The following is a 144,179-nucleotide window of genomic DNA, read 5'->3' as shown; positions in this document are numbered from 1 at the left end:
TATTTATTTATTTGAAAGGCAGAGTGAGAGAGGGCGAAGAAAGGAGAGAAAGAGAAAGAAATATCTTCCATCTGCTGGTTCACTCCCCAGTGGCAGGGGCCTGGGCCAGGATGAAGCCAGGAGCTTCATCTCTGTCTCCTACATGGATGCAGTTGCCCAAGTACTTGGTCCACCTTCCACTTCTTTCCCATGCACATTACCAGGGAGCTGAATCCAAAGTAGAGCAGTCAGGACTCAAATGCATGCTCACATAGAAGCTAGTGTTGCAGACGGCAGCTTAACCTACTGTATCACGTCACCAGCCCCTATTTGTGTATCTTCTTTAAAGAAATTTTATTCAATCCCTTTGTCTATTTTTAAATCGTTATTAATTTTCTTGTTATTAAGTTGTAGGATAAAATTTTTTAAAGAATTGAGATCCATATGCTATATCTTAGATTTTAAAAAAGTAGTATCTGTGAGCCGGCGCCGTGGCTCACTAGGCTAATCCTCCGCCTAGCGGCGCCGGCACACCGGGTTCTAGTCCCGGTTGGGGCACCGGATTCTGTCCCAGTTGCCCCTCTTCCAGGCCAGCTCTCTGCTGTGGCCAGGTTGTGCAGTGGAGGATGGACCAAGTGCTTGGGCCCTGCACCCCATGGGAGACCAGAAGTACCTGGCTCCTGCCATCGGATCAGCATGGTGCGCCGACTGCAGCGCGCCGGCCACAGCGGCCATTGGAGGGTGAACCAACGGCAAAGGAAGATCTTTCTCTCTGTCTCTCTCTCTCACTGTCCACTCTGCCTATCAAAAAAAAAAAAAAAAGTAGTATCTGTGGTGGACAATTAATCTAGTGTTTAAGATGCCCACATCCCACATTGGAGTACCTGGGCTCACCATCTGGCTCTTGCTCTTGATTCTAGTTTCCCAATAATGATGACACTGGGAGGCAGCAGTAATGGCTCAAGTAATTGGTTTCCTGTCAACCTCACGGGAGACCTGAATTGAGTTCGTGACTCTCAGCTTCTTCCCTATGCAAATGGAGAGTAGGCACATGGCAAGTAGTGAATAAATGTTGACTAGTTTTTTCTTTTGCATCATGCAGCTAAATATTATTTTTTCTTGGCTTACTTTCTCCTTCTACTTCTGCACTGTTTGTGTTTGCTTTGAAAGCCTTAGGATAAGACCCCTTCCACCATCTTCATGAACATATTTGTACTTCTTGTTAATGTGTCAGTCTGAAGTAAAGTAGTTTTACTACTTGTTCTATTGAAGTCTTAAGGCTGATGCATAGCTGCTCCTGTAAAATTACTAGTTGAGTAGAGTACTACGTGATCTCTCTCAGCACTCGAATAAATGTCAGAGAAGGCACTGACACATCTGCTTTTTCCCTTCATGATGTGTATATGTTTGTGCAATAAAATGTGAGTTTCAGATATGTTACTCCATAATAATGTGTTTTTAGTACAGCATATCACACATTTTAGTTGAGTACCTGATATTTATAATAAATTATGTAATCACATGTGCAATATAGATGACTCAGCTGCCTTACAAAGATTTCTTATCACTCTTTATTCAAAGGACTGACATTTTATGAGATGACTGCTATTTTTATCAGCATCTCAATGGTGAGGAAATTGAGGTACGACATGTTTAAATTATTCTTGAGCTCCTACACTTATTATAAGATGCAATGAAACTCTCACCATATGTTTTTACCATTCAGGGGGAAAAGACCATCAGATCACTGGGTACCCAAAGAGGGAAAAGAGTTACCCCAGGAGGAGAAATCAGAGGACTAAAGAAAACATTTCATCTGCTTGTCAGTTTTACCAAAGATCATATCAGGAAAAGAACAAGAAAGGCTGAAGCCAGTATCATGGTGCAGTAGATTAAGCTGCTGCTTGTGACACGGGCATCCTCTACCAGAGTGCTGGCTCAAGTCCTGACTGCTCAGTTTCTGATACAGCTCCCTGCTAACGTGCCTGGGAACGCAACAGAAGATGACTCAATTGCTCGGGCCCCTGCCACCCATGTGGGAAACCTGGATGAGGTTCCAGGTTCCTGGTTTTAGCCCTGCCCAGTTCTTGCTGTTGTGGTCATTTGGGGAGTGAACCAGCAAATGGAGGACTTTCTCTCTCTCTCTCTCTCTCTCTCTCTCCTTCCCTCTTCCTTTCTCCCCTCTCCTCTAATGCTTCCTTTCAAGTAAATCTTAAAAACAAAAAAAGAAAGAAAGACAAGAAAATGAAAGGCTGGATATTAGAGTAAGATGGAGATGGGGTGAAGTAAAGGATGTAATTGACTTCATGCTACCATGAATAAAACAGAGGCCCTGAAATTGCCCAGGGCAATCCAGACAAGATGGAGAATTGTAAATGAGGTCTCTTGATGGTTTTTGTCCCCACCTGGTAACTGAATGTCCATCTGATGGTCAAATTTTTTTTTTCTTTGAAACTGTACTTAAAAAGCCCATTGCCACCAGTCCCTTTGTGTTTATTCCACTCTTTGTAGCCCCACTCCACGCCACTCTGGAGGCCTTTGACTCTAATAAATACTTTTAAATCTCAAAAAAAAAAAAAAAAGGTTAAGGGAGGAAGAGGTCACTAACCAACTAACCCTCACCTGTCTGATCATTTTCCCCAGGTGATAACATTGTGTAAAATAATCTCTGAATACCAAATATTCTAGTACCCATCAACTATTACCCACCCCGTAGCTTTGTTACAGAGACATACAAATGTAACAACATGAACAAGAAATTTCTAAGTTATATTTAATAAGTGTTTATTGATACAAGGCTCTGGGCCAGGCTTGGGAAATAAACATGAAGTCTATATATTCTGGATATAGTTATCCAATAGTTAAGATTTTTATACTACAATTGCATTATTTTCACTAAAAGTCATTGGTTTCATGCAAAACAATCACCTTTTAATTCAATTTAATAACTAACATTTTAATAGCTTTTGCATATTGTTTCATAACATATATTCACAAGTTTGAAATAATTCCTATGCTGTGCTTGGGATATAATCATTAAATTTCTCACTGTGGTATTTATTAGCTCTAAAACTCTCTTAGTCTTCTGAGCCACAGTTTTTTAACTGTTTAAACAGGAGTAATAAAAACATTTCCTGCTCTTACATGGAACTATTCTGAGGATAAAATGAAAATTATATATATATGAGAATGAGTTCTAATGAACATACAAACATAAGGCATGACATCTACATCTAACAGATCTCATTTACTCAGAGAAATCTTGGTCAAATTTAATTCTCCTAAACCTCAGAATCCTCAGCTACAAAATGAGAATAACAGTAATTAGTTGAAAGAGCTAAATGAGCTAATGTTGATACAGTAGAGTATATACAGTGTTCAAAAATTGGTGTCTGTTATTTCATTCACTCAATCCTTCACTATTTACTGATCACCTCTTATGGGACTAAGAAACAAATATATAGCATGTCACAACCAATGCGTAATGAAGAAAATTAAAGAACAAGAAAAGAGTGTGACAGGGTATGATGGAGGTGCTTGTATGTATCAAGTAATCAGAAAAGGCCTCCCTGCAAGGTGCTATTAAGCAAAGATCTGAAGGATGTGAGAGAGTCATAGCACACTGGAGGAGGATGATCACCAACAGAGCAAGCAGCAAGGGCAAAGGCCCTGAGGTAAGAGTGAGTTTCATATTTTCCAGGAAGAGCAAGGATGGTCAGCATGACTACAGGATGGAGAGATAAAGGAAATGGTTCAGAGAGGAGCAGGAAGTGGGCAATGTAGAGCTGTCAATGATATGGAAAGGATTTTTCAATTCAGGCACTATGGGAAGACATGTGAGGCAGTAATTATGAGTCAACAGAAAGACAATGGTAGTACAAGTGGAGAGATGTCTGGAGTCTGGACATATTTTTGAAGAACTGTAGAATTTACTCATGGACTAGATGTTATATGAATGAAAGAAAAGAGTCAAAGATTTGTTTTTCTAGTTAGACAGGTAAAAATTCTGGAGACTGTTATTGACAAGGATAAGAACAACCATGGAAAACGAGTATGCTTGAGTGAAAGTAAACCAAAGAAAGAAGAGTTTGGTTTGGGATGTATTATGGTGGGAAATGCCTATTGGGCATTAGTGTTAAGATGCCAATTAGGAGGCCGGCGCTGTGGCTCACTTGGTTAATCCTCCGCCTGCGGTGCCAGCATCCCATATGGGTGCTGGGTTCTGCCCGGTTGCTCCTCTTCAAGTCCAGCTCTCTGCTGTGGCCCGGGAGTGCAATGGAGGATGACCCAAGTGCTTGGGCCCTGCACCCACGTGGGAGACCATGAAGAAGTGCCTGGCTCCTGGCTTCGGATCGGCACAGCTCTGGCTGCAGTGGCCATTTGGGGAGTGAACCAACAGAAGGAAGATCTTTCTCTCTGTCTCTCTCTCTCTCACTGTCTATAACTCTACCTGTCAAATAAAAAAAAAAAAGATGCCTATTAGGTATTTGCATGTGCATGCACAAATCATAGGAGAGGCCCATGTTGGAGACACAAATTTGGAAGTCATCTGCTGTGGAATTAGATATAAGAATGGAACACCGAAGCCTTTCAACAGAGTTGGGGAAAGTGAGACACTAACAAAGGAGAATGAAAAGTAGTGATGAGTCAGGTGGGAAAAGACCTATGAAAGTGTGGGCTATAGAAGCCAAGGGACAACATGCTTCCAAAAGAAGGACATAATGTAGTACTACTTCAGCATGGAGGGTAAGGTTAGGCCTGAGAACCTGAGAAATAATCCTTGAAGGTCCCAGCATAGGGAGGGTTCTTAGTGACCCTGAAAGGTGAAAATGAAAACCCTACTAAATAGGTTAAAGGGAGAATGGAAGAGAAGTAGAGACAATGAGTTTACGCAATGTATGCAGAGTTTAGCTGCAAACAAAGGAGAGAAATGGGGGGCCTGAAGGGAGATGTGGGAGATGGCTCAAGGAACAATCTTGTTTTTGAAAGACAAGGGCTACTAAAGCATGCTTGTAAACTAACTACGATGATTCAGTAAAAGGAGGGGCAGTGAGTAATGAAGAAAGAGAATGCGATTCCAAGAGCCATGCCTTTGAGGGGAGAAGGGGAATGGAGTCCAGAAGACAGAGGGAGGGATTGGCAATGGAAAGAGATGTGACTGCTCATCCTTAGAAGGAGGGAGGACAGAGCTTAGATGGGCAGGGGGAATGCAGAAAAGCTGTTCATATGGCTTCCTTTTTCTCATTGAAGTAAGAGAAAAAGTCTTCGGATGAGAATGAAAAGAGTGGAGAAGGTGCTAGAGATGGAGGAGAGAGGACAGTCATCCCAGATCCGTGGCAACTGATTGGACTAGAGAAATGACAGAAGGATTCATCCAGTACTTAACACCCTCCTGAGTTTAGTGGTATATTACTCACGTGAAATAAGAACGTTGGTTAGTGACATACTAACATTTTTGTTATTAATTTGTGGCATCTTTTTCTTTAAATATTTATTTATTTGAAAATCAGGGTTATAGATGGAGAGGGAGAAGAAGAGAGGGGGAGATGGAGGGAGGCAGAGAGGAGGAGAGAAGGAGGGAGAGGGAGGGAGAAGAAGGAGAGGAAGAAAGAGGGAGAGGGAGAGAGAGGGAGAGAGATCTTCCACCCTTTACTTCCCAGATGGCCACCTTGCCAGGCTGAAGCCAAGAGCCAGGAGCATCATTCAGATCTCCCATGTGGGTGGCAGGGGCCCAATCACCCATGCCATCTTCCACTATTTTCTCAGACACATTAGCATGAAACTGGATTGGAAGTGGAGCAGCCTGGACATGAATCAGTACCCACATGGGATGTTGGTGTCTGTCACAGGTGGTGGCTTTACCTGCTATGCCACAATGCTGGCCCTAATTTCTAGTATCTTTCAGTGGAATTTCTAAAGTTAATAAATAATTTTAAACTCATATTCAAGATGAAAATTTTATCAAATAATACCTACTTCCTTATTTATTAGCAGATGTAGAAATTGAAGATTCCCAAAAATGTTACTGTCAAAAGTTGGAATTTATTGCTTTATCTCATGGATCTTCAGCAAATTTGAGTACTTGGTAATGTGCAAGTGGTGCTCACCACTTCATTTATTCATCTCTCTATTTTATCCCTTTATTTTCCACTTTCTAAGTTTTAATCTTAGACCCCTCCCTCTATCTATGCTAAATAGTCCTAAATGATAACCAGACTTCAAGATTGCTTTTATGTCCTGTGAGGTAACCTTAACTTCTAACAAATCTGTAATTTAAAATTATTTATTTATTTGAAAGATAGAAGCAGAGATCTTCTGCCTATTGGTTCACTCCTCAAATGCTCAAAACAGTCAGGGCTGGGCCAGGAGCCCAGAACTCAATCTGGGTCCACAAAGGGGACAGGAACCAAAGTACTTGAGCCATTGACTCTGCCTCCAGGATGTGCAGCAGAAGGAAGCTGAATCGGAAGTGGTACCAGGATTTTAACTTAAGTACTTTGATATGGGACGTGGTTATCCAAATGATCTAATTGCCAGCCTGTCCCAAAGGTCTGTAATTTTGATTGGTTGACTTATTTAAAATCATACCTTATACTAATACTTCAATTTGTGTTCTCTGTTCCATGAAGGGAATAAATATCTTGAATTTCCTGTGTTAAATCAGACCTGGTTTTGGAAATTCCCTTGTACTGGCACACTGCTGGAAGTTAAAAGTAAGATACAGTCTAAGACTACTTCATTTCTTCTTTAACCAAAGAGTTTAAAGGTGTAATCTCACTGAAACTAACAATGATAAATTCAGAATTTACAAAATAATATTTAAATAGTAAAAGACCTATGTGAAAAATTATTTCCCCATACAGATAGAAATCAAGCAATGATAAATTCCAAGCCATTTTGTTGGCTATTTTTTATAAGATGCTGATTCCAAGAATGAGCTTAATGGATAGTAAGTTTACACGTTTGTAACATTAGGCTAAATCCTGATGATGCTTAATTCAATCAAAAATATTTATCAAAGCAAACTGGGTTTACTTTTATTTATTCTAGGAAGAAACGTTATTCATTTTTATTTTATAAAAAGCATAAATTCTAACAGAACTAGATTCATTTGCTCTTTAAAAGTTCTCATATTTTACTAGTTGCTTCAAACATTTACATTTTAGTATGCTCTTGGGGAAATGGGCCTATTTGTTGGAAAATAAATTTATTTTACTTGGGGGGAAGGGTGGGAAGGCTGATTCTTGAGCCTGCAAAACAATGAAACTTAAAATAGAAAGCATGTGGTTTTCATTCTTCCAATAAACCTCTGTCCTCTGCCATCCCATCCCACACCACACACAACTCATGACAGCACAGGGGTATCAACTAACAAAAAGTGATCTGGCTCCAGTTTCTCAATAAAGTTTATGCCTTTTCTGTTTCTCACAGAAACAAGGTGAATCACATATTTTAGACTCATGGTTTCAAGATAAACAAGTTTTTACACCTGTGGGCACCACTAGGCTGAAGAAAGATCTGGTTAATCTGATCAAGTAGAAATGCTGTTACAAGAACATTTTCACATGATTTAAAACAATGGACTGCAGTTAAATGTACCAGATGCTTTCAGGAAAATAGGAGCCAAACTGAATGGGTCTAAATATTCATAACATGGTATGGCCATCAAAAAGGTTGGATGTGTTATGCAAATTAATATATTTTTAAAAGGGAGGGAGGGAGGAGAAAAGAAAAAGAAGGAAAGACAAAGGAAGAGAGGAAGGAAGCAAGGAGAAAGAGAAACAAGCAGTTAGGGAGAGAGAGAGGAGAATGGGAAGAAGGTTGGAAGAGGAAAAAGGGAATGGGGAAAGAAGAAGGAAGGGAAGGAGGAAGGGAAGGAAGCAGGGAGGCAGGCAGGAGGTCCAGCCAGAAATATGACAGGAAAAAAGATAACTCAGAAACAGGCGGGAACAAACTTTGTGGTGGACTGCAACCTTCATGGCCTATAGCTCATCAGTGTTTCCTTCAAAACAATTAGATCCAAAGATAGCTAAAAACTAAAAATAACAATGTACCACTTTTCATATAATATTTAGTCATCACAACTCTGAGTAACTGCTAAATTAATTCAGTCTTAAAGCTGAGGATAAACCTAAGAGAGGGTAAATAAAATTTACAAAGACACATAAATGGTAAATTGCAAATTTGAGAGTTAAACCAAGCTGCCTAATCCCAATATATTTCTCTTCTAATCTTTACAAAAATGGGACCACTAAGCTACTGCTATTTGACCTCCTTCAACTTTCCCAGCATGCTATAAATACTTTAACATTTTTAAATGGTGTCTGTGTTTTTCCAGGATGCTCTGTTTCTACTGTGTTATGTGTGTAACAGTTAAGACCCAAAGAACTAAAGGCTGCTTTGGTATACCAACTTCATTTTGTAGAAGAAAAGAAAAAAAAATTCCCATACCCAGACTCTATCCAGACCAATTAAATAAGTCATTTGTTAAAGTACCCAGGTGATTCAAATTTGTGGCCAGAGTTGGAAACTCATATATTTAGGACCAGTTTAGTCATAATGGAGTAGCATAAGATGGCATCACCTATTTTGACATCACTTCACTGTTTTGAAGCATTTGATGTAATATATTGTCACAGATACTGTTTCTAGACTGTATGTTCAGTAAATTCACTAAAATTGATTAATTAGTTCATTTCCACTCTGAATGTGAGCATATAACTTTTGAAATTCTGTAGCAGATCTTACTTTTAGCTCACTGCCTTTTCCATCACGTCAAAGGGTTAAGATATTTCTTGATACTGTTTCTACCAATGAACTTGATACTCTTCTCGGTTTCCTGTCATACATAATCTTAAACATCACAATTTGTGGGCTTTTCCAAGGTAGAACAGAGACTAGAGGATCACTGCATAATGTTAGAGATGGTTCTTTAATCTGGCAATGAGCCATTTGCTAATCATCTCCTTTTGTTGTTCATCAAATTCTATCAACTTCTATTTCACAGGCTACTTTTGACATACTGGCCATAACAAAAAGATGTTTTTAGTTGACTTCCTTTCGGGAATTTCTTGGACGTTCCCATGGCGAGCACTTCTGGAATAAGAACTTTATCTCCCAGCTGATGAATATCCAACTCAAACTCCATTATCTTTCAATGATCAATATTATTTACTTTAAAAAGCACAACTCTTCTGTCTCAGGCTTGAAAATTAAAATTTATGAGCTGCTAAGAAGAACTGGAATCCACTGGGAGTTAATATGAAGGAGAATGAAGGACATGAACAAAAGAGCCAACATTTTAAAGTAAGTTATTTATGATGTAGTGATGCTCAATAAATATTTCTGTGAAAAATAAATGCAATGTCTACTGTACATCTAATATGTGTCCTAAAATTATTAAAATTGCAAAATGAATCTGCAAGGTAGAAGGTTATTATTCCCATTTCATAAATGAATAAATTGAAGAAAGAGTTAATGAACATGCCCAAAAAGACCCTAATTTAGGTCCTGCATCTTTGGTATTGGTGGCAGAAGAAGGACTGGCCCTGGGTAGCATGTAGCAAGTGTTAAGAAGCAGCTTGACATTTTTCAGTGGCAGCTTCCTTTGTGTTTCTTAGTAAGGTCAAACTTAGTGGTTTGTTTTATGTAACGTGAAACTGCATCCTATCTCCAGCAAGATATTTAGCTTAATGCATGTCCCTGAGAAGCTAAAATAGACACTCAACATCCCTGGTAGGCAAGTGACAAAACATTACCCTCTGAAATTAGGTCTGAATTCCAATCTGTCTGGTAGTCAACTCTCCAGTGACAAATAAGTTATGACCTCATTTCAGAAAGGATAAAGTGACTAGATGCCTGAGAGAGCTGGCATCACCTGTAAGGTGAGGTATTTTTGCCTATAGATTTTCTGCTCAGAAAATCTGAGATGGGGGGCCGGCACTGTAATGCAGTGGGTTAAAGCTGTGGCCTGAAGTGCCAGCATCCCATAATGGGTGCCGGTTCTAGTCCCAGCTGCTCCTCTTCTGATCCAGCTCTCTGCAATGGCCTGGGATAGCAGTAGAAGATGGTCCAAGCCCTTGGGCCCCTGCACCCACGTGGGAGACCCAGAAGAAGCTCCTGGCTCCTGGCTTCAAATCGGTGCAGCTCCAGCCGTTGCGGCCATCTGGGGAGTGAACCAATGGATGGAAGACCTCTCTCTCTGTCTCTACCTCTCTCTGTAACTCTTTCAAGTAAATAAAATAAATCTTTTTTAAAAAAAGAAAAGAAAATCTGAGACGGCCTCTCTGCTCATTTTGCCAGATGGGCTACAAAACAAGACTTGTCAGGAAACTGAAACTTGCAACCAAACAGAGGCCGGTTGCCAGAAAGCATGTTTCAACACTGCTCTGTCAGCATCACAACTTATGTAAGTGCCTGTTTACGAAATGGGGGACAAGAATTTGAATTGATGAGAGTTTTAAGGTTTGATTAAACGTCATCTAGTAGAGAGTTCTTGATTGGAAAGTCTAGTCATGATTTTACCAGTAACTTTGTCATGTTAGGAGCCTTTTAACTTCTCTGAAAAAAAAAAAATGGCCTACAAAGTCAACCTTGTAGAGAATTGTAAGGAAAAAAGAACTTTCCTAAGTGAGAGCCGTGCACCCTGTCTAAAAAGTAGCATGGTTCCTTATGGTGACTAGAAAGGGAGTGGACGGCTGCTGGTGATTGTCATGGAGGCACTTTAGAAGTTAGAGGACACCAAGGACAGAATGTGCTCATTATCCACATAGAATCTGGCAGAAAAAGAACTGACAAAAAGCAAGAACAGCAAGAACAAGGCTGGGGTGGGAATGGAATGGAACTGAGAACACTGAGCCTGGGACGTTTTTCCCTGGATTGCATTATGGATGGATATGGTGGTTGCTGTACAATGGATTTCACAAGGACAAAAATAAGGAGGAGGAGCAAACAAGAAAAAAAGTTTACAGGAAAAGGAGTAAAAGAATGAAGGAAAAGGAAAGCACGGTTCTGATCAGGATTACTGGGGGGTAGGCTGGTAGGGAGCCATCCCCCAGAATCTCTGAAAACAGGCTGCAGGAACAGTCAGCAGATATCTGGCAGGACCAACAGAAGACCTCATCTCACAATATGCATCCCCATTCATTCTAGGAGGGTATTTGGCAGGAAATACATTCAAAAAAAGAAAGAACAGTGGTTTAAATGATCAAGGATTTTATTGTCTCCATGGATCTTTCTCTTTTTTCATTCCACAACATAAGCATAGCAACTAAAGCCTTCACATACCCATTTCGGGTAAGAAGAAGCAAAAAAGTGATGAGCAGAAAGCAAAGGTTGTTGTTTGTTTTGTCCAAAACAACCCTCCCTGCCCCAATCCACCATCTGCTGTCTCCACTGAACAGAGCATGGGTACAAATCACTACTTCCTACAAGGAAATCTAGCTATTCAGTTGGTCTCATTTCTGCTCTGGATAAAAGTATGTTATTAAAAAAAAAAAAGGAGGGCCGGCGCCGCGGCTCACTAGGCTAATCCTCCGCCTTGCGGCGCCGGCACACCGGGTTCTAGTCCCGGTCGGGGCGCCGGATTCTGTCCCGGTTGCCCCTCTTCCAGGCCAGCCCTCTGCTGTGGCCAGGGAGTGCAGTGGAGGATGGCCCAGGTGCTTGGGCCCTGCACCCCATGGGAGACCAGGAAAAGCACCTGGCTCCTGGCTCCTGCCATCGGATCAGCGCGGTGCGCCGGCCGCAGCGTGCCGGCCGTGGCGGCCATTGGAGGGTGAACCAACGGCAAAGGAAGACCTTTCTCTCTGTCTCTCTCTCTCTCACTGTCCACTCTGCCTGTCAAAAAAATAAAAAAAAAAAAAAAAAAAAAAAAAGGAAAGAAAAGCAAAGAAAGGGTACTGGGTAGACAAAATGAGTATCACAACAAGAATTAGTATTTTAAATAAATCCTATAAGTATCCTGCCAAAATCACTTTAATTATTTTTTTTGCATATATGAAATACAGTATTTTTAAAATATAAACAGTAAATATATACCAAGATTTTTAACAGTGTACTTTGGCTTTTTATTATTTTTAAATAATTCATTACCTTCAAAATATTTTAAATGGTTTTCCAGATATTGACATAAAAATGAGAGATTTCAAATGTGTATACACATAGAGGAAGTACATAATTCTGAGGGTGAGGAATTAAACAAAATGAGAAAAGCTAGCAATAGTGTACAGTTCTCATGAATATCCCACCACATGAAGGACACAAAAATGTACTCCTAACAAAGACAGCTAAGCCAAGATAGAATAAAATACAGCATCTATAGAATATGAATGGTACATGAATTGTTAAAAAGTACTCCAATATCTTGCTGCATGATATTTCAACTCTTCACCTAGACAACTGGTTGAATTACCTGAAATCAGAGGATTAAATACATTTATTTTAATAACTGACTTTCAAAGAAAGTGAAAGGGAAGACAATACAAGCTGTTTCCAGGTTAAATTCTAATACATAAAAAAGAAGTAGCTAGCAAATGAAAGGAAGAAAGCATTGCTGAATTTGTGAGGACCGAGGAGAATATGGGATATCATCATCGCACACACCCTATAGTTTACAAAAACAGACTTCAAAAGTGGTGAAGCAGACAACTGACACTACCAGAGTTCAAGACTAAAGTAAGGCTAAAGTAGCCAATACAATATGGCACTGGTGAAAGAACAGAAAAATAGATAGGTTGAACAAAATAGCCTAAAAATAAACAACATAAATAGAATCAGCTAATTGTTGATGATGAGGCAAGGCAATACAGTGAAGAAAACTTCAACAAATGGCTCTGGAACTACTCAACATCTACATGTGAAAAAACAAAATCTACACACAGATCTTATCCCTGTCACAAAAATTAACTGAAAATGCATCATAAGCCTACCTGTAAAACATAAAACTACCTGTAAAGACAAAAAAAAACTACATGTAAAAACAAAAAAAGAATTAAGATTCCTAAGAGATATCACTGGAGAAAACCTAAGTTATCTTGCGTTTGGTGATAACTTCCTAGATAAAACATGAAACATATGGCCCATGAAAGAAATAATTGATGATCTCAAATTCATTAAAATTAAAAATGTCTGCTCTGTGAAGATACTGTCACGAGGATGAGCAAATAAGCCACAGACAATATTTGCAAATACACATCTGATGAAGTACCTGTATCCAAATATACAAAGAACCCTTAAACTCAATAGTAAGAAAATAAACAACTCAATTTTTCAAAATGGGATATATGCACAATAAATGCATACCATGATTTATGTCAGTTAAAAACAAAATCAATACTTTATATTCTTCAGGTTTTTTTTTTTAATGGGAAAGATATCAAAAGGCACATTACAAAAGAACATCTATGGATGTCACTAAGTATATGATGATTCTCAACATCATATGGGATCAGCGAATTGTAAATCAAAACAATACTGAGGCACCACTACACACATATAAGAATGACCAAAATCCAAAACACTGATAGCATCAAATGCTGACAAGGATGGAGAAATAGAACTCTCACATGCATCGCTAATGGCTGTGCTGGAAGTTTGGTAATTTCTTACAAAGCTCACCTAAACATATTCTTATCATGTGATTTAGCTATATATGCCTTGATATTTACACAAATGAGTTGAAACCTTATGTTGATACAAAAACATGAACACAAGTGTTTATAAAAGTTATATTTATAATTGTCAAAACTTGTGTGGGGAGCAATCCGGACTAGACTAAGTTACTCGAATTAGGACTTATTCCATGCATCTGCTCTCCCACAATATGGCGCTGGGAGAGAAGTAAACAGCTTCCGCACAGCTGCCTCCAGTTCGACCAATTAACTGTAGGACTTGTTCCTGATTGGAGAGCAGCGTACTCGGCGTGTGGGCAGCCGAGTTAGGATTGGCGGAAGAGGACTATAGAGGAGGAGAGAGACGGCATGCACCGGGAACATCTATGGGGAACATCTAAGGCAACCCGTGCAGCCCCCGAGAGAACCGGCCGGCGGTGTGCCGCTCCCCTGCGGAAGTGGGGAATGCGGCCAGGGGGAACTGCCCTTCCACGGAGGTGGAAGGGATAGTAGCCAACCCGGGAAGAACCAGCAGCAAACCCGGGGAGGGCCGAGCAGACGAGAGAACAGCGCAGGGTCCTGTGTTGCTCCTCCACGAAGAGGGGGAGCGACATAATGGTGCCGTGACTCGGATAGGAAACCTAGCTCGGATAGGAAACTTAGGACGGATATGAAACTTAGGAGGGAAGAAACGGGAAGAACTAGGAAAAATATCGGAGAGAGAAACTAGCAAACAGCCTAGGGAAAAGCCGGACGAAAAGGAGCCGGAAGAAGCTATTGAAAGCCTAGGCGTAGACTCGGATACGGACTACGGGGGGAAGCTGGGAGAAATCTCTAAGGTCGAAAGCGAAAGTGAAAGCTAGAACAAACAGACTCGGACGCGGACTGTGGGGAGAGGCCAGGAGAAATGAGGGAGGAATATCGTTGGAGGAAAGTTTGGGGAAACATACCGGGTAGAGAAAAGTGTTAGGGAAATTGAAGCCGCGGGGGGCAGGCCGAGGCGGACACGAAAGCCACTTTGGGATTCTCAAGTTAGCCCGGGAATAGGGGGCGAAAAGTTGAAACTAGAAGCTGAAACGTGAGCCTGGTTGGGATCCGTCTGATTAGCCCGGGGAGCAAAGGACGGGAAGCCAAACCGTGGGGCGGAGACGTACGCTGGGTTGAATTCGCCAGGCTAGCCCGGGGAACTTGGATTGAATGCTAGTGGTGGAGACGCAAGCTACGCTGTGTTACTCGCGGAAGCCGCCGCGTGCAGAGAGAGCACGGGGCGTGAATAGATAGGGAACGCTGGCGTAGGCCGTGGTTCAGACGCGAAAGGGTTAAGCGTGGAGACCGCGGAGCGCGCGAAGCCGAGCCGGGCAAAGCCGGGAAGCTGCGCAGATGAGAGAGGCGCGCGGGCTGAAGCGGCACAGAGCCGGGAACCCGCCAGCGGGGCGAGGTGCCGGGAAGCTGCGGGGATAAGAGAAACAGAAGTTTTAGAAGTAAAGTGAGAAAAATAGGAATGCTGGAAGATAGAAGTAAAATGGGAGAAATAGGAATGCCCGGAGATAGAGAAATAGAGAAATAAAAAGGCCTCCCTACAACACTGCAATGAGGAGGCTTGGATTCGGTCTGCCTGATTTAAGGCGGTAAGCGCCAGCAAAGCTCGACCAGAGTATGAGCTGCAGGTCACCGAAGATAGGCACGAACCAACACTAATAAGTCTCCCCCACAATAAGGCAATGAGAAGGCTTGGATTCGGTTTGCCTGATAGGTTTTGTAAGCCCCTGCAGGCAGAGCAGAGCATGCGCTGCAGGGCACCGAACACAGGCACGCATCAGCGCCTAAAAACCTCCTCACAACATGGCGAAGAGAGGACCCGGATTCGGTTTGCCTGATAGGACTTGTAAGAGCCTGTGGCAACTCTAGCAAGTAGAGCAGAGTGGGTGCCGCGGGACACCGAAGACAGGCGCGTATCAACGCTAAAAAATAAAAAGAAAGGGGGATCTGTGGGGAGCAATCCGGACTAGACTAAGTTACTCGAATTAGGACTTATTCCATGCATCTGCTCTCCCACAATATGGCGCTGGGAGAGAAGTAAACAGCTTCCGCACAGCTGCCTCCAGTTCGACCAATTAACTGTAGGACTTGTTCCTGATTGGAGAGCAGCGTACTCGGCGTGTGGGCAGCCGAGTTAGGATTGGCGGAAGAGGACTATAGAGGAGGAGAGAGACGGCATGCACCGGGAACATCTATGGGGAACATCTAAGGCAACCCGTGCAGCCCCCGAGAGAACCGGCCGGCGGTGTGCCGCTCCCCTGCGGAAGTGGGGAATGCGGCCAGGGGGAACTGCCCTTCCACGGAGGTGGAAGGGATAGTAGCCAACCCGGGAAGAACCAGCAGCAAACCCGGGGAGGGCCGAGCAGACGAGAGAACAGCGCAGGGTCCTGTGTTGCTCCTCCACGAAGAGGGGGAGCGACAACTTGGAAGCAACCAAGATATCCTTTGGTAGGTGAGTAGATAGATACATGTAAGTATAGCGAATACATAAATGAGTGTTCCTATGTACATTCAAAAGCACAAATTGGAACCATATTGAGAAACATTTGTAGTTAATTAAGGCAGACTTTTAAAAGCACAGATGTCCAGGCTGGCACCGTGGCTCACTTGGCTAATCAATCCTCTGCCTGTGGCGCCGGCACCCTGGGTTCTGGTCCTGGTTGGGGCACCAGGTACTAGTCCCGGTTGCTCCTCTTCCAGCCCAGCCCTCTGCTGTGGCCCGGGAGGGCAGTGGGGAATGGCCCAAGTGCTTGGGTCCCTGCACCCGCATGAGAGAACAGGAGGCTCCTGGCTTTGGATCGGCACAGTGCCGGCCGGAGTGGACATTAGGAGAGTGAACCAACGGAAGGAAGACCTTTCTGTCTCTCTCTCTCACTGTCCATAACTCTCTCTCATTGTCTAACTCTGCCTGGCAAAAAAAAAAAAAAAAAAAAAAATGGCCAGTGCTAGAACAGTCTTCATGAAATGTCAAATTTTGTCATTAGGAGAGACTAGATGACTAGAATACTGGATGGAACTTGGATTCAAAGACCTCTAAAGGACTTTACAGCTCAAATATTCTGTGCTTTTTGATAAAAAAAGTTTCTCATAGAAGACAATGAGAAGAGTTAATATATCTTGTGCAATAATCTATTTGAGTGGAATTGTTTTGAATGACAAAAGTATACAAATCGCTAAAAGGAACTCTAATGTTTTGCTGAATGATAATATTCAACTCTATTCAACATTTTCAGTCACTGTCTTGGATGGCAACACAGAGAGCTTGCTAACTACATTTGAGGCTGGCGTGAGCTAAAAAAAGATGATAAACACCTAAATGATGAAAAAATTTTAAGAGATTTTGGTGGGCTGAACTGAAGTGGTATTTAGGGGTAGAAGGAAAAGTCAGAACAAGACATGTAAAATAATGTAAGCAGGTATTATATTCACAGAGAAGGTGGAATGGACAAGGGATTCTTCTCCAAAATTTGGCTTCTCAGACAAAGTGAAAATTTGTAGCTAGATTAGAGAAAATACAATAAGATGTCAAGAGCCTAATGAGGTTGCAGGGATCAAAGCTGAGAGAAGATAGCTGAAAGAGACAAACGGGCATCTTTCAAATTAATATGTGTAAAGCTCTCCACAGAGGATACAATGGCAATCTCAAGTCTCAGCTTTAGTACCAGATCTTCTAGGAATCCTTCTAGGAAGCCTTTTTCTCCACCCCCACAATCATCCCCACCCCAACACTGACTTTAGGAGTCACTGTGTGTGCTCAAGTAGCACCTTCTCTTACCCCAACATAGCCCACACTGCACTATGTTGTAATCATCAGCTTACCTGTCTAACTCCCCATGGGCATAAAGGATTCCTCAGTAAAGGTTTTGGGCCTCATTCACTGTCATAACTCTAGTACCAAGTTCAAGACCTGGCGCATTATGAGCAACTGAGAAATGATTGTTGAATGAATTAAGTAGTGATCCATGTTACACAAAACAGTGATGAACCCTCTGAAGGGCATTGTCGCTCCCCCACTCACGAAGGAACAACACTGGACGCTGTTTTCTTTCCCCGGTCCTTCCCGGATTTGCTGCCGCTCCCCTGCCTCCGCGGAGGAGCGCCACTGTGGGGAGCAACTCGGACTAGACTGTTACTGGAATTAAGACTTATTCTATGCATCTGCTCTCCCACAATATGGCGCTGAGAAGGGAGTAACAACTTCTATGCAGCTGCCTCTCGCCAACTTGAGTGATGACCTGCAGGAGCTGATCCTGCTCCTGATTGGAGGAGAGCAGCATACTCCGCGTGTGGGTAGCAGAGTTGGGATTGGTGGAAGAGGACTATAAAGGAGGAGAGAGACAACATGCACCAAGAACATCTAAGGGGAACACCTGAGGAACATCTGAGCAGCCCCCGAGAGAGCCGGCCGGCGGTGTGCTGCTCCCCCGCAGAAGTGGGGAAAGTGGCAGGGGGAACTGCCCTTCCACAGAGGTGGAAGGGTCGGTAGCCAACCCGGGAAGAACCAGCAGCAAACCCGGGGAGGGCCGAGCAGACAAAAGAACAGCGCAGGGTCCTGTGTCGTTCCTCCGCGAAGAGGGGGAGCGACATAATGGTGCCATGACTCGGATATGAAGCCTAGGCAGGGTTAGTGTCGTTCCTCCACGAAGAGGGGGAGCGACACGGCACCAACGAGCTCTCCGACCGACTCTCTCAGGGGGCCCCGCATGTTGTCTCTCTCCCCCTTTTATAGTCCTCTCCCACCAATCTGTGCTCTGCTGCCCACGTGCTGAGCACGCCACTTTCTTCCAAACAGGGGTTGGGTCAGGAATCAGCTAATTAACAAAGCAGCTGTGTAAGATTTGTTTACTCTCTCTCAGCACCATATGGTGGGAGATCAGGCGCATAGAGTTAGTCTTAATAGTCTCAGTGGTCTAGTCTAATCTCGGTAGTCTCAGTACCTATTTCACCATGTTGCGGGAGATGGGCCCTGCTCCCCACACACAGTCTCAGTACTTATTTGTCTCCCGGGGGTGCCCCGCCATGGTGTGGGAGACGGACCCTGCTCCCCACAGGCATCAAAGCCAAGAAATAGGGGGAAGCAGAAGAAAATGAAGAAAAAAGAGAAGGAAGTGGAAGAGTTGGAAGTGAAATAGGAGGAGACATGAAAGACGATGAGAGGAAAAGAAAGAGAAGAAGGAAAAAACTTCTTCAAGAAAGAAAGTAGAACACTGGAGAATATCATTATATCTAGAAAAACTTAGACTCATCCTTCATCTGGAGAAGAAATGCAGGACAGCAGAAGGATCCCAGAACTCCAAGGTCCTGGTGAGCAGAGTCTTGCACGATACAGTGACAGCTGAGTGGAGTCCTGATGTGGCCAGCAGAGATGATTCCGGGGGTACATTATGCATCCTTGTCTATCTGATGCTCATCTGATGGCTCTCACCACTGGGTTGAGAGAACAGATACTCTCCGAGGAGTTTCAGGGACAATGAAGTTTGAAGAGAGGAAACTAAAGGAGCTAAAGAGATAGAAAAAGGACCAACCTGGCACAGTGTAACCTAGATTTGAAACCTAGTTCCCTCACTTACTTGTCAAACTGATCTTTTGCAAATTGTTGTATTTTTCCTAGCCTGTTTTCCTTACCTGTAAAGTGGCCATAACAGCTGTCTCCTTAGGTTGTAATGAAGATGAAATGAGGTAACATACCATTAACATAAAGATGTAACCCAGCAGGCACTCAGCAAATACTTGTTTACTTTCTCTCTCTTGGTTTTACAGAGGTCATTTCCTTCCTTCCTTCCTTTCTTTCTTTCTTTCTTTCTTTCTTTCTTTCTTTCTTTCTTTCTTTCTTTCTTTCTTTCTTTCTTTCTACAGGCAGAGTAGACAGTGAGAGAGAGAGACAGAGAGAAAGGTCTTCCTTTGTTGTTGGTTCACCCTCCAATGGCCGCCACACTGCACTGATCCGGAGGCAGGTACAGAGGTCATTTTCCTTATTTCCCCCTGCAGGTATTTGGGATTCAAGAAGAGCTGGGTGGGGAATAACTGTTGTATAGATGGTAGGGGTGTTAGAGAGAACTATCTCTGGGATCTTCCCTCAGTGCTCTCCTGTTTTTACAGTTTTTTATCCAATGACTTAAATGCAGATAAAGAAAACCTGCATAACAAAATATATGGAAGACAAAAAACAAGTTAAGTAGGACTTTAAAAAAAAAAAAAAAGAAAGAAAGATCAGGGCTGGCACTGTAGCACAGCAGGTAAAAGCCTCTGCCGGTAGCACCAGCATCCCATATGGGCACTGGGTCAAGTCCTGGCTGCTCCTCTTCCAATCCAGTTCTCTGCTATGGCCTGGGAAAGCAGTAGAAGATGGCTCAAGTCCTTAGGCCCCTGAACCTGTGTGGGAGATAGGGAAGAAGCTCCTGGTTCCTGGCTTTGGATCGGCACACCAGCTGTTGCAGCCATTGGGGGAGTGAACCAGCGATGGAAGACCTCTCTCTCTCTCTCTCTCTCTCTCCCCCCCCCTTTGCCCCCCCGTCTCTGCTTCTCTTTCTGTGTTACTCTGACTTTCAAATAAAATAAATAAATATTAAAAAAAAAACATCATGAACAAGAAGCAATGGTCAAATTTTAGAGGATGCCATACAAAAGTGTAGTTGATAAGCTCCCATCTAGGATCAAACAACTCACATGTATAAAGAACATATCTAAATTGAAAATTTTGATGTATTTTACACTAATTTGTACAGTAACATGAAACTCAAGACAAGTGCATCTCTACCAAATTTGTCACCAGCTTGAGTTTATATATAAAGGAAAGTGAAACGATATCTGTTCCTGCTTGTCTAAAAAAGATGAAGTGGTCTCTTTCGTTTTCCCTAAATATCTTCAGGCTATTCTAAACAAATACAGTCATTATGATTCAAAACACAAGGAAACATGTCTTAACTTACTACAAGACTTTCATGTTTCATGACAAATGCTTTCTTACAAGCATAAAAGACATTCATAATCTAGAGTTGATATTCTGAAAAAAATTAGAGACATCATAAAAATGAGTAACAAAAATCAATGTTATTAAACAAAGGGTCTTCAAAAACTTCATAAAAATGTGTTGTGAAAACAACTATGCACAGATTTCAGAATTTTTGCACCAAAATAATCTTGTCTTTTGTTTTTCCACAAACTTTCTCCCCAGAAACCTTTTATTTAAGGAATATAAACTATGCATTTCATAAATACAATTTTAAGAACACAGTGTTTCTTCCCACTGTACCCATCCTCTCACCCACACTCCCACCCACTCTTTCTCCTCCCACTCCTATTCTCACTTATTTTTTACTAAGATCTATTTTCAATTAACTTTATACACAATTAACTCTATAATAAGTAAAGAGTTCAATAAATAGCATGAAAAAGAATTGTTCCTCAACAGTAGAGACAAGGGCTGTTTAAAGTTACTGCATCTCAAAGTGTCAATTTCACTTCTAATAGATTACCTTTTAGATGCTCTATTAGTTACCACAGATCATGGAGAGCATATGGTATTTGTCCTGTAGGAACTTGCTTATGTCACTAATTATGATATATTCCAGTTTCACTCATTTTGTTAAAAATGACAGGATTACCCTTTTTACTGCTGTATAGTATTCCATGGTGTACATATCCCATAATTTCTTTATCCAGTATTCTATTGACAGGAATTTAGGTTGATTCCATATTTTAGCTATTGCGAATTGAGCCGCAATAAACACGGGGGTACAGATAACTATTTCATATGCTAATTTTATTTCCCTTGAGTAAATTCCCAGGAATGAGATGCCTGTTTAAGTCCTTTGCCATTTTTTAACTGAGTTGTTGGTTTTGTTGTTGTTGAGTTTCTTGATTTTTTATATATATATTCTGGTTATTAACCCATTATTAGTTGGATAGTCTGCAAATATTTTTTCTCATTCTGTCAGTCGTCTCTTAACTTTCATGATTGCTTCTTTCGCAGTGCAAGAGCTTCTCAATTTGATGTGATCCATTTGTCAGTTTTGGCTTTGATTGCCTGTACCACTGGGATCTTTTATAAGAACTCTGCCAATGCCAATGTCTTGCAGGGTTTCCCCCAATATTCTCTATTAATTCGATGGTATTAGGGTGTAGAATTAGGTTGTTAATCCATTTGAGTTGATTTTTGTGTAAGGTGTAAGGTAGGGGTCATGCTTCATCCTTCCTCATGTGAAAATATATATTTTTTTAAATATAAACTTTTATTTAGAATTAAAGCATGGGCCGGCGCCGCAGCTCACTAGGCTAATCCTCCGCCTTGTGGCGCCAGCACACCGGGTTCTAGTCCTGGTCGGGGCGCCGGATTCTGTCCCGGTTGCCCCTCTTCCAGGCCAGCTCTCTGCTGTGGCCAGGGAAGTGCAGTGGAGGATGGCCCAAGTCCTTGGGCCCTGCGCCCCATGGGAGACCAGGAGAAGTACCTGGCTCCTGCCATCGGATCAGCGTGGTGTGCCGGCCGCAGCACGCTGGCCGCGGTGGCCATTGGAGGGTGAACCAACGGCAAAGGAAGACCTTTCTCTCTGTCTCTCTCTCTCACTGTCCACTCTGCCTGTCAAAAAAAAAAAAAAAAAATAGAATTAAAGCAAACACTTCAGTATCACAAACACGACACGGGTCCGAGGGCGTTCATCGCGGGCACAGCGCGGGCGGCAGCTACCCCTGCAGCGAGTAGGCCAGGAAGCAGGCGTCGGGCCGCGCGGGGACTAGCAGGTGCCCCGGCCTCACCAGCTTGAAGCCCAGGAAGCCGAAGGTGCAGAGCAGGGCTGCTTGGTCCTCGCGGTTCTTGGGGAAGCAGATGAACACTTACAGGCCGCTGGCGCTCAGCACCGCCCTCCAGCTGACCTGCCTGGCATCCGAGAGCCGGGAGCGCAGGTGCAGGACCCGCGTCTGGCCGCTCGGCGTCAGCTCCTCGGTCATGCTCAGCTGCTGGTCGGAGTGCGGGGGCACAACCACGAGGCTGGGATCCCTCTGGCTATCCCCTCGCCCACCTGGGATCTTCAGGGGTGGGTGAGGGACATCAGGAGCACCACCGAGGCACCGAACCCGGGTGCGACAGCCGTGGGGGGAGGCCCTCTCGGCGCTGTGGCCGCTGCTGCTGCCGGGCAGGCTCAGGCGCGGCATGGTGTGGCTGGCGTGGGCGTTGCTGGCTTTGTCCCCTTCCTTCTCTCTGGCGAAGCAGTGGCTGTTGCAGGGAGGACTTCACCATCCAGCCGCTGGGGTCCGAAACCAGCAAAACCCCCGCTGCGCCTCCCCGCGCCCCCGCCGCTGCTCGCCGTCCGCCTTTTTTTTTTTTTTTTTTTTTTTTTTTTTTTTTATGCAGAATTTTCACAAAGTTTAATGCACAGAACAAGCATATCATTTAGGGTGGATGTCTTTAAAGGCAAAAATGAGGATTGCGTAAGCAAGTGCAGATCGAATGTCCTTGGCTATGAGATCAATAGCAAAGGCTGAGAGGCCGTGGTTGGGCAGATGTCCCTGTGCAAATATTTTCTGAGTCCCGGTGGCCTTTGTCCACCGCTGTGGTTGCAATAGTTCTTGTTCTCGGGCATGTGGGCATGAGTCCCCCTTCCCCCTTCAGGACCTTGGCAGCTCTGTTTTGATTCTAGTTTCAGGCTGCACAGCCCCTTGCGTGGGTTACAACAGCACGCACTTGTCAGCTCACCGTCTCTGTGAGCCAGGAGTCCAGCTCGCTTGGGCACTGTGTGCTGGGTCTCCCCAGGCTGTCACCAGGTCACCAGCCACAGCTGGTGCTGTCCCACGCAGAGTTCCTTCCCTCTGCTACTCGGCCATCTGCTTCTCCGGAGCCATTTACAGAGTGTCCTTTCAGCTTCACATCTTTTTCCGGGGACCCTCTTTATAATGGGCATTGGACAGAGACCGGCAGCCGGGGTATAGAACCAACCTCAGCGTCCATCGACAGATGAATGTGTAGAGAAAATGTATTTACATATAATGGAATATTATTCAGCCATGGAAAGAATGAAATTGCAGCATGTGCAGCAACACAGTTGGACCTGGAGGACATTATACTTTCTGAAATAAGCCAAACTCAGAAGAACAGACACTGTGGGGCCGGTGCTGTGGCGTAGCGGGTAAAGCCGCCGCCTGCAGTGCCGGCATCCCATACGGGCACTGGTTTGAGACCCGGCTGCTCCACTTCCAATCCAGCTCTCTGCTGTGGCCTGGGAAAGCAGTAGAAGACGGCCCAAGTCCTTGGGCCCCTGCACCCACATGGGAGACCCAGAAGAAGCTCCTGGCTCCTGGCTTCAGATTGGCCCAGCTCTGGCCATTGTGGCCATTTGAGGAGTGAACCAGCAGGTGGAAGACTTTCTCTCTCTCTCTGTCTCTCTGCCTCTGCCTCTCTGTAACTCTGCCTTTCAAATAAATAAATAAATCTTTAAAAAAAGAAAAAAATATGTTTTTCCCAATACTATTTGCTGAAGAGACAGTCCTTGCTCCAGGGATTGGTTTTAGCTCTTTTGTCAAAGGTAAGTTGGTTGTAGAGGCATATATTGATTTCTGGTGTTTCTATTCTGTTCAGTTAGTCTATCTATTTTTGTACCAGTACCAGAATGTCTTGATTATGACTGTCCTTTTTTATGTCTTGAAATCTAGTATTGTGATGTTGCTGGCTTTGTTTTTGTTGTTTAAATTGCTTTAGCTATTCTGGGTCTCTTCAGTTTCAATTTGAATGTCACCCTCACATTTTCTATATCTGAGAAGAATGTCCTTGGTATTTTGATTGGTATCACATTGAATCAGTAAATTGCTTTCAGTAGTATGTATATTTTGATGATATTGATTCTATGAACATGGAAGATTATTCCATTTTTTGTGTCTTCTATGCCTTTCTTCAATGTTTTGTAATTCTCATCATAGAGATCTTTGATATCCTTGGTTAAATTTAGCTTTACCCGCTATGCCACAGCACCAACCCATGAACAATCTTTAAACATCTCTTAATTCTAGTGTGAGGAAAGGAACTCTGGACGGCATTCACCAGGGACTGACAAATAAGGCCTTGTTCCCCTGAGGTTCTGATACAACCCCAACAGGAAAGCATGTCTTCTTCCTTTAGTTTGTACATGAAATTAGTAAAATAAAGATCATGAAAAGTTACCACATACATGGTAGACATATAAAGAAAGTGGAGGCTTAAAGAAGAGTTTGCACACTAAAGACAAAAGATGGTACTGACTGAGAAGTTAATATTTAAGTTTCAAGACAGCAGCATAGTGGCAGACATTTAGCCTAGAAGTTGACACTGTGTAAGCAGTATAGTGCAAAGAAACATAAACTTTATAATTACAAATGCTAGCTTAAGGTCCAGATCCATCATTTTAATTGTGGTACTATAGCTTCTGTTACACACTGATTCATCTGGAAATATCTTGGACCTATCTGTTTTCCTAACCTGTAATAACCACATTACTCATACAAAGGAAGAGAAGGAAGTGGCCAATGTCTGTTTCTCTGTTAAACAAATCACTATGGGAATGCTTGCGGCTAAATCAGGAAGGGAGACGATCAAGCCCCCTTCGCTGCACAGCCCTTTCCCAGTCCACCCCTCAAATTAAGCACAAGAGTCCAAATGGAGACTCATGCCCGCCATCTCCACCCTGAGGAAAGGAAGGTCTTATCACTGTCTTTGTAGAAGGAGCCTGAAATGACTTCTGATAGGACGAGAGCGAGAGCCTCAGAACACTCAGCCTCCTACACAGGGCCAAGCACAGAGAGAAACAAAGCCATGGCACTGTCTGCAGCCAGGTGCCTACTCTTCAAACAACTGTTCAGTCACAACTGCAGCTAGGTCAAGGGCAGAAGAGCAAGCAGAGACAGATCAGAAACTACTGCTGGAATATTATTTAGAAAGAGATGTTAATAGATTTTCTGCACAAAATCAGCATGGCAAGCCAATAAATCTGGAAAATGTTACAAAACAAATCCCTCCCCCAAAGATTGGAGGACTTCCCTCAATCGTTATGTTTGATCATGCTAATCTTCTTCTTTCTTTTCTTTTAAGATTTACTTATTTGAAAGTCAGAATTACAGAGAAGGAGAGGCAGGAGGAGAGAAGAGAGAGAGAGAGATCTTTTATCTGCTGGTTCACTCCCCGAATGGCTGGCACAGCTAGGGCTGGGCCAGACTGAAGCCAGGAGCCAGGAACCAAGAGCTTCACCTGGTTCTCCCATCTTCTGCTGCTTTCTGAGGAGCATCAGTAGGGAGCTGGATTGAAGTGGAGCAGCCTGCGACTCAAACCAACACCCTGATGGTACGCTGGGGCTGCAGCGGCTTAACTCAGTACACCTCAGGGCCAGTCCTGCTAATCTTCCTTCAACCACACCTATATACCAGGATTTCTGAATGAGCCATTCCTTCTGCCTTCAGTGTTCTTCCTCTTCAGCACCACATGACTGATTCTTTCCAGTTGTTGCAATCTCAGGTTAAACAGCACTTTCACAAAGAAATCTTCCTGACTACCACTTTTAAACCAGCCCATTGAATCATGTTGTATCATGCCTATTTTAAGTTTCTGCATATTAAGTAAGCTCAATGAAAGCATGGACTTTTCTTTGCTAATTGCTAGCTGTCTAATACATAGAAGTGTTTGGCATAAATTTTGCACTCAGCAAGTATGTGTGAATAAATGCATAAAGTTTTCATAATATGCATTTTCCACAAACATTTCAAAATTTCTTCCATTTAGTTAAATGTTTTTTGAAGACCCCTGATACAAGTAGTTTGTCCACACAGGCAAACTGGCTTGCCCAAGTCTTAGCATTCCCAGTAAGGATGAGGAAAAGCAAGAAAGAGCTAAATCCCAGAATGAAGAAAAAAATGAATCAGCATTTATTGAGCTATCCTATCTGCTTTTCAGTGTTAAAAGATTATTTAATCATTTTACCTAGAACAACTCTACAAGAGGGACATTATCTTTTCCATTTCTTTAGCTGAGGGAACAATGACTCAAGCTAATAAGAGCCATGGCTGAAATTTGAACCCAGGTGCATGGCAGTCCCAGGTCCATGACTGTGATATATATACATCACACTGTCTTTCTGGAGTGAAAGAATCTACCACCGCATTACTCAACTGAGTTAAAAGTGGACCCTGCCCTAACCAAGTGAAAGGCAAGTGCTCAGTCACAGGCTCAGAAGTCCAAGATCAAAGCATGCCCATAAACCAGTGATACCCTATGATTGCCCAAAACTACTAAGTGAAAGATCCTTAAATTCTGCATTTCAGCAGCACTGGTCCCAAACACTGAGCAAGGATTAGCCTGTAGATAGGAGCCAAGTGTCTTATAGCTGTAGGTTTCTAATGTGTGAGCAAAAATTAAGGAGGCCATTATAAATATCTAGGCCAAGAGTTGCCTTGGAGAAAACTTGAAAGATGAAAATCCTATGCTTATCAACGCAGTTGACACACAGAAAGAAAATGCATATATCACTCAATGGATACACCAAAATGCATACATATACAAATATAGAGTGTTAGCCACATCCCAGGCATTTGGTTGCATTCTTATAAAATGTTAGTAAACAGGACAGAGATAGTGCCTGCTTTATTTGATAAATACTTTATAAGTGAATGAAATGTAGGGAATAATGAATGCATTTGAATTTGTGTAAAAATCAAGGGCTACCAGCTCTGCTTCAATAGATATGCATTTACTGTTGGCCAAAAAAAAAAAAAACAAAACAAAACTAGGAAAGAACACTTGAGTATGTCACTATTTCTCATCTAAACATCAATTTACCTTGAGTAAATTTAACTTTGAATATTACTCCAAAGGATACCATTCTGTGTGCTTCTGTTTGATGAAGCTGGTATCATCAAATATCAGCTACCACCTACTTCTTATCCCTGGAAAACTGATACCTGAGAACCGTTTCTGAATGACTTTGATTTAAAAGTTTTCACTTCTCAAGAAAAAAATGTGGTATGACCTGAGTCAGGGTTCTCCAGAAAAACAACCAGCAGGATATGTCTGAATTCACACAGAGACTTAATCTTGGGAATTGGCTCATGTGATTTTAGATACTAATGAGTCCTAAATGTATTTGGTCAGACAGCTGGAAATTCAGGGTTTCTACATTACAATTTTGAGGCTCTATTCTTTATTTGCTAAGAAACCTGTTCTTGTTTGCTAAACACTCAAGTGATTGAATGAAGCCCACCCACATCAGCAAGATTAATCTCCTAAAGTCAACTGATGTAATAACCACATCTACAAAACACCCCAAAAGGCAACACTGTGCGTAGTGTTTGACCAAACAACTTGATATGAGAGCCAAGTCAAGTCAACAAAACCTCTCAAGAAGCCAAAGCTTTTTGCGTGACCTAATGAAAACATCTGCTTAAGTTATTGCTTCATGTTTCTCAATGATAGTTCCAAAATCCTTTATAATTCAGGGACCTATTAAGAAAACGAAACAAGTGAAGTCAGCCAAGAATACAACAGAAAAAATGTATTTGCTTCTGCCCAAAAATCCACTGATTGTCAAGAGATTGATTGCATGATATTCAGCAAAAGAAAAACACTGCAGGATAGCCAACTTAATTATTGTTGTCACTGTAACAGACAAGATGTGTGCAAAGATGATAAATTATCATGGGATGCTGGCTCCCTCAGTAAATCAGAACTGAAGAAATTATAGAGAAATGCATGCATATTAGGAATTAAGGAGGAACAAAAACAGAGATAAAGAGGAGAAGAAGAGAAAGGAGGAAGAATTGGAAAGTAGAGGAGGAAAAATAGGGTGTGGAGAAGGAGACAAAGGAGGTAAAAGTGGAGAAAGGTAGATAAGTAGAAGAGGAAGAGGAACACACACACACAAAAATCCCTTGAAGTGCCAGCAGACACGTTCCCAGCTCTGCTGCTGAGAGATGACCCAGGTGGCTTGCTTTTTGCTGCTGTATGAACTTCCTCACTACAGGAGCCCTCTGGAGGATACCTGGACACCTCAGATTTGGGGAAATGATAAAATCCTAGAGATAGCTACATATTTCCGAGACCTAAGAAAATGTATACAACTCTAAGACAGAGATACAGAGAGGGAAAACTCCCATCCACTGATTTACTCCCCTGTAATGGCTGGAACTGCGCCAGCCAGAAGCTGGGTGCTGAGAATTCAGTCTAGGGCTTCCATATGGGTGGCTAAAACCCAATTATTTGAGCTATCACCACCACCAGGCCATCACCTACTGTGGCTCACCTATGCGGGAAGCTAGAGTCAGAAGGCAAATGAGACATCAGGCCCAGTTTAGAGGCTGGAAGTTCAAGGTCACGTAGTATCATCTAGAACAGGCCATTGCACACTAGCATGGCAGAAAACCATGACAAGAGGTATTTTGCTCAAGAAGATGCCTGATTACCGAAAGGGCTTGCTGGATGTGGAGGCTCCAGCAATACATGAATATAATCCCAGAGTGTGAGACAGCCACATGTAGCATGGACAGTAAATGACAGGAAAGATCTGGAGATGTTCACTCTGGAAAGTACCTTGTATATGACATATCAGTCTTTGTTGTTTCAGTTTCACTCATCTGTCAGACCTCCTGAGAAAGAGGTGATGCACTGATTTTGCATCCCTATTATACATCAACCACAGAGACCTCTATGTGTGTATTTTGGGCTTAAATACCACCTCTATTATTATCATGCAGATGGTGAAAACTGGACACAGAGGGTATAAAATTATGACCAAGGGGCACAGTTTGTAGGCAGGCAAGGCATGATTTAAACTAGGATCTGGGGCAGGCATTTGGCTTGGAAGTTCAGATGCCAGTTGACACACCTACATCCAATGTCAGAGTGCCAGGGTTTAAGATCCCAGCGTGACTCCCAATTTCAGCTACCTATTGAGGCAATCAGGTAGATGGGTTCCTGCAACCCTTGAGGAAACCGGAATTGAGTTCCTGGTTTCAACTTGCCTGTCCCAAGCCCTTGTGGACATTTGGCAAGTAAAGTAGCTGATGGACTCTCTTTCATTCTCTGTCTTTCAAATAAATTAATTTTTAAAATACATAAACAAGAGCTGCTTATTTTCAAATGAGCTCTTTTTGGTACCATGATGTGTGAGACTTAGCAGAAAATGTTTTAATAAAGTCAAAGAAGCTCTAGATGTAGGGAAAAGGTAGAAAGTAGAAGCCCAAGCACATTGGTCTAAATAGGATCTGCATCTTCTGATGAAAGTTTGAACTGGGAGGAACTAGACTATTGATGCTGACAGAGAAAAACAGAAAGACAGAGATCTCCTATCTTCTAGTCTACCTCCCAATAAATATATACAATGGCCAAGTCAAAGCCAGGAGCTGGAAACCCCATCCATATTTCCCACATGGGTGTCAGAGATATAAATAATTGAGCCAGAGCCTGCAGTCGCCAGGGGGTGCACATTGGCAGCAGTGTAGAACCGGGAGGCAAGCCAAGACTTGAACCTGGGCACCCTGATATGGATTGAGGGCATCTTATTCTGTATCTTAAGCACTGGGCCAAATGCCAAACTGGGCCTTTCATCTCAAAAAGCCAGAAATTTCATTTATGGTTTCTATTCTTGAGAAAATTATGAAAACTCAGGATGGAGGAAACTTGAAAATCCAATCCTTTTATTAACAAGTAAGGTCTCTATAGGAAGTTGTCAAAGTCAGATTATAAATCCTGTAGGAAAGAAAACACTTCATGATGGTCTGAGTGCAACTTGATTTTTAAAAGTAACTGAGTTTGCCAATTTTACTGTTAACATGGAAGCATACATTTATTTAAGCTAAGATTTTCTGTAGGAGAAATCCAGAATTCATCAGTTTTTTTATTCATAGGAAATACTATATTTCTATGTAAGGAAATGTTATTTAACCTGAAATTGTTATAGTTTCAAGTAATTTATACCAGAACTGGATGTCTGGTTTTAATTTTGCTTAATAAGATCAGGTGTGGTCGTGTGTTTACAAAATTTTTTAACTTCAGTTAAATTAAAAAATAAACATTTTATTTATATTGGAAAGTTAGTTACAGAGGGAGAGGAGAGGGGAAGGGAGAGGGAGGGAGAAGAAGCTATCTTTCAGCCTCTGGTTCATTTCCTATATGGCCACACCAGCCTGGGCTGGGCCAGGCAGAAGCCAGGAGTTTCTTCCAGGTCTCCCACGTGGGTGGTAGGGGCCCCAAAACTTAGGTCATCTTCCAGTGTTCTTCCCAACCCATTAGCATGAAGCTGGATCAGAAGTGGAGCATCTGTAATTCAAACCAGTGCACTTTACTCTCTGCTATGGCCTGGGAAAGCAGTAGAAGATGGCCCAACTCCTTGGGCCCCTGCACCTATGTGGGAGACCTGGAAGAAGCTCCTGGCTCCTGGCTTCGGATCAGCGCAGCTCCAGCTGTTGCAGCCAACTGGGGAGTGAACCAGTGGATGGAAGACCTCTCTTTCTCTCCCTCTCTCCTCTCTCTGTGTAACTCTGACTTTCAAATAAATAAATGAATCTTTAAAAAAAAAAAAAACAGGCTGTAGGCTTTAAACATTTGGGGAAATGAGAACAATACAAAGTTTCACACATGCCTTTGAAAACTTGACAGTATAGATGGGTGAACAAGACATCCAAACAAATAACTGTATATATGGTAAATCAAGGCTCCAAATCCTATCCAACCGGAGGCTGATCCAAACTTATACCAATAAAAGAATTTGTGACATTCTGTTAAGTTCTGAGACTGGAGTGTAAATTGCTTATGTGAGAAAACAGGAGATACTTAGACAAAAGATAAAGACAGATTCTGTAAAAGACAGCTATTATCCACATACCAGGATACACAAGGGAGAACAGCAAATACAAATACTAAAGTTGAAGCCAAGGAGCCGACCAGTCAGAGACTGACAGAGAGCTTTTGGTTAGGTAGGAAAGAATTACATGATGGACTATTAATGTCTGTGATAGCTGTGGGGGCAGGGGCAAAGTCAATTTATCATGTGTTACTGTCACAGCCCTGGACATGACCCACTCTACTACCCTCAAAATACAGGGAAGGAAAATATCACCAAATATGGGAGTACTTCAAAAGTTCAAGGAAAATGGAATTAAAGGATAAACTTATTTTGGTACAAAATTTTTGAAATCCATGTGTAGTTTTCTCGTAATACTTACTTCCCACGAACTTCTGAAGATCCCTTGTATAAATTAATGAGACGGCAGAGGTCACTTTGTGCTCTACCAGCAAGAAAAAAATGATACCAGACTCCCTCTGATGACATATTTTGTCCCCAGAACATTCTTTGTGAGCTAAGCTTCCTTTGTTAATCATGTAACTCCACTACTGCTTTCTCTGAAAACCTGCTGATCTTTAGTCACATGTGTTTCCTTGCATTCTTATATGAAAAATATTTCCTTGAAGATATTTCCCCTTTTTCTATTATTGTGGATACATGCCATATTGGTACACACGTCTGGGCAAGAAAGTGAAATCCAAGATTCTTCGGTTGCATTGTGCACACATTTGTACACCCACACACCACACATACACATAAGCATAACACACTACACACACCACACACAAGTTTGAAACATGCACACAGAGGAATACACACATATACCACTCACACATGTACATACACACACTATTCAAACACACATACCAACAAGCAAATCATCATACCCCACTCAACACATGCACATACAAGTATACACAGCACAACTACACACAAGCCCTACCCCCATACAAACATCACACCACTCACATTACACCATACACAAACACAAGAAAGAATTACATTTTACTTTTCAACCTAGTTTTCTCAGACAATTATAAATACAAAGAGGGCAAACATTCTGTCCCATCTATCTGTGATCCTTTTGACCTCCCCTGGCACCTAACTGTATATGACTGCCCAGAGCATAACTGTTCCTCTGTAAATAAAATAAAGGTTTGAAATCTAACAGCTGCATCTTTGAAACATAAAGCTATGATTTCTTTTTTTATATATGGCTTGATATTACATAATATTTTCTCAGAGTTACAGTATTTTGCCTCCCACATCCACTCACCCCAAGCTATATTTAAGGTAACCTCTGATGAAAAATGTCAAAACACATAATGGGAATACAAGATACAGATAAAGAGGCTGGAATGTAGCAGATAAGGGTTTGAATAATGCCTCCATACCCTATCAATGGTGTGGCTTTAAGTGCACTGAGTAATATTCCCAAGCTTCAGTTTTCTCTTTTTTAAGATTTTTTATTTATTTGAAAGCTAGCATTATAAAAAGAGAGATGGAGAGATCTCCTATCTGCTGGTTCACTCCTCAAATGGCCACAATAGTCAGAGCTGTGCCAGACCAAAGCCAGGAGCTTGGAGCTTCCTCCAAGTCCGCTACATGGCTGCAGGGGCCCAAGCATGTGGGCCAGTCTCTGTCTCTTTTCCCAGGCCACTAACAGAGAGCTGGATTGGAAGTAGAGCAGCAGGAACATCAATCAGCATCCCTATGGGATACAGGCATCATAGCTGGCAGCTTAACCCACTACGCCACAGTGCTGGCCTCCTCATTTATCTTATTTATTTATTTATTTATTTTGTAGAGAAAATTGTGGTGAATGAGGTTTGCCCCCGGCACAACCTCTACAGATTTCTTTCTTCCTCTACTCACTACATACAGTCTATGGATCTTGACTCCCCCATGAGTTTTTTGATTACTAATGTGATGAGTGAGGTTCTAGCTTTGTATAAATAGTAGGAGACAGGAGATTTTGAGCCAAACAGGAACAACAAGGAGTTTGTTGCAGGCCGGTGCTGCAGTTCACTTGGCTAATCCTCTGCCTGTGGCACTGGCAACCCGGGTTCTAGTCCCAGTCGAGGCGCCGGATTCTGTCCCGGTTGCCCCTCTTCCAGTCAAGCTCTCTGCTGTGGCCCGGGAAGGCAGTGGAGGATGGCCCAAGTGCTTGGGCCCTGCACCCGCATGGGAGACCAGGAGAGGCACCTGGCTCCTGGCTTCAGATCGGCACAGCGCACCAGCCATAGCACGCCAGCCATAGCGACCATTTGGGGGGTGAACCAACGGAAAAGGAAGACTTTTCTCTCTGTCTCTCTCTCTCTCTCACTGTCTAACTCTGCCTGTCAAAAAAAAAAAAAAAAAAAAAAAAAAAAAGCTTGTTGCAGAACAGAGAACTTTAGGGATAATCCAAAAAGAACCAACATGCTGTGCTTTACTCTGCACTGCCTGTTCTAACCCATATCCTGTAAACCAAAATGGAAATCAACTCTGAGACTTATCACTCATCATCAGCAAAATCTCTATTTGCAACATTTTTGAGAGGATTCTAGTCACCTCCATGTCCTAACTGAAACACGGCTTTTCCTGAGGACACTGCTTCACCCCCAGGCATGGTAAATGACTCCAACCCAAGTATGCTGATGGCTTAACCACTGTCCCAAACATCAACCCCACTCCATTTTTTAACCATTCTTCTGCCTATCTTTGCACCACATTCTCCATAACACCCCAGCTCTATCAATCCTTTTGCTCCACCAGGATCTATAGTCCCTAGATTCTTCCTACTTTTCAGTAGTCTCACCCACATGTACTCACATTTTCCTGCTTTCCTAATCTAAATGTCATGATGAGTCACTCTAACTCAATCCCTCACATTCTGCTTCATCTCCCTAACACTGAATTGTTTGTTGCTTTGCAAAAACTCTAAGCTTAAACCCAACTCCCTACCTATTTTTCACCTGCTTCCACACATCTACTTGACCTGGAGAAAAACACAGGCATGCTGATTGCCCATACTTTAAATTCATGAAGGCTAATCCCAGGAGAGGCCTTAATGTTGGTTGACAATCATTCTTTTTCCTCTACTTCATTCACTTCCCCATTCTCCTAGGCGATTATTTTATTTCCTATCCCTGTTCTTCAAGCTTCTAGCCTGTTACCCTCATTTCCTCTCTTATCTTATGATTTTTCTTCCATTGAGAAAATAAAAGTAATTATAAACTTAGATAAATTCCCACTACCACATGTCCCCATCAAGTTGCATATATATCCATACAGCTACCTTCTTTCTTGTTACCATGTAAAGAACTTCCCATGTTTCTAATCAAGGCCATCTCCATCATAAACATACTGGATCCCACCCCCACTCACCTCCTCAAGAAAATTGCTCCATCAACAATTTCTATAACCACATAATTTGCTGTTAGAATACAAACATACTTTCTGGGGGCCAGCGATGTGGCCCAGCTGGTTAATGCCCCAGCCTGAAGCACCGGCATCCCATATGGGCGCCAGTTCGAGACTCGGCAGCTCCACTTCCTATCCAGCTCTCTGCTATGGCCTGGGAAGGCAGTAGAAGATGGCCCAGGTTCTTGGGCCTCTGAACCCACGTGGGAGACCCAGAAGAGGCTCCTGGCTCCTGGCTTCAGATTGGCAAAGCTCCGGCCATTGTGGCCAATTGGGAAGTGAACCAGATGATGAAAGACCTTTCTCTCTTTCTCTTTCTCTCTCTCTCTCTCTGTCTTTCCTCTTAGTAACTGACTTTCAAATAAATAAATTAATTAAAAAACATACTTTCTGATCTTCACTTTCCTCATTTTTCTCCTCTTATTTATAATATAATTCTGTGAAACTTGTCTAAACAAACTACTCATAGTGTCTCTCCTCCTGTTATCTCTTGATAACAGATAGGCTTTTGTCTATTCCATTCAGATACTTTTGTTTTCATCACTTATTCAAAATGGCTCTTGATATCACCAATGTCTCCATGAAATCCAATGCTCAGTGCTCACTTCCTTCTTAGTTGAACTATAAACAACAGCATTTGACCGTAACTACATTCCTCCTTATAGTAACTGTCTTCATATGGCTTCAAAGACACCCCACTTACCTGGTCTTCTTCCTACCTCTCCATCTACTCCTTTTCAGTCTCCTTCGTTCATTCCTCACATTAAATATTGGAATGAAGTTTTTTCTTGTCTATTCCTTTTATTTTATGAATCTCATTGAGTTTCATAAATTTTAATGCTTGTTAGATGATAATCACTTTCAAATTTATCTCTGGCCCACATTTCTCCCTTGAACCTTGGGGTTTATATATCAACTTCCATGGATGGAAATCTTCCATCCACCTGGTTCACCTGCCTAAGTGACATCCCCATCTATATTCTGTAGACAAAACACATCAAAAACTGAGCTTCTACTTCTCCCTTTACTCAAGTCTTGCTCCTGAGGTAGACATAGCCATCTTAGTAAACCAAACTCTCATACCTCCAGTTTATCAAGATAAACTCTATTTCTCTGAAACCTATATTCAGGCCATCAGTAAATACTATGTGCTCCACCGTTAAAATTCATCCAGAATATAAGTATTTCTCACCATCTTCACTGATACATATGGTCCACGCCACAACTATATCTAAAACTCTCTATTTCATCCCGACTTTGTGCTGGTAGGCTATTCTCCACACAGCATCTAGAATGAACATTTCAGAGAATCACTCCTCTGCATTACTCTTCCCATGGAGGAATGAGCCCTATGGTCCTCACAATAATGTATCACGATCTACATAATCTGGCCTCTCTGACCTATTCATGTAGACATGCACAGATCTTCAAGACACTTGAAACTTTCTGTTCCTCACAGCATTAAGCACATGTCTACCTCAGAAGCTATTATCCTTGGGATTCCCTCTGAGTTTCTCTCCAGTTATTCAAATCTTATTTTTTTCAGTGAAGTTCTCCCTGGTCATCCTATGTAAGATTCCATGACAACCCCCACTTGCTCCCAGGTCAACATTCTTCACTAATTCCTTATTTTATTACTCTCTCAGAGCCAGGTAATCGTTAGTATGTGTGCAGTTTACATCACCATTTTGTTTAGTATCTATCTCCCCTGCTATGATGTTAAATTCCATGAGGACTTCGATGTTTATTCACAGCTATGTCCCAATGTTTAGAATAGTGTCTGGCACACTGTATGGGCTCATTTGGTGAGTTAATTAATAAAGTAAAGAAAATACATCTACCTTTATGCTAGACATGGAGGGCTGGAGTGGGAGCAGAAGACCATGAATATAATTCATGTCTTTAAAATGTTAAATAGCCCTGAAGAGGAGATGTTAAATAAACATAAATAACAATAATACAAGGCAGTACATGATAACACCAAGACAAGGGATAGAAAAAAGGTAACAGAAATTACAAGACAGCTTAAGAAGGCCAAGAAGAATGGTGAGAAGTCCTTTCATGTCAAGAAAGTGGATCTTGGATTTGATTAATCAGCAGAAGACAGCCTTGGGAACATAATCTTTACACAGTATTTCAAGTGGCTACATTCAAATATTCTATACATGTCATTGGAGATTCTGTTGTGAACATACCACTCATGGTCTTCCCTCCACAATGAGGTTTACAATCTAGTTATAGAGAAAGTAACATCAAACTAGGTAAGATATATTCTATGTCAACTTCAAACTTTATGGTTTACAGAACTATGAAGTCTATAGAAGAACTCAACTAGATTTGTTAAGAAAGACATATAAGGGTCAAAGTGTTATATTAGATAAACTAAATAAAACTTTATGTATGATACAACTTTTTAAATATTTATTTTATTTATTTGAAAGTCAGAGTTACACAGAGAAAGAAAGAGAGGGAGAAGGAGAGAGAGAGAGAGGTCTTCCATCTGCTGGTTTACTCCCCAATTGGCAGCAATAGCCAGAGCTGCACCGATCCAAAGCCAGGAGCCAGGAGCTTCCTCCAGGTTTTCCCATGCAGATGCTGGGGCCCAAGCACTTGGGCCATCTTCTACTACCTTCCCAGGCCATAGAAGAGAGCTAGATTGGAAATGGAGCAGCCAGGGAGCCGGGTCTTGAACTGGTGTCCATATGAGATGCCAGCACTATAGGCAGCAGCTTTACTCACTACGCTACAGTGCCGGCCTCATGATACACTTTTAACCCTGTAGTCCATCAGAGATTTTCATTCTATGACTGCCTGAAAATTGGTTTTACTAAACTCTGTGAAAGAAGGGTTAATTTTAGGGTAGGAGCGGGGTAGAGAATGGCTAGGGTCCCAAAGAAGTCTGTTGAATGACCCCTATGTGGATGCAAAAGAGTCTTGGTACCAAGAGAAAAGTATCATCAAAGAGTGATAGTTAGGGTTGAAGGAGGAGAAGTATTAATAAAGACCAAGGTTATCAAGGGTGACCTCATGGAGCAGGTAGAATTTTTAACAGGCTCACAAGATGAGTCTAACTGGAAATAAAATAAGTAATTGACAGAGCCAGTTGTAGAAGAGGCATATATTGAGTGTCTAAGAGTGTCCCCAAGGCCACATACCATTGCTGATGTTCAGTTCCATACTCAAGTATAAACTTATTGGATATTAAACTAATGAAACCAATCAGTCTTCACTATTCACAAATTCCTCTTTGCTTAAAATTTTTGCTACCTAAAAATCATTATTTATGGCCCTTTCACTGGCAAAGTCACAAAAACCTCTTTAATATCTTTTTAAATTATATATATTTTAGACTTAGTACATCACAAAATGTATCTCTTTTTGTCTAAAAATATTTTAGACATTTATGTGCAATTTTAATGTTAAAATATATGGGGATAGGCATCGTGGTGCAGCAGGTTAAGCTGCCAACTGGAACAAGCACATTCCATACTGGAGTGCCAGTTCCAGATCCCACTACTCCACTTCCTACCCAGCTTCCTGTTAATGTGTACCCTGAAAGGCAGTAGGCAATGGCTCAACTACTTAGGTTTCTGCCACCCATGTGGGTAATACACATGGAGTTCTTGGCTCCCAGCTTTGGCTTAGCTCAACCTTAGGAGCCGCAGGCATTTGGGGAGTCAGTCAGTGGATAGAAAGGCGTTTCTCTTTCTCTCTCTTTCAAATAAATAATTTTAAAAAACTTAAAAAAATAATTTTTAAAAACTGATAATGTTATTTTTCCTTTTACAATTCATTTATTTGAGAGAGAGAGAGAGAAAGAAGGAGAGAGAGAGAGAGAACACTCCAAAATTGCCTGCAATGGTAGGGGCTGGGCCAGTATAAAACCAGAAGCTGGGAATTAAATCCAGGTCGCTCACGTGGGTGGCAGGAATCCAATTATTTGAGCCACCACTATTGGTTTCCAGGGTATTTGTTAGAAGAAAGCTGGAAACAAGGCAGAGCCAGGAATCAAATCCAGAGACTCCAATGTGGAACACAGGTATTTGATACTAGGCTAAATGTCTACCCCAAATGTGGTTCTCTGATGAGGACAATACTTGGTTCCTAACGATTCCCTAATTTAAAGGTTTTTTTAATTGTTCATCTGTAGAATGTTTATTACAAGAATTGGAAGGCAAGTGTCAATCAAGGCCAAATTTCATATAAAATCTACAAATGATCTGGAAAGAACTTCAGTCTTTCTTACCATTTTTCAATTCCCACAGAGCCATCAGCCAATTCTCTAGTTGCTTACTTCTATTCTTATCATATCAAGCAGCTTGTATTGAGCTGCAGGATGACAATCTAGCTGTCGTTCCTGAAGGGGAAGCCACTAAACCCTTGAAGAACACACACACACTCACACACACACACATATTCTACCAAGAATACTGCTGAAAATTGCTGCCAATGTACCATTGTTGGGGATGTAGTGGACTTTAAGGTCTTTCTTTTCATTATGGGTGAAATCATTACCAGCAGTTATTTGAGTGGGGCTCAAGTCTTTTTGATGGGGAATAGTGACTTTCCTCCAGGCCTAATTTGGCATTATCTTCATCAAGATCTCTGTGTATCAATTTTTTTATTAGATCTTATCTAGATAATTGATTAGCACTAATCATAATGAGTCTTCAAGCTTTTATCCCCATCTTAACACACAGTGTTCTTGCTCTCTCAAATCTCAACTGAGAAAATTATCTTACTGGGAAAGAAGCCAGCTACTTTACGTTTCCCATCAGACAAAATCACAATTTAAAATTTGACCATGTGATATATTATAGCATATCAGAGCTGGAAGAAATGTTAGACATTGGGTTTCATAAGGGACAAAAGGGAAGAATCCAAGAGGGAAGTAATTGCTCTAGTCTATGTAAAGTAGGGTAAGGCTTTTGAAGGCAAGAAAATTGCACCATTTTCTTTTTTGTTTAAACTTCTGCTCTAGAGTTCTTTTTCACACGATTTTACTGTAGTAACATTGTAGAATGTTATTTTTAAAGGATTATTATTAAAAGAGTGATTCTCAATGGAAAAAGGGAAAAGATATTAGAATTGAAGGTAAGGTGTAATTTGAGATTCTTTATGTTTTCAAGTTTATTTTCATTGTTTGAAAGGCAGAGAGATAGATAGTGACCTTCCATCCACTGGTTTACTCCCCCAAATAATTGCAACAGCTGGAACTGGACCAGGCTGAAGGTAGCAGCCTGGAGTTCAGTCTAGGTCTTCCACATGATTGGCAGGGACACAAGTACTTGAGTCACCACCTGCTGCCTCACAGGGTTCAGAGGCTGAAGTCAGAAGCCAGAGTCGGGACTCAAATCAGGCATTCCAATATGAGATGTAGGTATTCCCTGGAGCATATTAACTGCTGCACCAAACTCCCACCTAGAAACTGTTAATGTTAATTAAAAGGGAGACATACAACCAAAAAGTTTGAAAAGCATTGTTTTGCTTGCTAAAAGAACCTTAATTTTAAAAAGTATCATGTATCATAAGGGCTTCTGAAAGGCATCCTCAGACCAAACATTATTTTCTACATTTCTTACATGTGCAAAATGTGTTAACAGGTTTATGAATTTCATTGTCGTATTTAAAATGTAGCTATTTTTGTGCAAAAACTGACAATATTGAGAGGTACCTGGGATAAGCAACCTCAACAATAATCTGGAAATATTTCTGCCATGAAGATTGATTACTCAGTATTTTGTTAAACAAAAATGTTGTAACTGATGCATTCCACTGAGACATGATAGAACTATTTTATGCCCCTGGTAGTGATGCCACTGTTGTTTGAACACATTGGGAGAGATCTCTCTTTCAAAACTAATTTCAGGGGCCAGTGTTGTGGTATAGCAGGTAAGGCTTCTGCCTGTGATGCTGGCATTCCATATAGGTGCCAGTTCATGTCTGGTTGCTCTACTTCCAATCTAGCTCCCTCCTAATGGCCTGGGAAAATCAGTAGAAGATAGTCCAAGTATTTGGGGCCCTGTAATCCCCATGGGAGATCGGTATAAGCTCCTGGCTTCAGCCTGGACCAGGCCTGGCTGCTTTGGCAAAACACACACACACACACACACACACACACAAAACCCCACTAACTTCAAAAGGTTCGGCTGTTACATATTATGTCAGCCACCTTCTAAAGAATTAAAAGCTTTTTTTACCTTTAATCTGTGGAAACAACACCATTTAAGATTTTTTTCTAATATTCATTTGTTTATTTGAAAGGCAGAATTACAGAGAGAGAGGGAGAGACAGAGAGAGTCCTTCCATCTACTGATTCATCCACCAAATGGCTGCAACAGCCAGAATCAGGCCAGGAGAAAGCCAGGTGCCTCCCACATGGGTGCAGGGACCCAAGTCCTTAGGCCATCTTCTGCTGTTTCCCCAAGTGCCTTACCAGGGAGCCATAGAGAAGCCAGAGATCAAACCAGTCTTCATATGGGAAGCTGACATCACAGTGGGTGGCTTAACCCATTGAACCATGATTCCAGCCCTGAGATGATGTTTCCTTAAAAAATAACACTTAATATTCTAAAATTAAGTCTACCTTATCTACCTCTCAAGGCTTCTTTGTGGATTAATTGATTAGAATAGCACTTCACAAACATATATCGTATATATATAAGTTTTTTATAATTTAACATCTGCCCTTATAATCATATTATTTAGCAAACAGGAAAATATGATAATTACAAAGGACTTTGGTTTTTGCTTTATGTTTTACTGGTAGGTTTGAATAGACAATGCTAGTAAGATGGCTTCCTCTTGCTCACTCCCTTTTTTTTATGTTTCTGATAAATTGAAATTGATCTGTCATTCTTTCCATATTATTTTGACTTCATTCTGACCACTACTTGCTATTTTTCAGGACTGCTCCAGGCTTTGGATAGAAACATATCAAACATGCAAATCCAGGTTACAGCTGCACTTGGAGTTACCTTCTCAGGTCTCCACTCCTGCAAGTCTTACCACGGGATGTGAGCTAAGGGCTGTAAGGTGAGAGCTAGCACTCTGGGAACCTCTAGAATGGGGGTAATCCTAGGGCAACCTTTATGGTTGGTACTGGGATTCTGAGTTCGGCCAGCATACACAAAATCTTGAAGTACAATTGCCATCCTGTAGAATGAGTGGTGACCTTTCATCTTTTGCAACTGCATCCAGTGCATTCAAGGTTTCTCAAATCATGACCCATGAACCATTTATAAAAGAACTCCTTGTCCCTATCCAAGAATTGCTGGATCAGAACCTCTTCAGTACAGCCCCTGAAGCTATGTTTTCTATAGTTTCTTGGTGATCCCTATCCATTCTAAAGTTTGAGAACCTGAATAATAACTTCTAGGATGTAATTTGGACTAGACTTGATGATTTGCCATTGCAATGATACACTGAGCTGGAAGATTCATTAATATTACAAATTTCATTCCTCAAATGGGCCAAACAGTAAGAAATTTCTCTCTAGGTAAGCAATCATGAGAACATAAAGTAACATTAAAGCTGCATCCACTGTCTTTAATATATTTACTTTCTTATGCTCCCTAGGTTCTAGATGTGTTTGAGCACTCAGAAGCAGATTTTAATATATTCATTTATTAAACAAATATGAACATCTACTGTAAGCCAAGTTTTTGCTTGCCACCAATAGTATAATAAGATAGGATATTTCCCATTAGGAGCTCACATCTACTCCTTTCTTCTTGGTCATCCCTAGCAATTGCTACAGAGCAACCACCTGATTCCAGATAAAGAAATTCTAGAAATTCCCTAGTCCACTGGTTTTTCACTGTGTTCTTAGAGTTCTGAAGTGCCTCAGATGTTCCCCAAGAGATGCGTGGGTGGCAGATCAAGTAGACTCTGTGTAACTACCTTCCATTCAGCCATAACAACTCCAGCGTTCTTACTTATTTTTATTACATTTCCACATCAGATTTTAGTTAAGGCAAGAAGAAAAGTTTGTAAAGCAACAGCCTAGTTAGACACATTTTCAAATATTTATCTTCAATGAAAACTTCCAACTCTAATGTAACTTCCCCTTTCTGTCCTTTTTTTATGTTTCTGGTAAATCAGAGAAAACTCCTTAAATTGCTGAATGTTTGGCATAACATTTTCCCCCATGAACTAAACTTTAAGAAGGGGTTTGCCCCTCAAATGTGATGAAAGCAGTACAATCACTAATTTTGAATGGCACTACTACCCTGGCATCTCATTTGGAAGCAAAAGTTTTGGAACCATGTCAAACCACAAATAGAATATTTGAAGCCAAAAATATTAATTCTCTTATTCTCTGAATTCTTTACTGTTCAAACCTGCTCCAATCTTGGCTTAGGCAAATTTCTTTGCTTAAATTCCCATTAAGATGTGAATCAGTACCAACTTCCACTGAAGTAGAAATAAATAAATGTCTTTTCATTTTCTAAAATAACATTTTCCTTTCACTTCAAGAGCCTGGATTCAAGTTTATTAAATTGTTTTCAACAACCCAGATGTTGAAAGAGAAAAAGGGCTGGCGCCGCGGCTCACTAGGCTAATCCTCCACCTGCGGCGCCAGCACTCTGGGTTCTAGTTCCGGTTGGGCCGCCGTTTCTGTCCCGGTTGCTCCTCTTCCAGTCAAGCTCTCTGCTGTGGCCTGGGAGTGCAGTGAAGGATGGCCCAGGTCCTTGGGCCTGCACCCGCATGGGAGACCAGGAGAAGCACCTGGCTCCTGGCTTCAGATTGGCACAGTGCGCTGGCCACAACACACCGGCTGTAGTAGCCATTTGGGGGGCGAACCAACAGAAAAAGGAATACCTTTCTGTCTCTCTCTCTCTCTCTCACTGTCTAACTCTGCCTGTCAAAAAAAAAAAAAGAAAGAGAAACAGACTTCTTTATTTGTCATCACTTAATCATATAGTAATACTGTACTTCTATCATTGTACATATTTACACACAACAGACATGCCTGCTGGAAGATCACATTTTAAGACACATGTAATAAAGGACAGCAGTTAGGTGGAAGGGGAGGGGGAACCAGGGATTTCTCTGAAAGGACAACTACTCCTATGTCCCCAGTGTCACACAGTGTCATAATCTGAGTGACAACATGTCAGGCTATTTGTCCTCTAGCTACTTGCTTATATAACTCTGTAGGCTGATGGAAGACACATGTGTAGAGTGTGAATATATCCTTTGTCTTGGAGTAATTCTTATTGAAGCAATTCTTAATGTACAACAATTACAATTCATTTCGCTTAATATTTATGTTAGCAATTGTTCCTGAGATAGAGGGTTATTCTGAATAAGGTCACTTACACAGTAATGGATTTATTGTACTGGAATAGTGACTCAACTCTAGTCTAAAGTCACTATAATAAATTGGAGAGGTTTTATATATTATTGATATTTTATAGTAAAACTTTAGGTTTAGGGCTTGAGAAAGCAAAAGATTTAAATTTACATGCCCTCCAAAAGGATGCATTGGTTGTTATGAGCATCCTTAGAGATAAAGCTCATTGGAGTTTGAATTCTTATTTGTTTAGTGAATTTGGCATCTTATTTAACATCTCTATCCTCAGATGTCAGATTTCTCGTTTGCAAGACATGTAATTATTTACTCCTCCAACATCATAAGGTTTATGTGTGTGTGTGTGTGTATTTCTTTGTTTTGGAACAGCAGGTAAAGCCACCACCTGCAAAGCTTGTATCCCATACAGGCACCACTTCATCTCTCAGCTGCTCCACTTCGGATCCAGCTCCCTGTTAACGAGCATGGGAAATCAGTGGAAGATGACCCAAGTACTTGGCCCCTGCACCTACGGAGCAGATCTGGATGAAACTCCTGGCTCCTGGTTTAGGCCTGGCCAAGCCCTGGCTGTTGCAACCATCTGGGAAACGAACCAGCATATAGAAGATCTCCCTCTCTGTGCGTCTCTCCTTCTCTCTCTCTCATCTGTGACTCTCTTTTAAATAAATAATCATTTTTTTAAAGATTTATTTATTTATTTGAAAGTCAGAGTTACACAGAGAGAGAAGGAGAGGCAGAGAGAGAGAGAGAGGTCTTCCATCTGCTGGTTCACTCCCCAGATGGCCACAATGGGCCGGAGCTGTGCCAGGAGCTAGGAGCTTCCTCCAGGTCTTCCTATGTGGGTGTAGGGGCCCAAGGACTCGGGCATCTTCTACTGCTTTCCCAGGCCATAGCAGAGAGCTGGATAGGAAGTGGAGTGGCCAGGACTTGACATCGGCACTGCAGGCGGCAGCTTTACCCACTACACCACAGCACCGGCCCCTCAAATAAATAATCTACATTTATAATATATACATATATAAAATATTGCTGACTATGAAAGAATTCTGTAAAAGTAAAACCCTTTATAAATGTAAGGATTGTGTAATAATATAAAAATGATTATTGTGTTAATTAACCACAGTCTCTAGCTAGACCCAATTATGACCCTAGACTCTTCACATTTCCACAAAAAGTTGGTGTTCCTACTACCTCCAGCTTCCTTAAGTACAGCTATCTCTAGCTGGCGTGGAAAGGCTGCCTTGGACTGCAGTATTTAAGAGCTGGCCAAGAGAAGAAGGAAACATGCACAACTGAGAGCTATTCATGTCCTCTAACTTATTCTGAAAGTAACATTTCCTCTCATATACAAATAGAGACAAATCTCACAGCCAAAGGCACAGAGCAGTAATAAACTTTACTTTTTGAAAAATGATATGTGGAGGCCGGCGCCGCGGCTCACTAGGCTAATCCTCTGCCTAGCGGCGCCGGCACACTGGATTCTAGTCCTGGATGGGGCGCCGGATTCTGTCCCGGTTGCCCCTCTTCCAGGCCAGCTCTGTGCTGTGGCCAGGGAGTGCAGTGGAGGATGGCCCAAGTGCTTGGGCCCTGCACCCCATGGGAGACCAGGAAAAGCACCTGGCTCCTGGCTCCTGCCATTGGATCAGCGCGGTGCGCCGGCTCTGGTGCGCCGGCCGCAGCGCGCCGGCCGCGGCGGCCATTGGAGGGTGAACCAACGGCAAAGGAAGACCTTTCTCTCTGTCTCTCTCTCTTACTGTCCACTCTGCCTGTCAAAAAAAAAAAAAAATGATATGTGGAAAGGTTTATTCCCTGGAAGACTTCAAGACTTTCATTGGTTTAAGCACATATAAGCACAAGAGGAAAATCTCCTGAGATGAACTCAGACACTATTTGCCTGTGATTTGGCATCGTGCTACCAAATGCAGCCAGGCAATTTCTTTCCCAACAATGTTTTGGAAGGTGTAAGGCATACAGTGGTATGTGGAAAGGAAATACTAAAAGAGTAGTACAAGCGCAGGCCTATCTATCACCTGTCGAGAAAGTCATGCCAAGTGGTGGGAAACGATGTAGTCAAGTTCACTCAGGCCACTGACTCAGAAGTATAAAGAATGGAAAACACCTTCAAGAATGACTGAAAGGAGAAATGCTGAGGTGATGATGTGGCTGTCAACAAAATCTTCTCGCCTCTCTGAATAAAACACATTGACCACTCTACAGTTTTAAACAATTCTGCAAACTGTGTATGGCATAATCCAGGTAGTACCACCCACATTAACTATAAAAACTACCCTCCCTGAAGTTGTTCAGTGTGCATAGCTATATGGGGCAGGATACCTCACTATCATTTAAGGAAAGAAAATAAGAGTCTCTTCCTCTCCCTTCTAACTCACCAAATAAACACCAATGAAGAGACAGAAAGCATAAAATGGAACCAAATAGAACTCCCAAGTTAAAGAGTACAAAAACTGAAATTTTGAAACTCCACTGTGGGGCTCAAGATCAGCTTTTGGGAGGAAGAAGAAAGAATCAGCAAACTTGAAGCTAGATCAACTGATACTACTTAATCTGAGGAAAGACTGAAGAAAAATGGACAGAGCCTAAGAGGCCCATGACTACCATCAAGCACATCAACATGCAGAAATGGGACCCAAATAAGGAACAGAGAGACAGAAAATGAACAAAAATAATATGTGAAGATGTAATGGCCAAAAACTTCCCAAATTTGATGAAAAACAATAACATACATGGCTAAGAAACTCAACAAACTCCAAATGAAATAAACTTCAAGATATTCTATCAGATATATTATAATCAAACTTTCAAAAACAAAGTATCTTAAATATGACTTATCATGGAAAAGGGATTCACAACAAGAATAACAGCTAATTTTTCATCAGAAACCGTGGAAAACAGAAGGAAGTCGATTGCAATAAAAAATTCTATCCTTCAAAGACATCATTCAAAAATGGAGGGGGGGATTAAAACTTTCTCAGGTAAATAAAAACAGAGTTAATAATTAATAGAACTAGCCTATAATAAATGGCAATGGGAACATTTAGGGCTAAAATGAAACTATACTAGACAGTTATCAAAAAATCACATGAAGAAATAAAAAAACAGTGGTGAAAGCAACTACACAGGTAATACAAAAGACAATATAATTTTATTTCTACACTTCTATCTGAAGCAGAAATTGCATAAAATAATAATTATAAATTCTTTGTGTAGCACACTATGTATAAGATATACATAGCTATATACATATATAGCACACTATGTATAAGTTATAATTTGCCATTATAAAAACATGATGGAAGACAAAATTATATAGAAAGAAAATATTGGTATACTACCAAAATTAATTTGTTTTAAATTCAACTAGTTTTATTATAAATTAAGTTTTTAATAGTAATCCCCAGAGAAACCACTAAGAAAATGACTCAAAGCTATGTAGTGAAAGAAATGAAAGTCAATTAAAATGCACACTAGAAAACATTAATTTGTCACCAAGAAGGGAATAATGAAGAAACTGAAAAGCCAAAAGTGAAACATGTAAGACAAATAGCAAATTACAAAATCCTCTTCCACATCAGCAATTACATTAGATGAAAATCACTTAACCTCCTCAGAATGAGTGGAAAATATAATATAACTACATGCTGTGTACAGACAACTCTTTTAGTTTCAAAGACACAAATAGGTTGAAAATAAAAGGGTGAAAGGGTTATTCCATGTAAAAAAATGACCAAAACAAAGTTGGAATAGCTATTTTAATATCAAACAAAATATATTTAAGGAAGTTATTACTGTGAGACAACGAATATTATGCTCAAAGAGTCAATCTACCAATAATATATATCAATTACATACATGCATGTACCTACTACACAGACCAAAAATGTATGAAGCAAAGCTGACAGACTTGAAGGGACACAAAGTTTAAAAAACACCAATACTCTGCTTAACAATGTAAACAATAGCAAGACAGAAGATCAGCAAAAATAAATACATAAAAAAAAAACAAGTCATACACACATCAAAATACCCCTAAAGCCCAATAGACTTAAGAGCCATCTGTAAAACATTTCAACAACAATATGCAATCATAGAAGGAACATACTATCATCTCAAGTGCAAATGGAATATTCTCTAGAATAAGTCATATGTATAGGCCTTAAAAAAATACTCCACAAACTTCAAAAGGTCAAAAGTATCTTCTTTGTCCATAAAGAAATCAAACTATAAATCAGTAACAGAAATAAAACTGAGAAATCTACAAATATGTGTACATTAAGTAACATGTTCATAAATAACAAATAGGTTATGGAAAAGAATCACCTAGGAATTAGAAAATCATTTAAGCTGAATAAAATGAAAACACAATATGTCAAAATTTATAAAACACACAAAAAAATGCTCAGAGGGAAATTTATACCTGCAAATATCTACATTTTAAAATAAATATTTGAAATAAATAACTTTATCCTTCAGTAACTAGAAAAAGAGGAACAAACAAAACCTGAAGCTAGTAAAATATAAGAAATAATAAAGATTAGAGTAATATAAATGAAATAAAGACTTTAAAAGAGGAAATCAACTAAACCAAAGATGGTTCTTTGAAAATACTAAAATAATCAAAAATCTTCGAGTTAGACAAAGAATTCAAAGAGTTAAATAAGTAAAATCAGAAATGAAAATAATAGAGGTTTTACAATTGAATCTATAAAAATAAAAGGATCTTAGATGAACATTAACATTTATATGATGACAAATTAGATAATCTAGACAAAATAGACAAAAACACACAAACTTCCAAAAGGGTGAACCAACAGCAAAGGAAGACCTTTCTCTCTGTCTCTCTCTCTCACTGTCCACTCTGCCTGTCAAAAAATAAATAAATAAATAAAAATAAAAACTAAATCAAGAAATTACAAATCTGAATAAATATTTAACTAAGAAAGACAATCAGGGCTGGTGCTGTGGCATAGCTGGTAAAGCTACCACCTGCAGTGCTGGTATCTCATATGGGCACGGGTTCAAGTTCCAGCTGCTCCACTTCCAATCCAGCTCTTTGATGTGGCCTGGGAAAGCAGTGGAAGATGGCCCAAGTCCTTGGATCCCTGCACCCATGTAAGAGACCTGGAAGAAGCTCCTGGCTTCTGGCTTTGGATGGGCACAGCTCCAGCCATTGCAGCCAATTGGTGAGTGAACCAGCTGATGTAAGATCTCTCTTTCTCTCTAACTCTGACTTTCAAATCAATAAATAAATCTTAAAAAGAAAGAAAGAAAGAAAGAAAGAAAGAAAGAAAGAAAGAAAGAAAGAAAGAAAGAAAGAAAGACAATGAAGAGTATTCAATGCTCCTTGCCCCCAACAAAGAAAAGTTCATCTCCAAGAAGCTTCAGTGATTTCTATCAAGCACTTAAAGAACAACAATTCTTTTTAACTACCCTCCCCCCCACACACAAAAAATGGATGCCAAGATAACACTTCCCAGGTCAATCTAAAAAGATACAATTAATATCCTGATACCAAAGCCAGACAAATATGAAAAGAAAACTAAAGATCAGCATCTCTCCTAAATATAGATGAAACATTCACAACAAAAATACAATAGCAGCATACTGAAAGTTATACATCATGATCAAGTGGAATTTATTGCAATATGGTTGAACATCAATTAATCTAACATACCATATTAACAGAATGATTATATCAATAGAGGCAGATAAAATATTTGACAAAATCAACACCTTTTTGATTAAAAAAAAACCCACTCTGGAAGAGAACACTGTACAGATAGCATCATACAATAGTGAAAGTATGAAAGCTTTCCCACTAACTCCAAGGAGGAAGACAAAGATTTCCACTGTCATTACTTCTATTCAACAGTATATCTGAAGTTCTAGCCAGATGATAAACCAAGTAATAAAAGCATGAAGATTGGAAAAAAAGAAGTAAAAATATCTCTCTTCACAGGTAATATGATCTACTATATATATAAAACCCTAAAGAATTTATCTAAAAACTCATTAGTGGTAAGAATTGAGCTTACCAAAGTTGCTGGATCAATATACAAAAATAATTTGCATTTCAAATATATGAGCAATGAAGAATCCAAAAGAGAAGTTTGGAAAACAATTCAATTTTAAGCAGTATCAAAAATAATAAAACAGTTAGGAATAAGGAAGTTCAAGGCTTATATATTGAGAACTACAAATCATAGCTGAAAGTTAAAAAAAAAAACCTAAATAAATGGAAAGATTTCCACTGTTCATGGATTTGAAGTTTTAGTATTTTAAGATGGCAATACTTCCCCAAATTGATGTGCAGATTCAAAACAATTTCTATCAAAATTCCAACTGCTTCTTTTGCAGAAATGGAAAAGCCATTTCCAAACCTAAAATTCATATGAAATTGCAAGGAACCCTAAATCATTAAAACAATCTCAAAAAAGAAGAACAAAGCTAGAACACTCACACTTCCAGATCTCAAAACTTGCTACAAAAACTATATATAATGTCTGAAATAGTGTGGGACTTGGGTAAGACACATAGATCACTATAACAGAATTAAGAGTCCAAAAATAAATTTCACATCAATGGTCAATTGATTTATAACAAGAGTTCCAAGGCCATCAGGCAAATTAGTATCTCAAATAAATTGTGCTGGGACAAGGGGCTACTACAAACAAAAGAATTCAGATGATACCCCATATAGAAAACTTAGCTCACATAAATATAGGAGCTAAAACTAGAACTCTTAGAAGAAAATACAGGCAAAAAGCATAATGAATTTGGACTAGGGAAGTTTCTTAAATATGACACCAGAACCCTAAGTAACACAAGAAAAAATCATTAGATAATCAAAATTAAAAATTCTTTGTGCCTCAAATAACACTATCAGAAAAATGAAAAACAGCCCACAGACTAAGAGCAAGTACCTGCATATCATCTATCTGATAAAGATCCAGTATCTAGAATATATAAACAACTATTACAACAAAAAGATAAAAGATTATTTAAGGAGCAAAGGAGATAAACATTTCTTCAAAGAAGATACATAAATAACTAATAAACACATAAGTGTTTAATAATAATGCTCAACATTATTCAACACTTATAGGAAATTGCATGGCACTAATAATTTCTATAGTATAAAAGAAGATATCGGGGCCGGCGCCGTGGCTCACTTGGTTAATCCTCCACCTGCGGCGCCAGCATCCCTAATGGGTGCTGGGTTCTAGTCCTGGTTGCTCCTCTTCCAGTCCAGCTCTCTGCTGTGGCCCGGGAAGGCAGTGGAGGATGGCCCAAGTGCTTGGGTGCCTGCACCCACGTGGGAGACCAGGAGGAAGCACCTGGCTCCTGGCTTCGGATTAGCGTAGCTCGGGCCGTAGCGGCCATTTGTGGGGTGAACCAATGGAAGGAAGACCTTTCTCTCTGTCTCTCTCTCTCACTGCCTAACTCTATCTGTAAAAAAAAAAATCAGATCACTGATATGAGCTTCTATCTTAAGAACCTAGAAAGAGAAAAGTAACAGAATCCTAAGTAAGCAGAATAAAGGAATTAATATAAATGAGAATAGAAATAAAGAAAATAAAAAATAGAGAAATAATATTTAAAAGTAAATAAAGGCAAAAGCAGTTTCCTTAGGGAGATTATAAAATCGATAATCCTCTAGTCAGAGAGGTGAGGAACAAAGAAAACACAACTTTTCCTATCAGGGAGAATGGGTTACATGAATACATAGCCTACAGATGATAAAAGGGAAATGAGTAAGTACTTTTAAACTCATGCCAGAGATGGGCATTAGGCCCAGCACTTCAGACACCAAGATGCCCACATTCCCTATCAGAGTAACTGGGTGTAAGGCCCAGCTCCAGCTCCTGACTTCCCCTCCTGCTTCCGCAGACCCAGCCAGGGAGCTGTGATAGCTCAAGTGACCGGGCCCCTGACACTTCAGTGGAAGTCCTGGATGGAGTTCCATGCTCCTGGCTTCAGCCTCGACAAGGGGGCCATTGCAGACAACTGGAGAGTAAACCAAGAGTTAAGATCTCTCTCATAATAAAAATGTTAAAAACTTATGCCAATATAATTGACAAATTAGAAGAAATTAACAAATGTCTTGAAAAACACCAATAACCTGAACTCATGAAGAAACAGATGCACTAAATAGTTCAATATCCACTAAAGACACTGATTTATAGGGGGAAAACCTGAGGTGGGTGAGCGAACAGGGACATAAGCCTCAGCCATTCTTGCTCATTGCCCCAAAAATAGATAAACACTAAAATGTATTCCTTGCCCTTGAATCTCAATTGGGTCTCACACCCCATTGCTTTCATACCCCATCCTGCATTCTTTTCCAGGTTCCCAAGGCCTCCAGGCCAGTTCCAGGAATTCCCCTCTGCCTGCTGCCCCCTACCCCACCCCCATCCCTAGCCCTCCTTAAAAAGGCCAAGCCCCTGGGGGCCTGGGCCTTCTGCCAAGTGTTCCATCAATGTGCACACAGGCAGTTGGTCACCCACCTCTAAGAATTTATTTTCTCTGAATAAATTCGGTCTGGCTGTAAATTTGTACACTGCCTCCTCTCTATTCTGCAACTCTTTTCCTAACATTTTGGTGCCCTGTGTGAGGCACCAATCTGCAAATTCTCCTAACAGTGGGCATTTGCAAGGTTGTTAAGATGCCACTGAGATGCCTGTAGTCCTTATCAGAGTGTCCAGGTGAGAGTACCCAGCTCAGCTTCCAATGTCAGCTTCCTGCTAAGGTGCAGCCTGAGAAGCAACAGGTGATGTCTCAAGTAGTTGAGTCCTGTCAGCCACATGGGAGGACCTGGATTGAGTTCCATGCCCCTGACTTTAGCCTGGCCCAGTCTCAGCTATTGTGAGCATTTGGGGAGTAAACCAGCAGATGAAAGATCTCTCTGTCTTTTTGTGTCCATCTATCTCTCTCTGCTTTTCAAATAAAGTGAAAATAAATAAATAAAACATATATGGGGAGAAAGTCTTCCAGCAAGAACACTCAGGTCCTCATGGCTTCACTTAATGTTTAACAAAGATGTCGTACTAGTTCTACACAAACTCTTCCATAGCATGGAACAGCTGGGACGAATTCATAATAAATCTTTATGAAGCCAGCATTACAATGATATATTATTAGAAAGATACATTACTAGAAAGAGACATTAAAGAAAATTGAAGAATAATATACATCATAACCATATATACAAATCTTAAAAATTCCGTCAATGTAAAACAATGTAATAAAAGGATAATACATTATAGCCAAGTAAGATTTATCCTACTATGCAAAATTGGTTTAACATTTGAAAATCAATTCATTTAATTTACCATAACAGTCAAAAAATTTATATAAACATCTAATAAATGAAAATGCTTTCCAACATTCATTTCTTATTTTTTAAAATATCTCAGAAAACTAGGAATAAAAAGGAATTGCTAAACCTGATGAAGGGCATGTAGCAACAATTCAGAGATGTTAAATAATTAATTAGTTAATCATACTTAAAGGTGAAAGAATGAATGTTTTTCCAAGATCAGTAACAAAGAAAGGGTATCTGCTGTTATTATTTCTATTTTGTTTTATCCTGGAGGTCAAAGCAAGAATGCAAGACAAAGGAATACAAAGTGTCTAGATTGGAAAGGGGAAGTAAAATGTTTTGATTTGCATAACACTTTATTTGCATGTCTCTACTCCATTGTAGATCCAAGACTGTCAGAGTCTGACATTATTGTCTTTGTTCTGCTGGCTGGAATCTGGAACAGAATAGAAGCTCTTAAACTCCAGGGGCATGCTGCAAGCAAACTGCAGTGACAAGGCATGTATCACCTTAGAGGATGATCATGTACACCTGGCTAATGACTTTGAACTGGGAAAACCAGAGGTCAGAAAGAAACAGGTAATGGGAAAGAGACCAGAAGTGCAAGAACCAGAACCAAGAGGGAACTCTTAGCTAAAGTAGTGATACCTAGAGTGGGCCATAACAGGGCATGACTGTCGCTCCCCCATTCGCGGAGGAACAACACCAGACCCTGCGCTGTTCTTTTTGCCCGGCCCTTCCTGGGTTTGCTGCCGGTCCCTCACTCGTGGAGGAACAACGCCATCCCGGGTTAGCTGCCGCCCCCCCCCCCCGGCCTCCGTGGAGGGGCGGCACCCCCACCGTTTTCCCCGCTTCCATGGAGGAGCAGCACACCGCCAGCCGGCTCTCTCAGGGGTTGCTCAGATGTTCCTCAGATGTTGCTAGTGCATGCTGTCTCTCTCCTCCTTTATAGTCCTCTTCCACCAATCCATGCTCTGCTGCCCACACGCTGAGCACGTTGCTCTCCTCCAATCAGGAGCAGGATCACCTCCTGCAGCTTATCAGTCAAATTGGTGAGGCAGCTGTGTAGAAGTTGTTTGCTGTCTCTCAGTGCCATATTGTGGGAGATCAGATGCATAGTGTTAGTCTTAGTTCCAGTAATTTAGTCTAGTCTCGGTTGCTCCCCACACATGACAGGCTGAGCGGACAAATGAGAAGGACATGAGCAACGAGATGAGATAAGTGTGGGTCCCAGCTCTGACTCTGAGAATAGAGCTAGTGGATCTTGAGTTTTTTACTTAAGCTTTCCTTCTAGTCTGTGAAATAGGAAGAAGCCCTGATACACATCACCCAGCTGGCTCCCTCTTGTCATATAGGTCTCCTTCCCACATCCCTTATCCACAGGAACCCTCCTCCCATCACCTAGGTCACCTTTATCACAATCTAGCTCATTCTTCATAGCACTAACATAATCTAAAATTAATTTGTTCATTTATTTGTTTATTTTCTGGGATCTTTGAGATCAGTTTAAGAAGCTATTATTTAAATAAGTAGACTGATAGCTATGAGAGATTGTTTCAAGAATAAAAAAAGCAATCATGAATGCAAAACATTTACCATAGTGCCTGGGCCAGAATAAGTAATCATTACATAGTAGCAATTATTATTAATATTATCACCTCCTCATCACTGCTATCATGGTTACTTATCACACTGTACAAGCTCATTCAGGTACTGGCTGAATTGAAGGGCTGGGCATTAGGCTGGGGAGGGGAAACAGAGTAGTCCTAAATGGTCTGATGTGCTTGGCTGTGTGCTTATAATCCGAGCAGAGAAGCCCCAAACCAGATCCTGCCATTTGGGAGGGTCAACCAGAAAGAAGCCACGACCCTGGGCAAGCAGCAGTCTTACAAGCTAAGCGATGTAGGGCAAGTTCCTGAGCCTCTCAGTGCCATTCAGGGGGTTACTGTGAGGGATCCAATGAATTACTACTTGGAAAATGAGTGGGAGATTCCAGTATATAGTAAGCACTTGATAAACGGCAGCCAAATAGCAAACGAAAAAATCAACAAAAGAAAAATGAACAGCCAGCCAGAGACAGGAGAAGTACCAAGAGGCATCAAGATGTACCAAAGGGCAATCAGCCCCACAGACACAGTCAGGCTGTGTGGTGGAAAGCTACTAGCATCTGCAAACCCATGGAGAACCTAAGGGAAGAACAGAATTCAGGCAAGGTTTGAGCCTCCACATCAGCTTTGATCCAAAGTCTCTTTGATTGGACATGATAGGTCTTATCAAAAGTGTAACAGAAACTCTGCCTCAAATTGTTATAAAACAGCAGCACTTGCCAAGCTTGGGGACTAGAGGGTCAAGATGAAATTTAGTGCCATTAAATAACGTCAGAGCATGCACTTGATGCTTCCCATTGGCCCCTAACAACACACGTGGTCAGTCTGCACCCCACCCCGGCCCCATGGGGCACCACAGCCTATAGCCTGCACTTAAGCTGTAGCTCTTCATTGTCCACTCATGATAGCCAACCATCTCCTCCCAAGCTGGTTGGCACCAAAGGGTTTCCTCCTTCAACACTAACACAATGGATGCTGTAGAGCCTTCGTGTTTTAACCAATGTTTTCTTTGAGTACAAGAACTAGAAAGGCTTGTACCCAGCACAGAACAGGAAGTCGTGGAACCTCAAAGTCGGAAGTGCAGTGGTACAGTGGTCCCTGGGCTTAGCGTCTGGGCCTACTGCACCTCCAGAAACCAAGGCACTGCCTGATCTACTCTTTCCAGAGTTGTGTGTCTGTCAGTTCTCCTCCCTGATAATCTGCTCTTCCTTCTTTTGTTCTGTGGATGATCTTTCCTTGTACAATCATACCTATGGCATGAATGGAGGCCCCCAAACGGCCACCTTTGGTGGGCAATGAATACATTAATTTCCAATCCACGTTCTTGTCTCCAGCAGAGGTGAAAACACCTCGTATCATGTGCACTGGTATTATGCGCAAACAGGAAGAGACTGTTTAACAGCGAGAGAATTCACATACGTACACACACGAGTATGGGCTACGCCACACTGAGAAATATCAGCATGCATGAGCCAGTTTCCTGTAAATGAGAGTGAGGGGAAAAAAAAAAAAAAAAACAGAAAAGGGTACCTCTAAGAGAGAGGGGGAGACATCTGTCCATGAACCGGGGATGTCCATCGCAGACAGTTCCAAAAGCGCCTTGGAAAGAAAACTTTCTTCCGCTTTCCCCTACTTTTTATTAAGGAAAGGGGTGGTACCTCATAGGATCGAAGGCTGAAAGGGCGTCTGAGCTTGCGCTCTGGTCCTCGATGCCACAGGTGCATCCTCGGAAGGTGGATGTAGCATACCAACAGTTGACGAGACAGTACCACTTTGCCGGGATAAACAGTTTCAGTTCACCTAACATTCAACCAAGTAGCTACACCATATCAACCTTAACCCCGTCATTTACATAGTCTACATTCCAATTTACATATCCTACATTCTTGGGAGATAGTCTAACAGTTCCTAGGTGGATATCATTCTGGACCATGGTACAGAAACCTGTGGCCGCGACAGAGATGGTACAATATACTATGGCACAGGGTCCAAACTAGTATGTATATGTGTGTATGTGTGTGTGCATGTGATGCACAAGCATGCATATGTGTGATATTAGTAAGCTCTGTCATTTTTTTTTGACAGGCAGAGTTAGAGAGAGAGAGAGACAGAGAGAAAGGTCTTCCTTCCATTGGTTCAGCCCACAAATGGCCACTATAGCTGGCTCAATGCTGCCGGCGTACTACGCCGATCTGAAGCCAGGAGCCAGGTGCTTCCCCCTGGTCTCCTACGAAGGTGCAGGGCCCAAGCACTTGGGCCATCCTCCACTGCCTTCCCGGACCACAGCAGAGAGCTGGATTGGAAGAGGAGCAACCGGGACTAGAACTGGCGCCCATATGGGATGCTGGCGCCGCAGGCAGAGGATCAGCCCAGTGAGCCGTGGTGCCGGCCTCTGTCATATTTTTTTATGAGATTTATTTTGTTTATTTGAAAGACAGAGTTAACAGAGAGAGGTGGAAACAGAGAGAGAGGCCTTCCATCGACTGGTTCACTCCCCAGATGGCTGCAATGGCCAGAACTGCACCAATCCAAAGCCAGGAGCCAGGAGCTTCTTCTGGGTCTCCCACGTGGGTGCAGGGGCCCAAGGATTTTGGCCATCTTTTACTGCTTTCCCAGGCCATTGCAGAGAGCTGAATTGGAAGAGGAGCAGCCGGGACTAGAACCGGCGCCCATATGGGATGCCGGTGCTTCAGGCCAGGGCGTTAACCCACTGTACCACAGCGCTGGCCCCTAAGCTCTGTCATATTTTTAGTTTCAAAGCTAAAACAGTGGCCGGCACCGTGGCTAATTAGGCTAATCCTCCGCCTTGCGGCGCCGGCACACCGGGTTCTAGTCCCGGTCGGGGCGCTGGATTCTGTCCCGGTTGCCCCTCTTCCAGGCCAGCTCTCTGCTGTGGCCCGGCAGTGCAGTGGAGGACCTCGGCCCAAGTCCTTGGGCCCTGCGCCTGCATGGGAGACCAGAAGTACCTGGCTCCTGCCTTCGGATCAGCGGCCATTGGAGGGTGAACCAACGGCAAAGGAGGAGCTTTCTCTCTGTCTCTCTCTCTCACTGTCCACTCTGCCTGTCAAAAAAAAAAAAAAAAAAAAAAAAAAAAAGCTAAAACAGTAAACTACATATACTTAATGTGTACAATTTGATAAATTTTGATATATATATATATATACACCTATGAAACCATCACCAAAATCAAAACATCATCCCTAAAAGTTTTTTCATGCCCCTTGGAAGTGCATATTTTCTGTACCCTTCCCCTACCTCACACAGTTACTGATCTGCTTTCTGTCACAATGGATTTGTTTGTGTTTCTCAGAGTTTTACTTAAGTGGGAATATATAGTATATGCTCCTTGTTGTCTGGCTTCTTTTATTCAGCAGAACTATTCTAATTTTCATCCTTATTGCACGTATGAATAGTTCATTCCTCTATTGCTGAGTTGTATCCCACTGTATGAATACTATCTCAAACATTTTTCGACCAGAGTTTTTCAGAGTTCACAAATAAAAAATAACTGAAATTTCTAAAGTTCATTTGAAAGGCAGAAAAACAGGGTGGGGAGTTCAGAGAGACAGAGAGAGATAGCTTCCATCCTCTGATTTATTCTCCAAAGGCCTACAACAACTGGGCTGAGCCAGGCCAAAGAAAGGAGCCTGAAACTCAGTCCAGGTCTCCCACATAGGTGGCAAGGACCTAGTTACTTGAGCCAATATCTGATGCCTCCTGGGGTGTACATTAGCAGGAGGTTGATGTGGAGAGTGGATAAGACTCCAATCCAAGCACATAGAATGCAGGGATCCTGAGCAGCAGCTTAACCACTGTACCAATCATCTCCCCTCCCCTTAGTTCACATCAGTTGCTCACATGGTAGGACAGACCTTAAAAAAAATTAGAATAAACATTTCACTCAGATTCCTGCAAGTCAGTAAAGTTGTTCACATTTTCCTTATGCAAAGGTTAGCAAAAAGTACAGATTACACAATTTATTTTCATTTTAAGAATATCACCCCACCAATGGATTTTGAAAAGTAATTAATTTGAGAAACATACACATAGAATGGGAGAGAGAGAGAGAGAGAGAGAGAGAGAGAGAGAGAGAGAGATCGAGTTCTCTTATCTACAGGTTCATTACTCCAGTGCCCTCAATGGCCAGGTCTGGGCCAAGCTGCAGCCAGGAGCTAGGGACTCAATCCAGGTCACCTGTGTAGGTGGCAGGAACCCACTTAACCTGAGTCCCCACTGGTGTCTCTCAGGGTCAGCTGTAGCAAGAAGCCGGAGTCAAGAGCCAGAGCCAGAGTCCAGAATCAAACCCAGACACTCCAATAAAGAATGTGGGCATGTTAGCTGGTGGTATCTTAACCACTAGGCTGAATGCCAACCTCTACAACAGTATCTGCTAGTGACCCATAACAGTACATCTGATACTCACCTAGAGCCAGCCCCCAAAGGCTCTGAGACCCTGAAAGGATGGGGGTGGGCAGCAGAGAGGGTCAGGAAGAGCACAGGTCTTTGGGTTCTGGCACAACTGTGTGATGCAGGCCACATCATGTTCTGTGCCTGAGCCTCAGTTTCCTTATGTATACACTGGGGAAACTGCAAAGGGATGCTTCGGCCTTAGCTCTCACAGGCTCTCCGTACTGCAGGATGTCAGCATGGGCGCTGTCTCCTCAGCAGTGCTGGGGCTGAGGCTCATTAAACCCAACACTGGGGGAACTCATGCTGCGAGTGGGATGTGACTTCCAATTAGTGATCATCTCCAGGAGGCTTCTTTCAAAAGCCCTGAGTTGCCAAATTCTGCTTAGGAGTAGGTGGCAGCTCCTGGCATGGAGCCACACTACGCATAGAGAGAAGGAACCCTCCCCAGGCAAGCACAGGCAGGTGCCACCCTCCCTTCCGTCCTCCAGCTCTGCCCTTGGGGGTGCCCCACTCCTGACCCTGGCAGGAAGTCCACCCCTAGCTGCTCCTGAGAGATGGCTGGCCGAGGAGAGGAAGCTAAGATGGGGCCGAGAGACGCCAGTAGAGGGAGGAAGGCGGGGCACTGTCATGGCACAGATGGAGGGGCGCTGAGCCCCTTCCTTCCTCCCGTCCGGACGCCTGAGGTCTACCTCGTCACGCTGGGCACGCAGAGCCTGTGCTCATCCACTCAGCACCCTCTGCTCCGTCACACGCCATCTTCCCAGCTGCCTAGGAAGCAGGCAAGGCCAGTTATTGTGACCTCAAACTGCACTCCTTTCACAGAGGAGAAAAGTGATGTTCAGAGCCAGTCAATGATTTCCTCCCAAAACAGAGAGCATGGGGCCTCAGTCTGAGGTTCATCAGGTGCCAAGGGTAGTGGCTGCACCTCCGAGACATTTATATGTAAGATCCTTGAAAGAATCCCCATCAGGGAAGCTCCCCAGGGAGCCTTGCAGGAAAGGGAAACTTGGCATCTATTCCTGTTTTGCACAGTGATCAGGAAGAATCAAAAAAGAAAAAGAAGAAAAAAGCCACAAATATTTAAAAGGAGAGAATGCCCTGGGGCCTTTATCTAAAGAACTTCTATTCACACTAATTTGCTTAGCTTTTTTTCATTTTTTTACTTTTAGAAACTGTTTATTTAATGTACACCAGCTAAAGAGGAAGGAGGGAGGAAGGGGTGAGGGAGAGGCTTTTGGTTTGGTATCATAAAGGGTGGAGTGATGCTATCTGTATTGGAAATCAGTTAATTAAATGTGACTGGAAGTTATTCATTTCTTTTTACTTTCTCCTGTTCTCTAAGTTTGGAATCTTCCCATGAGCATGCATTACTTTTGTAACAGTAAAATCTATTCCTCTCTATCCCCTCTCTACTTGTCTTGGGACAGTCTCTTTGTCCTTCATCTGTCATCAGCACACTTTTGTCAGAACTGGTAACAGAAGTGTTACTGTTTAGAGGGTGCTTGCTCTGTGTGAAACCAAGCTCCCTAACGTTGTCTTATTCCTCAGCACAATTCTAAGGGTCGTTCCTACCAGCCTCTTTGTACAGATGAGGAAATTGAGCCTAGAGAGATGCAATTATTTGCTCAAGGTCACAAAGTTAAGTGGTGGAGCTAGGGTTGGAATTCAAGCAGAATTGGTTCTGGTCTCTTAGCTGCAATCACTATCGCTATTTTCTGCTGCTAGTTTTTTTTCTTAGACCAGATCCAATTACAACACTCCTTCACTTAAAATTTGCAAAGCACTCTCTTTGCTCTCACCATTGTCAAGTCTGGTTTTTATTTAAAAGACCATCCATCTATTCATTATAAACCAACAAATAATAACAAGTCCTAACATTGGCTTCATAGCAATGTTACATACAGTCTCAAAAATCCTGTTACACAGGCAAGTGAGCAAACAGTTCTATGCAGGCTTAGTGGCTTTTCAAGAGACAAGACGAGAATGCTTATAGCAGGGACCCAAACCAAAGTCTCAGTTCTCTCATTAGGCTTATGCCTTGTGTTTCCTTCTTTGCTCATTTGGTGCTCTGAACTTCCTGCTATGTTTCAAGCATGTCAAACTCTTCCATCCCTGTCTGATTTTGTCAGTGCTATTCGTTCTGCCAAGTATGCTCTAAACCCTGTCTAGTGAATCCCATGCAAATCCCTTATGATGTGACTCAAATGATCCATCTTTCTCTGGACTCCTTAAAAAACCTTTTAATAGCTATGATACGGACCACATTACATTAGCTGCATTTGCTTTCCTGACTCTGTCTCCCAGGAGACTGCACTGTTCTCTAAAACAGAGACCCAGAGACCACAAGCTGTGAGTATGGCCATGGTGGGAAGCTGAGATGGAGAGAGAAGGAGGTTGTAGAGGAAGAAGAGGGAATGGGCAGAGAGAGACACGATGAATGGCAAAGATGTGTTTCTGGTACTTCCAGGACTCATGCAACATTGAACTAATGTTTATCAAGAACTGAGCACAGTACTAGAGGCTCAGATAAATAGTAAATGGGACAAAAATGCTACTGTGCATGTGTGTTATATGTCAAGAGAGAGAAAATGAGGGGGATATATAGTGTGTACATTGTAGTGTGCATATAGGTAGCATGTTTGTATTCATATGCATTGTGTTTATACATAAATATGTGTATATGTAGCATGTTGTGTGAATATAGAATGTGTATGTGCAAGGTGCACATACATGTGTGTGCATATATATGTAGCACATATACATACACATTATTGTATACACGTACATATCTGTGGTGTGCATACATATTCATATATGTGTGTACTAGAAAGCAATGCAATAGGAGATTTACAGAGTATGTTAGGAGATGGTAAGAGAGCTATTTATTATATACCCTCTATAATTTTTAATTGAAAAGAGAAGCACTTTGAGCTTGCCTTCCTGTTGTGGTGAAAGAGGAGCCACTGAAGAGAGAAACAACAGCTGGAAAATTAGGAAGGAAAAGAAAACTTCACTAAAATCAACAAGAACCACATTCCAACATGAGGCGGTTAACAAAAACAAACACCAAAAGAAAAAAAAAGAAAAACCAAAGAGATGGAAAACCAAGAGGGAAAAATTCTCTGGATTTGATCATGAGGAAGGTAGAAGAGTGGTGAGCCCAGAGCAGAAGTTTCAGGAAGAAGTGGGGGTGGGATGACTCAGAGGCAAAGGAAGTAGAAGGAGACAAACACAGACTTCCGTGTCTTTCCACAACATTTGCTTTGAAAGGATGATGAGGCCAGCAGCCTATAATGGAAGGCCTTTTGAGGTTCCCTGTAAGAGGGAAGAGCTGAGGCCTGCGTGTGGACAGACAGCTGTCATCCTGGATGGCAGTCTTGGTCCCCATGTCACACAGCACCAGTCTTAGCACACAAGACTGCAGCCAAGTCTTCCAGCCCATCTAGCCCTTGACACACAGCGACTCTGTTAAAGAGCTGCTGTCATCACCCTCACTTTGTAGATGAGGAAGCTGAGGAACACAGAAGTTAAGTAACTTGTCCAAAGTCACCCAGCTATTCGGTTCCAGAACCCAGGTTCCCAGGTCACCTGACTTTGGCTTTCAGGCCAGGGCAATGAGGGATGCAGAAAATGCATTGCTTGGCCTGCCGGTCACCTTCCCAGGTCCTGCTTACACTGCCCTAGGTCTACCTCCCCTGCTCCCTACCCCACAGAGGCCTAGACTCCAGGCACACCTAAATCTAAGAACTCATCGTGGGCCAGGGATCCTTGTTTGTTAGGGGCAGTGGCCAAAGAGAAACAGTAGGGTGAGCCTATCTGTGTTGCAGGGTTTGTATCTCTGGCAGTTGTGCAAATTACCATAAGCACTATCATAAGAGACGTATAGTACACACTGTGAAACCTAATTTTGGGGTCTAGAATTTTATTACCCAGAAAAGGACACATCACCTGTGCAGCACCAATCTTCCATTCATAACAGGGAAGGAGGATAATAATAATAATTGTTATTATTAGTATTATGCATCCCTTAGGACTATTGCCAAGAGTGAGTGAAACCATGTGTGAATAGTTCATTCCCATAGGAGCAATTTCTTTATTATTATTATTATTATTATTATTATTAGGCTCTTAATACATCTGAAAAATTGCGTTTGCTCTCTTTTCCTCCGATCCCATTTACCAAGCCATAAAGAACTGCAAGACATCTGATTTTGATAGAATTACCTTTAAAAAAGATTTATTTATTTATTTGAAGGCAAAGTTACAGAAAGAAAGAGGGAGAGACAGAGAGATCTTTCATCTACTGACTCATTCCTCAAATGTCCACAGAGCCAGAGCTGGGCCAGGCTGAAGCCAGGAGCTAGGAACTCCATCTGGGTCTCCTACATGGGTGGCAGGGTCCCAAGCACTTGCACCATCACCTGCTGTCTCCCAGGATGCATTACCAAGAAGCTGGATCAGAAGCATAAAGTTAGTGAGACTAGAAACAGCACTCCAATATGGAATGCAGATGTCCCAAGCTGCTGTTTAATCTGCTGGGTCACAACACCCACCCTGAGACAGTGTTTCTATTTCTAAGTCCAGATACTTTCCATGTGTAAAACTTGCCCCAAATCTAACATTCCCTTGGATGGTGGGGCAACATGACACTTTTACAAATTTTACATTCATCATGATAGTAATATAAGAGGGCTTCAAAAAGTTCATGGAGAGTGGAATAAAAGTTGAGTGAAACAATTTTTAAGTCCATGCATACACGATGTCTTCAAAAAATTCATGGAAAATGTCTATTACCAAAAAAAAGAACTATGCATGACTTAGAAAAACCTTTTTGCATCAGAACAAAGTTACCTTTTAATTCTGTTTTTCTATGATACTTTGAAGTACCTTCTTATACCACCTCCAGCAGTATTTTCCCCTCACATCTCACTTCCTCTTTCTGTGGATTTCACTTTTTAGGCATCTTTAGTTCCCAGCCTTGTCCTGCTGTGGACAGTAGAGGAGGTAAATTCAGTCTAGCAGCCAAGGAAATGCACATGTTGGGGGGAACATGAAAAAATCTTCTCAGCAGCCACATTCTGGCTACCTCCTGACAATCATGTGGAAGACTTAAGCCCATGTCTCAGAAGTCTCCGAAGCTGGCAGACCATGGAGACCAGGTTTTCCAATGGATTTTTTTCACCTTCCAAAAAAGATTGTTTGGTTCATATATAATGAGCCTAGAATTACAGGCAAAGTTTCTGTTTTTGAAGTGTTTGTATAAATTATCTTGATTTTTAACTCAGCAAAATATGAATTACATTCCAGAGTTAATACTATAACAGTCGGGCAGCAGCAGATGGGGTGCTTGAAGGGTGACAGGTATGTGGGACACTTACTGTCACAAGTAATCTACAAGAACATCTGGGACACCATCTCCTTTTACAGATGAGAAGCCAGAGATTCAGGGCCAAATTTTGCTTTATCTTTCTTTAAGAAAGGGCTGTGCACTCTTCATGTGTGTTTTAATTAAGGCAACAGAATATACAAAACCTTCAGCTTTTAAAAGCATGGTCATTGTGGTCATTTGCACTAGCTGAGGATGATTTCATGAAAACGGGGGCTTACTCAAAACCCTTTTCTGTTTCTCTCAGCTACTCTGTGCAAATACTTGACTTCCCAGTTTAGCAAAGCAAGGCACTCCTCCGATTCTATAAATCCCCCAACACACCCCAAACCAAATAATCAAATATTTCCCAGCATTATAGCATTGACCTGTTAAGCAGCAATTGGCAGAAAAGCATTGAGAATAACTGAGTTTGTTCCTCTGTAAAATCTCTAGACTAAACAAACAGACTATTTCTCCTGCTTCCCCTCCTACAAGCAACCCCACACAAAGCAAAACAGCCCACCCCAGACTCCTCTCTGTCCCTGGCCAGGCTGAGGAAACTGCAAAACACCTGCCCTCCAAGTCTCCCCTCCTTTTTCAGTTTCATCAAAATGCCAGTGCATCAGGAGTCACAACTTTTTTTTAAGTACAAATTATATTTCTTTCAACATAAATATACAATTCTATGAACAAATAGAAAAGGTGCTATCATCTTGGTCACTGTCCAGCAGGAATATGAAGTCAGAAGTCGCATCCTTCATAAAAATACACTCAACCAAGTTCTAGGGCACTTTCAACATAGGAAATTCCTCATACTGCAAACAAATCCCCTTAGAGGTGGCTTGAATGGGCCAGGATGGGTGTTCACTTTAGGAATCCACACTATTGAAGTGAGCTAGAATTTGATACAAAGAAAACAACTGTCTTAATATACAAACAGTATATAAATTACTTTGTCAGATAGCAAAAATACATCAGATTTTATCTGTAACAGTTTTTATCAGCTAATAAGTTACTTGCTTTAAAAAAAATAGCTCAGGTGTGTTTCTTCCTATTCAAGTGTGGAATGCACAGCTGTCCCGTATCTGAGGGGCACCCACTGCCCTCAGACCATTGCCCTCGGGGGGCTGCAAGACGCAGGGTCCCCAGGATTTTGTCCCAGTGTGTGAAGTAGGGAGCGAAGTTGCAATTAAACTGTGAGTGATGCAGGTCGTGGTGCGCCACGCCACCGTACCAGCCAAAAGGCACCAGTCTGTGGGTCGACCAAGGGAAGTCATAGCCGGAGTGGTCCTCCACCGACAGCCAGATGTTGACCACGTGAAAGATCAACACGGTGAGCGGGTGGCACCCGAGCAGCGTGACATTCGCTATGTCAAAGAAGCCCAAGGAAAACAGCTCCCAGACGCTCATGTACTGCGTGGCCAGCGCGAAGGGGGACGAGTTGCTGTGGTGCACCTTGTGGAAGGTGCGGTACAGCCAGGGCACCTTGTGGTGCAGCACGTGCCACGCGAAAAACTCGGTGTCGAAGAGCAGCAAGCAGAGCACGACGTGACGCACCAGCTGGAGCAGCTCGGGGGGCTCGAGGGGTAGGTGCGCCGGGCTGCGCGCCCAGTGCAGCAGCGACACCGGGAACACGAACACCAAGTGCTGGTAGAGCGTCTGCCCCAGGCAGGGCAGCAGCTGTCGCGGGGACGGCGAGAAGTCGGGGTGGATCTTGTAGCGACGCAGAGCCGGCAGCCAGGGGCACAGGAAGTCCAGCACCACGAAGGGCAGGCAGAAGCCCACGTAGGTGAAGATGGAGAAGATGACTGGGAAGAAGGGCGATTGCAGGACGGCCTCCCAGGTCTTCAGGCGGTCCCAGAGAGGCTGCAGGAACAGCTGCCCGGGGCTGCAGACCACCTGGAGCTCGGAGCTGTTGTAGCCGCTCATGGCGAGGATGTTCCCGCGGCGGCTGATGCGGATCATGTCCCACTCGCTTTTCTGAGGACTTGTGGCCCCGCCCCGAGTGATGTCAGCTGCCTTTTCGCCCACTCTCCCGACTGCGTGGAACTGAAACCAATAACCTGCAGTTGGCACTGAGATGCTACCAACAGGCTTATCTGCAGCCGCATCTACTGGAGGCTGTCCGATATGTGGGTATGCAGTAGCACGTTGTAACGTGCACGATTACTCGCTTTTATTTTCTTAAATCCTCACCCAAAGTACACAAAATGCAATAGGCTACAGGGTAGAGCCGCTATGAGTTTTGACAACTCATTTCGCGTCTCCCAACTAAATGATGTTCGCATCATCACCAGAAAGCACTCCCTTGCCATCAGCACAAAATAGCTTGTATTTTTACATGCATACATAGAACTGCATCATTGTGTTTTCAGAAACACGCCAGCAGAGCTGCATTTTTTAACAAGAGAAACTCCGTAAAGCGACATACCTTGGGTAGTTCAGGTCTTTGCTGTCTGCGCACCCCACAGAGATCTGAACCGCAGCGGAGGCAGAAAGACCCTTTCCCAGAGGGAACCGCGAGTCCCCGCCGACCGACTTCTTCCGCTGCGGTCGGGGCGCAGGGAATCAGACGCCACGGGTGGCGGGCTGGGAAAACTCCGCGCCCTGCCGCGTCCTGGCAAAGAGCGCTCTTGCGTGGCTCGCAGCGAGCTTGGGGACCCAGCGCGCGCAGACTTGTCCCAAGGAGCCTGTGGCCGGCCCCGGGGAGCACCCGCGTCCAGGACAGCGACAGAACCCAAAGGCGGAGCAGTGAAGAGTCTGCCGCCGCCAAGAGGCTTCGCTAGACGCGGGGAGGTGCAGAGTTGACTCTCAAAATTTGCGCAGATTTGGTCTAAAAGCCACGGACTGTTCTGTGTGGGGTGGAAGCCGTGGAATCGAAAAACCGCCTACTCTGTTCCTCAGGGGCATAATCTGCGCGCCCCCTAAGTCTCCCGGGAGCTGTAGGGGCTGGTAGGGGTTTCCCTAGACCAGCCCTACTGAGCAGAACCCTCACCCCCACCCTACTTGCTTCCCACAAACACTCCTGGATCCAGCCGGTCTCCATCCCCTGCATTTCTCTGCCCCCAAACTGGGGTCCAAGGACAGAGCACAGGGAGGACAGAGCTCTGGGGGAGATCGTGGGACCAGCATGAAAACCACATCGGCATTGAACCCAGGAGCACTGCCAAGAGATCTCCAGAGGGTAGAACTCTGGATAATAGCTGGGAAGCCGGGGACCACTGCAGCTTTAGCTGTTGAGTCTCTTATTAGGGTGAGCCCTGAACTCCTTGGCTTCCTACCCCCTCAAAGGGAAATTATAATAGGAGTCAACCTGTGTGAGCCTTAAATAGAGGAACTCCAACTCCAGATAGTGCAAAGTCTGCCTTCCAGGTGTCTGGCATCAGTGAGTGCCTTACTGGAAGTGATGTCATCCAGTCTTTAAAAGAACAGAGGTCCCCTCCTTGCCTGGAAACAGACGTCATGACTGCTGCGGGCTGACAGCACTAGCATCACTGTGCCCAGCAGGCAGTAACCACCCAGATGTAAGAGACATGTGTTTTATATCTGTACTCCACGGCTTCTCCCAAGGAACACCAAATGCAACAGGGCCCGGAGGCCCTGGAATGAGAGGCCCTGGTGGCTTCCTGGAAGGCTTTCGAAGCAGCAACCAGCGATCACCACTGAGGCCGAGGCCACGGAGCTCTAGGTGGCAAAGACAAGGGCCAGGAGGGGCTCCCTGTCACCGAGCTGGGCCTCCTGGTCAAGGACATGAAGATCAAGTCCCTGGAGATCTGAGTCTTCTCCCCGCCCACCATGGAGGCTGAGATCACTGACTTTTTCCTGGGGGCATCCCTCAAGGATGAGGTCTTGGAAGATTGTGCAGGTGCAAAGTCTTGTGTGGGCCAGCCAGCTGACCAGGTGCAAGGCATTTGTGGCCACATCATCCTGGGTGTGAAGTGCTCCAAGGAGGTAGCCACCACCATCTGAGTGGCCACTATCCTGGTCAAGCTCTCCATTGAGCCAGTGTGAAAAGGCTACTGGGAGAACAAGATTGGGCAAACCTCACAAGGAGACCCCTGAGGCTCTATGCTGGTGCACCTCATCCCCACCCACAGAGGCACTGGTATTGCCTTGGTACCTGAGCCCAAAAATTTGCTGCTGATGGCTGGTTTTGATGATGGCTCCACCGCAACCAGGGGCTGCCCTGCCACCCTGGGTAATTTTACCAAGGCTACTTTTGATGCCATCTCCAAGACCTACAACTAGCTCTCTGACTCCCAATTGCTAGGAAGAGGCTGTGTTCTTCAGGTCTGCCTATCAGGGATTCACTGACCATCTTGTAAAGACCCACACCAGAGTGTTTGTGCAGCAAACCCTGGCCCCAGCTGTGGCTGTGACATATGATTTTTACAAAAGAAAAATAGAGTGAATTAAGCCTTTTAAAAAATAATCCATGCTTTACATTTTACTAAAGAACAACTGAGACATTTACAGTTAAAATATGACTATGTGAAGAGAAATGAAAGATATCAAGGAAGCCATGTTATGAGGAAAGAATACTACAAAAATATGGACCAATATGAGACTTAAGATATGATAATATACATGGCATTTAATAGGCACTTTCTTAATTTGGAACCTCCCAAGATGGACATTCCTTGAATGCCTATCTCTCAGCCAGTTGCCTCTGGTCCAACAGTGGCCTTTTTTGTAAAATCCCAGTCTGCCATAAGAATATCATTGCATTATGTGAAGCTGGTGTTGTGGTGCATCAAGTTAAGCCACTGCTTGTGATGCCTGCATCCCACATAGGAGCACTGGTTGGAGTCCTGTTTGCCCCACGTGGGATCCAGCTCCTTGCTAATGTACTTGGGAAGGCAATAGACAATGGCCCAAGTACATGGGCCATGCTCCCCATGTAAGAGACTAGATTGGAGTTGCTGGCTCCTGGCTTCAGCCTGGCCCAGATCTGGCTGTTGAGGCCATTTGGGGGATGAACCAGTGAATAGAAAATCTCTCTCTCTTTCACTCTCTCAAATACATAAAATAAATATTAAAAATATTATCATATTGTGCTTGCATATTTTCCACTCATGAGATAAATGTTCAGCTTTAAACTTCTCACCAACCAGTGCAAAAAAGGGAAAGATGATAGATTTTAAAATGCTGCCGTGATGTCTACATGGTAGCATAAACAGATGCAATGCAGTCCCCTGGCCTCCCTGCCAGAGGGTTTTCTCCATCCAGACAGCCTCCTCTCTAGGCTCCTTTCCATTCACCTCATTCCTCAGCATTCTTCACACGTCACTTTGGGGAAACCCAGGAACTTTCTTCTTTCTCCCTCCTGGTGGACATGGCCTTGCCCTTAACACAGTATCTCAGACAGCAGGGTCATTTTTCTGCTTCAGTCTTAGGCCCCTCAGTGCTCCAAAGGCACCATCAGAGCTCATGTTATCAAATAATAAATTATGCTCATAAATATCACTCAAGGTCACCCTTATCAAGTTGCATCAACTTTCAAATTTTTTTTTCAACACACACTGTCCTTCCCTTGGGGCCATTCGCTATGCTTGGATGCTTGCATGTTCTTGTAGAGCTTTCAAGGGAGTGACAAGGGCAGATTGCTTAATTTGGACTTAGTTGTTAGATTTGCTATTGGGCCTGCCTCCTTCAAGGCCCAGCCCACCCACTCTTCCCCTGCTCCACGGCTTCCATCTCCATCACTCCGTGAGCTCTTTGTGTCCAGTCCTTGCAGCAAGACCTGGAAGTTGGGGCTTCAGCTTGCTTTGTCCAGGCTAGTCCCATCTCCTTCCCAGTAGAACTAGCTCCTCTGCCAGTTCTGCACATGCATTCTGTTCCCCAGCACAGAGGTTTGCATTTGGTACACAAAAGTTTACACTGGTACACATCTCAGGGCTGTCAGTCAGTTACAATCTCAGCTGTCCACTCTATGCCATGGAGGACACTGAAAAAGTAGGCACAGTCTATGTCAGGTCACCCAAGACAGCAAGCCCTCAATGGAGAAAAATAAAAATCCAACCTTCTATAGTGTTGACTGAAGTGCTATCATTGCTTGAATTTGCTTGAATCTGTGTGAGTTTCTATTTGCAGTAATAGCTCACTAGGTAAACAGTTCTTTTAAAGAGTGCAGGATGTATCTTCTAGGACTTTTCTCCACAGTGCAGAGCATTACAGCTTGTAATAATGAGTGTTCCAAATACATGTGTGGACTCAGTGCACATTTTAAGAAGGACTGGCTCTAAATCAAATCTAAAAGATAGAACCGCTTCTTCTGGAGTGCCAGGCGATGTAGTTTGGGTCAACCTACCTCCAGAGATGGTTTTCCAGAGGGATGTTTTCAGATTTTTGACTGTCTGGGGGCTTTGGCCACACCATTCCTGGTTCTTCTTCAGTTGGTTGTGGCTTCCTGTAAGTCATTCTGATCTTGGCATGGTCTCCCTCACAGGGTTTGAGGACAGGAGCCCTTCTTCTCTGGTTATCGCAGGGGGTCAAATCATCTCTCTCAGAGTATGATAATCCAGTGTGTGCATATGCAACACAATCTTTAAACTATTTGGTACCAACTCAGCAAGAGACTTTTTGGATAATGACTCCTCCTAAAAATAGAACATGTGGTTGGCAGAACCTGTTATCAATATCATGATCTCTTTTACTGTTTATTTCTTTATAAAGTTGCATGAGACTGTTTTGGCATCCATCTTACTGAAACAACTATTCCTGGATATCAGAGATGTGCAATGTTGTGTAACAAGTTTGACTCTTACAGGGGGACCTATCTCAAATATCAGAATCGAATCCCACATTTTAGAGGAAAGATTCGGTCTCAGACAATTCAAGACAGCTTGGGTTTGATAGAAGTCACTGTCGCCGGCGCCGCGGCCCAATAGGCTAATCCTCTGCCTAGTGGCGCCGGCACACCGGGTTCTAGCCCCAGTCAGGGCGCTGGATTCTGTCCCGGTTGCCCCTCTTCCAGGCCAGCTCTCTGCTTGGCCCAGGAGTGCAGTGGAGGATGGCCCAAGTGCTTGGGCCCTGCACCCCATGGGAGACAAGGAGAAGCACCTGGCTCCTGGCTTCGGATCAGCACGGTGCGCTGGCCACAGCGCGCAGGCTGCGACGGCCATTGGAGGGTGAACCAACAGCAAAGGAAGACCTTTCTCTCTGTCTCTCTCTCTCTCTCTCACTGTCCACTCTGCCTGTAAAAAAAGGAAAAAAAAAAAAGAAGTCACTGTCAAACCCAAGGCACCACCAGTTAGTGTCCATTCCAACAAAAGTTTCCCTGTAGGAGTTTGGTTTTGGAAGAGGGTATCCCAGATCCTTTTATCTGACACTTTGAAAAAGACTCAGAAAACATTAATAACCAAAACCAATAGGAGATGCTGGCAAAGCTTACTGGGATGTTAACTCCCTGCAGATACTTTCCTGATGCTCCTATTAACCCAGATACTGATGCACATTTGGTTTGAAATATTTTGTACTTTGGGGCTGGCGCTGTGGCACAGCGAATTAATGCCCTGGCCTGAAGCACCAGCATCCCATATGGGCGCTGGTTCAAGGCTCGGCTGCTCCACTTCTGGTCCAGCTCTCTGCTATGGCCTGGGAAAGCAGTAGAAGATGGCCCAAGTCCTTGGGCCCCTGCACCCACATGGGAGACCTGGAAGAAGCTCCTGCCTCTCTCTCTCTATGCCTCTCCTCTCTCTGTGTATCTCTGACTTTCAAATAAATAAATAAATCTTTAAAAAATATTTTGTACTTTTAATCCATCCATATCACATGTGAGTATCCCTACTGATATTGCTAGAACACTCATCAACTCATCTCAAACACTTAACACATATACAATCATCCCCAAGAAAAGGTATACCATACCGCCTGTTAAGCGGAGAAAACAACACTCACCTCGCCTGACAAAGGAGCTGGCTGTCAACATCAAAGCCTTTTAAAACCCCAGAAGACATACTGTGAAGCACAAAGTATTATTTTTAGTGATATTAAGACAATGTGACAGAGAACGGGTGCTACTTGCTCAGTGTGGAATCCAGCATTACATCTGCAGCTAGCACAATAAACACTCTTAAAGGAATGACAATTTTTATCAGAAGAATTACTGCCTGATGCTGCCTTTTAGAGGCCACCCAGAGATCAGCATCTGTTCTGTTTTGAAAATCTATTTGCTAAGAAACAATGGAGCTCAAATTGCAATATATTTTAAATGTTTCACTTAACAAATTAGCACTTTTAATAATCACATAATCTTCACTATTTAGAGATATGTCACAAGTCTAAACTTTGATCTATAGCAAGTCTGAGGCCTGGGTCAAAGCTTTGTCCACTCCCCATCCATGCCCCAGGAGCTGACCACTTGTTTACCTATTAGATAAGTTTTTACTTTCAGGTCACATTTCCCAGACAACTTTTCCTTGAGAACATTTTTCAGATATTTATCCATTAGGCCAGACTAAATCAGAGTTCTGGAGAAGAATGATCCCAGCCATGGCTTGCCTGACTCATCATCCAATTACCAACTGGCTCAGAAAGCAATGAAGTTCTCTACTTTTCCCAGAGGAAGGCACCACCAACACTTGGTGGGGGTGGGGTGGGGGTGGGGGCTGAGGAAATCTGCATCAGAGCCAAGAGTGTCCTCTTGTGGCGAATGCAAGAAATGACTCGTCATTCTCAGTTATGATTCATTTCTCCCCTGTGACAACAGGATCTTAGAGAAGACTAAGACAGTCTGGCAGAACATTACTTTTATTTGCTTAGATGCAGTGCCCGAGTTCAACACTTGATGCCTGCTCCTGACTCCAGCTTCCTGTTAATGCAGACCCTGGGACGCAGTGGCAAAGGCTCAAGTAACTGGGTTCCTGCCATCCATGGGGGAGACCTGGATTGTGTCACAGCTCCTGGCATTCATTGGTCCAGCTCAAGAGTGACCCAGCAAGGTGCTCTCTCTCAATTATTTTTAAAGGCAAATGAACAGTGTAACCCAACTATAGCAGGAATGACTGAGTCATATCTCCACTTTTAGACTTGTACACCTACTTTTCTTTAGAAAAGCCCCCAGGGAAAAGTTTGAAAAGATGAAAATGGGCAAGGCAAAGTAGACTCCAGGATGTAACCCCTGCTCACTCTTCAGTCTCCTGTCTGATGTGTAAGAATCAGACTGACCACAGTTCTCAAGGGCATCTTTGGAACACCTACACCCCAGCAGTAACCAAAGCTAGAGAAGCTAAGTCATCTATGGTGCTGAAGTCATCCTCTGGGACAAAAATAAGACACTCACCAGGCCTTTCTTTTCAGCCTGGCTCAGGCAGTGTTTCTGTACGTGGTTGGCCAAACCATTTGCTTGGTCACAGGAGAAAGAATGGATCTTTGGGGTCATGAGGCCAGTGAGGAGGGTGACATGCTCCTGGAGATGCACCCTGTGCATCTAGTGCAATGTAACTATTTTCTACGAGAGTCATGAAAAAAACATCACACTGATTCTCCATCAGTACTTAGATGCTCCCAGATGTCAAATGACATTTGTTGAAGCAACAGGCTAGACAGCCCTTGAATCTGTGGGACTACTCAGAGCCTTGTTAACACAGATCCCACAGGATAATCTCCAAAGCCAGTATTTCCAAACCACTGGCTTTCTTAAGCTGGAGACTGTTTTCTCTTCCCTGTGGCAGAGGAACAAATCCATGGACTGAATCAGTGAGGCATTATGGGGAGGAAGGAGAAATGAGAAAGAAAAGCTTACACCTTACTAAAGAACAAGATAACTATTAAAGCGAAGGAAAATACATCCATAAGACCCTTCAAGCTTATGAATCTGTGTTTTATTGAAAAGATTAAATAAGATGCTTTAATAATGTTACAAAGTACTAGTATTCTTCTTGCATATGTTAGCTAATACCAAATATTGTTAATGCAGCTTAAGACACTGTATCAGGAAAATACATCAAACATCGTTTTGTCCACCTGAAGGTTTTCTAAGGAAACAATGCCACAAGCCAAGCATGTGAATGACCTCCATACACACGGATGCAACATAGTTGTGCTAAAAATACAGGCATATGCGCACACAGAACTGAACAGGCAAAATGAATTCCTGAGCTCAGCTTTAACCTGAAAACATGTCCACATCTCACTGGCATGAAAGTGAACTAGGACACTTCTCTTGGGCAGCCATAGAGCTCTTGGCTCATACAGACATTATCTATAGCATCTGGTTCCCAGAGTACCTTAATTTCCAGGAAAACAGTGGTACAGTCTCTCCACAGGGCTCTTCTTTCAGACATGTAGAACCAGGACATGTCACCCAATTTAGAGTTCATGTAAACAACTCAGTGTCAATCTTCAAGCTATTTAAAACACTGTTTTTTTTTTTTTATTAAACTGGTACAATTCATTTTGGAGGACACCCACAAACTATTTCATTTAGCCTCAGCAGTTTAAACATTTTTTTAAAATTTAGGTTTGATAAAATTCATGATAGCATCATTTATTGTTGGCACAGCTGTATTATTATGGAGCTTGACTGTGCATCTACTGCATGAAAACATGAGAAAGTGTCACTTGGATCTCTCATACAAGACCATGAGATGGCAGAGTCTGTTAATGGCAGGCGATGAGAACTGGGAATGTTCTACACTGAGCTCAACCCAGTGCCAGATGATTTTACTGACAAACATCACAGGGTAACAATTCCAACATGTGTGTTCCTGTGTGGGAGTCAAAAGGCAACATGATGGACTCTGGTCATAAAGATAAACAGAATGGTTACCACCACCTTCACACAAGTTGGTGATACTGTGACACTCACCATGCCTTTAAAGAGACAAACACAATGGCTGAAACACTAGCTTCACATTCAGACACAGCTAAACAAATAGTATCTGGGTTGGGGGGGGGGAGGTGGTGGTGGTCTCTAATTTAATGAGAAAATTAGGCATCTTCATAGTCATAAATTTCTTGTATATAAAAATACAGTCTATATTCATGATCACCCTGAGAAAGCAAGACGTATTTTACAGAAATCACACATTTTCACCAACTGGATGGTACAGTTTCACACACCATCGCTGACTAGATCGTAACACTTCTGGCTTTCACTGGTACTTCCTCATTAGATTGACAATTTCATTATACATCCGCCATGGGGCATCCAAGCCCCAGATAAAGTCAAGATGTTCCCATTCAGGTAAGTGCTTGTGATACACCAGATTGGTGATCTGAGTCAGTAAGATGCTAACGTCCTTGACGTCTGCCAGCCAGTCCCGACCTCCACTCCAGACTGCGGTGGGCACGTGCATGTCTTTCACGATGTACGCGGGAGGGTGACTCTGCAACACAAAAGAGCCAAGGAAAGCTGTGCGGATGTTGACCTGATTTCCAAAATCTCAGTAAACACAGTCCCCATTAGACACTCTGAGAATAGGTGTTGAAACCTAGTGAGGAGGGTGATGTTCTCCCCAGCTGTAGATGTGAAAATCAAGAGGAAAAAACAAAACAAAAAAAAGCTGGGAAGGGGCTTCTTCGGAGTCACCCCTCCTACTTTCTCCTTAGGTGTTCAAGTTCAAGTCACAGGAATTCTCTAAGCCTTAGTTTCTCCACCTTCAAAACAGAGACAGCCATGTCTATGTCACAGGGATATTGTCAGAAATTAAGAGAAACATGGGCAAAGTGTCTCTCTTTAGTGGACTCAGTGCACAAAGCACGGTGATTTTATTTGTGCAGGAAGGCTGAGGCTGAAGCAATGTCATCTGGCCAAAGCCCCATCACGGCTGGTGTGTCACAGACCCAGGACTCTCTGTCTCTGAAGTCTGTGCTCAAGATCAGGCTGAAAAAAGTGCATGATAGTGACGGTTCATTCTCCACACCAGGGAAACACCAAGAGAGGAGGTTCAGTCTACAACACTGGCTCAAGGCGTGGTCATTCTAAACTCTAGCGAGAACCGAGGGAAAAGCAACTCAGCCTCAGTCAGCTCTCCCAAGCACTTCCCACAGCACCAAGCCTAGCCCGACCCCTACAACCCACGGGGGTTTCCCTGGTGAGTTTTCAGGGCCCATCAACACAGAAGGAGTAGGAACTATACCTGGTTGTAATGAAGATAGTTCTCGGCACTGCTTCCCCAGTCAAAGGCCTGAAACTTTTGTAATTTAACAGCCTAAAAAAGAAGGTAATTTGGAAGAAAAAGTTACCTGAGACTGAAGTTTTGAGAGAAAATCACAGATTGCTGGAGTTCACCACGTACTCAGAAATCAATTTGATACCAATATCCAGATTTACCTGCCATTTCCAAACCATTATTTCAAATAAAATACAACTGGGGCCGGTGTCGTGGTGCAGTGGGTAAAGCCGCCACCTGCAATGCTGGCATCCTAGCTGTTCTGCTTCCAATCCTTGCTAATGGCCTGGGAAAGCAGTAGAAGATGGCTCAAGTGTTTGGGCCCCTGCCACCCATGTGGGAGACACGGAGGAAGCTCCTGGCTCCTGGCTTTGGCCTGGCCCGGCAGTGTCCATTGTGGCCATCTGGGATGTGAACCAGCTAGAAGATCTTTCTCTGTAGCTTTTCAAAATAAATAAATCTTTAAAATAAAACAAAATTGTTTTGTTTTCCTTTACTAAATGAGTCAATTTCCCAGCGTTTGATTAAAAAGTACATACTATACGAGAAAACAGCTATACACATGTGATTTGAATTATACTAGACCAACAGACGCCCCCATTAAATGAACTTATGGTGATGCCTTCCATTGGAATTTGCACCTTGACTTTCTCAAAGAGTTAACACTTTTACTGTGCATTGCATAGCAACATTTCAGTCAGTGATGGATCCCATACGCAACACTAGGCCCTTAGGATCCTACAGCCTAGTGACACTGTGACTGTCTTAGTTTGTGTCCAACAGTTACATTCTATGAGATTCAAACAAAGAGAAACTTGCCTAATGATGTGTTTCTCATACCATATTGCAGTCATTAGGTGATACATGACCACACAGAAAATGCACAAACTTAAACTGTACATTTTCTATATACCACTCTACCTGTCCAGTTCTGTCAGTTGTTCATATTTTAATGGTTTCATTAGTTAGTTTAACAGGTTTTTTTTTGAGAAGTCTTAGCAGTGTAGCCACCAAATTGTACTTCATGCCATCACAATTTTAACTAGCTGGGGATACTACAGATAACACAATAATGTACATCAAATTTAAATTTATGCATATTTAAAGGCATATGACATAAAACATTAAAAAAATTCAACTATTTGTGAAATCTGAACTAATATAAATCCACATCTCTTCTATATCCTCAAATCAAAAACGTGTCAAGAATTAAAACCAAAGAAAATCGATTGGAAACTGCAAGCTTTGGCCACATGGTGGCGTCTGACGAAAAGAAACACTTCAAGATAATTGTCAGATCTGCTTTTGGTTCTTTTGGTTTACGTGAAGTTGCATTTCTTACCAAGTACATACAATTCTACTGTTTGATGTAGAAGAATATAGTGTGATAATAGACTGCCATAGGAGAAATGTTTAGGATCCACTTTTTGCCAATTGCAATGAGAGATACCTGTAGCATATTTAACAAACTAAAATACACATTTATAGCAACTGTTAGTGATCTGGTCCCTATCACCAACTGCCAGCAATGAAAACTGCTCTGCCACTACACACAGACACAAGTTTATCACTTGGTCAAATTGGATTTTTAGCATTCATATAAAGCAATAGGAGTTTCTAATACAAATAAAAGCTTCCTATAACTCAGGAAAAAATTTAATTTTAGTTAATTTTATTTATTTGAAAGGCAGGGAAATGCACACACAGTTCTCCCATCCACTAATTCACTCCCCAAATGCCCAATACTGAGGGCTAGGCCAGGTAAAGTTGGGAACTAGGACATCGATCCAGGTCTCCCACATGGGTGGCAGAGTCTCAAGTACTTGAGCCATCACCTGTTGCCTCCAAGGGTGTACATCAGAAGGAAGCTGGAACGGAAAGTGGAGCCAGGATCTGAACCCAGGCACTCTGACACAGGGATGTGGGCATCCAAATCCGCAGCCTAACTGCTGTGCCAAACCCCTGCCCCTCAGACTGAACCTTTAAGTGTTGGACATGGGCAGGAGGGAGGATGGAGGGAAGTGTCGCTATGTTCCTAAATCTGTATCTATAAAATAGATGAAACTTGGATAACTTTAATAAAATTTTTAAAAAACTTCACTTTTATGCTTAGGGTCACACAGAACTTTGAGTTATCCATTTGAAAGGACATCTCAAAAGGAAAGAAGTGTACAGATTACTTAAGGCAACAAAGCACTGGAAATAAACTAAAATACAATAATAGCTATTTGGTTAAATCTATTATGTTACATCATTATACACAGTATGCCACTGTCATAAGTATAATAAAAAGAAAATAACTTACAAACAATTTTCATAAATAATATTAAGTAAAAAAAGACAAAGTAAAATTGAATGTATATTATGGTAATGCTTTTGTGATAACCATATATGGGTAAGATAAGAAGGAGATGCTCAAAGTACTAAGACAGATAGTTTTAAAGTGATATTTTAGAAATTCCTTTTAGAGTGGGGTCATTTAGCCTAGTGGTGAAGACACTTGCCTATCCTCATGCCACTAATGTACCATCTTCAAAAAAAATCTTCCCAATGTATTAGGACAGATCTAGAAAATTACTTATCCCAGGGTAGTTTTCTATTCCAAAAACTATTATAACAAGACAATAAAATTCAAGTACAGGAAAATATGCATTGTCACAGTTATTTACTAAGATTTACTTACAGATCTGCAAAGGTATTACTTACAGATTTATTTTTATATTTATTTATTTATTTGAGAGACAGCACTCTTATATATTAGTTCAGTCTGCAAACACCCAGAACAGCCAAGGGGGCTGAAACTGGAACTGAAAATCAACCCAAGTCTCTCACGTGGATGGCAGGAACACAACTACCTGAGCCATTACCTTGCCTGCGAGGGAACTTAGTAAAAAGGCAGAATCAGGAGTGTGAGCTAGGTTTCTTTTTAATTTTAAAAATAAATTTGGGGCCGGCGCCACGGCTCAATAGGCTAATACTCCGCCTAGCAGCGCCGGCACACTGGGTTCTAGTCCCGGTCGGGGGCTGGATTCTGTCCCGGTTGCCCCTCTTCCAGGCTAGCTCTCTGCTGTGGCCCGGGAGTGCAGTGGAGGATGGCCCAAGTGCTTGGGCCCTGCACCCCATGGGAGACTAGGAGAAGCACCTGGCTCCTGCCTTCGGATCAGCGCGGTGCACCGGCCGCGGTGGCCATTGGAGGGTGAACCAACGGCAAAGGAAGACCTTTCTCTCTGTCTCTCTCTCTCACTGTCTACTCTGCCTGTAAAAAAATAAAAATAAAAAAAAATTTTGGGAAAGAGAGAGAAAAGAGAGGGAACTGTAATCAGCTGGTTCATTTCACACATGTCAGCAGGTAGGGACGGGAGCTGGGGGCTCAATGCAGGTTTCCCAGGTGAGTGGGAGAACCCAATTATGTGAGCCACCACTGCCTCTCTAGAGTCTGCACTAACATGAGCTGGGAATCAAATGTGGGCACCTTTTGTTGTTGTTGTTAGGAGAGAGAGAGAGAGAGAGAGAGAGAGAGAGATCTTCTATCCAGTTGTTCACTCCCCAAATGGTCTTAACAGCCAGGGGCTGGACCAGGCCAAAACCAGGAGCCAGGAGCCTCATCTGGTTCTCCTACATGGGTGCAGGGGCCCAAGGACTTGAGCGTCCTCCACAGCTTTTCCAGGTGCACTAGCAGGGAGCTGGATTGGAAGTGGAGCAGCCAGGACTTAAACCAGTGCCCATGTGGGATGCCGGTACTCTTAGAAAAAAAAAAAAAAAAAGCTTAAAAGACCCTACCAAATGTATATCTGGGTACAATGGAGGACATCAGAATCATCTGAGGTCCTTATTAAAATGCACATCCCAGGGCCACAGCCTAGGAATCCAGATTCTTCACAGGCTGTGGTTAGGCCCAAATGCTTGTATTTCAAACAGAATTTTAAGTAACTGACCAACTCTTACCCTCAAGAGGGTAAAATAAAGTCTTGGCTCTGGAATCTCTGAAATTCACAGGTGCACAAGGTGTGTATAAGGAAACAGGAAGAGAAGCGAGCTAGATTTAACAGTCCAGTGAATAACTGGGTCTTGGAATGGTTAACAAGTGTGTGCTAATTATTTAAATAAAAAGCAAACTTCTAAAGGTACTATGAATACAATGGCCTTTAAGGGCACCCCAAACTCACAACATAGGGATCTTCATACTCCACACCTGAACTGCAGCCCTTGCCTGCCAGCATGGGGCCCTCCCCACCCCCAGCAGAAGCCTCTCCCAGCAGGCACTGGGGCTGCCTCTTTTAGCTGAGCAGTCCAGACCAGAGAGCAGCAGTCCCTGGCCAACTGCACAGAGGGAGAACCAAGGACGAGCCCTACTGAAACAGCTGCATGAAGCAACGATTTTATTGACAGAGGGACAGCAGACAGAGTGAGCAGGTCAAAGGGCAAGGTGGCTTTCTGCAGTAAGCCTGGAGTTTGGAAACATTTGTGGGCATGTTTCAGTGTTGGTGGAACCTACAGCCACAAGGTCACAGCTGGGCCAGAGAGCAGTCTGCAGCCTTTGATCCTGACCAAGAGCTCAATAACAGGGGCTGAAACAAGAGTGCAAGTGTGGCTTGTGACTAGTCCAACAGCTCTCCTGCAAACCCAATGCTCAGCACGGGCCTGAGCCACCGAGAGGTGAGGAAATACTGCTCAGCAACATCAAGTAGAGCAGTCTTAGGCCACCCTTGGTTTCAACACTCCCAAGGGGCTCCCGGAAGCCCAGGTCTGGTGGCCATTGGTACTTGGCTGAGGTGTGCAGAGGAGGGAGAGGAGCTCAGAGCAGTAGTGTATTCAATCACCCTCCCAACACACAGGAATCCCAGGGCAACTGGAAACTGGTGGACCAAGGAAGGCCTCATGTTCCCCTCGGAGGAGGACAAGAGCAGCCATAGCAAGGACTCTGGGGAAGAAAGGCAGATCAGTTCCTGAACAGAGTTTGCAGAGAGGAGCTGCCTGGAATACACAGTCCCTTCGAACGCTGACTCTGTGTGAACCCAGCTGCACCCCTGGGTGCGTACCTGGCTCCAGTGCAACACGTTTTGCACAGAGGTTCCGGCAGGAGAGTGTGATCCATAGACATCCACTCTGGACTGCAAAAGAAATGAGAACAGTGCTACAGTGGCAATGATAACAAACATAACATTTCATACTTCAAACCAGGAAACATTACAGAGCCATAAGCCCCAACACATATGACCAGGGATGGAAAAAATTATCTGACCACAAACACATCCTATAAAAGTCTGTGCCACCTGTGCTCAGAGTCGCTGTGGGGGAGATGTGACCACATAGCAAGTGTGAGACTGTATGGGCTAAGATTACACCTCACTTTTGTTTACTTCTTCATGCTTTCCTGAATCTTCAAAAATTTTATATAACCATTACACACACCTTGCCTTAATTGTCGGAGAAAAAAAGAAAAATTGCTATCACTTAAAAATGTCCCCCAGAGCCTTCACTGTAGGAATCTGTGAAAATTACAGATAATTCAGGAACACCAGCTTATTGGTGGCTAAGAGTTTATATTTAAATAAATAAATAAACGTGTATGTATGTGTATTATACGTGTGTATGCAAAAATGGCTATTCTAAATTTAAACACACTGATAGTAATTTTTCAAAAGAAACAAATCATTAGAGTAAATATTTATAGATATAATGACTTGAATTATGACAGCCCTCCTCATGCAATAGTCTCCATATGGGTTGGACGTAGGAAGCCAACAACAGTAGGTCTGAGGATATTTTGCTGAAGTGGATTCTTGCTCCATGTAAATCAAAGACCCTTTACCGCTCTGCTAAGGTAGCTCTTGCATCTCCCGCATCACCCAATACAAACAAGCCTGTTCACAGAGAAACAAAGACCAGGGAGTTGAAATCAAGCCTTATGATCAATACACATACCATATTCAAATTTCTCTCATTAAATCCACACAGAATAAAGAAGGTATTTGCACAGAGCTCCTTCAAAATGACGTGGGTGCAAATGTGGACACTCAGCCACTTCAGAATTTCACTCTCGGGAAGAAAGTCTTTGTTTCCAAATAAGTCCTACAAAATGAAAAAGAAGCCATTACACCTCAGCCTTTCCCTCCTCGGTGTGGGCCCCGAGGTCCCCTGAGAAGCACAGAGGTGCAGTGGTGTCTCCATACATGGCCGTGGCAGCAGAACAGCAACCCGCCGACGCTCACGGCAGCACGGCCAGTGTGGCAAGGTGAGACCATTCACACGTGGGCATTTCAAGTCTCAAAAGGAAAGCACAGAGACAAACAATCGAATCAGTTTTCAGGGAACTCTTACAATGGGAAATGGCCTTCAAGATCATCCATAGGGCCATCCTCAAATGGCTCTCCTCAAACTCTGACGGATTAGGGGTGACTTTCCAGGAAACAGCTGAGGCTATGACGGATCGGCCCCATGGGCAGGGGGTGCTAACACCTAATCTGATTCCACTGGCCAGTGGGCCAGATCCGGCTACTGCCCTTTGGGTTTTCTTTTTTCTTTCTTTCTACAGGCAGAGTGGACAGTGAGAGAGAGACAGAGAAAAAGGTCTTCCTTTTGCCGTTGGTTCACCCTCCAATGGCCGCTGCAACTGGTGCGCTGCGGCCAGCGCACCACGCTGATCTGAAGCCAGGAGCCAGGTACTTCTGGTCTCCCATGGGGTGCAGGGCCCAAGTACTTGGGCCATCCTCCACTGCACTCCCTGGCCACAGCAGAGAACTGGCCTGGAAGAGGGACAACCAGGACAGAATCCGGCACCCCGACCAGGACTAGAACCCGGTGTGCTGGCGCCGCTAGGTGGAGGATTAGCCTATTGAGCCGTGGCGTCGGCCCTGGGTTTTCTTTTAAACTTTCTTTTTTAGTTGTAGCAGAATCTGTATAACACAAAATTGACCGTCTTAACCACTTCTAGGCTTCAGTTTGGGGGCATTAAGTACACTCACATTGCTGTGCACTCCTCACCACCCTCCATCACCATGGCATGGATCCCAGCTGAAGACTGTACCCAGCAATCCCTTCCGTTCTCCCCTCCCCCAGCCCTGCTGTTTGTGTCAGCAGAGTCTTACTGGAACCCAGCCACCCTCATCTCTTTATGCATTGTCACTGGCTGCTTTGACACCACAGCACCAGAGTGAGCACTTGCAACAAAGACCATAAGGTACTCTCTGTGTCTGTAACTCTATCTGCAAAATCAATCAATCTTATTTTAATTTATTTTATTTATTTGAGAGGCAGTGTTACAGAGAGGGAGAGACAGAGAGAGAGGTCTTCCATCTGCTATTCACTCCCCAAATGGCCACAACAGCCAGAGCTGGGCCAATCTAATAAGGCCAGGAGCCAGGAGCTTAATCCAGGTCACCCACATGAGTGTAGGGGCCCAAGCACTAGGCCATCTTTCACTGCTTTCCCAGGTAATTGGCAGGGAGCTGGATTGGAAGCAGAGCAGCTGAGACTCGAACTGGCGCTCATATGGGATGCTGGAACCACAGGCAGAGCCTTAGCCTACTGTGCCACAATGCCAGCCCCAGTAAATAAGTCTTTAAAAAAAAAAAAAAAAACTTACAGAAGTGACTTGTTAAAATTCTCTCTAAGCATTACAGGTGCTTACACCGGTCCACTGGGTTGGTAGAGATGGGAAGGGAAAGGGTTCTAGGCCACAATGATCTTGTTGAGAAGACAGTTTCACATTAGAAACCTTGTTGTATATGTGTGAGTTTTTTTAGGGGCTACTGTGTGGATAGTGGGAAACTGAAGTCCTCACTGGAAACATCTGCTCTCTAGATGTTTAAAAGTAACACCTGTTTAAGTAGTTTCTGTTATTCCATGGGAGTGGCTGCATTTGGGGAATGGCATTAAAGTTGATGTCTTGGAGACAATGCTGATGACACTGGGTGGTGGGCAGCGGTGGTGGTGGTGGTGAGGAAGGGTGTCTTTCTATTAGATTGCTCAGATTGTCCACCCATTGTTCTATAAGTGCATTTTAGTTAATATTGCTGTGTATTTAAGATAAGTAAGGCCTAATGCCCAAAGTTAAAAGTAGAAGTAGTAAAATAATTTCTATGCAAATGCCCCTTTTGATAGTTTTTAGGAAGGACTGTCTTCTGGGAGTGACCCTTGCTAAGCCTCCTCTTGGAGGGAGAAGTCACCGTCCTAGGCTTAGTCACTGGAAAGGTAGAAGGGAAGGGCTCGTTACTAGTATCTCCATATCCAGCAGATGGTTTTAGACGAGAGCAGTAGATGTATATATGCATTTTTTGGTAAAGAACCTGTAGACAAAGTTCATTGTTTATAACATCTGTGCTTTAAAGATGTCCTGAGGTGGCAATGTATGAAAAAAAAAAAAAAACACAGAGCTAGTGAGTTAGCTAGTTTGTATGTATCTTTTTCTTAAAATTGATAGAGAAGATGCACCGTAGACCTGAAATTGTTAAACCACCTCTGAGCAGTGTGGATCAGAACTTTCTCACGAGGCTGGCAGCAGAGAGGCAGGAGGAAGGAGGGAGAGGTGCACATAGAACTGTCGTATTTACATTCTGATGACAGTCATCCGTGGATGTGCATTTCTTCTGGCTGTGCTATAGGAACACATTAAGTAAATGAATGCAAACATGTTCTTGCTAATATTTCGGTAATACTTGGCCGGCAGCGCGGCTCACTAGGCTAATCCTCCGCCTAGCGGCGCCAGCACACCGGGTTCTAGTCCCGGTCGGGGCGCCGGATTCTGTCCCGGTTGCCCCTCTTCCAGGCCAGCTCTTTGCTGTGGCCAGGGAGTGCAGTGGAGGATGGCCCAAGTACTTGGGCCCTGCACCCCATGGGAGACCAGGAGAAGCACCTGGCTCCTGCTATCGGATCAGCGCGGTGCGCTGGCCGCAGCGGCCATTGGAGGGTGAACCAACGGCAAAGGAAGACCTTTCTTTCTGTTTCTCTCTCTCATTGTCCACTCTGTCTGTCAAAAAAAATTTTTTTTCAGTAATACCAATCTGATCATGAATTCTCTTAGAAATAATACACTCAGGATGCACCATTGCTGTGTGTGTCACTTTAAATCAGGCAGTAAGGGAATGCAGCATCTTAACTGTAACTCAGCCACAACTTGAATTTAGAGTCCCTTTTCTATTTTTGTCTTTTACAAAAAAACAACAGGACTCTAAATACAAGTTTAAAAAATTTTTTTTAATTTACAAAACTTTAGTTCCCAAGAAAATCAGAATTACATTTTTTCCTAACAGATTGAATTGGTGTAGTATATTCTTGGTTATCAAAATACTCATACAACTTTGGGATTTTGAATTGGTAAATATTCATGAAGTGTGAAAAAGCATGATCCACACAGTCCATATAATCTCAGTCTCAGAGGACCCAGAATGACATATTGAACTCAACTACTTGTGACTGTGGATGATTTTGTTCTTTTGCTTCTTGTGTTTTTAGCTTTGAGAAAATCAAGGTGATTTTAAACCTCCACCCTCCAAAAAGAACTGGCTTTGGGTCTAGTTAGTAATCATATGTGACAACTATACACATTCTTGAGCTTCTCCACTAAAAACAAGCTCACAGGATGATACATCATTGACCTAATCACAACAGACCCAACCTTTCCTTCTGGCTGACACAGGATACGAAGATGACCTTGTACCTTAGAATCACTGCGCAAATACTACTGTGGTAAACGCCACTGATTACATCAATGTAGGACAGTACAAAGAACATTTATCTCAAACATTCACAGAGCTGCTTGTATCAACTGCGGTATCTTCATAATTTATATCTTCATTATAAAAAGGATTAGAAGGAATGCTCTACTTGCAGAAAAGCAATATGAACTTTTCAGAGCACCTAATTCAAAGGTTTTACAGATATGTGTTCATTTTCTTACTCTCTCAGTATAATACAAAGCACCACTGTCTGGAACAGGGGTTCCCAAATACCAGCTCGTTTAGCCTAACGAGCTGACATCATCACAAGCGTGTCATTAGACATCACAAGAGTGTCTCATAAAGACACAGATCCCTGGGCTCATTTCAGATTTTACAAAACACCATCTCAAGGAAGGATGGGGGAAAGGGAGAAGGGTGCAGAAGAGGAGTGAGAGTGTGCATTTTGGCAATGCTGCTAGGTCATGATCTCCAGGGATTAAATTAGATACATTCCTACGAAACAGCATTTTCAATTCTCTGTATCTACTCTGTGATATACCCCTTAATGGGCAAAAAAGATGTGGCAACAACAAACCAGCAACAACTTGAACATGTACCATAGGAGTCTGGCTAACAAATAATGGTTTCTTATAATCAAAAACTAGTACTATGCAACACTTAAAAAGGATGGGGTAGAATATTACACCTTAAAATGACAGCTGAGAGTAAAAAATACAATATATGGTTGGATACAACTGACCTTAAAGCAAAATTATAAAATTTACATCTGTATGTGTGTATTTTCACACACGAGGTTTATAGGCAACGACTCTACACTAAGCACTGTGCTTAATTCTGTGGAAAGCACTAGAAGAAGGTTTAGTACCTGGCAAGTACTTTATTTGTAATTTCTGAATTGTTTATAATGAAAGTAAATGCTTCAATACATTATCCAAAACACTAAAAATTAATGTGGGCAAAGGGGGCTGTATCTTATCTGCATGTTCTGTTCACTGATGCAGTGAATCTCCTCTTATGTCATAGTCAGGTTTTGAGGTCAGAGGGTGGTCCAATTTCTTGTGAGCCTCTGAAATGGTCCATGAGATATATCCTATCTGATTTTAAGTACAGCCACCTGTCACTTAATGACAGAGATGTATTCTGAGAGATGAGCAGTTGGGTGATTCTGTCATTGAGCAGACATCAGAGTGCTCACACAAACGTAGATGGTAGAGGTCAATCACTCCACAAAACCTCCTGATAGAGCTGAGATGTGGTAAATGTGAGATGTTTGAGGCTGCTGCCAGCTAACACAGCCTGCTGTTTTACAGTAAGCTTCTTTCCAAAGTGGAAATAGACTCTAAAATAACCACTAAAAGCATAGTATAGTTAGCACAGAAACCAGTGACATAGTTGCTATTATCATTATGGAGTATTATGTGATGTATGTGCTATGCTTTTTTTTTTTTTTTTTTTTTTTTTACAGGCAGAGTGGACAGTGAGAGAGAGAGACAGAAAGAAAGGTCTTCCTTTTTGCCGTTCTTTCACCTTCCAATGGCCGCTGCACCACGCTGATCTGAAGCCAGGAGCCAGGTGCTTCTCCTGGTCTCCCATGAGGGTGCAGGGCCCAAGGACTTGGGCCATCCTCCACTGCACTCCCGGGCCACAGCAAAGAGCTGGCCTGGAAGAGGGGCAACCGGGACACAATCCGGTGCCCCGACCGGGACTAGAACCCGGTGTGCCAGTGCCGCTAGGCGGAGGATTAGCCTAGTGAGCCACGGCGCCGGCTGTATGTGCTATGCTTTTATACAATCGGCAGTGCAGTATGCTTGTTTATCCCAGCAACACCACAAACACGTGAGCAACATTGTACTGTGACACCACAAGGCAACAGGAATTTTTCAGCTCTATTAGAACCTTAGGGACTGCATCAAATACGCAATCTATCATTGACAGAAGTGTTGCTAACAGCACAAGACTGTACATATTTCTATATAAGATCTTGTGTATATGTAAACGCTAACACATAAAACACATATAATATATGCATAACAGACCATGTGGCCTCAGCTGGCATTAAAACTCCTTCTCATATCAGCTGGTTGCTTCTTGAACAGAGCTTGGGGCTGCATATCTTTAGGGATGAACCTGAAGACACTGGCTAGTGTTTAGGGGCCATATTAAAAATATAATCCAAGTTTCTTAAGATCACCTTCACTGTGGCTGAAGACAGGCATACGGGAAAGACATACTTTCTGTCTCTCACTCCCTGAATTCTGCAGTGCACAGGTTCACTTAATAGAATAAACCGCAAAGCACTGTGGATGTAAATTATTTTCTCAGACTGGTGGGCTGTCTTTGTGTGCTGTACTCAGCAGTACTGTCCCATGCTAACCGAGAATGTGCAGGTGCCGTGTACAGTCAGTGATGCACCTGTGCTGACTCACCTGGATTGGAAGTAGAGGTGACAACCGGGAGGAGAAAACCCCACTGCTCCACTGCCAGCAAAAGGCAGGGGAAGGCACAGCTTCTCCCTCCACTGGCCAGTTTTTCAGTTCTGAAGAGGAAATTTGTATGGAGGGGTAGAGGGTGGGGTATTCCAAGTACCTTAAGGAGAAGATCTGGAAATTTTCCCAATTTGGTTAGAGGGCTAGTACAGAAATCAACTGAAGCCACAGGAGCCAGGGCAAAAAACATTTTAATCCTTTTGGCCACCTCAGGGATCTGTGAAAATGCTATAAATCCTGTGGGAACAAAAGGAAAAAAAAGCAGATACTCCATCTTCTGGAACTTTCTTCTCAGAAAAGACAAAGGCAGTCATCCCCACACCCTCTAGAAGCAGCCTGAGAACAAAGCAAGCTGCACTGCCCTTGAGAGGCAAATACTTGAAACGGGGACCCCTGAACTGGTGTGCATGCAACACTGAATTGGACTTAGCTAGTGAACCAACTATTTATTAAGTGCATGTTCCAAACCTCAGCCTAAATATGCACTGGATGAAATCCAGGTTGGGAGAACCCAAAGATCCTCCCGTCCACAGCACTGACTTTCTAACAACACAGAACCTTCATCCCCTGCTCTTCCCTCCACCCCTACAAACAATTCACAGATCACTTAAGAAACCACCCATGACTCAAAAGAACTCACACCTGGCTCCAAAATAGCTCTTGGCCCTGTCTCGGGTCACTTCTCCCTACCTGACCCAGAATGTCACTTTAGAACACAGAGGGGCAAAGTGTACAAGCAGACAAGTCATGTAAGAAGGAATATAAATCTGTGCTGAAGTATTCCACAGTACCCCACAAAAACATGCCTAACTGCATGTTCTGAGTGTGAGGCAATGTAACCATATATGTATGTGTGTATGCACATATATATATAAAATACATACATATGCATATACATATAAATTTTATACATGTATAAAATATACATATATGCATTTATGTGCATGTATATATATATTTAGAATCTTAAAAGCATTCATAGAGTGACTCTCTTTTGAGCAGTGTATTCTATGGAGATCATGTGACATGAACACAAAGGTTGGTCACCGTAAGCACTAAAAGGGAGAACTGAATAAATCATGGGACTGCTCCTTATTCCTTAACTAGAGAAACTCTTCCTTGCTAGATTGATGGGCAATTTTGATTTTTTTACACATTGCTAAAATTTCCACTTTTCCTTATAACAAGCACCTATTACTTTCATAATCAGCATAAATAAAAAATGCATATGGCTTGTAAAAACTGTTTCTAAATAAGGTGTAACCTCTCATCTTTGCCCTTAGTTACATCCCAGTTAACTGTGAAAGTTCATGTATTTTCTTGTTTTCTTTTTCTTGGACCTTAGAAAGCTTGTTTTCCACCCTCTCACACCCCATGTTGTATAAATGGGAAAATACCTAGTAGGATGTGGCTTACAGTCATACCTTCAATTTCAAGAAAATCATACACCATATTTAGAAATGTATATTGAAATCTCCATTCCCATGAAAGATTACCACCAAAATTCCTTTTCCCATTGACTAGTTCTGCTTGGCATTTAAAAGACTGTATTTGAACTAACTTCCTACAGTATCTCACTCTGAAGAACAAATGCAAATTCTCTAATAAAGACTCCGTACCCAGTTCCAATGTTTATTCCATACGTACCTATTGTGGTGCCTTGAGAATGACCCACATAATACAGTTGTTCTTGGCCAGTTTTATTCAGAATGAAGTTAATTGAAGCTGGTAGGTCATATTTTGCCATCTCGTCAAAACTGGAATCCAAACAAGGAACTCGATCATTGAAATAGAAGAGCACACACACCCTAAGCACACATTTGGATGTGTTACAACAAACTGAATGCAGTGGGGTAGGCCAGCACGGAACTCCGGATTCTGAATGTTACCAGGATCACAGAAGTTCCATGGGCTTCCTCCAGCTGTGCCTCCAAAGGTGGCCATGATCCTAATTTTTCATAACATAAATTAGTTTCACTCATTTTTAAATTTTTTGTTGACTGGTATTTTATAGTATCTATTCTTCCATTCCTGGCTTCACTGATGTGGGTGCACAGAGGAGTAAGTAGGCTGTTCATTCTCATTCTGTTATGTAAATTACCACACTTTGTCCATTGACTGCTGGGTGCGCTTGAGTAGATTTCAGTATTATAAACAATATTATAATAAACATGTTTTACATGAGTTTTAGTTACCAACTCTCATTCTTGAGTTTCATGTTCTTAGGGTGGCTTTATTACAAATAGAGGCAAGCCTAGAGCTCTAGGTGTCCAAGGTGCTAACCTTCTCTAATACTTGGCACCAAGACAGCCCTGACCCTATGTGTGCGTGGGGGGGGGGGCACATGAGTGTGCAGTTTTGACATTTGGGGACAAATGAGCAGCTGATAACAAGCACTTACACTGTGCCTGTTCTTTCACAGTATCCTCTCCTCTAAGACCCCAATGACCTCATGAGATAGGTGTCTGTGATCTGTCCAATGCCACACAAACAGTAATCAGTAGAGGTACAAGTAAGAGTGAGAGAAGAATTTCTGGGGAGATGAATTTAGAGTACAGGCTTCTGGAGTACGAGAAACATTGACCCAGCAGCTTCCACACCAGCAAGAATGACAAAATAACCCTTAACTGAACCCAATTTTAATATAATCATTTACTAACTTATTATACTCTTTGCAACTTTTTTTTTTTTTTTTGGACAAGCTGAGTTAGACAGTGAGAGAGAGAGAGACAGAGAGAAAGGTCTTCCTTCCGTTGGTTCACTCCCCAAATGGCTGCTATAGCCAGCGCGCTGCGCCGATCTGAAGCCAGGAGCCAGGTGCTTCCTACTGGTCTCCCATGGGGTGCAGGGCCCAAGGACCTGGACCATCCTCCACTGCCTTCCTGGGCCACAGCAGAGAGCTGGACTGGAAGAGGAGCAACTGGGACAGAATCCGGCGCCCCGACTGGGACTAGAATCCGGGGTACTGGCGCTGCAGGCGGAGAATTAGCCTATTGAGCTGCGGCACTGGCCAATACTCTTTTCAACTTTTAAAACTTTTAAGAGACATCAGTTGCCGTCTCATCCAAGCTCAGCGTTCCCCACCTCTCAGCTTCTCCTGCTGAAAGCCATATGCCTGCTCTGAGGGGACAAAGGCCCATGACATAATCACTGCGACACACCTGAAAGCCCAGAATTCATCCTGAGTCACTGAAAGAGTCTTGTGTTTCCGAGACCAGGTGTTTCCCCGGCTGTTCCCCATCCACACATCAAAGCCAGCGTCAGCCAGAATGAAGCCCAGACTGCTGTCGGCAGGGTTGGTGACCCAGTTACTAGAATCTGCCAGAAAGCCATGCTGCAGATAGACAACCGGTCTTGGACCTGAAAAACATGCATGATTTAGGAGGTAGCAGTGCCACACTTCAATACATACTATCTTACTAAACAGATAATCCGTAAGAGATCCCAAAGCAAATAATATAGAAGCAAATAAAAATACTGATAGCAATGTACTCCTATATAATGTCAGTAAAAACATGAAAACATTTAAAAACATTGCTGGCAAGGTAGCAGCAAAACAGGATTATTTTTGCATGTCTAGTAACAAAATATACGGACTTCACCAACAAAGGAAAATTTTAATATTTTTGTAAGAACTTAGAAGATATTTTTAAAATCTGCTTTAATAATTGCATTTTTCACAAAATTCCTAACAAAACAAAGAAACAAAGAAAGATCACACATAATGAGATAACACTATACATTCACTGACAAAATCTATTACTACCAAGGAAGTGGACCAGGAACACTTATTCCTTGTGGATAGGCTTACTAAATAGTACAAGCACCTTGGAAGACAGTTTGCTAGTTTCTTACAAAACTGAACATAATTGGGCTGGCGCCATAGCTCACTAGGCTAATTCTCCACCTGTGGCGCCGGTACCCCGGGTTCTAGTCCCGGTTGGGGCACTGGATTCTGTCCCGGTTGCTCCTCTTCCAGTCCAGCTGCCTGCTGTGGCCTGGGAAGGCAGTGGAGGATGGCCCATGTCCCTGGGCCCTGCACCTGCATGGGAGACCAGGAGGAAGCACCTGGATCCTGGCTTCGGATCGGCGCAGTGTGCCAGCTGTAGCGGCCATTTTGGGGATGAACCAACGGAAGGAAGGAAGACCTTTTTGTCTCTCTCTCTCACTGTCTAACTCTGCCTTGTCAAAAAAAAAAAAAAAAAAAAAAAAAAAAACCTGAACATAATCTTATACAGTCGAGTAATCAATTGTGCTCCTTGATAATTTGCCCACAGGAGTTGGAAATTCAGGTCCACACAAAACCTGCACCTGGCTGTTTATAGCACTTCCACGGACAGTTGCCAAAAGTTGTAAGTAAACAAGATGTCCTTCAGCAAATGAGTGGATAAATTGTGGTGCATCTAGACAATGTAATGTTATTCATCCTTAAAAGGAAATGAGCTATCAAGCCAGGAAAAGTCATGCAGGAAACTTAAATGCACATACAAAAAAAAAAAAAAAAAGCCAATCTGAAAAGACTACATTCTGTAGGACACTCTGGAAAAGACAAAACCGAGACACAATAAAAAGATCAGTGGTTGCCAGGGGTGAGTAGTAGAGTACAGAAGGCAGTGAAACTACTCTGTATGATACTATAATGATGGACACCTGCCATTATCCCCCTCTCCAAGCCCACTGAACTTGCAACATTGGTAGTGAACCTGTAGTTCATCAATTGTTATGGGATGTCAATAATGGGGGAGGTTATGTTTGTGTAGGGACTGGGATATGGGAAATCTCTGTTCCTCCTAATCAATTTTTCTGTGAACCTAAAAAAATTTTTGAGTAAAACATTTAAGTTGAACAAAATGGTTAAATATCACATACACATACAAATTCATAAGTACATATGTATGTGTTATGTGTATGGATTTATTTTCCATTCACTTGTACTAAGACACTGAAATAGCAAGAAAAAAGACTTGTGAACCAAAGAAATCTGACCTCAAGCTACTTACAAGGTTGATACTGTTCAATCATTCATCAAACTTTTATTGAACACCAACTAAGAGCACAAGGGTACTTCAACATATTTGTAGAAAATTGGAATCAAAAACTGTACTTAGGTACAAAAAAATTTTGAAATCAATGCATAGTTTTTTTGTAATATGCATTTCCCATAAACTTTTTGAAAACCCCTCACATGTATCATAAGGGGAATGAGATATGAAATATTGTAGATAAGTTTTTAGCAAAATACCTCACACACAGGAAGAGTTCAATAAATCAGCTCCTATTACGAAGTTGCTTAACCAGTCTGAGTTTCAGTTCCATAAATAATCAAGAAGAATAAATGAGATAAGCATCTAGCATAGTGACTGACATATAGGTCAAAGTGAACAAGTAAGAATTCTTTGTGCCTTCTGCCCATTTTCTATAATAGGGAAACCCAGGAAATAAGTAATTGTCAAGAGGTCAAATAGTGAAGTGAAAGCGCATTGGTGCAATGAAAAGCCATTGACATTGACAAGGCAGTAACAGCACAAAATAAGCTCATTACTTAGTTTTGAAAAGGAAAAAAGTAAAATACAAAATTACAGACTATTCTAGATTACAGGTTGCAAAAATACAGTACACTAATGAAAGAGTCTAAACCATCAAGGGAAAATAGGAAGAGTAATCTGTTGAGATTATGAGACTGAGAGTGAATTGAAAAAATTTTTCAATGTAGTTCGGGTCCTATATCCTTTAAATATTACCATAAGCATCCTTGAATAATCTTTCATAGACAACAATGACAGTGGTGATGTCTACCTCATTAACAAACACACACCCAATACAGTAATTTTGATCAGAGAAGTTACTCCCATAGAAACAACAATGTGGAGACTGGTGGTGTGGCATAGTGGGGTAAGCCACGGTCTGCAACACCACCATCCCATATGGGCAACAGTTCAGGTCCTGGCTGCTCTACTTCCAATCCAACTCCCTGCTAATGGGCCTGGGAAAGCAGCAGAAGATGGCCCAAGTGCCTGGGCCCCTGCCACCTACATGGGAGACCCACAAGAAGCTCCTGGCTCCTGGCTTCAGCCTGGCCCATATCCAGTCACCATAGCCATTTGGGGAATGAACCAGCAGATGGACGATCTCTCTCTCTCTCTCTAACTTTGTCTTTCAAATAAATAAAACTTAAAAAAATGTGTTGTTGACAAGAACATATACCTTTGAACCACACAGAAGTCCATATCTCATAGCCTTGAGGTCTCATGCTGGACCATAGGACATTTTTGACTTCTAAAGACAATTTTGTTTTCCAAGGACATTCAACATTGATCCCATATGAGCAGGAGACCCAAAGATCTAAATAACCTTAATTTCTGCTAATGTCCTAATCCATATGGCATTAGTTTCAGGACCTCCCAAGGATACTAAAATCTGCATATCTCAAGCCCCTTATATTAAATGGCACAGTACGCAAACCCGTGTATAACTCACACACCTCTTCACATCTTCTTTAAATCACCTTCAGATTATTTAGCATATGTAATAAATGTAAATACCATGTAAGTAGTTGCTATATTCTACTGTTTAGGGACTGATAAGAAAAAATAGTCTAGTCTATACACATTCAGTGCAAAAACAGTCTTTTTCCTAATATTTTTGATCTGTGGTTGGTTGAATGCATGATATGAACATAAAAGACAGGTTATATTTGGCAATTCATAAATTGCTTTTAAATGACAGCTCCTCTGATGGAGGGTAATCTCTACTAGACAACTCCAGGAGGCACTGTTGACATACCTGAATGGTCCCTGGAGTTGTGAAACATGGGAGTCCTGCTCTCCTCATCTGTTGAAACAGTGGGACCTCCCCACTACAGCCAGAGTACAAAATGACTATGATTCAGAAAAATTACAAAATTGCAAGCTTTTGTAGTGCCAGGGCCACTTGTAGGTGACCCGTTACCTGTAGGGAGACAACAGAAAGCAAATAGGCCAAGACTGGTGCTGCTCTGTGTATATTGATTTGCCTTCCAATAATCATCTTATTGCTACCTGAACAAGACTAAATTTACTGTGAAAGTTATAGGTAAAAAGCACTGGGGTAGATAGAGCCTTTTATGAGTAGACTCTGGATTTCAATGAAGAAGAGCATAATCAACTGGCAAAATATGAAAAATAATTTTTAAAAATCTTGAAATTATAAATAGGTCTAATTGACAATAAGAATCATGAAAATTAATTCACTGTTCAATTGTAGTTGCCTCAAGAAGAGCAGGGGGAAGGGGCTAATTTTTTGGCCCAGAGAGGACAAATGACTTTATCATAGTCACATACGTTGTTAGCCCAGAGCTGCCACAGAGGAGCAGCTTAGAGACAGCCCTGCAATATGCTGCCTCCCTGATAAGGACCAAGCAAGGGAGGAGGGTAGAGGGGATGACTCATTGAGCCCACAGCTACCCTGGAGGAACATTACCCAGTGGGTGGAAGAGTTCCTGTTGCTCAAGAGGCACTGGACACTAGTCCAGCTGGAACTCCTCCACACTCAAAAGACAGTTGTGAGAAACCAGCTGAGATCTTGGGCAGAACTGAAATGAAGAACAAAGAGGAGGTAAAGATGAGGTCATCTGGGGTGCGTATTTGACACAGAGCTTAGGACACCTACATCGTGGCTCCACTCCTGATAATAGCTCCCTGCTAATGTGCATCCCGGGAGTTAGCAGGTGATAGCTGAAGTACTTAGGTCCCTACCACCCATGTGGGAGACCCAGATGGAGTTCCTGGTTCCTTGCTTTGGCCTAGCTCAGCCCTAGCTGTTTCAGACATTTGAGGAGTGAACGAGCTGATGGAAAAAAATCTCTCTATGGGGCCGCTGCTGTGGCACAGCAGGTTAAAACCTCTGTCTGAAGCACCGGCATCCCATATGGGTGCTGGTTCTAGTTCCGGCTGCTCCTCTTCTGATCCAGCTTTCTGCTATGGCCTGGGAAAGCAGCAGAAGATGGCCCAAGTCCTTGGGCCCCTGCACCCACACGGGAGACCCGGAAGAAGCTCCTGGCTCCTGGCTTCAGATTGGTGCAGCTCTGGCCGTTGCGGCCATCTGGGGAGTGAACCAGTGGATGGAATACCTCTCTCTCTGCTCTACCTCTCTCTGTAACTCTGTCTTTAAAAAAGAAAAAAGAAATCTCTCTCTCTCTCTCTCTCTCTTTCTCTCTCTTTCAAATACATTCTAAACAAATAAATACAAAGACACTCAAAGGCATTTGCATGAGACAGACCTCGGTTCTTATTAGCTAGGGAACCTTGTTGGATTTACTCAACCTGTCTGAACTACAGGTGTACTTTCCTAAAGTTATGAGGATGACGTGGCGATTGATAGATAGCAAAGCTCAATAAATAATATTCCCTGGAAACAAATACACAAATGTAGTAAAACCTTAGAACACAAGCACTGTGAAGAAAGATAAAATGAACTAGTATTCTTTTGCATAGGTAATCTAACCAAACTCCCAGCAAAAGCACACTAAGCATTGATTTTGTGGTAGTACTATGCTAAGTTCCTTCCACACATCATCTTAGACCAGTCACCAACAATTCTGAGTTGTTGCATGTGGGACAATGGCTCCCCAGACACGCATATCCTAATTCCCAAGACCTGTGAATATGTTACCCTCTCTGGCAAAAGGAACTTCTTAGATGTGATTAGGGAACTTGAGACAGGGACAGCATCTAAGATTATTCAAGTAGTATCACATAGTCTCAAGGTTCCTCATGAAGGGGAGGTGGAAAGGATCTGAGTGACAGAGAAAAGGGAAGACGTACACCATTGGTTCAAGACGGAGGAAGAGCCAAGGAGTGCAAGCAACCTCTGGGAGCTAACAACAGCAAGAAAACTCATCCTCCCTTAGGACCAACGGCAGGTGCACAGCCCTGCCAAGATCTCAGTTTTAAGACTCTGACCTCTGGAACTCTAAGACAAATCTATGCAGATTCCAATCACTATATCCACAGTAGTTGGTTATATAGCCACAGGACACTAATATAATCAGGGACTTGAACACATTTTTCTGATGAGGAGTCTGAGGCACAAGGTGGCTAAGGAACCACGCCATCATTTTATATGCATTAATGGTAGACACAGTGTTCAGAAGTAGGCACTGTCTCCTGGGCCCAGCACCTACCACCCACTGTCTAGCCTTACTAAGGAACAGAAAGCCGGGAAACCACAGGGTAGCAGGGCCCCACGAGTGTCCTCTGAGCTTCGCTTCTAGTCTGAGTTCTTAAATTTTGATATAACCCTCCATGGGCTTCAAGGATTTCATAAACCCCTTTATGAAATATCTGCTGTATTTTGTGTACTGAGCACTTACTCAGAGTCTATCCAATGGCTCCTAAATCTGGCTGTTCATTAGACTTCCAGGGGATCTTGTTAAACATTTGGCTTCTTGGGATCCATCCTTAGGAGCTCTCAGGTCAGGCCTCAATTTCTGCCTTTGAATACTAACTTCTTGGATGATCAATGCATGAGGTTCTGTGCCATGTCCAGGACCTACAAGGCTCTCCCTAGCCTGTTGGCCCAGGCTTACTGGCTTGTTTCATTCTGAAGGGAGACACAGGCTTCTGGCTGGATCTGAGGAGGCTGCATAATCCCAAACCTTCCAGGACAGTTTAGAACAGGTGCTGCAAGTCCTGGAAGGGACCCTTCTCCTCTTGCAATGTCAGGTTCTAGACTCAATAGCAACAAGGACCTTGCATATGGCAAACACATTTCCATGACTTGGTACTCAGCGATACAAAGTGAGAATCCCCCCTCCATTGATGCCTCCCTGAATGGTGGACAGATGAGACAGTTCAGAGAAGTTCAACACCCAGCATAGAAGGTCCCCCATTCTAGACTAGACAAACCCCCAGTACAAGGACTGTCACAATAATCCCTAAGATAGGCTTCGGAACCCCAAAGGCCTTGGGGTCAAGAGGCTTCCTGCACTTGCTTCACCTACCAAAGGAGAACCCTGCAACCATTCTGGCATTCTCTGTCTAACTCTATCTGTCAAATAAAAAAAAAAAAAACTAAAGTGGACACAAATATCTGGCTTATACTTGCCCATTTCATAACCAACTAAGCAGCATTTCCCCAAAGTGGCTAAACAGTGAAGTCACCTGGGTGGGAGTGGTGGGGTGCTTATAAAACACACACATTCCTGACCTAGGCCCTGGCCTTGACAGGAAATCAGGAACTCCAAGGACAGAGCTTGGAGATGTTTGTCTGCGGCCAGCTCCCTTGGCTACTCTGAATCCCATGGGTGAGATCACACTGAGATTCTCTGAAGTGGGGTGTGGCCAGCCCTCACCTCTACCAAGTTGGCTCAGAGAAGAGTGCACTGCATGCAATGTCCATGCAGAGGCCACTCTCACATGGACACCACTGGTGAGCCTCTAGCAGGCTCCTAAAGACAGTTCTAGGGCCTCCTTTCAAAGATTATTAAGAGACTTTCACTGCTGCAAAACACAGGGCTATTGAGTGAACTATTACAGTGTAATTTTAGTCTGAAGAGTTGGCTTCAGAAAAAAGCCCCCAAAACTATTGTCTTCATCTGCTTTGTGTTGCTAAGTAATGACAGAATACTTGAAATCTGGTCATTTACTTTTTTTGTTTTTTGACAGGCAGAGTTAGACAGTGAGAGAGAGAGAGAGAGAGACAGAGAAAGGTCTTCCTTCCGCTGGTTCACCCCCCAAATGGCTGCTACAGCCGGCGTGCTGCGCCAATCCGAAGCCAGGAGCCAGGTGCTTCCTCCTAGTCTCCCATGCAGGTGCAGGGCCCAAGTACTTGGGCCATCCTCCACTGCCTTCCCAGGCCACAGCAGAGAGCTGGACTGGAAGAGGAGCAACTGGGACAGAATCCGGTGCCCCAACTGGCACTAGAACCCGGGGTGCCGGCACCGCAGGCAGAGGATTAGCCTAGTGAGCCGTGGTGCCAGCTGGTCATTTACTTTTTTAAGATTTATTTATTTATTTGAAAGTCAGAGTTGCAGACAGGGAGGGAGAGACATAGGTCTTCCGTCGGCTGGTCCACTCTCCAGGTGGCTGTAGTGGCCATGGCTGAGCCAGGCTGAAGCCAGGAATCAGGAGCTTTATCAGAGTCTCACACATATATGACAGGTGCCTAAGCACTTAGACCATCTTCTAATGCTTTTCCCAGGGAGCTGGACTAGAAGTGGAGTAGCCAGGATTCAATCCATCACCCATGTGGGATGCCATTGCAGATGGCGGCTTTACCTGCTACGCCATAATGCCTGCCCCAAGATTTGTTAATTTCTAAGGAACCAAGATTTGTTTTCAAGTTCTAGAAGAAGCCAAATCTAAGGGCAAGAAGCCCACTTCTTGGTTGGCGCCGTGGCTCAATAGGCTAATCCTCTGCCTGCGGCGCCGGCACACCAGGTTCTAGTCCCAGTCGGGGCGCCAGATTCTGTCCCGGTTGCCCCTCTTCCAAGCCAGCCCTCTACTATGGCCCAGGAGGGCAGCGGAGGATGGCCCAAGTCCTTGGGCCCTGCACCCACATGGGAGACCAGGAGAAGCACCTGGCTCCTGGCTTCGGATCAGCGCAATCAGAGGGTGAACCAATGGCAAAAGGAAGACCTTTCTCTGTCTCTTTCTCTCACTGTCCACTCTGTCTGTAAAAAAAAAAAAAAAAAAAAAAAAAAAAGCCCACTTCTGGTGAAGGCCTTCTGATGCCTCACCCCATGGGAGAAGGTGGGAAACCAGGAAAGCACAGGCCAGAGGAGACAGGGGAAGGGAGTGAGATTCATCCTCTTATCAGAAACCCATTCCTACAATAATGGAATTCATGCATCCATTAATGCACTTATTCATGGCTTAATCATCTCTTAAAGGTTCCATCTCCCAATGCTGTCATGTTGGGGATGAACTTCATAGGACACAGTCAAACCACAGCTACTATCAGCAAATAACTTTAGTAAAAAGCCTTGGTCATAGTGCCTGTTATTTGCTGGAGTACCAGGGAAGATGTTTATGAAACAAATTATGCATGGACTTTAAATATTTTTACAGTAAAATAAACATGTTTTAATTCCTTTTCTCAGGGGCTGGCGCCGTGGTTCACTTGGCTAATCCTCTGCCTGCAACGCCAGCATCCCATATGGACGCCGGTTCTAGTCCCAGCTGCTCCTCTTCCAGTCCAGCTCTCTGCTGTGGCCCAGGAGGGCGGTGGAGGATGCACCTGCATGGGAGACCAGGAGGAAGCACCTGGCTCCTGGCTTCGGATTGGCATAACTCTGGCTGTAGCGGCCATTTGGGGAGTGAACCAACGGAAGGAAGACCTTTCTCTCTGTCTCTGTCTCTCTCTCTCACTGTCTAACTCTATCTGTCAAATAAGAAAAAAAAAAATAATAATTCCTTTTCTCTGTGAACTTTGCTAAGTCTTCTTATAAATAAGGAGAGGCTTATCTCCAAAGCATTCACCCCAGGAACTTATATGCAACAGAAGCAGACTAGCAGGTTCTCTTATAAATCACTTTTCTGACTTTGTTAGGGAGGTCACTGTGGTCACAGACCTGACAGAGTGGGGGAGGAATTGAATTACAAGCTGATCACTCCTGTCTTTACTACCAACCAGCTGTTGTAACTCAGACAAGTTAATTGACCCTATGAACCTTGTCTCTCATGGGTAAAACAGGATGAGAGATTTTTTTTTTTTGTAAAAATTAATTAATTTGAAAGGCAAAGTGACAGAGAGGGAGGGAGAGTCAGAGAGACATCTTTAATCTGCTGGTTCACTTCCCCAAATGTCCACAACAGCAAGGACTGGCTCAGGAAAAAGCCAGGAACCGGAAACTCCATCCTGGTCTTCCACATGGGCGGCAGGGGCCAAAGCAGGTGGGCCATCATCCACTGCTCTCCTAGACACATTAGCAGGAAGCTGGACTGGAAGCAGAGCCGTCGGGACTCAAACCAGCATTTTGACATGAGACACTGGTGTAGCATGGGTTGCAAGCAGCAGCTTAACACACTGCACCACAACAATTTCCCCAAGAGTTCTCATATCTCTGTAGTTCGTGAGAATTCATTCAATGACTCACAGGAGACACAGGGCACAGCACTTGGTCTCTACTGAATACGTTCAGAAAGATATGTGCCCATACTGCCCAAACCCCTGCGCTTCCACTTCACAGTCCCCCTGTTAAAAGGGGTGACCTGCTGGAGTGAACCAGCATCACAGAACAAGGAGGAAAGCCCTCTCACCCCTCAAAAAGCTGTTCTCCCCACTGTTGGCCACTGAGCCTCTACGGTCAGCGGGCCACACGGAGGCAGTGGTCTGGTCTGTTTTGTCACAGGCACTTCCTCATGCTAAGTCCAGCACGCAAAGGTAGTAATGCCCTGATGATAAATGAAGCAATGAAGGAGAACAAAATGACATATTCACATGCACGCACACGCAGAGGCCAGCTGTGCTCTCCAGGGCGTTGCCTTAATCAGAGTGAACTCAGGATGCCCAGGGTGACGCTGCACCATGGACAGCGTTCTACTGAGGGGATTCTGAGTCTTAGGAAAAATCATTTGCCCCTGGGGTAAACACAATTAGCATATGGCGGAGCTGGGAAGCAAACCCAGGTCATGTGACACCAAAGTGCCAGTCACCTCCCTGCCAAACTGCCCTCCTGCCTTCCGCTGCCCCTCAACGCCACCACAGCCTAGCCTCAGACAGCTTCGTGTTAGGACAACTCCGGTTCACGGGGCTTCATCGTTGGCTGGATGTGCAAATCGTATAGCTCTGGAAGAAGCAAAGAGGTCCAGAGAGTGAAGCTCTTATGGGCAACACCTGGCCAGAGACGATGGTGCTTATTGCCTGACCCCAGGCACAGTCCTGCTGAAGACATTTCTTGGGTCAACACCTTCTACTTGTAAACAGATCCTGACATATGTAGCTCTCTGTTTAGAACACACTCCTTGTCGGGGCAGGCTGGAATCTGAGACAGCAGATACCAGAGACCACCAGAAAATCCATCACAACATATGAAACTACAGCTCCTATCTGAACTAGGTAGATACTCCATGGGCCTATTTCATCTGAATTTCATTAATAACCTAAAAGTAGTGACTATTATTCTGCTAGTGTAAGAGATAACAAAATTAATACTTAGGTTAAATAAATCCCCAAGCTCACATAGCTAAAGCAGTAGAGCTGGAACTTAACACATAGGCTGGCAGCTGCTACCATGCTCACAGTTAACTCCCAGGCAACCCAACCTCCACGGCCTACCACAGGAAGACCTCAATCTGTGTTTGTGGGCACCTTTGACACCAGAGGCAGGGAATCCTTAAGCTGATGTGGCCTTGAGCAAAGAACGCTATGAAGTTGTAACACTTATCATCCCAGATGCAGGAAGGCTGCAGGGGAAGTCCTGGGTAGGCAGAAACCTTGGGCGATTACCAAACAAACGAGTCAGAAAAGCCTTAGGCCTCCACATAATTTAAGGTCCAGTGAGAAAGCCAGAGCTCACACACTCACACTGCCCACAGTTCTTACTCACTGTCTTAACTGTTGTGAAATAAATACACAGAAAACTTTGAGAACATGTAGCCAGGGGCCTGGCCTGATGTGAGTGGCTAAGGAAATCTGCCCTGAAGAAGTGACTTTTGAATTGTAGGCAGAGGAAGAACCAGAGCACTAAGTGCTGGGAGAAGGAGCGAGCGCTGGGGCAGAGGAAGGGGCAGGACAGAGCACACTCTTTGCTCCCAGCTGCCCCTGTCCCTTTGCTCTAGCCACAATGTGGGTCTGCGAGACAAAGTGCCTGGTGACACTAACTCAAGTTGCTCAGTTAGGCAAAGGATCTGAGGCAGTTCCCTCCCAGTCACCGAGCTCAGGCGTGGATTAATGAATCCACATTTGTTTAGAACTATGGGGGAAGGGAATGTGTGGTGGGTGGGGGAACCCTACATGAAGCTTCCTAAAGTGCACTGAATTTACTCATAAAATGGTATCTATAAAAGGGAAGAGTTTCTGGAAAGGAAAAAAAAATTCAGAAACCAGACAAACTCCTAAAAGAAATAGCAAGAGGCAGGCATTGTGATTCGGCAGGTTAAGCCACTGTCTGCAGAGTCAGCATCCCATATGGGCGCTGGTTCATCCCAGATGCTCCACTTCTGATCCAGCTCCCTGCTAATGTGCCTGGGGAAGCGGCAAGTGATGGCAGTCCTTGGACCCCTGCATCCACATGGAGGACCCGGGGGAAGCTCCTAGCTCCTGGCTTTGGCCTGGCTTAGTCCCAGCTATTGTGGCTATTTGGGGAGCGAACTAGTGGATAGAAGACCTTTCTGTAACTCTGCCTCTCAAATAAAATAAAATAAAAATCTTAAAAAAAAAAAAAAACAGAAGAAGAAGAAAAAGAAACAAAGCAAAATGCAGGTCGATAATCTATCCTTCCAAAACGGAACCAGCAAGCCATGTTGTGAGTGTCTACTTGTGACTCAAAATGCTCACTGGACAACCATGGAGAGTCTCTGCCAACAGCACAGTTGGGCTGCCTTCTGGTTGCTGCCAGCCTGGAAAGGCATTGTTCCCACTGGGCCATCAGGAGTAACTTCCTAGCCATCAAAGTGCCACTATGGTGTTTTTTGACCACTGGCCAATTTCCCAGTTAGGCCAAGAGTAAATCTGTCCTGCACATTATTGCTAGTTGTGTGTTTCATGTATTTCTCTCTCTTTACCCAATAAAAATATGACTATCATGGGATCAACTTGCTTAATACTTATTAGGTAACACCACGCTCTCTAGCTCAAAGAACACTGAAATCAGTAGAGTGACTGGCTGGGCCATTACCCTTCAACCTGAGGCAAGTATCTTTTCCTTCTTGAAAAGGTTCTCTCTCCCAGTAAAATGAGGAACTTGGTTTACAACACAGCTTCCAAGTCCTAAGAGGTTTTTTGTTTTTTTTTTTTTTTAAACTTAGAACTCACCAGGGGAGTTTACCCAGGCAAGAAGCTGAGGTTCTTCCAGTGCTAAAATCTCATGACTTTTTGAAATAAGGCTGAGCAGATGAAAATAGAACCACTTCCCTATGAGTGATTAATTTCTGAATTTCAGTTCCCTTAAGGAGCTAGCAAAATGCAAGCCCAGCTCAATACAACAAGTGGGAAAGGTCACACATACACTCCAGAGGTAGCCAGAAACTGCTACTGTATGGAATAGGGGTCAAAGTTACACACAGCAGCAAGGACAAAATGTGTATTCATTACATCCCTGAGGATGACTTGATGGCAAAAAACATGTACCTGCATCTGGGCTTTAGAAAACTTCATGTGGCAAAACCACACAGGACAGATGAGAACTGGAGGCTGGCGGAGCTTCTAAGAAGCCAGTGACACAGGAACCAAATGGCTCAACCCCGTGCTCATGAAGAACCTCCGATTATCTCCAAGGGAGCCTATATGCATAGTCACAGGGGCCCACTGCAATGGGACCAAAAGATGCTATCACTCAGGGGCAAGTCGGGTTCCACAAGGAGTGTGCTGGCAATGAATGGTTAACATGTTAAGATGTCCTGTAACTGCCTGTACATAGTACAGGTGGGGGCCCGTGTTGAGGTGCAGTGAGTTAAGCTGCACTGATATTACATATAAAAGCATCGGTTCCGGTCCAACCTGCTCTACTTTCAACCCAGCTCCCTGCTAATGTGCCTGGGAAAGCAGCAGCAGATGACCCCTGCCCTCAGTGTGGACAAGGCCCAGATGAAGTTCCTGGCTCCTGGTGTCAGCTGGACTCAGTGCTGGTCATCGTGAACATCTGAAATGAACCAGCAGATGGAAAGATGGAAAATCTCTGTCTCCTTCTATCATTATGCCTTCCAAGTTAAAAAAAAATCTTAAAAACATACAAACCAGTATAGGTACATGGCATTATTTGGGGGATATATTAAAAGTACTAATTTCTTAAATTTTAAGCAGACTCAATTTCCTCTTCTCTAATTCTCTTTTTTACTGTACAAGGAGTCTTGAAATGGCAGTGGCGTGAGGCTCTGTGTTTCTGAGCTTATTTTATATGGTGACAGCAGCCTAAGGGAGGGTGGAGGTCAGGGAAAGCAAAGCAAAGGATAAGCTGAAGCAGCCTAACCTGGCTTGCCTACAGAGAACCTGACAGTGCTCAGGGTGGGAGCCCAGGCCACGTCATTGGGAGAATGACCGTGCTATTAATAGAGGAGGAAGACTGGAGGGGAAGTGGCAGGCCTGGGAGAGTTCCTCTTGATGACTGAAGGACTTTGCTTATTTATTTATTATTTATCAGTCTGACTTTAAAGGAACCAAAGTCACACCACTCACGTCATTGCTCTTGAGCTGGGGTAAAGGTCAGCAAGGGCCTCTGTCCCAGGCTCTTCCTTGTACCAAGGAACTGTAACCTGTCAGAAGAGCACCTAGGCAGTTCTTAGGAAAACTCACAATTCCCTTCCAGAACCGAGTGACTCATCATGGATTTCCTGGAAAGCTCCCCTCTGCAGTTAGCTCGAAGCCGGAGTTCTACGGCCTCTTCCCTGATCCCCTATGGGGGTGGCAGGAACAGAGAAGATGGTGGCTAATACCACGGCCAGATTTACCGCAGAGTACGTTCCGTCTGTGTTCCCCCTGCTGAAGACCAACAGCATCCACTTTCCCACCCTCCAACACCTCTGCCAGAAAGAGAAGAAATCTAACCACAGAACCAGAGTGAGAATGACTAAGTGAGAGGGTTTTCTCAGAGGAAGAGCCTGAGACCCCCAGGCGTGAGAGCACACAGGCAGGCAGGGCAGACCCAGGTCTGCCCTGAGATCCTCTAAGCTGCTTTCTGCCACGCGGGAGCCGATCAAGACTCCTGCACACCTTCCTCCTGTTCCAGGGCACCGTGCCTTCCCCTGCAATGGGACATGTAGAGTAGATGGTTCCACGTGCTTTAACTGCACACAGAAAATAAAGAATCCTGCAGGGTAAAGAGCAGGGGCATTCTCTCAGAATGCTTTTCCTGGAATTCTTAGTGCCTTTTAACAAGGACTCACACTGTTAATTTTATTAGCCAAAAATTCCTGTTAAGAGAAGTAATACCAATGCATATTTTTCTTTTAAAAGTTTCTTTATTTGCGAGACAGAGCCAGAGAAAGAGAAAAGTCCTATCTGCTGCTTCGCCCTCAAATACCTGCAACAGCCAGGACTGGGCCAGGCTGAAGCCAGGAGCTGGGAACTCAATCCAGGTCATCACCACTGCCTCTCAGGGTATGCACTGGCAGGAAGCCAGGGTCAGGATGGAGAGCTGGGAATCGGCACAGGTACTCTATGGAACACGTGTGCCTCGACCACTAGGCTAAATATCAACTCCCATATTTTACTTGCTTTACAGTCTGAAATCTATATACAGGGTCATTCTCTTAGATTCTCACTCTGGAAAAACCACAATAGATAAAAAGCAGATAATGATATAAAGCCCATACTGATACTGGAGGTTTTTAAGTTTGCTTTGAGGCAAAATAAATAAATAAATAAAAAAATAAAAAAAGAGAGAGAAGAAAAGGGAGGGGGGCTATTCTTTCCATGTAAAACTTTAATTAAGGAAGAGATATCAAAATACCTTAATCTAAACCTGAATTTCCCAGGTAAAATTTCCAGAAAGAAAAGATGCTAAGGAATAAGCTACATCTGGAGAGATGACTGAATAAGGATCTCTTATTCTGATATTTGTTTTAATAATTTCAAGTAGTCTTTCTAGAAATTCCTTCCCTGCACTGAAATCTGTAGTTTTGCTTGAGTTATACAATAAGTGATAGACTAGGCTAATCCTCCGTCTTGCAGTGCCGGCACACCGGGTTCTAGTCCCGGTCAGGGCGCCGGATTCTGTCCCGGTTGCCCCTCTTCCAGGCCAGCTCTCTGCTGTGGCCCGGGAGTGCAGTGGAGGATGGCCCAAGTGCTTGGGCCCTGCACCCCATGGGAGACCAGGAGAAGCACCTGGCTCCTGCCTTCGGATCAGCGTGGTGCGCCAGCCGTGGCGGCCATTGGAGGGTGAACCAACGGCAAAGGAAGACCTTTCTCTCTGTCTCTCTCTCTCACTGTCCACTCTGCCTGTCCAAAAAAAAAAAAAAGTGATAGAAAAAATTATATACATGAACATATGTTTATATCTCTTATATTTTTTAGCCAGAGATACAATAACTTTGATATATTCCTAGCAAAAGTAGCTTTCAGAACAAGTGCATGTGGAAGGCAATTCACCCTTGCCTATTAAAATCAGATGTTTACATGTATTCCGACCAAAACATTCTATTTCTGGGAATATATCCTATAAATGAACTTGCACATATATTCGCAGCAGTAATATTCATTGGCATAAGATTATAAATAGCATCAATACTCATTAATGAAAGGCTTGTTTAATTATGATATATCTATATAAGCGAATTTGATGTATCTGTGGGATAAATGCACTATATATTGTATGGGAAGATTTCCAAGTTATTAAGGAAAAAATTCAAAGAATAAAACAGTGTACATTATATGCCACCTTTTATATGAGGGCATTTCAAAGAGATTGTGGAAAAAAATGGAATTAAAAGATAAGATTATTTTGGTGCCCAAAAAACTTCGGAATCCACACATAGTTTTTCATGATTTACATTTCATACAAGGTTTCTGAAGACCTCTTAACTTGAAAAGGAGGCAAAAGAAAAACAAGGATCTATGTTTGTGTTTCTAAGAAGATTTTTGGAGATAAAGAGGCTAAAAATGAAGAGGTTTTAGAAGGATGGGAAGTTAAGAATGAGAATTCTCAGAAGTATTTTGCTCTGTATCTTTTGGTTTTCCTTGATTTTTAGACCATGTGACATCAGTTATTCAAAAATTTAAATAATTTTCAAATAGCAAAAGCCATCCACATAGTGATGAATACATTTCATTAAACCAGATGCTTCCTCATCAAAGAAAACTGAGATTTTAGCATAGTCTCAAATACATCTGACCTTGAACCTTTAGGCAAAATACGAAATTAGATGATTGTCCTTATTTCTTTAAAAGAAAAAGGTATTTCTCCATGCCTTGTATAAATGCAACACACTTAATACTTCAATATAAAAATAATCCTATTTCAATGTTTTCAAGTTAAAACTGAACTTGGTTAATGATGTAAAAGCTGTCCAAATTCCAGCAATGCTCTCAACACAGAAAACTCCCAACCTTTGTCGGAGTGGTTCTTCCTGCCATGAGGGATGTGGTGAAGGCACAGAATGTACCCATCTTCTGTCTCCACGTAGTGCTCCATGGCCGGGTATCCCCAGTGACTGATGATTTCACTCTGGAGACAGAAAACAGGACAGACTCTGAAGTAACTGTGCACACACGGACAGGCAAAGGAGAGCAGAATGCTGATGGTATTTTCTGGGCTTTACTTAAAACATCCATTGTTACTAAATGTTTAATCTGTTCCATCTAGATGCCAACATTGCATAACAAGAGAAAAGTCTACCTATTCACAGGTTGGTTAAATGTTGGTTCCACCATTTTAGGGTGTTCTGTATCAAGTACTTCTAACTTTACCATAGCTTTGGGCCTCATGGCTTCCATTTTGCCTACCAGGAATAGATAAACTCTCTTTTTTTTCAAAGTACGCCAGATAGTCCTGTCAAAGTATAAAACATTTTCCTTTTTTAAGAAGCTCCATCCTGGGAAATAAAGTATAAAAAATTCATTTGTTTTTAGTCAGTAACTAAAAACTTTACATTAGAATGCCAAGGTAAAAGTGAAGAAAAGCTGAAAAAGCAAGGAATTATGATCAGATACACTTTCCTATAGGGAACAATCCACAGGGCAATCATGAATCAGGAGTTCAGTGGGATATGAAAGATTAATTTAATTATGCAAAAGATCTATGTAGCTAAATGTCCACCTATCATAAATACTTGAAAAGATAATGTTTTTGTTCTTAAAGGAAGAAATTTTTTTAAAGGGGGAAGGTAATAGAAAAGCTCTGGGGCCGGCGCCGCAGCTCACTAGGCTAATCCTCCGCCTAGCGGCGCCAGCACACCGGGTTCTAGTCCCGGTTGGGGCGCCGGATTCTGTCCCAGTTGCCCCTCTTCCAGGCCAGCTCTCTGCTGTGGCCAGGGAGTGCAGTGGAGGATGGCCCAGGTGCTTGGGCCCTGCACCCCATGGGAGACCAGGAAAAGCACCTGGCTCCTGGCTCCTGCCATCGGATCAGCGCGGTGCGCCAGCCGCAGCGCGCTGGCCGCGCCGGCCATTGGAGGGTGAACCAATGGCAAAAAGGAAGACCTTTCTCTCTGTCTCTCTCTCTCACTGTCCACTCTGCCTGTCAAAAAAAAAAAAAAAAGAAAGAAAAAGAAAAGAAAAGCTTTGGGATAAGAAGTGGAAGTTTACCTTGAGTACCTTGTTGTCAGCTCACACCCTCTTGGCTCACTAAGAAATCTCTTGATTCTTCAAGAGATAGCATCAGCATTTAAAGATGTTGCTTTCTTTAATATTTTGTATTTTTCCAATGTTTTATGCCTAAATGAGGTATTTAAACATTCTTTTTGTCTACTTAGGATTAATAACTTTGGGGTGCTTCAATTAATCAATAACTTATTTTTCTTTCTTCGTCCTAACAAACTTTTTTCAGATACTTTAATTTCGTATTGAAGGATTTTCCTGGGACATCCTTTATCAGAATCTTGGTTCAATGAATTCTAAAACCAGCACTCAATATGTAATGTCAATGAAGTTTTGCCACATTCTTATTGGTCTTTAAACTCAGTGAGACTTAAAAATGAAATGAATTAATAAAAATATCTTATTAAGAAACGTAGGGGCAGGTGCTGTGGCGTAGCGCATAAAGCTGCTGCCTGCAGTGCAGGCATCCCATATGGGTGCCGGTTTGAGACCTGGCTGCTCTGCTTCCAATCCAGCAGTAGAAGATGGCCCAAGTGCTTGGGCCCCTCCATCAGCATGGGAGACCAAGAGCTCCTGGCTCCTGGCTCCAGATCAGCCCACTCCGGCCCTTGCGGCCACTTGGGGAGTGAACCAGCAGATGGAAGACGTCTCTCTCTCTCTGCCTCTGCCTCTGCGTAACTCTGCCTTTCAAATAAATAAATAAATCTTTAAAAAAAAAAAAAAGAAATGTATAGTTTTAACAGCAAGATGAGGTTTGTTAAATATTACTTGGTGGGAAAAGTCTAGCAAAAACAATCTAAGATTCGGAGAAAGTGAAAAACATAATGAAGTATAAACAGATTAGAATTCTGGCTTTGGGTACCCATATAACTGGATTAAGATAGCAACATCTGTCACAAAGGCATTTTTATAGCTCATGACTCTGATGTACTCACCACATTCATGTAGACTTCAGGATCCACAGATGTGGGCTTTATACTAGATCCCTCAGAATGCCACGTCCCAAGGACCAAGCAGGCCACCAACACCAAGAGCTGCATTTTCATTCTGTATGAAATAGTCCTTTGTTAAATGGCCAAATCTTACTAAACTGAAATATGTTGGCAGATTACGCTCCCAGAAATGTTCTGAGCCAGATGTAGGGCAAGTGAAAATTAAACAAAGGGAAAATATGAAACAAATGTCTCCAGCCATATTTGGAAGCAGAAAATGAAGAATTCTTATTTACTGAGACCTTCCCCACCTACGACCCCCAAATAACATGTGACCATTGGAAAAGAAAAGCATTTTCCTCCTAACCAGAGAAATAACAAAAAGACAGGACTTAAAAATGGGACAGGCTGAGAAACAAGAGTCACAAAATTACCCACCTCTTCTCCTCCTTTTGCAATGGAAGCATCTTTAACTTCAGCCAAGGTTAACTGTTATCTCCTCCTACCATGTATTCACTTCTGCTCTTGCCCAAAATTATGTCAGCATTCCAATGTGTCAATCAAGGGCGGAGAAAGAGAAATGAAAGAAAACCTACAAGAGAACAGAAAAGAAGAAGTCTACCCCCGCCCCCTTCTGAAACTCTTCAATCATCGACAAAGATCATCTTAGCTTCTGGAAGTAATGTCTCAAAATCACCGCACAGCAAAAATCTCAGAAATTAAAGGTGTTTTGCCTTCCCTAAACACACCCAGATGGTTCAAGGAAAAGCTGAGGCTCCTGACCAGGCCTCCCACATGTTAAAGATAAATAAAATAACTTAAATAGAGGCATGCATTTATGCTTCCATAATGACTGGTCTGAGGGTACTTCAAGATCAGGTAAAATGAGATTAAAAGTTTATTTGTGCAAAAGCAATTTTGAAGTCCATGCATATGAAGAGTGTTCAAAAAGTTTATGGAAAATGCAGATTACAAAAAATTATGCATGGATTTCCAATTTTCTGCAACAAATAAACTTCTCTTTTTTTAAAAAAAACATTTATTTAGTAATTTGAAAGGCAGAGTTACAGAGAAGCAGAGGCAGAAAGAGAGAGGTCCTCCACTCACTGGTTTACTCTCCAAATGGTTCCAATGACCAGAGCTGAAAGGATCCCAGACCAGGAGCCAAGAGCTTCTTCGTGGTCTCCCACACAGGTGCAGGGGCCCAAGCACTTGGGCCATCTTCTACTGCTTTCCCAGGCTAGCAGAGAGCTGGATCCAAAGTGGAGTAACTGGCACCCAAATGGGATGCCAGCGCTGCAGGTTTACCTCCTATGCCACAGCTGCAGCCCCAACTTTTCTTTTAATTTCGTCTTTCTATGAACTTCTTGAAGTTCCTTCATATAAAAGCAATTATATGTGTAACAGCTCAAAACTGGAAAAACCCACATGCTTGACTGGACACATTGTGATACATACATACTATTCAATAATATAGATAAACCTCAAAATAATTACTCTGAGTGAAACCAGAAGTTGGTGCTTTGGCTTACCAAGCTAAGCCTCTGCCTACAGCGCCGGTATCCCATATGGGGACCAGTTCATGTCCTGGCTGCTCCACTTCCAATCCAGCTCCCTGCAAATGGCCTGCGAAAGCAGTAGAAGATGGCCCAAGTGCTTGGGCCCCTGTACCTGTTGGGGAGACCTGGAAGAAGCTCTTGGCTCCTGGGCTCCTGGCTTCGTACTGGCCCAGTTCCGGCTGTTGTGGCAATTTGGGGAGTGAACCAGCAGATGGAGGACCTTTCTCTCTCTCTCCCTCTGGCTGTAACTTTAATTCTCCAATAAACAAATAAAACATTTAAAAAAAAATCTGAAGACCAAAAAAGTATGATCCTATTTATAAAAAAAAAAGAAAGAAAACAATAGAAAATGCAACTTAATCTATATTGACAGAAAGCAGAGCCATGGTTGCCTGGAGAGAAAGAGGAAAAGATTACAAAGGGGCAACCACAAGACATCTTTTGGGTGTGATGTACAGGTTCACACTATTGAACGAACTGATGGTTTCACACCTGTTTGCACACAGCAGAACTCATGCAGCAAATTGTATAAATGAAATATGCCCAGTAATACTTCTATACTGCTGGGCTTATTTTTTTTTTTTTTTTGACTTGCACTTAAACTAAGTATTCCACACGTCTTAAGAAGTTCATTCTCAGGAAATTGCAAAGTGAACTGATGGCCTTCTGTTGATGAGATTCCTCTTGGTGTTATTTTCTCAAAATTCTAGACAAGAGCAAACGTTATGTTGAGTCTGCTTTGGCAAAGCAAGCCCATTGTTTTTACTTACAAATTCATATTTCTCAAGGGTAGTTGTGTAGGTCTGTTCAGCACGGGGCTACTTGTTCCTGCAACTACTAACACCCCAAAAGTCCATTACCAGTAGAGAAGAAGGAGCGGACTTAAAAGGGAGAGATTAAAAGGTGAGCAATAATTGCTTTCTAGGAAGCGCCACAGCCAGGGAACCTGGACCAGCTGCCTGGTAGAACTAACAGCTCAACCTACACAGCTGGACATGCTTTTCAAACAACACTTAGTTTCTCTACCTTCTCTACCGTTTAGTCAAGTCATGGTATGAGTCACTCAAAGGAGGAAAAAACCCTCTAAGCTGAAGAGTGTGTGTGTGTGTGTGTGTGTGTGTGTGTGTGTGTGTTCTGGCTTCCTCGCAATTCAACCAATGTCTGCTCCGTTCACCCCAGTCCCAGGGTAGAGTCTGAACCATTTGCCAGAACCTATGAGATGCACGTGCGAGAGCTCCAAAACTGGGAGGGGGCGGCCCAACATTTCAGCGGCAGAAGAAAAGGGCTTTCTAGGAATAACAAGAATTATGGCTCCTGTGGAAGCTCCGGCGCCGGGCACCGCAAGCAGCACTGCTGCTGTCCACGACTCCTCCACCCATCCCAAGGCGGTAGGTACCATTAAGTCCGGTTCTTGGGACCCGAGGTTTTCCCAAGGTAAGTACCGGGAGCAAAGTGTCAGCGGATCAAAGAGCGGGATCGCGGGTACTTTAACCAGGACAGAAGCCTGACGCGGTCTGGAGGGCAGGCTGTCCCGAGGGGATAACGGGACCGCAGGACCGCGCGCAAGCAGGGCAGCTGGCAAGGTGGCGCCGCGGCAGTCCCCGAGGTCAAGGGGCTCTGCGCAGCCCCACCGGCCGCAGCGCGCCCCAGCTGTCTCCCGAGTGCCCGGGAGACGACCCCGGCCTCAGGCCGCCGGCCGCAGGAAACACCCACAAGCCACCAGGGCAACAGGCGCCCGGGTCCTGGTGCAGAGACGCTGGGCGCGAGGGCTGCACCCCGAGCCGGGTGCGGCTCTACCAACGGAGCCGCGGGCTGCAGGCCGGGCCCGCACCCTGCGGCGCAGCGGGGCCCGCACTCACCTGGGGCCGTCGTCCCTGGCCACAGTCCCGAGCCGCACTGACCGCCTGCGGAGCGTCGGTGCAGGGCGGAGCTGGAGTGGACCAAGGCGTCCCCAGCGAGTGGGCGGGCAGCCGCCACTCGAGTCGAGCTATTAGCGCCTCCAACCAGAGGGCCGCTCAGCACGGGAAGTGCCGCGGAGACTCCGCCCCGCACCCACCCGGCGCCACCGCGGTCAGGCTCGCCCGGGAGCAAGGCACCGGCAGAGCGGGCGCCACCGTGGAAGGGCCCGGGAGGTTGGGGGCTTAGACCCCAGGCCTACCGGCGGGGCCCAACCCCCAATGCTATCCGCAGCCCGCTTGCTCAGGGTGTTCTCTTAAGGGCTGCCTCCTGCTCTGCCCAGGAGCTCCTGCTGAGCTTGGGCCTTCTGGGCCTGCCATAGAGAACATGAACTCTTATCAATGAAAATAAGTTTACAAGCCGCAAATATCACGCTTAGCGTGGTTCCTGACGCAGAGCAATCCAGCTGCACATTTTAGATTTATTGTTACAATTTTGTTAAAAGTGGAAGAAATAATTTCCAACATGCAATATTCTATACTAATCACTTCACTCAACAAGCATGTTATTAAGCACTTATTAAATGCCAGGCATTATTAAAAGATGGGGTACAGCAGCTCCCATGAAATCCCTGTTCCTAATATCTTGCAGTGGGAAGAGACACCCTGTGCATGAACAACTATGTAATACATGAGGTGGTGTTAAATGCTATGGAAACAAACAGGGTAAAAAGGGTAATGAGGTAGGAGACTATGTTACAAATGGGGGGATCTTCAGAAAGTTCGTAAAGGTGCATGTTATGAAAATGTGCATGGGCTTTAAAATTTCTGCACCAAAATAAGCATCTTCTAATTCCATTTTTCCACAATTTTTTTAAGTGCCCTGTTACGGGTGATCAGAAAAGGACTCTGATAAAGAGACATCTGAGCACAGAGGGGAAGGAGATGGTTGAGAATCATGTGAATACTGGGAGGGAAAACATGGGGGTAGGGGGAAGGAGCAAGTGCAAAGACCCAGAAGCAGGAATATTCCAGAAGTGTTGTATCAAGGGTCACAGGCAGAAAGCAATGGAACGTGGAAACCCTGAGGTAGCTCAGTGCCCTGGGGCCCAGTTGTCAAGAGTTTACCTCATCTTCCAAGCAAGATGAAAGCCAATGGAGAGTTTTTAGTAGAAGGGCGACATACTCTGGTTTACAGTTTAGAGAGGGCACTCTGGCTGCTGAGCTTAACTGTGGAGCAGAATGCTACTGCAATAATCCAAGGGGGAATTAATCATGGATTGGACAAGATGGGGAGAGCAGTGGAGGTGGGGAAAAGTAGTCAACCCTAGGTGTTAGGAAGTCAGATATGAGCTTATGTGTGTGTGACAAAGGCCTAAAGAAAAGACATCTATGTCCAGCATATGCATCTGCATCTCAAAGTCATCCCAATAACGTTTCAGGGGCAGCCCAGTATTAGCATCCTGCCCTGCCCCCTCCTACCCGATTACCTGCCGGGTAGGGGTCCCCGCCCCTTCTGCCTGACAATCTTCCAGAATCTTCCAGATGCAGCCCAGTATCTGCATTTCAAACACCCTGCTCCAGATCCTGGGTTAGGACAGCTTCCTCCTGTCTGATACCTTCAGGGGAAAACCCAGATAGAAGCTTCTTAATATTTACATCCATAAAATCCTTTGTTTCAGGAAGAGATGTGTGAAGACAAAGACCCATCTCCTTAAAAACCCCTGGCCTCAACTGGACTGCGTGCTCAGCCCTCTGCCTCTATGCTGAGCTGCTCACCTGGCCTGGCCTGGCCTGGCCTGCCCAGGTGTACTCTCTCCACTCAACCACGTAACCCCACTCTCCCCCAGTCTGAGCGACTGGGCACTCTCTCTCAGGTTCTGTCTGGATGTTCTTACTGATGTCCCTTCTCTAATAAACCTTGCTATTTTACCTTCCACTACTCTCTGTCTCATGCTTGAATTCTTTCTTGTGCGAAGACAAGAACCCTGTCATTCACCAGTAACATAGGTATATTCATGAAATTGAGCCAACAGGATTCGCTGGTGGATTGGACAGAGGTATGAGAGAAGTAGTATCGAGGTCGCACTCATTGCTTTAGTAAAATGGGGTTGCCATGAAGTGAAGTGGAGAAAGTATCAGGAGGAGCAGCATGAGAGGGAAAGCCAGAGTTTGTTCTAGATGTGTTGGTTCTAAGATGCCTATTAGAGAGCTCAATGAGCTAAGGCTACACCAGGAAAACAGAAACCACTGTACATATTACAAACAGAGGAAATGGTTACACAAGTTGGGAAGTCAAACAGGGTGGTAGGCAGGTAACTCAGAGATGATTAACAACAGGAAGGGCTGGGGCATGATTGGGAGAAGACAGAACCAGCAGAGACCAGAGGGTGAACAGCCGCCCCTGCTAAAGACACTGCCTGAGGCCAAAAGAGGGAACTAGAAACTGTGGCTTCCCCTTCATTGTGCCCTTCTGTGGCTCATCGAATCCTTCCTGTGGGTCAAACGCAGCCTGAATCTGCTGAAAATGGACCTAAGAAATGCACTCTGCCAGGAGCAGACCCCTATGTTGTCCAAGACAGAGCAGAGCAGGACAAGGAGAAGGAATGGAAAAGGCAGAGGTGAGCAAAGCATCCACTTGGAGTTGTTGAATAGGCACTAGGATGAGTGGATCTAGCAGCCAAAGTCAAGCCCTAGGCGTGAGATACATTTTGGGAACCACCAGTATTCAGAGCTATGAGATTAGATGATGTCTGTAAAGCCAGCATAAGTAGCAAAGAATATATGTAGAGACTCAGAAGACTAGAAGCCGAGAAGACACTGGGGGAACAACTGAGAGTGTTGTACTTAATATCAAGTGTTGTACCTAATATATCTTTTTAAGAAAGAGGAAGTGATCACTTTAGTGCCAGGGATAGCTTGAGTGAAAGGACTCCTGAGAAATAGCATCAGTTTTAGCAACATTTCTGTGTGTTGGTTGCTCTGCCCTTCATGTAGAGTAAACCCTCAACAGAAGCTCCATGTTCCCACTCAGTAGATGAGAAAACTGAGGCTTGGAAAGGTTAAAAATATGGCCCTGAATCACAAAGGCAGGAAAGGATGCAGTCCAACATCCAACCCAGGCAAACTAAATACAGATCGTCATCTAAGAATGAATGAACAAATGAAAATACAACCAAAAAGTTGCTTGACCCAGATAAGGGGAATTTTCTTCCCGTTCCGATTTGTGCAATTATAATCCACAATGACTGGTGAATGACCCATACTTTTACCAAAAGAGGAAGTTTTACATAATACAAGAGGCAACAAGTGGTAGCAATGGTGATGGTATTGGTATAGGATGACCACTTTTTATTATAAGCCAGACTGGTATAGTAAAGAGTGAAATAGGGGCTGGCATTGTGGTATAGTAGGTTAAACCTCTGCCTGCAGTGCCAGCATCTGGTTCAAGTCCCGGCTGCTCCACTTTCGATATAGCTCCCTGCCGATGGCCTGGGAAAAGCAATGGAGAATAGCTCAAGTCCTTGGAACCCACCACCCACATGAGAGACCCGGAGAGGCTCCTGGCTTGGGCCTGGCCCAGCCCCAGCCATTGCTGCCATGTGGGGAGTGAACCAGTAGATGGAAGACCTCTTCTTTTTTTTTTCTTTTTTTTCTTTCTTTTCTTTTTTCTTTCTTTCTTTCTTTCTTTCTTTCTTTCTTTCTTTCTTTCTTTCTCTCTTTTTTTTTTTTTTTGACAGGCAGAGTTAGTGAGAGAGAGACAGAGAGAAAGGTCTTCCCTCCGTTGGTTCACTCCCCAAATGGCCACCATCCGAAGCCAGGAGCCAGGAACTTCTTCCTGGTGGATGCAGAGCCTAAGCACTTGGGCCATCCTCCACTGCCTTCCTGGGCCACAGCAGACAGCTGGACTGGAAGAGGAGCAACCAGGACAGAACCAGTGCCCCAACTGGGACTAGAACCTGGAGTACTGGTGCCACAGGCGGAGAATTAGCCTAGTGAGCTGTGGTGCTGGCTGGAAGACCTCTTCTATCTGTGTCTGTTTCTTCCTCTCTCTGTGTAACTCTGACTTTCAAATAAACAATCTTAGGGGGAAAAAAGAGTGAAATAAAATACTATTAATGGCTAATCCTCCACCTGCGGCGCCGGCACACCGGGTTCTAGTCCCAATCGGGGCACCGGATTCTGTCCCGGTTGCCCCTCTTCCAGGCCAGCTCTCTGCTATGGCCCAGGAGTGCAGTGGAGGATGGCCCAAGTGCTTGGACCCTGCACCCCATGGGAGACCAGGATAAGCACCTGGCTCCTGGCTTTGGATCAGTGTGATGTGCCGGCCACAGCGCGCCGGCCACGGCAGCCATTGGAGGGTGAACCAACGGCAAAAGGAAGACCTTTCTCTCTGTCTCTCACTGTCCACTCTGCCTGTAAAAAAAAAAAAAAAATACTGTTAGCAGTTCTGCTTCCAACCGCGATGAAATAAGAATGACCAATTTTACTCTCGTGCTTTAAACAATTAGAAACAAAAAGTGTGAAACAATGGGGTTAGAAATTGGACAAAACACAGTGCAGGAGAGTAATCCCTGAGAAAAGGAAAAAGAATTAAACGAGCCCTGAAATGTCCTTGGTCTGGGGAGAATTTCCAGGCTGCAGTTCAGGGGGACAATCCAAGCAAACTCCAGCATTTTCTCTGAATGTAGGAGACAGAGGAGAATTGAAGAGGGTGAAGGCAGTAGAACTGCAGGACAGAGTACTGGAGTGAAGAAAGTGTTCGGTAGGAAGTCAGAAATGAGCTTATGTGTGTGTGACAAGGGTCTAAGGAATTGACATCTACAGCAGTCCAGCACCCGCATCTCAAAGTCACCCCAATAACCTTCCAGGTGCAGCCCAGTATCTGCACCTCAAAGTCCCGCCCAGATCCTGATGACCTTCCAGGGGGTCCTGCCCCTTCTACCCAATAACCATCCTTCCTCTTAGGCAGGCGATGCCAGCCAGGCTTCCCCCGTCTGATAATTTCAGGGGGAAAACTCAGAAAGGAATTTTTTTGTATTTACATCCAACAAGTCCTTTGTTCAGGAGGAGAAGAAGGAAAGGGTGAGGGAAGGCAAGACCCATCCCCTTAAAAACCCCAGCCTAAATACAAACTGCGTATTCTCTCTCAGGTCCTGTCTGGAGAGGTGCCCATCCATTCTTATGGATGTCCCTACCCCAATAAACTTTGCTATTTTGCTTTCCACTACTCTCTGTCTCATGCCTGAATTCTCTCTTGCGCAAAGACAAGGACCCTTTGCTTCTCCAGTAACAAAAGCTGAAGGGAGAAAGGGAGCCCTGGCCAGCTGCAGAGGGATCCCCTCAAGTCATCCACTGAGTGTGTTTGGGACATTGCAAGTGAAGAAACTACACTGCACTGGCAAAAGGAGCATTTTCCTTGGCAAAAATCCCCAGGGAATTATTATTTCAGGTTATAACCAGCTACAGTGAGGAGACCTTGTCCTGTACAAGACACTAGGTAGAAGATTCGTGAGTCTGTATTGGAGCAAAATTAGTCCTAGGTTAAATTCCTTAAAAACAAGAATCAGGAAATAGACCCCCCAATTAATTTTTCACCAAGGAGTAAGAAAGTCCAACAGGAAAAGGATAATCTTTGTGACAGTTCAATAGTTACATGAAAACCAGTGAACCTAGACCTTTATCCCATGGCTTAGAGAAAAATTAACTTAGGACCACACACATGAATTTGAGAGCTAATACTATGGAGCCTCCAAGGGGAAAAAAAAAAACAACCTCATTAGGAAAAAAAAAATCGTAAACCAAAACCCATAAAGAAAAAAAAGATCAACACTTTGGACTTCTTCAGAATGAGAAACATTAGCTCTTCAAAGACACTTTATAATCACAATGAGATAACTCTTGGTGCCCACTAGGATGGCTATAATAAAAAGATACAGTAACCAGTGCTGGTAAGGATGTGGGGAAATTTGAACCCTCACACACAGCCAGTGGTCACTTTGGAAAATGATCTCACAGTTCCTCAAAAGACTAAACAGAGTTGTTATATGATTCAGAAATTTTACTCCTTGTTACATAGTCAAGAGAAATGAAACTTAGGTCCACATAAAAACTTTTACACAAATGTTCATGGGAGCATTACTCACAATGATCAAAAAAGTGTAAACAACCCAATGTCTATCAATTGAGAAACTGATGGATATAATGTATTATGTGTATACAATGGAATATTATTTTATAATTTTACTAATACAAGCTGCAAGATGAATGAACCTTAAAAACCATACGCTAAGTGAAAAAAAGCCAGTATAAAAGGCCATTCCATTTAAATGAAATGTCCAGAATGGGAAAATCAACAGAGACAAAAAGTGGATTAGTGGTCACCTGGTGCTGGGGGAGCGAAGGGGGAGAAAGTGGATTATCGACTACACGGTGGAAGGTTTATTTTTAGGGTGATGAAAATGTTCTAAAATAACTATGGCGAGGTTTGCACAACTCTGCAAATATACTGAACACTATTGTTCACTTTAAATGGGTGAATTGTATGGTTTATGGATAATATCTCAACGGGCTGTTTTTAAAATTTTTACTAAATTATAAAGTATACTCTTTACAATTTAGTAAGACTAAAACCCTAAACAAAAATGGGAAGACTATTTGAATGGGTACTTCACAAAAGAAGATAGTGTGGTGAATGATAAACATGTAGAAGAGGCTCAATCTGATTAATCATCATGGAAATGCAATGAGAACCATGATAAGATACTGCCATTCTACCACCACAATGGCTAAGTTAGAAAGACTTGGCACGACTTGGCGAGGAGCAGGCAGTCACCCTAGCAGTTAAGACTCCCACATGTGAGGACCTGGTTTGTTTCCTGCCTCTGGTTCCTGATGCCAGCTTTTTGTTAATGCAAGAATCTGAGAGGCAGTGATGACAGCTCAAGTAATTATTTCCTGTCCCTCATGTGGGAGACCTAGATTGAGTTCTTGGCTCCTGGCTCTGGTTGCAACCCAGCCCTGGCCAGTTGTGGGCATTTGGGAGTAAACAGCTGATGGGAGCTCTGTCTGTCAAATAAAAACACAAAAATTGTTTCAAAATGAAAGGACTGTTGAAGATATGAAGCGGCTGGAAATCTCACACATGCTAGTGGGAGTGTAAAATAGTATAACCTCTTTGGAAAAAAGGATATAAACTTTGATATGGCCACCTATTCTACTCTTAAATATTTACTAGAGATATATGAAAGCATTTGTACACAAATGATCATAAAATTTTATTTGCATTAACCGAAAATTAGGAACAACACAAAAGCTCATCAATAGATAAATGGATAAACAAATTGGGGTGTATTCTTAGAATGGAATATCACTCCATAATTTAAAAAAATAACTAACAATGTAAATAGCAGTTTGACTGTCTTCTAAACACTTATGTTAAGAGAAAGAAGATAGACAAAAAACTACACATATAATTTTGTTCATCTAAAATTCCAAAAATGTAAATTGATCCACAGTGGCCAAAAATTAGTGCTTACCTGAGAAGTGGATTACAAACAGATATGAGGAAACTTTTGATGGAAATAGATATGATTATTATCTTCATTATAGTGATGGTTTGCAAAGAATGATGTACATGTGTCATATCTCACCAAAATGTACACTTTAAGTATGTGCGGGTTAACCTTTATCAATCATATCAAATAAGCCTGTTCTAAAAAATGCAAATAGTTATGTATCAAGCCTTCACTATAGTCATATATAATTGAAAATATTCTATATTCTTTACCTTGTTGAAGCATTAACCATTCAACAGAGTTGTTTCTTCCCTTCTGTGGGGTATAGGAGGGCCATTTCAGTGTGCTGGTGGTAGTGGTAGGGGGTGTGGAGGTGATACAGAGACTAAGACAAGAAGATAGCATCCAACTCAAGTAGCCTGATGCCAGGGATCCAGCTTTTATTCACTACCTAAGGATTTAATCCATTTCCATTCATCAAGTTTCAGTTGAGTGCCAGGCACCCCCTTGAGAATTGCAAAATCAGAACTGAACAGACACCCAGCTCCTGCCTTCATAGTGCAGGGCAAGAGGCAGGCCTCCAGCGCCTCCAGCGGAAGGAGAGGCTGAGGAAGAGCTCTGTCTGCATCTCCAACGTCTGTCTTAGAACTCAGGAAGAGCGATGTCGCTATAGATGAGGGTGGTAAACCTCATGAGAAGATGGGAAATCTCTTGGCCTCTACAACTCCTGAGGAGATCACAGAGAAATTAAAACAGGAAGCTGAAAAAAATAATAAAAGCAAGAAATGAAAAACTCATCCTTTAGAAGCATATTGCTAAGGATGAAAAGGCTATTAAATAGAAAATATATTTACATGCACAGAAGAAAATGGAGAAAATATATTTGTATGTATATTTGAATATGAAAAAGACTAAAAAAAAACAGTAGAAGCTTTGAAAGTATGATAGATGGAATCCAGTTTCTAAATTCCCCGGACAGCCTGGAACAAGTTATTCCAATTTCATGGCATTACACAATAACAGCTGGAAAATGTTCAAGAAGACTTGATTTATATCCTGTTGTCAACAGAGAAAAGGCTGTGGAAGCCCTGGGATTCTCTTTACAGAAGGAATTTAGACTTGAGAGAGAAAGCAAGGTGATAAGGCTTTATTGGGGAAAGGGCATCCGTCAGAATGGAAGGGACAGAGAGAGTGCCCAGTCACTGGGACTGAGGGAGGGGTGGGGGTTACATGGTTGAATGGAGAGAATACACCTGGGCAGCCCAGAGGCAGAGGGCTGAATGTGCAGTCTGTTTGAATGCCCTAGGTTTTTAAAGGAGCCTGTTTACCCACCTCCCCCTTTCCTCCAGGACAAAGGATGGGGAAAATTAGCAAATTAGCAAATTCCTCCCCAGATTGGCTGGCTCTGGGCAGAGTAGAGGGACTTCCCTTAGGGCATTTGAGAAAGTTTTATTGCCTCCTGTTATCAGGTCAGGTAACCCATTTGGTCCTGAGGAGAGAATTCTCCTGGGAACTTTCCTTGAGGGAAGGGCTGGGGCCATCTGGGAGGTTATCAGGGTCTGAGCAGGACTTTGAAGTGCAAGATGCTGGGCTTCTGAAGCCTCCCCAGTAGGTGCTGGTCTTCAGGCCTGTCTCCACACATGTGTAGGCTAAATTTCTAATTTCCTACCTAATACTGTGATGGGGCTTCTGATACCCAGAAGTGACTGATTCGAAGTTGTACCATATATGAGAGCACTTGAGCCCAGATCCTTTGACTCTTGGTTGAAAGTAGTTCATCCTGGTTGTAAATTAAAATGATATCTTCATAACATGCCTGGAATCCTGAAGACTGCCTTCTAGTCCCAGTTTGCAAGTGACAGGAAAACCAGTTACACTGCTCTGAATTCTTACCTTATATTTCAAGATACTTAGCCATATGTGGAACTTTTTTACATGCTTTCAAAACTATTTTGAACATCTTGTGAAAACGTAAGAATAATCTAGACTTCTAATCTCTGTTAATGATTTCTGAGAAGTCACTGAATTTCCTTCCTCTTCCATGGTTAACTACAGTCAACAAACCCAGTGAATCTTAGAAATCTCCAAAGATCTGAAAAGAAATGGGAAGAGTTAGAAGCTATTTTCAGTATTTCTAAAAGTCCATCAGAGGTCACTTCCATATTAAAGCTCCAAAAGCTATAATAAATATGGTCTTACATATGCAGTACGAGCTACAGTAATTTAGTAAGAGGAAGAACTCAGTTGCCCTTGCTGATCAGAAGAGCTGATGTGCAGTCCTTTGTTTTGTCTAAAAAGTGCCTGAGAAAAATGTCCTGATGAGAGAAGCCATTGAAAATGAAGAATTCCCAAGAAGAAGGGAGGAGAAAGGGAGGGTGGGGAGAATGGGGGGAAGGAGGGAAGTATCATTATGTTTTTAGAATTGTATCTATGAAATACATGAAATTGATTCTCTTTATGTTAATAGGGTCAGATAGAGAAGGGCCAATAATAAAAAATCTTGATGGTAAAACAAAGAAATATCCAAATGAAAAAACTGAATATTGTCTGACCCTTCACTGCCAGGAGGGGTCAGGAGTTCCCCCCAAAACACTGTCTACATCCACATTTGGGACTCACACATTCTGGTACTAATGTTTTTCCAGGAGTTCCATGTCAATGTTCTCAATAGAGTCTAGTGACTGTCCTTTTTTTTTTTCTTTTTAAGATTTATTTATTTACTTGAAAGGCAGAGTTACAGAGAGGCAGAGGCAGAGAGAGAGAGGTCTTCCATTCACAGGCTCACTCCCCAGGTGGCTGCAATAGCTGGATCTGAAACCAATAGCCATGGCCTTCTTCCAGGTTTCCCATGAGGCTGCAGGGGCCCATGGACTTGGGCTATCTTCCACTGCTTTCTCAGGTCATAGCAGAGAGCCGGATCAGAAGTGGATCATCCAGGACTTGAACTGGCATCCATATGGGATGGTGGCACTGTAGGCAGTGGCTTTACCTGCTATACCACAGTACCAACCCCAACTGACCTGACTTGAAGCATTTCTTTCGTTTCCACTTGAGACCATAATAAAATTTTTATTGGCATGCACTTGATGGTGCCAGGTAAAACAAGTTAGAAGAGAGGGAAAGGAGCTGTCACAGGGCAAAGAAGCAAGGTCTGCTTCTTCCTTGTGAGCTTTCTCTTTGGTTCCATCAGAAAAAGCAAATGGTGGCTGTCAGTGGCACATTCCAGCACCCCTAGAATTTCCTGAAATTATTACATAAGGACCCATCAATCCCCAGCACATAATTGCGTTTGAATCCCATTATTGATATCTATGGACATCTGCTGAGGTCCTAGCCCTGAGCTGATGAGTAAGTCCCCACCTCGAGGGCTCTCCCACATAAATGTAACTGGCATGATGCCTAGGTCATACTCTGAGGCCCACAGATGTTTCCTCTGCTAACATAGCTAGACCCTTAGAACATTCTGAACAGTTGAATTAACAGCTAAAAATGAGAAGAGCTCATAAAAGCATGTCATTGTGGCTTCTCTTAAGACATCCAAAAGAGCACTGGGCCCTTGTACCTCCCATAACAACACTGTGCTGGCATCAGCTGTCACTTTCAGCCAGTGCTCTGGCACTCTTTGAAGCGCTGCCACACTTTCTGTTGCCAAACACCAGGCCATCTTCCATCTGCTGGTTCACTCCCCAGATGGCTGCAGTGGCCGGGGCTGGGCCAGGCAGAAGACAGAAGCCAGGAGCTTCCTCCGGGTCTCTCATGTGGGTAGCAGGGCCTAAGCACTTGGACCATCTTCCGCTGCTTTCCCAGGCACATTAGCAAGGAGCTGGATAGGAAACAGGGCAGCAGAAACATGAACCTGCACCCATACGGGATGCTGGCATTGCAGGCAGTGGTTTTACCCTCTACACCACAACACCGGCCCCATTAAATAAATCATTTATTCCCATGTATTGTATTCAAAATGCATGGGAAGAGTTTAAGCAATTTCTGGCAAATGTTATGTACTCATTTGTTATTTGTTATTATCTCTGTTCTCTAATTACGTAAGTAACATTCCTGTCATTCCACAATTAATTCAAGTTAATTGAAGAAAAAATAGAAAATGATGGTGTTTGATCTACCAGTTGAAATGCTGGTTAAGACACTTGCATATCACACTGGATTATCTGGGTTTCTTTCCAAGTTCTGGCTCCTGCCTCCAGCTTCCTGCTAAGGCAGACCATGGAAGACTAAGGCAGAGGTGATGGCTCAAATTATTGGCTTCTTGCCCCCCATGTGGGAAACTGGGATTGAATCCCTGGCTCCCAACTCTGACCCCAGTCTAGCCACAGTCATCTCAGGCATTTGGAGAATCCGCAGATGGGAGTTCATTTTTTTCTCTCTCTCTGTGTACCTCTCTGCTTCTCAAATAAATTTTTTTAAAAAGAAAGATAATGAAAATAACTAAAACAAACAAACAGGCATAAATTTACTTTATGCAAATACATAGTTATTTGATTTTTACTGTAATAAAGCATTTCATATATAAATTCTTGTACTGTGTTCTTTTAGGGTTTTGTATGTGTGAGATTTAAAAATAGTGTGTGCTTGTGCTGTTTTATTTGACTAGCAATTATTGTTGAGGAAGTTGTTGTTCTGTTACACACTTACATAATATATTAAAATTCAATGAACTGTGGTTATATCTTTTGTTAAAGATTTATTTGAAAGTGAGAGTTACACAGAGAAGGAGAGGCAGAAAGGAAGATAGATAGATAGAGAGAGAGAGAGGGAGAGAGGGAGAGAGGGAGAGAGGGAGAGGGAGAGAAAGAGGTCTTCCACCCACTGGTTCACTCCCCAATTGGCCACAACAGTAGGAGCTGCAGTGATCCAAAGCCAGGAGCCAGGTCTCCCACATGGGTGCAGGATCTCTAGCACTTGGGCCATCTTCTACTGCTTTCCCAGTCTACAACAGAGAGCTGTATTGGAAGTGGAGCTGCTGGGTCTTGAAGCAGCGCCCATATGGGATGCCAGCACTGCAGGTGGTGACTTTACCTGCTATGCCATAGTGACAGCCCCTGTGGTTGAAACAATTTGTCCATGACACTTTCCCTCCCCTTTACCCCCATCAAATTATAATTCACAGACTTCTATTGCTGTTCTGTCAGTAAACCATTATTTGAAAAGTAAAAGAGGCTCAAAAACAGGCAAAATGCAAAGGAGGCACTAAATAGAAAGTGGACAATCATTAAATTTCCCTGTAGCATTCATGCCATCACAGCAGAGGAACTTCCCAGAGAAGGGAAGACTTGGCCCAAATCCCTGAAATCTTCAGAAGAAAAGCCATGAAAATAGACCAATGGCCGGCGCCACTGCTCAATAGGCTAATCCTCTGCCTGCGGCGCTGGCACACCGGGTTCTAGTCCCAGTTGGGGCGCCGGATTCTGTCCCGGTTGCCCCTCTTCCAGGCCAGCTCTCTGCTGTGGCCCAGAAGTGCAGTGGAGGATGGCCCAAGTGCTTGGGCCCTGCACCCCATGGGAGACCAGGAGAAGCACCTGACTGCTGGCTTCGGATCAGTGCAGTGCGCCGGCCACGGCGCGCCGGCCGCAGCGGCCATTGGAGGGTGAACCAATGGCAAAAAGGAAGACCTTTCTCTCTGTCTCTCTCTCTCACTGTCCACTCTGCCTGTCAAAAAAAGAAAAAAGAAAAAAAAAACAGACCAAGGTCTGGGAAAAGGCCACAGTGGACTCACTGGTGAGCAGAGCTGGATTCTCCCACAGGATCCTTGTTCCACTGTGTGTCCTAGAAATAAGAAACCAGTGTCAGTTCTTCTAAGTTCCAGCTGATTGCAGAGACCTAGGCTAGGCTCACAATTACACTCAATTACATCTCTCTTTCCAAGTGTTACAGAATTCACTTACATATTTCTGGAAAGAGCAGATCTGAACATGCTAAGGAAGCAACTATAAGTGCAACTGGCAGATGCAACATTGGCTTTAAAAAAAATAAAAACACTTTATATCTTTATATCTGTATCTGCTGGCTGATTTCTTACTTCTATAGGCAATGCCTCGGTGTCTCTCCTTCTCTTCTACCCCATCCTCCAACTAACCCCTTCCAGTGTGAGTCACAACTTATACTGACGGGAGCAGAAAATGATAGCCCTTGGCTCTTCAAGTCTTTTGCCAGAGCAGGGAAAAATTTGGCCCTTGGGTACAAGAGAGCATCAACCTTTTAGAGTTGCAGAAGAACCCCTCTGCTAAGTTCAAGGTCAGCCACCCCTTGGCACACAGCAAGCTTCCACCCTTCCTAGTTTGTTCTTGTACTTTCCTTTTCAAACCTGTGCATCCCAGAACGCCTATTTGTTGTAAGACGTTGACTGATATGCCACCATCTCATACTCATCGTCCTCATTCCAGCTTCCTGCTTGTGTGGCCCCTGAGAGGCAACAGTGATGGCTCAAGTTACTGGGGCCCTGCTGTCCAGAAAGAAGACTTGCATTGCATTTCCAGCTCCTGACCTTGGCTCCAGCTAGGGCCAGTTGCGGGCATTTGGGGAGTGGAGTACCAGATGGGAGCTCTCTGTCTCTCTGCCTCTAAAACAAAACTTGAAAAAAATAAAACTTGTGCATCTGATGTAGTTTACAGTGAATGGACTGCACTTGTTGGGATATACTAGGAGACAGCATTCTTTCTCCCCCATAACTTCCCTCTAACGTATTGAGGCAAAGCTCTCCTTCCTAGCCCTCAATAACCCCTTAGGTTGACCCCTTGCCTTGGCCACTCCAATTCCAATGCTAAGTCCCAGTTCACACTTTCTCCCCTCCTCCACCTCACACCTGCTGCAGATGGGGTTCTACCATGGGAAGGGATGAGTGATCTGCTCTTCCTCTCCTCACAGGCTTTCTGCTATTCATGTACCCAGTTCAAGCTGTTGGATCCCCCAAGCTAGAATCCAGGGAAGATGAGATAACAGGGATGGGAGAGGTTTTCACATGACTTGTGGTAGGAACTTAACACACTCTTGGTATTCTTGTTGGTTCTCATTTTATGGGAGAGGGAGGGAGGGAGGGAGAGAGGCAGAGGCAGAGGCAGAGGGAGAGAGAGACCTTCCAACAGCTGGCTCACTCCTCAAATGCCCGAAATAACCAAAGCTGGGCCAGGCCACAGCCTGAAACCTAGAACTCAATTAGAATCTCCCATGTGGGTGGCATCGACCCAAGTACATGAGCCATCACCTGCTGCCTCCACAGTACATATTAATTGCTGTGCCAAATGCCCACCTTTCTTGGGACCAGGTTTTCTAAAGCAAACATATCAGAACACACTATCTCATAGCTGCAAATTACTTTGCAGGCAGCGAGGCATTAATTAAATGGATAATCCTTCCCTTGATGGTCAAAAGGCATCCCTGGATTCTGTTCACAAGTTGTTCTCTTTATCTCTCCATTCTCCATTCAGAACTTGTTAGAGTATCTTTCTTTTTGTCCATCATCTAAAGTTCCTATATGGCCCAACAATAAGCATGGAGTTTCAATATTTTTTCCCTGTCTGTATTACGTATTCTCCAAGAACACCTTGATTTTTTTTCATGTCTTCATTCTGTGTGTGTCATTGGGATGCCCCAACTTTTACAACCCCGCTGCACAATGAGTGGCCCATGAACCAGAGCACTGATATCACCTAGGAGTGGATAAGAATGGCAGAAACTTAGGGCAGGTGCTGTGGCACAGAGGGTTAAGCTGCTGCTTTGGACACCTGCATCCCATATTGGAGAGGCCAGTGCCATACCAGCACCTTTGCTTCTGATCCAGCTTCTAGCTGATGCATCCTGGGAGGCAGCAGATGATGGCTCAAGTGCTTGGACCCCTGGCACCTACATTGGAGACCCAGAGGGAGTCCTCTGATGATGAATTCTGAACACAGACACTGGGACAATCTCCTAAATTTCTCATGGTGAGATATCTTTATATTATATGACACTTTCTATCAAGCATAAAGATCAATGTTAGACATTGTGGAAGGCAACAGTTTCACAAGGTTACACTAAGATAGCTGTAAGAACTGGCTGGTTCATTTGTCAGATGACTCTCATGTGCTTGAAAAGCTTCATATTTGAATATTACACTTAACCACTTGGTATTCAAGTCTTGCTGTGTGCCATGCATTGGTCTGGTCCTGTGGTTGTATATAACAGAGCACTTCTTTTCTTTAAGCCAAGTGAAAGTAGGTAAGTAAACTTTTTTCTTATTCTCTCCTCTAACAATAGCATGTTTCTATTTTTCAATGAAATATTTGTTGTGACAGTACCAGCTACAATGAATTAGGAAGACATAGTTCTTTTATTAAAAAAAAATTTATTTATTCATTTGAGAGGCAAAGCTAAAGACAGAGAAAGGGAGAGACAGAGAGAAAGGTCCTCCATCTGCTGGTTCACTCCCCAAATGGCTGAAACAGCCAGAACTGGGCCAATCTGAAGCCAGGAGCCAGGAGCTTCTTCCAGGTCTCCCATGCAGGTACAGGGGCCCAAGCACTTGGGCCATCTTCCACTGCTTTCCCAGGCCATAGCAGGGAGTTGGATTGGAAGAGGAGCAGCCAGGACATGAACCAGCACCCATATGGGATGCCGGAGCACTTAGCCTACTGCAGTACAGTTCTGGTCTCTCCCTTCTTTTTTTGAGTCTGGAGAATTTTATACATTTTGGAATGGGGAAATATGGATTGTGAGTGCCTAGTCAGAAGTGTCCAGGAAATGCTTACCAAACGTTCATTTTCTTCCTCTGTCTTCCCTGGGGAGGAGGCTAACTTCCTTCTGTTCCGAAATAAAGAGGGCTTCCATAGAAGCTGGAGGGTGGCGGGCCTTTTTAAGGGATCTTAGAACAGCCTGGAGCCCAGGAAAAGTCGAAGATGTTGAACAGAGGTCAAAGGAGTAGTTTGTTCTGCTTGCCCTTTATTTCACTGGTCTAACAACATGAGATGGGTTCAATGACAGGACACTAACCTATAAGGAAATTGATATTGTTAAAGCTGCAGCTGCATGTTGTCTCACCACCAAGGCTTAACTTCCTTTAAATTTCCTCAAATGGGTCACACATAGGCTCCAGAAAGCTTGTTCTCATCCACGACGTACACTTTCATCTCCTTGTACAGGAGTCAATGTTTGTCACCGGGGAAGTTAACCCTACTGTTATCAAACAGTGCTTGGTCTAGTATGTTGTCACAACCTTTAGACAACGTTGAAAGGAATAGTAAACATTAATTACATTAAAAAGCATCCTTAAATGTGTGCCTATGTTAGACCTACAAGTTTTATGTCTAGGACTTTATCCTAATGAAATTACCATGGATGTAAAGCATATATTACTTTTTTAAAATTTTATTTATTTGTTTATTGACAGGCAGAGTGGACAGTGAGAGAGAGAGAGAGACAGAGAGAAAGGTCTTCCTTTTTGCCGTTGGTTCACCCTCCAATGGCCGCCGCGGCCGGTGCACTGCGGCTGGCGCGCTGCGCTGATCGGATGGCAGGAGCCAGATGCTTCTCCTGGTCTCCCATGGGGTGCAGGGCCCAAGCACTTGGGCCATCCTCCACTGCACTCCCTGGCCACAGCAGAGAGCTGGCCTGGAAGAGGGGCAACCGGGACAGAATCCGGTGCCCCGACCAGGACTAGAACCCGGTGTGCCAGCGCCGCAGGCGGAGGATTAGCCTATTGAGCCGCGGCACCGGCTGCATATATTACTTTTTAAAAATGGAAACAACCTAAACATCTCATAGGGGATGGAAATGAAGAGATATCATGATGAATGCATGGAGTGTTAAACTCCACAAGGGGGTGTCACAAAACTCCCAGAAAAACCTCATGCACACTAAGTCCTATCCAAACTTCACCTTGTTTGTATATTCAATTAGGGCACCATCCCCTACTCCGTAAAAGGGACCGTCATACCTGGGAATGGCCCTCTTGCCCTCTCAACCTGAGTCCTGTCCTCCCCAGGCCTGTGTCTGGCCCTTTCATAGCAGGTGTGGGGCTGCATACTCACTCTCTCACTTTTACATGCATCCTGTTCTCACTTGGGCACCTCACCTGTGCTTCTGCTTTGAATTCCTACCTCCTGCAAGGCAAGCAGTTGAGGTAAAAACTGGATTGCATATTGTCATTATCAGGAGAGGCTCAAAGGTTATCATCTCAGAGTTCCTTTGCTGTGTCAACCCCAATCTTGTGGGAAGGCACTGCCTGCCTGGCAGGCCTCAGGCACTGGTTTGGTGGGCAGGACTAGGAAAGTTTGAGGAAAGCACTGTATCTGTTCCTAGGTTTTGGAGAGACTGAAAAGAGCTAATTATAAAAAAAAAAAAAATTCCAGTACCTAATCTCTCAAAATGAGGACAATGGCAATTAGGTCCAGACTCTTGAGGACCGAAAATAAGTATTTCATGTAGGGATTTTCTAGACAAAGGAGATACCAGGAGCAAGAGGTCACTGGGGGTGGATGAGCTATGACAAGATCTGGCAGGTAGGCTAGGAGCCAGGCAAGAGCCCGAGGGGAGAGCAGGAGGCATCTTCAGAGCCCTGGTGTGCTGCCGCCTTGGGGGAGAGACTCCAGCCCAAAGGCCAGGAAGCTCCAGAGGTGTCCCAGTTGCAGAAGAGGTCTGGTGCAAACTAAAACTGAAGAGAGCGATTTCTTTTAAGAGACTTTGATGAAAGGAGAAGCAATGGAAAAACAGAAGAGAACAGTAGCCCTTGAGGCCAATAGCAGCACCCAGCAGGAAGCCTAGGAGGTGGTGGTGTTAGGGGGCCGGCAGGAAAGGGGTCTCCCCAAAGCAGGCCCTCCTGGGTCGGGGCGGGGGAACTTGTCTCCTCCTCTGCCCTCGGGGATGGAGGTTCCCCTGGGCCTGAGGCTGCCCTGCTCACTTAGGGGAACAGAGGGTGTCTGTGCTAGGGAATCCCTAAGAGGATTAATGTCACAAATTACGTTAACATTTAAGAAACACAAACAGAGACAGAACCTTTTCACGTGTAGCCCCTGAAGTGGAAACCGCTCTCTCTGTCCAAGCAATTCCGCAGCTGCGACGAGGGGCGGCAGCTACGCTCTGGCAGCGCTCAGGCCCAGAGCAACCACCATGAAGCCCGAAAACCAAAAGGCAGAGCCTCAGATGCTGGTCTCCTAGGCTAAGCCGGGGTGGGATGAGCCTGAGCAAAGGTCGTTGGCTGTAGCCAGGGAGATGGAAGGAACCTTTTTGCAAGGGAGGCTTTAACTGACCCCTACGAGCGGGAGGCGCCACTAGGGGGCGCGCTGGGCCGACTCCCGCAGCTTCCCCCAGAGACCTGCCCCCTGAGGCGAGGCTTCCCCAGTGATGTCGCTCTTCGTGTTTCTCATTTGACAAGTAATACACAGAAAACTGGGACAGCAGGGAGCACCACAGCGAAAAAACATGATACACAGTCTCTGAACTCTGCAGTTCCTCTGTTAGCGTTTTAGTGTGCAATGAGCTGCCTTTTTCTTTTTTAAGTAACTGTAGGCATCAGAATTCCTTTTTTCAGGTGAAATTCCTTCCTGCCTTCCTGCCTTCTCCCCGCCCCCTTTCTCTTTGTTCCACTTTCTTTCTGAAAAATAAACGGATACACTTTCTGAATTCGGGGTAGGGGCACATTTTGTCCCTTGGTACAGGAAGGCAAGAGATATGAGGGAGGCACTGGGTGTCCTCAGCAAATGGGGACTTAGGTGGGGGAGCTGGAGGACCCAGGGAAACTATTTGCGACCTTGGGTGGATGGATATTTGTGGGATTCTGTGAAGAGGTGCTGATTCCTAGGTCCACACGAGCGGCACAAGGAAGCAGGAGCTTGGGAGGCCATGGGTGCTGAAACCCAGTTGGCCCAGAGTTCTTTAAATGCTCTAAGAAAACAGAGCTGATGACTAATGTCATTTTTGACACCGTGGCAAGTCAGGAGTTTCCAGGATCCTGCTCAGGAGAGGAGGAGGCCACCATCCCCAGGATGTAGTCACAGGGCAGCCAGCCAATGTCGAGACAGAGATGGTATATTTGGGGTGCTCCGTGGGAGATTCCTGAGCTGCAGGCTGTGTATAATAACAATGCAGATTTGAAATACAAGGATGTGGAGTGAGTAACACTAGGCTCTTATTTCTTCAAAATGGTCTGTGAGCAGGAGGAATTTATAGGGTCATAGAGCAAGAATTAACAAATGACAGCTCATGTTCCGACTCTGGTGTAGCATGTTGCCTGCTTTTGTTGAATCACGTATTCTCTGTGACTGTTTTACACCACAACAGCAGAGTTGAAGGTTGAGACACAGACCACATTGCCTACAAAGCTGCAGAAAATATTTTCTATTTGACCCTTAACAAAAAAGAGCTTGAAACTCTTTTTTTCTTTATTTGACAGGTAGAGTTATAGGCAGTGAGAGAGAGAGAGACAGAGAAAAAGGTCTTCCTTCCATTGGTTCACTCCCCAAATGGCTGCCACAGCCAGCGCTGCACCGATCCGAAGCCAGGAGCCAGGTGCTTCCTCCTGGTCTCCCATGTGGGTGCAGGGACCCAAGCACTTGGGACATCCCCCTCTGCCTTCCTGGGCCACAGCAGAGAGCTGGACTGGAAGGGGGCAACCGGGGCTAAAACCCTGCGCCCATATGGGAAGCCAGCGCCACAGGTGGAGGATTAACCAAGTAAGCCATGACGCCGGCCCCAAGCTTGAAACTCTTGCTATGGAATATCATTATAGCTATAATTCGCAGTCCTGGGATGCTTGACATACAAAACCACTGGAGGAGCTAATGGGGGCTTGGTACCAGGGACCCTTGTGCAAAAGTGCAAAATCTCATTGGGCAATTTGTTTGTTATTTGAAATAGTTCAATATTTCCTATGAGATATAATTTAATCGAATAATAACAAAGTCTAGAAAAGAGGCGAGGGTTGTCTCTGGCCTTGCATTCTACTATGACAGTCCCTGCACACTTGTTGCTTTGGATTGTGTCTGTTAGAGGAAACTCACATTTTTACACTCAAATGAATGTGGAAAACATACATGGATAGCATTTTTGTCAGTCCTAAATACTCGAGCGGGACAGATAGCTATCTTCAACAGAGAGGACCAGTGACAGGGTGCATTTTTGGCTCCTGAGTCCAGGCAGCCTTTTGTTTTGGGTACTTCTGGGAGAAGAGGTGCTTAAATGTCAGCTCTGTTCGGTCCTGAAAAGCAGCCCATGTGTTAAAGACCTCTCTGTATCTCACATTTGATAAATCAAGACATGTTGTATTGTTATAGTATCTTGATTGGAACATAAAGGGATTTTAAAAAATGCTGTGACTAATGTTTGCCATTATCAACCTGGATCCTGGCCCACTGATCCGATGAAAAAAAAAAAAAGCCTCTGTTTATTGCTATTGAAATCTGGCAGGGTGAAAGGCATATCCCTTGTGTCTGTTGGTCCTTGTACCATGGCAAATACTGTGCGGTAAGGATGTGCACCAAGACTCCCAGTGTGAACTGGCATTTCCCCAACTGATGGGAGGGAGATGACCTCTAGTGAGAGTTTCTGCCACACAGAACACACAAAGATGAAGAGTGACTTAATCTGTTGGTGCTGCATCTATTAATAGAGGAGGGTTCTGGTGTTGTGACTTCCACCATTATTTCAGAATTCAAAAACATTGTATTCTTCAACGTTCTCTTACGATGACGAGACATTCCATGTCGGAAGCCACTGCCGACAGGTTCCTATGAATGTTTCAGGTTAGGGACAGCAGTAGATTTTAGAACCGTGGAGGCTCTGGAATGTGTCAGCTTGGCTAGGCTGACCTGTGTTTCTCAGAATTTCCTTCTCTGTATGTTCTCATCGAAGGAAATTCAGGAAGCATTTCTGTGAATGATTTAAAGGTGGAAAAGAGATGGCCATTTGCTTTTTATTCTTGAGGAAGGCAGGGTTTTTTGGTGACTCAGGGCATGCTATGGTTCGAGTATGATCCCACCCTTCCCCTAAAACATGCAGGAGTTTTTCAAAAATTTAATCAAGAGGGGGAAAGAGAGAGAGAGATCCCCTCTGTTAATTCACTTCCCCAAATGCCTGCAGCAGCCACTTGTTGCGCCAAAGCTGGGAGCCAGGAACTCCATCCAGGTCTCCCACATGGGTGGCAGGTACCCAATTACAGACTCCCACAATCGCAGGGATTCAAACTGCTCTAAGAAATCCGTACAGATAACTCATCTTCCTACTGGCTCTGTTCCTCTAGTTGAACTGAGTGAAACCAGGAACTAGCAAATCACAGATTAGTTTCATTTCCACCAATTCTGGTCCTCTGACTTTGTGGAAATTATTTTTGTTAAGTTTGTTAAGCTTCGATTTCTTCACCTGCTGTCTCCCAGGGTATGCACTGGCAGGAAGCTGGTATGCAGATCTGGAGTTGGGAATCAAACCCAGATATTCTGATATGACAGGCAGATGTATTAACCACTAGACCAAATTCCCACTCCCATGCAGGAGCTTAATGACTAAAATCTTTTGTTAATAATATTAAGAAGATGGGAACTTAATCCAACCATGGTATTTAGAGGTGGAAAGTGACTAGATCATCAGGATGGGACCCCATGATTGAAGCATGGTGACTTTATAAGGAGAGGGAGACCACACAGCTTTAGACAGAGATGTGCACTCTCATCTCCTGTGTGATGCCATGCACCTCCTCAAGATCTGCCAGAAAGAAGGCCATTGCCTTAGACAATGGCCTAAGATAGCCTTAGACCTTGCAGCTCCAGGACCCTGAGCCCAAAGAGCCTCTTTCCTGAGTCTGAGATTGCCTCAGAAATGTCATTGCAGTAATGCAAACCTGGCTAGACAAGGGCAAATTGCTGCAGATCTCGTGGCTCAACCTCTTGGTATGCCAGGACAGCCACGGCTTAGCCTTGCCCTGGAGCCTCCTACTAAGCCTGTGAACCCTGGGCCTGGGATTTATGGAGCTCTGTGACAATAGGCTCCAGCTTCTTCCGGAGGCAGAGTGTTGGCTCAGGTTCCAGTGATCCTTACTTGGCCTAACGCTCATGCTTGGGATTCTAGCCTATCCTTGCTCTCCTCATTCGTGTCTGTCTTCCCTTGTCTGTTGCCTGCCAAGTAGCCTTTAAGCTCTGGCATTAGACAGGAAGACAAAGGCCTTACACAGACTCCCACACTTGCAGAGATTCAAACTGCTCTAGGAAATACATACAGATAACTCCTCTTCCTACTGGCTCTGTTCCTCTAGTTGAACTGAGTGAAACCAGGAATTAGCAAATCATAGATTAGTTTCATTTTCACCAATTCTGGTCCTCTGACTTTGTAGAAATTATTTTGGTTAAGTTTGTTAGGCTTCAATTTCTTAAAGTACAGGAATTTTACCAAGTGATCTCTTACATCCCATTCCAGTTCTAGGGCTGTCAGATGACTTGATGGCGCTATGCCCAGGAGTACCAGATGTTCCATATGTAACTCTCAAGCTGCAGTGTATGGAGATTATCTCACTCCATCTAACTTTGTATTTTCTGATCCTCACGTACACAGCTTGTGTGGTAGTAACACCAACTCAGGTCAGAGTGTCACCTTTCTACTTCATAGTATGCTTTTGTAGAAAATGTTAAGTTGTAAAGGGCAGAGTTAAAAAATGTAGGTTCTGGCAAGGGCCAAGACTGCAGAGTTCTGCTTCTGGACTCAGACTCCCAGGTTCAAAGCAGATTCTCAGCCGGCGCCGCGGCTCACTAAGCTAATCCTCCACCTTGCGGCGCCGGCACACTGGATTCTAGTCCCAGTTGCGGTGCCGGATTCTGTCCTGGTTGCCCCTCTTCCAGGCCAGCTCTCTGCTGTGGCCAGGGAGTGCAGTGGAGGATGGCCCAAGTGCTTGGGCCCTGCACCCCATGGGAGACCAGGAGAAGCACCTGGCTCCTGGCTTCAGATCAGCGTGGTGCGCCGGCCGCAGCATGTGGGCCACGGCGGCCATTGGAGGGTGAACCAACGGCAAAGGAAGACCTTTCTCTCTCTCTCTCTCACTGTCCACTCTGCCTGTCAAAAACAAACAAACAAACAAAAAATAAAAAAACAAATCAAAGCAGATTCTCCGCCTGCAAGTGTGCAATCATATGCAAGTTACTTAACCCCTTTGTATATGTTTCCTGATCACTATAAAAGATATCATAATATGTATCATAACTATTTCAGAGACGAAACACAATAATATATTATAGATCAGCTAAAACAGTTCCTGGCAGGTAGCCATGGTTTAACTTAAAAAAAAAAAAAAACAGATCTGAGTAATTTTGGCCTGGATTAAGAATTTTTACTCTTTCAGCAGCACAGGTATCCCTTTGTATGGAGGCACTAACTTTTCTTCCTCCAAAATAGCATCCTTGTTTGTCACTGTGGACACAAAAGAAGATAAAAAGAAAAATAGAATCTGAAACAGCCACACTGTTTCAGTCACCAATACTACAACATCATGGTCAAAGATCCACCTTCCACCTTGGAGCCCAGAGTGCTTCTAGATGTGTGGCCCTGCTCTAGGAGGAAATGCCATCCCCCAGTGGTGGTGGTGGCAGCGGTAGGCAGTAATGAGCAACCTTTACTGGGAATTTACTGTGTTCCGGGCACTGTTTTGAGACTTTTACATACAGAACGATTCACTTAATCTTCATAAAGCCCTATGTGGCAAGTACTAATGTAATTCCTATTTTAACAATGAAGACATTAAGGGTAGAGAGGTTTGTAGCTCTATTGCTTAGCAACTGTCAGACCTTGGGCCCCTTGCTCCCCTCCCCCACCAGTATATAGTTCCTCTTATTCTCTTTACTTGCCCCCCCCCCATTGCACTTATCATAATGCTATTTGGTTATTATGATGTTACTCTGCTCAGGCTGCTGTAACAAAGCGTTACACATGGAGTGGCTTCAACAAAAATCTGTTGTCTTGGAGTTCTAGAGGCTGGAAGTGCAAGATCAGGGTGCCAGTAGGGTTGGTTTCCACCGAGGCTTCTCTATGGCTTGCAGAAGGCTGCCTTCTCACTGTGTCCACACATGGCCTTTCCTATGTGTGTAGAGAGGAACGAGTTGGAGGGAGAGATCTTCCTTTTTGTATAAGGACATTAATGCTGTCAAATTCACACTGGTGTCCTAATATACCACTACTAGCCCATATAGCCTCATTGACCCATATGACTTCATTTAACCTTAACTCTCTCTTAACAGGCCCTATCTCCAAAGAGAGCCATTTTGGAACATATGTCTCTTGTGAATGAATGCAAAAGAGAATACTAATAGAATAGAAACACATTATTCCCAAATTATAGGCCATTGTGGCAATCAAGAAATCACATTGGGGCACTAAGGTATGACTATTATTGAACTAGGCATCTACCAGGTCTTCTAGATGATCAAAACTTTAGTCAAACATTCTTTATCTAGACACAGAATAAAAATGATGGTAAGCTTTTAGAAAATTTCAAGGTAAAAATATAGCGCTTAATTTCACCGGCGTAAAATTTTTTCACTTTTTTTTTTTAATTTGACAGAGTTAGACAGTGAGAGAGAGAGAGACAGAGAGAAAGGTCTTCATTCCACTGGTTCACCACCCAAATGGCCACCATGGCCGGAACTATGCTGATCCAAAGCCAGGAGCTAGGTGCCTCTTCCTGGTCTGCAACATGGGTGCTGGCACCCAAGCACTTGGGCCACAGCAGAGAGCTGGACTGGAAGAGGAGCAACTGGGACTAGGACCCAGCACCAATATGGGATGCCAGCGCCGCATCCCAGATGGAGGATTAGCCATGGCACTGGCCCTTTCACATGTATTTTAATATATCATATGGTTCTCAGACTTTGGCACACGTTAGAATTATCTGGAAGGTTTATTAACACATAGACTTTTTGGTGCCACAGCTAGAACTTGATTTAACTGGTCTAAAAGAAGGCCTTGGCATTTGCTTTTCTCACAAGTTCCTAGCTGGTGCTGATTCTGCTGGTTGCTGATCCAACATGAGCAGTATAGCACTCTACTGTCCTTGGCTGACAGAGCCACTCAAGGTGGCTTTCCTCATTCTGGGAACAGCAAGCAAGCCCCCACCTTTAGTCCAGGCTGAGACAGTGCCAGCCGAAGGCCTATGTTCTAGAGAGAAGACACTTAAATTCTTGTGGTAACCTGAGTAGGCAGAGCTTTCACTGCATAAGTTTCATTTTTCTCAAAATAGGAATAGCAGCAGGAGAAAGCTAGATTCCCTTCCCAGTTTCGATTTCACAAGCACACCGCACATCCTCACACTAACCCAGCTGCCAGGTCAGCTGATGCATTCCTGCTGGGTAACATCATACATATGCGCTGGTCATTCTCCTTTCTGACAAATAAACCGGTTATCTCTAGGAACTTCAAAACACAATGACTGCAGGTGAAACCCTTCTCTGTGCTTCTCCCTTTTGCTTCTAAGATTGAAACAGTTCCATCCAATAGTCTCTCTCTCTCTCTCTCTTTTTTTTTTTTTTTTTGACAGGCAGAGTGGATAGTGAGAGAGAGAGAGAGAGAGACAGAGAGAAAGGTCTTCCTTTTGCCGTTGGTTCACCCTCCAGTGGCCGGCGCGCTACGGCCGGCGCACCACGCTGATCTGAAGCCAGGAGCCAGGTGCTTCTCCTGGTCTCCCATGGGGTGCAGGGCCCAAGCACTTGGGCCATCCTCCACTGCACTCCCGGGCCACAGCAGAGAGCTGGCCTGGAAGAGGGGCAACCAGGACAGAATCCAGCACCCCGACCGGGACTAGAACCCAGTGTGCCGGCGCCACAAGGGGGAGAATTAGCCTAGTGAGCCGCGGCGCCGGCCCAATAGTCTCCTTAAAGGCAAATTCCTAACAACAAAACCAAGCCAAAACCATAGCTTATCTAATTTCCCATTTCAGCATTTCTTGCACACCTAACACACATTTCTATAAAAGCATAATAGAACTTGTAACTTGTAACTCCAGAGTGAGACTTAGAAATTAGGACTTCCCAGTTGGATAGGCTCAGTGGTATATCCTAATCAGGGGGTGCAGGATTTTTTGAAGTGCAGTCTGTTGCCACCCCATCCAATGTAGGCAGAAAAATGGACAATAGCTTTCTCTAAGACTGAATAATTTACCTCAGCAGCCACATTTTTGTTGGAGTATATGCTCCACCTGAGCTCTCTGTGTAATCTCAAAGAAACAACCAGAGCTAGTATCATTTTTCCTCTTGGGTCCATGTACAATTTAATCCCTTTGTGATTATGGGTATATATAAGAAAAAAGCAAGGACTCCTATGGTTGTACATTGTGATGTGTGGTTGCCAAATATTAAAGTGATATGCAGAGATTTAAAATGTTGTATACTGAGGGAAACCAGGAAAATAGATATTAGTCATTGTTTGGTTCAGGCTAGTGATCATGATAGGAATATTCTAGGAGCTAAAGTTCAGAAAAAGGTGAACACTGGCTGGCGCCGTGGCTCAATAGGCTAATCCTCCGCCTTGCGGCATCGGCACACCGGGTTCTAGTCCCAGTTGCCCCTCTTCCAGGCCAGCTCTCTGCTGTGGCCCGGGAGTGCAGTGGAGGATGGCCCAAGTCCTTGGGCCCTGCACCCGCATGGGAGACCAGGAGAAGCACTTGGCTCCTGCCTTCGGATCAGCGTGATGTGCTGTCCACTCTGCCTGTCAAAAAAAAAAAAAAAAAGGTGAACACTGGGGGCCGTTGCCGTGGTGCAGTAGGTTAGTCCTGCGCCTGAGGCGCCAGCATCCCATGTGGGTGGCTCTAGTCCTGGCTGCTCCTCTTCCAATCCAGCTCTCTGCTATGTACTGGGATAGCAGTAGAAGATGGCCCAAGTGCTTGGGCCCCTGCACCCACATGGGAGACCCGGAAGAAGCTTCTGGCTCCTGGCTTTGGATCAGCGCAGCTCCAAAAGTTGTGGCCATTTGGGTGGTGAACCAATGGAAGGAAGACCTTTTTCTCTCTCTCTGCCTCTCACTGTCTGTAACTCTACCTCTCAAATAAATAAATAAATAAATAATCTTTAAAAAAAAAAAAAAAAGTTGGCCAGCGCCGCGGCTCACTAGGCTAATCCTCCATCTGTGGCACCGGTGCTCCAGGTTCTAGTCCTGGTTGGGGCGCTGGTTCTGTCCTGGTTGCTCCTCTTCCAGTCCAGCTCTCTGCTGTGGCCCAGGAAGGCAGTGGAGGATGACCCAAGTCCTTGGGCCCTGCACCCATATGGGAGACCAGGAGGAAGCACATGGCTCCTGGCTCTGGATTAGCGCAGCGCACCGGCTGTAGTGGCCATTTGGGGGGTGGACCAACGGAAGGAAGACCTTTCTCTCTGTCTCTCTCTCTCTCACTCTCTAACTCTGCCTGTCAAAAATAATAATAATAAAAAGAAGGTAAACACTGGGAGTTTCTTCTCTGGTCTCTTTGGTTAATGATCCTGGTTATTGATTCTAATAAAAACTAATATTTAATTATTAGGCACCAGTAGCACTCCAAGAATGTTTTATGTATTCACCCATTTAATCTTCCTAATGCCACTCTGAATGAGTGGTAGTAGTATTAGTCCCAATTCACAGAAGAGACTAGAGATACTCAATAACTTCACCAGTTCCACAATATAGAAATAGAGCCTGGTTTCAAACCCAGTAGACTGACACAGTGCCAATGCTTCTAAACATGCATTCAACCAGTGCTTTTTTTAGTTATTAAATAATTAATATGATTGCAAACAACATGTTAACTACCAATAATGGAGAAGAGCTCGAAGTGGTGAATTTTCCAAATGAGGAAACCACAAATGTCTATAGCTCTAGAGCCGAGTCCTGGCTACAAGGCAGGGAGGCTCCACAATAAATAATGGAGTTGGGAGCAAAGGATCAGAGCGGCTCCTGTTGCTTCCTGATGAAGATGCACTTCTATCTCACCACCAGCAAATCATAGAAGGGATCCATGTTCACAGCCAGCAGGGTGAGGTCTAGTACCCCAGGAGGCTCCCCTCAACCAACTGGGTGTCAGCCTCTATTTGGCAGTCTTTGATGAAGTGGCCCTTGCTGTTGAGGGTGTAAAGCTCAAAGAAGTGAGGTCATCCACCTCCTGGGTGCTAGGATTCTCCAGGCAATGATTCCTAGGGGCCCCTTGAAGTATTTGTGAGCCAGCACTGCTGCCATTCTTCACCCCCTCCCCAGTTTAGGGAGTCAGCCTTCCTGGTCCGAGCTGAAACAGGAGTGGATCAGTTGCTTCTCCTCACTCCCTAGACTCTTGAAGGGCTCCTTTCAGATGTGTAGTAGAGGTCTCTGAGCTGCTCCCAAGGGAGGTCCCCATCTTCATTGATATGCTGGTCCTTACCACAAAACACTCCAGACCCAACTTGTCCAGGACTCTGGGACAATGAAGGCTGGTGTTTAGCATGATCTCTGCAAAGGACAGCATCATGTGTCTCTAACCTGGAAAACCCCAGTGCTCATTGGAAGATCCATGTTCTTTCTGGGCCTTTCCAGGGAGGCTAAAGCTCTGTAGAAATTGCCTTAAGGCCTGTGCCACGTTGAGATGGTAAACTCAATACAGACGTGAAAAGGCACAGTGCACTACCAGGTCCTGCTCTTCCGTCTCCCCCAGGTAGTCCCACATGGTCAGGGCTGTCTGGTTCAATTCCTCCTCCTTGTCCAGGAAGCAGGCAATCTCCTTGGGCATGTTCTGCAGAAGTTCATGCTCCAGAATGGGATCTTGAATTGTTGTGGAACTTCTTGCTGCCTGATGCCATTTTCTAG

At 43.6% G+C, this 144,179-nt stretch overlaps 2 protein-coding genes, 1 long non-coding RNA gene and 1 pseudogene across 3 annotated transcripts; 1 reads left to right on the top strand and 3 right to left on the bottom strand.

Annotated features, from left to right (window-relative positions):
• Positions 22,209–22,929, bottom strand: LOC100340780 (ornithine decarboxylase antizyme 1 pseudogene; annotated as a pseudogene).
• CH25H (cholesterol 25-hydroxylase) lies at positions 63,699–67,715 on the bottom strand. Its single transcript, XM_008270165.5, has 2 exons — positions 67,289–67,715; positions 63,699–66,906 (listed from the first exon to the last, which is right to left on the bottom strand). Exon 2 carries the CDS (start codon positions 66,820–66,822, stop codon positions 65,893–65,895), a length of 930 nt encoding a protein of 309 aa, XP_008268387.3. The 5' UTR covers positions 66,823–66,906; positions 67,289–67,715; the 3' UTR covers positions 63,699–65,892.
• Positions 67,716–74,659: 6,944 nt separating this feature from the next.
• LIPA (lipase A, lysosomal acid type) lies at positions 74,660–114,915 on the bottom strand. The gene is made up of 11 exons (XM_002718498.6): positions 114,877–114,915; positions 111,897–112,050; positions 111,462–111,573; positions 109,321–109,438; positions 92,301–92,499; positions 90,787–90,896; positions 89,240–89,376; positions 82,899–83,045; positions 82,013–82,084; positions 76,941–77,012; positions 74,660–76,187 (listed from the first exon to the last, which is right to left on the bottom strand). Exons 2-11 carry the CDS (start codon positions 111,923–111,925, stop codon positions 75,954–75,956), a joined length of 1,230 nt encoding a protein of 409 aa, XP_002718544.4. The 5' UTR covers positions 111,926–112,050; positions 114,877–114,915; the 3' UTR covers positions 74,660–75,953.
• On the top strand, positions 114,108–116,854 carry LOC127484218 (uncharacterized). Its single transcript, XR_007911043.3, has 2 exons — positions 114,108–114,405; positions 116,595–116,854. It is a non-coding gene; the product is annotated as an uncharacterized LOC127484218 (long non-coding RNA).
• The last annotated feature ends 27,325 nt before the right edge of the window (positions 116,855–144,179 follow it).

Source organism: Oryctolagus cuniculus, chromosome 15, assembly GCF_051225735.1.
Source record: "Oryctolagus cuniculus isolate XC-2025 breed Fujian yellow rabbit chromosome 15, ASM5122573v1, whole genome shotgun sequence".
Lineage (NCBI taxonomy): Eukaryota > Metazoa > Chordata > Mammalia > Lagomorpha > Leporidae > Oryctolagus > Oryctolagus cuniculus.
Note: the sequence above shows the minus strand (reverse complement) of the source record. Positions and strands in the feature narration are given on the sequence as shown.

What these genes read in the sequence shown, in the direction of transcription:
- CH25H (XM_008270165.5), bottom strand. Translation starts at nt 66,822, where the DNA reads ATGATCCGCATCAGCCGCCGCGGGAACATCCTCGCCATGAGCGGCTAC.
- LIPA (XM_002718498.6), bottom strand. Translation starts at nt 111,925, where the DNA reads ATGCTTCCATTGCAAAAGGAGGAGAAGAG. An exon ending in CTGAAGTCTACATGAATGTG is followed by an intron (nt 109,439 to 111,461) that starts GTGAGTACATCA and finishes TTCTGTCTCCAG; the next exon opens with AGTGAAATCATCAGTCACTG. An exon ending in TTCCAGATCTTCTCCTTAAG is followed by an intron (nt 83,046 to 89,239) that starts GTACTTGGAATA and finishes TTCATTTTGTAG; the next exon opens with GACTTATTTGGAAACAAAGA.